A 132,963-nucleotide genomic window follows, 5' to 3' on the forward strand; every position below is an offset into this window, starting at 1 on the left:
TATTACAAAGGTACCTCACTCGATTTAAAAGCATTATGTACCATATAATCTACCAACACCTTAATTTCTGTGTACAAAGGTTGTTGAGAATAAATATGATTTGAGAGATGTTTGTAAAATTACAGTACAAAAACCTAAAAAAAAAGGATTAAAAGATGTATTTCTATCATAGCAGTTCAATTATGGAGCAAGGGTAGCATGAATGGACATGAATTTAGGAAAGGAATATATAAGCAGTATCCATCTACCTCTACCTTTTCAGTCTTTCTTTTTTGTATATTAGATTGTGGCTTTACTTATTGCATTATATGTAATGATTGACTGAATAAAACACATACAGATACATTCCCAACTGGACATCTGTCTGTGCAAGTGTATGGAATAAACTAAGCATCTGGAACTACTGTGGAGATGTGCGATGCACTGCAGTTGTAATTTGAGAGCTTAATTTCTCAAACAGTTTTTAATGTTCTTCTTTGGTTGTCCTCTAAAAAAAGAGCAAGCTGCAAACTTTTCACAGAACTTTCAAGCTTTTGAGGTTTATTGAATATTGAAGCTCTCCATTACCTCTGTTGTACTGGTTTGTTTTAATGCTTGTGTTGATCTGGGATGACTGAGCCAAAAATGAAAACAAAAGGTATTATAATTTGGATAAAGGAAAAGACTATGCACACACTCAGTGGCTGCTTTTGTCACTTTGTGCTGCAGCAGTGTTTTTTTTAACCGGGAGGCAACATTATTAACCGTTAATCACGGAGTGAAGTTGTCAGCGGGGGTGGCTGCAGTTTTCATAATGGCCTAATTTCGAGCAATCGCAGACTAATTATCTGCGTTTGCAATTGTTGTGAATTGTCTTCGTGAGTATGAGGGGACTTTTAATGTAGAGTTTATAGTCCAAGGGTGAGTTGTTGGGTTATGTGTTTGGAAAACACCATAGGGCATAACTGCCCCATAAAGCTGTGACATGACTGCTGCATAATTAGGAAGGTAAATTCTTTATTAGAAATCCCGTTTCGTCCCAATGCTACAATCAGGCTCTGTGTAGTTGGGGGTGAAGTACAAATGAACACTAACAGCAACTTGTGTGGAAGAAATAAATATATATTTTTTCTGAATATTAAAAAGCATATTACAGCAGGCTACTACAGGCACATACTGGTTTGGATGCCACGCTTAAGAGTAGTGTAAAAGTCGGGTCACGAGGCGCTCCTACCTTCGGTGGGTGTACCCGCTAGCTCCCCGCTGTAGCCAGCTAAGTGCCGCTGCTAGCCCCTGCTAGCTCCACGAACAACCACCGAAAGTAGCGGGACTAGCCCCGACTCGACACCCGGCGCGGGTAGCGGGGACGCGGGCAAATGAATTGTAACCTGACTTTTACTGTATGAGCACAGTATTGGACTCAATGCACGGTACCGGTATCAATGCTTCCCTGTTATTTTTGTGAGGACCGCTGTTGACAAGGCCAAACGTGTCCCCTTGAACCTCAACTGTCAGCCAAACCTTGTGCTAAAGTTGCTTCATGAAGAGCTAAACTGACCACATGTCATCAATATAAATAAAACATTCTCGTCAAGGTCAAGTGGGCCAACACATACCTTTTTATTTGCTCACCACTTGCAAAGCAATGAATTGAGCAGCGTGTGCACGTCAACAATTGATGACTTCGCAGTACTGAAAGTGGTTGTATAGCGTTGTGTCTTTTTAATTAGTGTTGAATTATTGAGGATTACACAGGCAGCCAGTGTTTGCTTTAGGTTGTGTGGGTGATTGAGCCACAAAGCGGGGGCGAGGGGGGGGGGGGGGGGGCTCAATTTTACTCATAGATCTTTCTTTTTCTGTGCCGAGCCCCTCTAAGCGTTTTCTTTCCACTTCACCTTTTCAGCAAATGAGACGTTTTTGTGTTTTTAGCCTTTTGTCGTGACGCGGTACATTTTATCTTGGAAATGTTCACGTGGGACCAACTTGTATTTCACTTAATGTAAAGAGGAAGGTAAAGGTTAGAAACGGTATACACGGCAGTACGGTTCACACCTATAACCGGTGTTTTCATCACTTTTTTTTATTTTAGCGTATTCATAACAATGGCTGGAATTCGTGAAAGGATGTCGATCCTATTTTGTGCGGCGGGACAAGAGTGGACTCGGCTGCAACGTTCAGCCTTTTCTTCTTTCTCTATCTCTCTCTCTTCCCCCCCCTCACATTCTTTCCTTCAGAGAAAAGAGGGCCACGCATTAATGAGTCAATGCGGAGCTGTATTATGTTTAATTAGGTAGTTTATATAATGAGGTGTTCATTTCTAATGGAGGGACATGCTGTGAGCAGCACATCTGCAAGAATAACTCAGGCAATCAGCAGCATGAGGACCCATGGAACTGCAAATGAGACTTACTTACTCAGAAATGAATTATGTCTCAGTGCCTTTCCCAAAGCCCATTAATTAAATCCACTGGCATCAAGGTCTTTTTCTTAATTTCATGTACCATTAGCATAATAAACACAATTTGAGTTAGCACAATGTGATCAGTTTAATGGATGCTATTTATTTTACTTTATTATTTAAAGCTCTGGTAATGGGGTGGGGTGGGAGGGGGAAGCAGAAACATAAATATATCTCGATGGCTCCCTCCATGAGAAGAACTCCCATCGGGCCCCGCCGTCGACGCAGATGCTCGTTGCAGAGGCCCTGCACATTTGAAGCGCTGCCGCTGCCCTTACGAGTGTGCGGCGTCGTGTGGTGTCGTGTGGCTGTCATTTTAGGGCTCCAGACTGCGGTTCAGTGTAAACTTTAGTGGGGGTGGGGTGGGGTGGGGGCCACATTCATTAAAAACGGGCCTGCGGTCTTGTATGTCACTATCTCCCTGCTCATAATCTTCAGTGTTTGCGAGGTGTACAGTATACCGGACTAGTTTTTTTCTCCTGCTGAGTGAGAAGTGAATTAGGATTTGGAGGCATTTATACACACGCGAGGTGTTTTGAGGTGGAAGTGCAACCCACAGCGGGCAGGAATCCACGGACCTTCATTAAAACAATACAAGGACTTAATGTATGGCAGTGAATTTGTTTTGACCTTAAAGCAGCACCCTAGAGGTGAGATATGATTAGCGTTATTGTCGAGGACAGGTACATCATTATCTCAATGTACCTCGACCATTGCCAAGTTCCACAGCCGTGCTCCATCCTCTGACTCGGGCACTAGCACAAGACATAATCCCTTCGCAGGAGCAGAAATGCACTTAATCACCTACTCAAGTTTCGGGGACTGGCCCCCGAGTGCTCTCTGTTTAGCAGAGCTACGACAAGCGCTCGGCAGAAATTTGCAAGCAATGTTTTAAGCTCCCCAAATTAATTGCCTAATGGATTAGGAGGTATGGAGTGTCCTACTTTGCTGGGATGGAGCAATAATTTAAATTGTGCCAGGTAAGGACAAGGAGAAGTTGTGTTTCAGGAGTATATCTTTTTTTTATATATTTATATATATGTTATGCCCCAATACTTAGAACCCCTCCCTCCCTCACCTTCATTGACATTCAGGGGTTCATGAGACGGTCTAGTGCCTTGAGAAGAGAATACCAAGCAAGACTTTGCTGTTGCTTACACACATGGCCATGCCACCTCGATACCCACACAGGCACTGACTTGTTCACACTTTAAGCTATGAATTAGTGTCACATGCACAACCAGAGACAATGCGGCTGAGTGTACGAAGAAAACTTGGCGTGCAAAGATGCAAAGAAAGGATGGTATTTTAAAAGGGGGGGGGGTCTTTAAAATAGACTCCCATTTTGGACAATCTAAGTGACCAAAAGTCAGCCCGTTACTTTGGCATACCTCATCGTAATGGACATTAAAGTGGGGTGATTGAAGGAGAACGGCTCCATGTGTCAAGTGTTGAGTGAAGAACACATGACACCAAAACCCATTAGTGTCCTCTGGAGAGACAATGCCCAGAACTCTCCCTCCTCCCTCTCCTCCTCTTCCTCCTCCTCACTCCAGACTCAGGGTGCTGTTTCTGTCAAAAGACACTCTTTCTGCTGCAGATAAAAGGCCCCTACGATTAGCCCAGGGGTTGAACTGTGCTCCATTCCCCAGTTTCACTTTTTTTTTGTAAAATGAGAACTTGAAGTGATGTCAAAGTCTGGTGAAATGAAAGTGAGTGTTTTTTTTTTCTCCTCAGGAACTCAGGAAATCATCCAATTATCTTTTCACTGAACGACATTTTTTTTATTGGAAATGCTGATGCTCAGAGATGGTTTGCCTTGATGTTTATTGCATGAATTTAGATTGGCAGTTCTTTTAAAATTACATCTCACTTGGATTATCTTATTGCAACCGGTAATCATTATGGGTTATTGGAATCTATCTATCTTTCTGCCTACCTTTATCTCTGTCTGTCTCATTGTCTCGCTTTCCGTATTACTTTCTGCGTTCATTTGGTCAATGGAAACTATTTCTTGCCAGCCTCGTAGTCCCTCTATGGGTCCAGCCCATACAGCTACGGCCCGAAGCTGCAGCAGCAGAGCTCTTCTTCCACTCCCCAGTGGCGTCCTGCCGCCACTAGTCCACGAGTCAATCGATCCCGGATGTCGCCGTTCTCTTGGATGGATCCAAATGTAAAACTAGGAAAGGAAAAAAAGATGTTTAGTACTTCACTTGGGCGGCCATTATTATACCTGGGTGCATGTGAAGTCAATATGTGCTAAACGTGGCAAAACGATATGACGTTGTCCACAGAAAAAACAAAATGGCCGAGTTACTCTTTCAATGTAAGTCATATTGAATGACCTGCTGCTCCCTCTAAGTCGCTTAAAGCTTGACCGACCAAGATTTCTTTCATTGATTTGTCTTTTTTAAATGCTTTTTTGCATGCTAAATGACTTATTTCAAAGAAACTCATGAGCACATCTCTGGTGAACATGAAATGTAAAGTGGTGTTTTTGCGATTTCTTTTTGAGAAATTCCGATTGACAGACCTGTCTTATTAATAGAGTGGTTGATAAAATCATACGAATATTACTCCACGAAGACTAAGAACCTCTGCGTCACAAAAAAATCACTCATTGTATGCTTCTGATGAATCAAAAGTATCATCTTCTGCTCTTCCGGCTGATCCAATACTTATATTTCATGAAATGTCTACCTGGGACACTGGATGAAAGGTTACCTGAGATGCTGCAACTCCAGAAATTGCAGATATGTGTCACTTTTTTGGCTTGTGGCCGTTTTACAGACTGATGCTTCTGCTGCCTCATAAACAATCTTTGGCTGAGAGCACATCACCGCTATCAGTTCACTCCTGCAATTACCTCTAATGATCAACATCTGATTGCTGTTAATGTCTGTCATTTTAACCTGTGGTTGTGATGCTCGGCGCCGCCTCAAAATTAGAAGCTGCTCGAGCTAACAGATTTGTTACTGTCTGAACTCAGTGAGTCTGTTTGTTTTGCCAACCCATGTCAGAAGAGAGTCAATGGACTGATACTTGTAAAGTGCTTTTCTAGCCTTTCGACCACTCAGAGCTCTTTAACGCTACACGTTCATACCCATTCACACACTGATGGGAGGGGCTACCATGCAAGGTGCCACCTGCCCATCAAGATCTAACATTCTGACCCATTCACACAGCGCAGCAACAGACTGCGCGGGCAAATCAGCGTTAAGTGTCTTGCCCAAGGACACAGCGGCATGTTCTAGCAAAGTCGGGGATCGAACCCGTTGATCCGCTGATTGAAGGAAAACCATGCCCTAGCACTGAGCCACAGTCGCCCCTTCAACTTTGCACCAAATCATTTGTTTTTTTTTAACATTCCCAGTCAGTTTGGCTCGCACGTAGAGCCAAAAACTCGCAGTGCATCGCGTCTAGTCGTCATGTCAGTAAGCAGCGCGCTGCAACACTAGCAGGCTGTGGCGTGAGCACAAGCTGTATAATTGACAAGCTAGCTGTTTAGCGTGGCCGCTTACGGTGGAAGTCATCAACTTTAGACTTGACGTTTATTAGGCTGAACTTAATTATGTTTTTCTTTGCAAATTCTACCAGTGCTTTTGCAATTGGATACTTGTAGGACCAACTTTGACTCACTCCTAAGAAATACCTATTTATTTTCTTGAATTGCATTGATATCAGTGCATTTAGGTTAAAATATATCTTTGGACCTATGAATAATTTCATTTGAATAACTGATTTTTGTCAAGTGGAAAATACAACCTAGGCGCATGGTTATAATTCGTGTCGATTGAAACTAGAGTAAACCTAACACAACTAATAACTAACTAATACACATGACACTAACACTACGACTGAAAATCAGGTGCAACAAAATCTACACTTGCTGTCAATAACTCCGTCTATTTATCTGTTTGCCGCTCAAAGTGAATCATAAACAGGGTTAACCTTCAGTCTCTGAACCATGTGCGTTTTTTTTAACACCCTCTATTAAGAGTGTTTGACACAAAAAGGGGCACCCGTGGATCAATAGCGGAGCAGTGTGCTTCTATTACCCTGAGAGTCCCGCTGCTCATTGAGTGGCGCCATGAGCTCATAGCTAATGACTGAAGATCAATGGGCAGAAACTTGACTGTGGTTTGTTACAGTGTTATGTTTACCATACAATGGCTGATGCTGCACCGCGGACACGCTTCACCCGGGGGAGGAAGGAAAAAAAACAGGCTCTGGAAATCCGTTTGCTGGTTGTGGTTTTAGTTGCTTATTACATTTTCGACTGACATAACAAGTCCCTGATTGTATTATTAGGACATGTCAGTCCGTCAGTGATACAAATACGATTCAAAATCCCCCAGCATTCATTAGGCGCAGTCGCATTCATCATTGAGCTACCACAAACAGATGAGATGTCTTTGTTAAAAAAAAACCAAACTATCAACAGAACTGCATATAAATTATTAATAAAATTATATCGGGTAAAAAAGTTTTAATAGTACCACCGGCGTCATGTTTGTCTTGACTTTATATCTTCTTGCTGTTATGTGTAACTTGAAAAAAGTAAGGATTTCGGCATGAAATCCCCCAGGGACTGCCGGAAAATTACTAGATTTATTCTTCCCTTGTGAGATTTGTTGTTGAATAATGTAATAGTTAACCCACAAAGACGTCTTTGAGCTTTCGTTTTCATATTTAACGCTGCACTTGAATTGAAACGGGAAGAATAGTCTCCCAACACAACCAGCCACTCCGACTCAGACATCATGTGGTTGATTTGAGGGACGGCCGGACATCTGATCTCATGTATATCAGTCTGTAACATCACATGATATCATTAATATGCATTTCCATTTTGTGTGTTCCAGGTTGGGGGAAAATACTGCAGTGACCAAAGGCCATTAGACGCCACAGAGCTGCTGCCTGTGATTGATTCACTCATTTAATGGCAGTAATAACCCTCAGCAGCTGTTTATAAAAACAATTATACTGTCTGGTATATTCACCGTTTTGCTATGTTTGGAGGATTGAAAAAAAAAAATAACGCTGGTGAGAAATGGCAGTACCTATCGAAATGAATCGAAAAGCTGTGTTGGGGCAAATTTGAACAAATGCAGCTCGTCTTTTACCGCTCGCTTACAGTCAAGGACGTCTCCCTCGGAAGAAAAATTGGAAATGACTCCCAGTGCCACCGCGAGTCTCTGTGGTTTCAGGCTCAGAGCCCACATTCAGACAGGAGCTCATCCACTCCGTTTTTTTTTTTTTTTTTCAAATATAGACTTATTATTACCTCCCCACAATGAATTGCTCGAGAGGGCTGGGGAAATGCTGCTCTCCGTTTCTGTAACAGTGGCATCTCAGATATCATTAGGAGAGAACTATGCAGGGGGACAGCAGATCAATGGATTCCACCACAGGAGCATTAGTACACTGTGTGTACGATCATTTTACTGAACAACAACACCGCCTCTGCGTCTCTTACTGGAAACAATTGATGCATTGTTGCAGCGAAATGAATCCCCCTGAATTCATAACCCCCCCAATCAGATATTCAATTGGCAGTCGCCAAAATGATTGTGTGGGTGCCTGCGAATGAAAAGCGAACTCTGCACAGAGGCAGGACACAAGCAACAATGCCCATTCAATAAAGCACGCCGCTTTGCCGTCTCAATGAACCAGTCTGAGCGTTTGACTTTGACTTGATTTTAATCTCAGTCATTTTATATCCCTCCTAATCCCGGGGAACCAATTTGAATCCCCAGAGAAATACATTAAAGTTCTCGGTGCAGCAGTTATGTTTTTTGAACATGCATGTCAGGGTATGTGTCGGGTTGCGAGTGTGTCTGGTTCATTATTATTTCCCCGAGATCTATCGAATTCTCTGCAATCCAAACATGATCGACATGTTGGGCCTCAACAATGCTCGGATGAAAATACTCTTCCGTCAAAATCGACATGCTGAAATTGAAGCCTAATATAATCCAGTGGGTATATATATCCGTCATTGCAGGAAAAGACATCTCTATAGAAAACATGCCAGATGCATTTACCCACTAGAATTTAAACAAAATCCAACAGTGCCCGTCTGCATACACAAAAAGCAAAAGTTTCAGGTTATAATGAAAGCCAGATGGTAGTTATTAAGGCTGCTTGATTATGGCAAACATCCTAATCATGATTACTTTAGTCAATATCGAGATCACGAATATTTAACACGGGTTACTCTTTGACTTTGAAAACCTTGTGCATTTGGAAAGAACAGGTTGTACATTCGAAGGTGAATGTGTCAATCTGAGGGTAGATCTGCAAAGAATTATTTGCTCTAGTAAATAATTGTATTATAGATTTAACGGTTGTATAGAGTTGTATAGATTCCCACAAAGCATAGTAACCGAGGAGGGTCTGGACAAGGGGGAGCAGTGCCGACCCACCAAGGGGTTAGTCCGTTTGTGTCATGGTGTGACTTTCACCAAAGCCACACCATAACAACATTTCTTTCCAGCCAAAAAAACTGAAATATGACTTACTTATAGAATTAAGAAGCAGAGCCCCTCTCTTGTAGAACCAGAGGCGTCCAAGGTCCAGGTAGAAAGTTAGGGCATTTTTTGCTATCAGCGGACCTAAACCTACGGTTCACGAAATCTGCACTAAATGAATTACTAAAAATATTTAACTTCACTTAATTAAAGTCAAACTTTGCAGAGATGCTGTTAACACATAGTGCTATTTTATAGTAGAAAACAAAATGGTGGTATGCATATTTAAAAATAAGAAATACATCCTAGAATTTTTCTTTTTCTTCTTTTTTCCTGTGTTCTATCATCAACTAATATACCAGTAACACATATACTAATATACAGTTTGAACCTCTTAGTTGGTATCAAACATGTTTTCTGTATATTATAGCTTTTGCAATTATTCAAATAGCCCTTGTGGTTGAGGAGATATTCTGTGGTTAGTGTGGGCTTTTTTGAAAAATGGCTGGGGCTCAAGTGGGGCTAAACAAGTTAAAGCAATTCCACCAGACATTTCCTTCCTCCTAATAATTTTTTTAAAAATTTTTTTGTGTGGTTTATTTAGGATGAAAACCAAGAAATCAGATCAGCTGTATTTTGCTCTTTAAGCCCCACAATTACCCAGCAAAACCCACAAGAACCTCAAAATTCCCTTACAGGGGACAATAAATATTTCAGAGGTTGTATCAGTTAAGTGACATGTTCACAATGAGAGAAGCTTGCAGTCTGAATTAAAGATGTACTCTGTACAAATGCTGTGGCCGCATTAGATTAGCCACAACCTGTAATCTGTCACTTAGCTGCAGCATGCCTCGCTGTTTGAACTGATGTAAACTGCTGCTGTCTGGGCACAGAGCTGGGGAGTGTAATGGGGATTCATTGATCCACTGGTCTTTAGCTGATTGAGTTAGATAATTAAAAAGCCTCTTGTATCAGTTCCATTAAGGATTGTTTGTGTTGCTTTCCCCCCCTTGTTCTTGAACAGCAAAACTTAAGGCTCCAGAGAACCGCTAGAAAACAAACAAAACGGTCTTATTGGCTCATTTAACGTATTCTTTCCCCAATTTGATCGTACGATCACCGATGATTTTGTGAGCTCGGTGAAACACGAGCCAAGTGGCAGTTCTAACCAAGCACCGTGCAAAACAAGGACAAAGTTGAGGTCACCTGCGGATTTCTGAAAAGAGCGAATGAAGCTATACTTTGTTGTCTTGTTGTTCCCGGTTGCCAGTTGCAACCGGCGCTAACATACACATAAAACAATACTGATGTTAGAATTTCACCCTCTAGACAAACCTAGAGCCCACAATCTTCTTCATTTGATCGATCCATTTATTTGACACATGAAATCATACAAATGTAACGTTACCGCTCCGGTGAAATCCAATCAGCTCGCCACCTCCTTCAGTCTGTGCATCAGCGCGTTAACGTAATTCACCGTAACGCGCTCAAAGTCAAGTCAGGTTTAGAGACTGGAATGAGCCGAGGTGACACCTAGCAGACAGCTAGAGGCTCCCGCCTGTCACTCGAAGCGGCCATGCTTTTAATTATGCATAACTGGAAGCCTTAATATGATTTAAGCAGGTAAAATATCTGTAGAGTTCATCTGTCGAGTTGGGAATATGAACATGGGGGTCTTTGGGGATTGACTCCCCCGTCGTAGCCGGCCCCAGGTGGCCATTCGATGAACTGCAGTTTATTTTGTCACTTCCGCGTCGGCTTCCTGTTTTACATCTCGGAGATCGCCGCTTGGCCCTAGCCTGGATCACGTGGAGTATTTCTTTTACGAGAGAATGTCCTCATGCGGCATCTGAAGGCCTGAAAAGGCGCCTGTGCAGATGGGATCACTGAGCAGCGAGTGGGACGCGCCGGGATCACACGCAGCCCTCCCAACAGGATCTGGAGCGGCCGTGCTGTCCTGAAAAGCGTGCAGGCGGAGGTTCTGCTTTGTGCCTCCTCCAACGGGCCAACTGTCCTCTGCTGTCACCGGCAGCCGCGCCAGGCCTCCTCGGCGACGGCTATGATGTCTGCGGCAGCGCTGAAAATAGCCACGCTGAGCTCATTAGCAGATTAGGTGTTGCAATGAATCTGTGTGGTTCGAGCTGCACGGCCCGATATTGTTCCTCCAGGATGGCAATTACAGCTGATTGACGTGTTGGCACATGGGGACGGAGGGGTGGAGCCCGCAGCGCGTGCCCACGGAGGGGCTCGACATGAAGGGCAAAATAATCTCCTCCACTTCACGTACAGTATCTTTACAACACTATCCGTGTTGCTGGCGTCCAATGAGAGCTCTACAGTTGGCGGTGGTTACGCTTTCGTGTGCATGGAGCGAAATAAGACACTCACAGACACTCTGAGCTGCAGATTATGCCGTCTCGATTACACGTAGGGCAAAAATGTGTGCTTCTATGCTCCACATTTGAGTTGTTGACATTGGAGATTGCAGTGGAATTTAGATCCCGGGGCTCAACTGAATCAAGATATATACCATCTAATCATTCCTAAATGCGGCTCTACTTCCTTGCTCACCTGGACACAGTGGCACCAGTCAGCTTGTCTTGTCTTAATTTCAGCCAGCTCTCCCCGTTTGATTAAGGATGCCTTCCCCTCTCAGGGCCTTCCCGTCACGGCCGCTAATCAAATAAGTTTGCCCTTTTTAAATGGATGTTGCCTGTGATTCCAAATGACACCCCCCCCCCCCCCCACCTCGCCCATTTGAAAGAGAATCATTGTGAGTCGCCAGTGACTGAGCGACCCCTCCCCCTCAAGTCTTTTAAATTATACAGTTTGATCTGTGGTTGTTTTAACTGGAGATTTCAAAGGAAATATTAAACTTAATTTTACAACGTCAACGGGGTGTCAGGAGCAGCAAGAGAATATTCAATTTTTTTTTCTTCTCCAGAATGTGGAAAACTGCCAACTGGCCTGTGATCATATGTTTCACTTAAAAATGGGTCAAATCAGAAAACTTTAATGTGTTTTAATGTTCATAAACTTTGTATGATGTGCCTGTTTCAAGCTTGGGCTATCGGTTGCTTGTCCTCTGTCCTTAGTGTATAAAATACATGTTAAAATATGAAGATATCCTCTACATGTAACGTTTTATAGATAACATTTTACCATCTACATGTTACACACATCATCCTCTGAGATTTGAACCATTTATCCACATAAATACCAATCTCTTCTCACCTTAACATTAAAAAAACATTTGAACATACGGCTATTTGGACCTGACCTTTACAAATACCGTCTCTGCAACTACAACATCTTAACCCGTCTGACTCCACTGAGCGGACACATCTGCTCGTGGGTCCAAGTAGCACTCTGGAGCCCAAAAAACACAACTGTGAGAAGCAGCAATGGGAAAGTCACTTAATGATCCATCAAAGAATAAAAGCTCTTGGATCGTGTCTGCCTATCTGCTGTTTATGAATCCAAAGACATAAAGAGGTTGATATATTATAAATAGCAGTATAGAGATGTATACGCGGCGCTCTAAATGCACGCTCCCCTGAGAAGCAAAAATCACAAAACACACCAGACAAAAGATTGATTACAAAAAAGGACCAAAGGATTTACAATAAAAAGGGAAACAAATCCAAGAATGAATGAATAAATGTCAAGGGAGAATAAAAACAAATAATCAACAAATAAGAAACTAATTGTAAAAGAAAGCTTTTTCCCAAGACATGGACCTCACATATTTCCATTTTCTGCTTCCACAGCCGCTTGAACACACTCTGTGTTTCATAGGTCAAATGAAACACGAGCTTATTAGTCTCAATTCGCAAAAAACCAACAAGAGGAATTGATAACTTTCCAGTCCGATTGCTGAAAGAGTGTCCCTTGCTTATGTTATCGCACGTCTTCTTGCAAGGAGCAACCCACCTCCATAATGTCTTATTTGGGAAAAATAAGAAAGATTTATATGTTTCTTGTTTCTTATGATCACTATGTTTTGTATGTCAGCACCTGGTGTTTGGGAAGAAAAGAATAAGCCAGCAAATCGTGAGGTTTGTTGCTTGGCAATCATGGTAAATTAATGCAAACATATGCTGGACGAAAGTGTGTTTCTGTCAACTTATTTTTCTGTTCATCAAAAGTCAGTTTTCTGTCCAAACGTGACGCCAATTTTGTCAGAATGTTGATCAAATCAGCACACACAACAAAAGGCAGCCATGTTGGATTCCTCGTCGATTGTTTGATACATTTTTGGCAAATTGAGAGAGTACAATTTTGAATACCTCAAAGAGAGGCATGTTTTTAACCCGTTTATAATCTGTATTTTATTTTATCTATTGATTTCTCTTCGATTTTGCAAAATATTTTGTCTGTCCGCTCTTTTCCGCGTCGTCAAATGCTCTTTTTGAAGGTCCTTGATCTAAAATTCTGCTGCGATTCCGTTCAGACAGCAGACATGAATAAGTAAACCCAGAGACAGTTTCTTGATCTCAAAGTTGCCATACATGAACAGATTTTACATGCCAATCATGAAGTATATTTCACTATGAATAATTAAACGATACACATTTACCAGATAACTTCCATACTTTGCTAATGCTAAGTGTTAGTTGTTTTGTCACAGCTCGAGTGGTTCAGGGCAACATACACACAACTGGCTCTCGTGTGGATCAGGGCTGTCAACAAATACTCTTGTTGTAAAATTGCTGTAAAAAGTGTCCTAGCAGGAAGTGCTTTGTTACGCCCTGCAAACGCACCATGTGCCGATCGGCTGTGCGCTTCAGACCTCGCTGGGGACGTCAATTACATGATGGGGAGGTACTCGCTTTACTTCCGACGTTTACACTCTGTAAACTAAAAACGCATGTTTTACATAGTGTGATATTTACTGAAAAGGATGTACAATACAACTGACAGCAAACAGGAAACATTTTGGTGATCTCCCTCCTGCCACCTTCCTTAGGTACTTGTAATGAAATTCATAATTGTCATTTAGCGGTTCCCTGTTCCTTGCGGGGCTTTCCCATGTGAGCAGCAGGAGTTGAGGCCAGACAGGACACGGTGTCGTGAACATAATGCACAAGATATGTTTGAATAGTTCAAACCTATGTGTTTTTTTAGAATTTTTTTTTTTTTTAATTGTCTGCCAAGTTCAGCAGCTTTGGTGTGAAATCCATGTTATGATAATGCAACATTTCCAGGGTTGATTAAGAATTACATACAACTTTGTTTTCAACATTGATTATTGTTTTGGGCAAACATCACTCAAAGATCTTTGCATTATTATGCTTTACATTGTTATCTGAACAAATGAAGTTGTTCTTCTTGAAAGCAGTGATTGGCTAATAAACCTACAAAAAATGTCCTCACTTTCTCTATAAATGCAGAATAGAAATACGTGATAATAAGTTGGCTGCTTAAAGGAACTCAAAATACTGCAATGTTGAGCTGAAAAGGGGAAACACTGTAAGTGGATCTCAGGTTGGCTTTAAAAAGAAGAAAAAAAACAGGAAATTATGACATTAGTAGGTCATTTTGAATATTCAAAATATGGAAATCTGAATTAAAAATAACATTCATAATTTAAACTGTGGGTGTCCTCAGAGTGATACCAGATTGTACATCTATAATGAATTAATTCTTGTCGAGTATTACTTTTTCCTGCTAATGCTCTGCACTGCTCGACTGCAGTTCCCACGCATATCGGAGAAACTTGGAACACCTTGGAAAATTGTACCGCACGGCTCAGAAAGAGGAGAAAAGTCTTTCCTTCTGCTCAGAGTGAACTGTACGTCGGAAAAGAAAACCTCCCAGCGGCTAAAGGGCCTTCATTCAGGAACACGTGTACATAAATACTGCCGAAGGTTTTGAATGCACACTTATTGACGTGATCACAGATCTCAGACGGTGTGTGAATATGAAGCGGGGAAAGAATAATAAAAACAAATATTGCCATTCAGTAAAAAAAAACAACAACTATAATTGTTTGAAAGCTGATATGTACATGTGTGTGATATATGCACACATATATACATGATATATATGTTCAATATTCCACTGAAGTGATAGCTATCGGGGTGCAGCATCAACTATGATATCGCATCCGTGTGTTCAGCTTTTTACTCATCAGGTCTGTTATTTGTGTACAAGAGTGGTTTATTCTAAGAAATGACCTAATAATAATATGTCTATCTTACTCTGAACAGAACCGACTCTTTATAGAAGACGACGAACGATGAAACCGGGTCATTTTTAACATTCTGTTCAAATCGCCATGCAACTTTGTGTGTGATCAGGCCAACCTGTGGTTCACATGCGCCGTGGTTTTGCCAGCATCACAGCCCCTCCCCTCCCTGAGCCGTCATAGCAGGCTATCGCATCGGAGTTGCAGATTAAGGCCGACAACGTCGCAACACATTTCTCTCTCAAAGGGCATTATTTGACCACCTGTTGTCGCGCAGTGCAAAGGTTCCCTCAAAGTAGCTTTTAATAAAACATCAAATCTTCTTCTTAGTCCTCTAATCATCACGACCCCGTGAACAAACACGACAAGGGGAATAATGGGAACGTGAATCTCCCATTGTTTACTCCCCTGTATGTAAAATAATATGTGCTCTTATGTTTTTTTTATGAAGCTGTGTGCTCCTTCTACTGGGGGACGCCAGAGAGTCTGTGGATGCAAGTTTTACAAATGAAGAGCGCAGCATTGCCGGTCGGCCTCGAACCCGTTGCCCCCACCAGGGAGAGTTGCATTATTTCAGACGCATCACACGGACAGAAGAAGCTGTGAATGTGAGTAAATTGCTGCTTCTCTGGGGAGCTGATGGTCTGAGGCCTGGAAATGGAGCGAGCTGACGCGTACCGACGATTTGCAGCCTCACGCCGGTGTTTTAATTCGGTGTGCAGTGTAACACCTTCAAATTGTCGGCTTTTTGAGATCTGTGCCCATCGTCCAGAGAACATCAAGATGGAGCAGAATGGTGCTTCATGTAATCATGCTGTTTCTTTTGCTTTTTATTTGTCGTATTCCAGACAACGCAGACACAGTTTACCAGACGAATCAGAGGAAACATAACGGACAGTCGGCCCATTTTCAGTAAACTCAACGCCACGTCGGATGTGCCGTTTCATAAAACGTCACATGTGTTTTGGACTCTTTGGGCCTGGATATTGTACATGTCGACACCCGACGCAAACCTCACTGCATTGAAAACTTGATGGAATATCTTTGAAATTGGAGTAAAACGGAGTTAAAGTGTTGCATTATGTGCTCGCTACATTATGATAAATACGCCCTGGCGTTCTGTTAAAAGCCCAGCCTGACATGCAGAATAGCCATAATCCACTCTGTGCTGTTCCACATTTCTTTATTTGACTTGTATTGATGTAGATTTCGTGTGGCATCTGTTCTATAACTACTTAGGTCTGAATACGCCTCGGCGTCGGCCTTTATCATTTGATAAATGTTTTTCCCCTGAGTGCACGTCGAGTCCCCTTACAAGAAATCCATGGCTTTTACCAAAAGCCATCGCACCAGGAAGTAATCTCATAATGAATACAACAACAGTTTACACACTGCCTGCCTTTGTGCCCGTAATATAAACAATGGGACCGCGAGCATCCGGACCGCCTCTAATGGAGTACCAGAGCAAACACATTCATTTAATCACAAGCCTTTCTTTCAAAGCAAACCGGCCCGAGCAGCAGAGGATGAGAGGCTAATGACCCATGAGCAATAAGCAAGTGTTAGACCCAATGTACTCTTGCAAAAAAAAAAAAAAAAGCTTTTACGGAATAGCGTATCAATATTTTAAAGCAAAGCCTCCATCCCCCCCCCCCCCCCCCCCTCCCTAACTGGATTAGCAGTGTGATGTGTTCCGACAGTATGTTGTTAGTGATACTCCATTTGCTTTGTCTATCATCTGATTTTCCCTTGGTAATCCACGGAGCAGCGTTATATTTCATAATTTGTTTTGCTATCAGGGCTGATTTGTAAATGTGCAAATTCTAATTAGCCCTCGCTACTGTTTCTAATTTATTAAATATTAAATGACTCGCGCGGTGCGGTCTTTCTTCACATCCCCTAGATGAAAGTTTGTGGTATGCAAATTCAATTGCCTTTTAGATGTCAGCATTTTTTCCTTTTTTTTTTTTTTTTTTTAAATGTCCCATTTTGCGACTGAAGCCATTTTCCCCTTGTTGTTTGTTTTGTCCTCCTTAAGTTGATATTTATTCATCTGCAGTTGTGTTTAGGCTTTCAACAGAAGCTACACACTCTCGGCTCTTGTTTCGCTCCATTACTGTTGTCTGGATGATCTTCTTTGGTCACTAAACAACAAAGGGTGCTCTGCATACACTCTGTGAAGTGAACTTGGAGGTTAGGCCGGAGACCCCTCACATGCCAACCTTCAATGCTGAGGCAGCCTGTAAACCAGGGCCCTGTTTCCTCATCACGCTCCATCTTAGAAGTTAAGAAGAGGCTTTTTCTCTCTCTTCACTCTCTCATGGTGTTAAAATCTTCTCAACACCGGTAATGTGGTGCACTTAACTGTCCATAAGCCGTGCAACAACACACATGAAATGCCCGTTTTGTAATTTGTGAGGCTGGATCTCAATGTGCCGTCTTCAGTTCACAGCTTTCAGGTTGCTGCCCTCTTAAGATTCTCGGTGGAAGTAAGTTGAAGGAGCTGCATTTGATTGATTCAGCTGCCGCGAGAGGCAGACGCCACTATTAAGCAAATCAAGCCGTGACGGTTCCTTATGCGCTCCGCGTCTATTGAGAATGTGACCCTCGATCAGAGTTTCGAGGTTAGACCAACTGCTGATGAGCGCGTGGAACGCAACCTGACCGAAACAGAAATTCAGATGCTCATATGGATATTTATTAAGTTAAAGGAAATCTGATCACGTTATATTCGACGATGCAAACAATCTAGATGTGGATCCCTAAGATGAGTCTTTTAAAAAAAAAATTGTGACCAAGATACATGAGTATCAGTGTTCTGTGGTGGACAGACTATGTATTGGTTATAGTGGTCAATTTCTGAATTTCAAAGCTAATATTGTCCTTGAGCCACAATATACTGAAAAAAAATGCTTTTGTAAATAAAAAGAGAAGAGAAGAAATAATGTTTTTTTTCTTCTCTATATCTATAGATATAGGTCGGGGCTGTGTATTTTCTACCTAGGCCTGCTGTATGATACCCGATACATAAATATGCACATTTAACTTTTACTTAAAACAAATAAAATGATAAAATGGCTATAACTGTTTAGGCCATCAGAGAAGGCTGAGCAGGCCCTGACGGCCCTCCACTGGTAAAATGCACCTGTACATTATGTTTATTATCATTCTCCGCCAGCGGAGAATCACCGTGTCTGTCCACGGCCAATCTTGCACTGAACTCTAAAATACACGCGTGCTCATGATGCTCACTCTTTCCCAAAGGACTTTCACAACTCTGAAACTGTCACAGCAAATTCTCCAAACCGGCGTCGTTTGGATGAAGTGACACACATCGTGGGATCTCGCATGACTTTCTTGTGTAAAAAAACACATTAAAACTTAATAAAGTGACACACATTAACAGCTTTTATCCTGGCTCAAAATCTCACAAGATTGACGGCCGGGGCCGGGTGTCGACACTCCCCACGAGCGGCTGCGTCACATGTCCAAAGCCGCTGCTGCATAGATTTTCAAACAGGCGTTATTTAGATGAACTGAACACATATTGGGAATCTAGATGTGTTTCTTTCTCAGATGAAAACATATTCAAACTTAATTAAACGCCATATTAACAACTTTTAGCCTGGCTTAGAATCCCATGGCTCATTGTGCGGCAGTAAGCTCCATAGTCAGAAATATTTAAGTGTTTAATACGCCCGGGCATTTCTCCCAGACACAAAATCCAGCTAGTATACTCGTGTGAACATACTCCAGACTCCTTTTTGCTCCATACTGGGTACAAGTTGTATGTTTGTAAGCAATAGTTTCTGTGGTGTGAGGCGTCTAGTCGGCGGTTCAGCCAATCAAACATTAAGGCAGTGGTCCTTGCAGCCGCACCGTAGATCTGCACCTTTCTATTTTTGGAGGAGGGGGACGGTTTGGAAATGAGTCGTGTAATACAGTCCTTCCACGCATACATGTGTGTACATCCAGGTTAACTGTTGTGCATATTTCTGTGAATGTACCCACTAAAACTTCACAAACAAAGAAGATAAGAGAACGATGGAAACCTTTTTCCGTGTGTGTTGTTTCAAACATCAAACTTTTTGGAGGTTACGGTGCAGCTTCTTGAGATGTAGGTGCCAGGTGCTCTGCAGTCCTTCAAGGAACAACGCTTTCAGGGAACTTGGACTATTTTGTGCACCCCAAAGGTATATCGCTAACCTTGACCTTAGCTGCCTTTGTATTTACTCCTCTTTGTCACTCTTTCACTCTCTCGGCTCTCTCGGCTTTATGCAATTTGAAATGTTTTCGAATGCCACTTATACTCAGCCGCTCGACATTTATTGAACGCCCACTTATCTTCATACTAATTAAGTTTCAAGAAACGCATCCATCAAGCTATTGAGGCAGTTAATGTACTATTGCGGCGGGATTCTGAAATGGTCCTCAGGTTCTTCCAGAAACTACAGTAAGGATTATAATACAAATACTGTTGATACACATCTTTCTTTTTTTTTGACCTATTGTAGATATGTATAACGTCATAGATATTGATATTATGAAAAGAAGTATGTCTTTAATTTCAAATAAATACATTTTATTAGATTTATAGAAATAAACTCAAACTACACCCACAGCATAGCCAAACAAAACTCAAACTCATTACCACAGTTTGTAGCACTCGTAACGACACCCTCCTTTATTTGAGCTCCTCGCTGCCTCTGTTCTGCCTTCTTCCCTTTTGCATAATAAACCTTCACCCAATTTGTCATGAAATCCCTCATTTGCTGGATACTCAGAAAGGCAGATTATGCTTATTTTTCATTTGGACAGTGGGAGATGGAGCCAGGTGTTTGGCAGCAGCAGAGTGTTCAGGTGTAACTGTGCCGGTGACGGGACATGACGAGCAGCCGCAGATGAAGGATGAGGCGTGGAGGATTTTTGGGAAGAGGGGCACCCCTCGACCTGCTCCCTCAAGAATACCCCCGCTGACGGAGGGGAGGCAAAACTTTCTTTGGAATCACTTCTTGCCGGAATCAGCTATTATTTCCTAATTAGCCCGTTGAAGCCATATTGAAAATACAGCTGTTCGTGTGGGAGAAAGAGAGAAGCCATTCTGCTTCGCTCGGCAAGATTCATTTACGCCAGGGCTGCACGATTTATGGCTGAAATGAATCACGATTGTTTTGATCAATATTGGGATCACAATTTTTCATTGATTTTTGGAGGGTGAAACCTTCTTTGTTGCACATTCCTGCTAATGAACAAATCTTTTCATCAAAATAAGACTTATTCACAGTGGAGTTGCGAAATGACGTCCATCATTCCCCAACGCGAAGACAAAACACCTCGAGGGCCCATTTGTAGCTTCCTGTTAGTTTGAGAGGCGCTTGACTTGATATATGTCTGTACTTCTGACTCTGCTCCTTCCTTGCAACGAATAAATGTTCCCGTTTTAATGATTTTACTCCAAATTTTTCTAACAAAGTCAATATACCAGTCAAAGATTTTCCATTTAATGGTGGGAAGCCAAAATTGTGATCATGATCACGATTATACGATTAATCGTGCCGCCCTAATTCATGCCTCTGTAAAAAAAATAGTGTATCCGATCTTTGACAAGTCCGTTAGATCAGTTGGCTTTGGCTGCCGTGTGCTTATGTGAACAATGTTGCATTCAAAGCTGTTGGTTTTCTCATTTCTGTTGTTGGGACGTGATGACAGACAGAGCTTGAATACAAGCCGTGTATAATGGACCACTCTCTTTTCAAAACCTTTCCTGCCATGTGCTCTTTTGTTCTTTTATAAAACCCAGAGTTTATAGAAAACACAGTATCATGAACACCTGTACGATCGAATGCTTTCTATTACCCTCCAAGTAGTCGTGTCATTGTGTGTGAAGGATATAATGTGGCATCTACTATGTTAGAGAAGTTTCAAATAAGGCATATTATATTGAATAACCTTGCTAAAGCGGCTGTCGGTGAATAAACTACGGAGGTAAAAAAACAACATCTGATCCCAATGATATTTCTTATAATCTATGCACGTATAAGTGAGATTTATTTTTATTTTTGTTTGTATCTCGTGGTCAACCAGCAGGGGTGACGCCGTGCGCAGCTGGTGGCGGTAATGAGCCGTGCTCGGCAGCGATGTGCCAATAAAACTGCAGAGGAAGACCACAAGATGATATAAATGTTGCCGATTTGAAAGGGAAGGCTTTGTAAATGTTTTGTGTGAAGGGACACGCATTTGACATGTTTGTTGGGCCTTTAAGGAAACATGCTGCATATTTCGGAGAGAAACACATTGTAATAAGTGTTTATTTATAATGAAATCCTTAGTTTATGACCATGCTTAAGTTAGATCATCAGCATTGTTTTCTTTAAAATGTGTAGCGCAACTTCAAGTTACGTAGCTCCAACTTGGAGCCACAAGCCTTCAGCACTGTGCTTACAACGGTAACAATGGAAGCTACAATAGATGAAAACATTTCAAAACCAGAGGAAAATGACGTTAATTCATTTTTAAAATATGTATTAAATATCAAAAATGAGGTTTGTATAACGTATAATGAATCTCAAGAATGAATCTTATTGGTTCTCACATTCATTTCAGATTAAATGTTTCTGGCGAACAAAAGTAAACGGTACATCGACCTGTACTTGTGTCTCCTGACCACTCAACCCGCATCTTTCACAACGTCATACACCGATGGGAAGAGCGACCGGCTCTTCAGGACTAACTAACATTCACACACATTCATAGGCCGAGGTCAGTGTCTTCCCCAAGGACGCGTCAACATGGGCTGGCAGAGCAGGAGATCTCACCACCGATCCTCTGGTGGAGAGACGCCTGCTGCTCGCCACGGATCCATAGTCACCCCTCAACAAATAGCATTGTGTGGCACGTAGTTCTTTATCGTTTGCAGTCATTTGCCTCCTCAACGTGTTGCTGTGCAGCCCGGCGGCTTCTGTCTGTGTGCCGACGGCGTTTGTCTTTTAATGACTGAACATGTTTTCACAAAGAAATCTCAGTACTCTGTGACTTCTGCTCCCGAGCGCTGCAGTAGTGGGTTAACGCACGTCTTGGTATTCCCTTTAGTCGTTGTGCGTTTGAAGGGGAGTGATTTTAGAGGTTTTTTTTAATATTTCTTACCATGTCTGACATCAAAATCCCTGGGTTTGACTTTTCTCGCAAGTAAAAAAAACAAAAAAAAACTCGCCATGCCTGCGAGCCAACTCATCTGCGCGTGCAGCCCCTATCATGTAAGCCCCCTGAATTGAAATATCCTCTGCTTGAAATATTGACTTTAATATCTCATTTGAAAAATTAATGTAACCTTTTGATGTTAAATCCATACTCAATTTTGCAGAATGTTACAGAAATATGCAGAAAGGGGATAGGCGGCATTATTATGATGTTGTTGTTTTTTTCAGGCAGAGAAATTACATTTTATGGTTGTAACACCAACCTCCCCTGTGTTCTTTCTAGTCCACGAGGGGGAAAAAGAAGGGGCCATTACGGCAAAATGAAAAGAGCTATTGATTGGGCTCTTATGCCTTTTCTATTTGCCTCATTTCCTAAATGCATGATAATAAGGGCCAGCCACTGAAACCAACAATACCCCATAATGAATCGAACTCCAAAGAATTAACCTAAGTTCGCATAATGATTCGCAGATGTTTCCATCAATGGTTGATATGCATTTGTTTTGTTGTTTCGGTGGATTCATGTCCCATTTGCCAAATATACGCTCATCTGCTTATATCATTATGATGCAATCAAGACATTATTTGATGATTTCTGTTATGAGAAATGAGCTTCTTGTTATCAGAGATGTCTGGGGTGACATTTTTAAAAGCTATCATATTAGAATAATGTCACAGTTGATGTATTGGAAATAATAATAGTCAAATAGGAAACAGTGGGGTATAATAAGCATTGAAAAGCATGCTTTTAGCTAATGGAGTCTTTTAATAGAGATATTGCCATAAGAGCATCGCGAAGAGGGAGAGTGAGAAATGAAAATCCAATCCACAGTTTGCCAATAGAGGGGAGTGCCTTACTAATATAGAAATTAGCAAATTGTTTACCCCAGGTGGTCCCAACAGAAAAGGTAGAGCTCCTGTTGACATGTCATCAGCACATGACACACAGACATGAAAGTGATGCACTTAATTGAAATTACTCTAATGACAGACGTGTTTTTTTCTTATTTGAATCATTACTTTTGTAGTTTGCGATTCCACACACACTCTTTTTTATATAATAATGTAATAATAATATCTACATCATTCAAAGACACATTTCATTTCTAAACCAAGGGCTAAGAGGTCAGGTCAAATATCATAACACAAAATAACAATATTTATAATAATATAGTGTTTCTTTCTGGAGGATAAATGAAATAACCGCGTAGTTTTGTATACTCATGTGCAAATACTTGAATACTTGACAAATGAAAAGTACTGAGTATTTTCTCATTTCATGAAGAATTCCAGTGCAAAATTAATCCGATTTTTGGATGAATCGTAGTTTGTGCCTGTTACTGCCAATTTAGTCGACGTAATTACGTATTCCAATATCTGTATATATATATTTCATCCACTTATCATAACGTAATTTCCTCTCATCGTTACAACCGGTAACGCTCTGCATTGTGGGTTTTCTTTTTACGCCTTCCGTATTGGCGCTACTGGACTTACAACCACACCTCGAACGCTGCTCACTGACTCGTCCGCTGCTGGCGGCCGGTTCGCTCCACTAGCTTGTCCTCGCATGCGGTCGTGTGCTTGTTTTAGCGTGATAAGAAATCAGACATGCACACTGGTGAGCAGCGCAGTGAGTTGAGTGAATGTTCATTGTGCACTTGAAACTGGAGAAAAAAAACAATAGCTAAATCTCTATCTTGCCATATAGCGCTAATGAGTTAGCATTTCTACCACCTGGGGGCTGGCTAGCAGTTAGCTGCAGCGACGTCCTGTCAATACTTCACCAAGAGAGGGGAAGAAAATCCACTGCAAGTAGTTGGATTTGAAAACAATCCAAAAGCCATTGCAAGGTCTGAAATGCATTTAGCATGTTTTTTTTAAGGCCTTAAGGACACACACACACACGCACGCACACACAAACCATTTGGTAAGCAGCGCTGAATGCAAACAAAACCGTGTTTGTTTACAATAAAAACTCCACAGGGTAACTTTAATTATCTTTCCAAAGTTAATCCTGGCCTAATTAATTCCAGCCGCTGTTATCTTTAAAGTATTTACCCAGCTACTTGGACGGATATTTGCCCCTTGTGTTCTTTGGTGTGATGAAGTGGCGCAGGCCTGTCCCAGTTTATGTTGCTGATAAAACCCCTTCTTTGGCGACAACAGAAGCATGTCAAATTGCCATAAGTCTCCTTATCAGCAAGGTTTGCTCATCACACACCGATGCTAGGTGAAATACTTCCTTCTGGGCAAACGATACATTATATGTCCAACCAGCATATCCAAACATGAAAGCGAAACAAGGTTATCTCACATCCCCTCACTCCCCTGATGCGAAATACAGGAACACTGTTAAGTGAAATGTTAATTGTGAAGCGTCTTCACTCCGCAGAAGTGTGTCGTCTGGTATGCTTTGGCTGTTTGGCTCTGCATTACCTCGGGCTACGTATTTGCCTAATGAGCATTTGGAGTTCGGCGCATGTGCGTCGTCAAGCCAAGTGCACGGGGGTGAGGCTGCCGTGCTTTTCTTGAAATGTTTTTCTTCTTTTTTTATTCTCAGGCACTCACTCTTTTAGTCAGAAAACTGCAAAGTTGGTATAGCATTGAAACAATATAGCTCTTTAAACATCACTAAGACGCCTGAGCTCAGGATATTGGTCCTTACAAGTAATGAATACGAATCGGGCCATTTATGACTCTCCAAGCCTTCTCGGTGCAGTGTTATTGTTCGATATTATTATTTGTCTGCACTTTCTCCGCCTCATCATTGGAAGTGATGCCTCTTTGTGTCGTGGTATTCCCAGCATGGGCCACTCTTGGCCTTTCTAAGCCGGTGACAAATCCACGGCCACGGTGTCTCAACCCCCCGGCTAGGCCCCCAGGAGGACGTCGTTCAACACCGGACACAGTCGCCCCCCCCCAGTGGCGTCGCGGTCAGTTCCCAATGAAACGCATCGCTCTGGAAACAACGGCAGATTTTAACAGAAGAAGTGCCAGTTGCAAGGCGGCTCGTCGCGGGGGCCATTACTGGGCTTTTGCTCGCAAAGAGCGGCTTCGTAGCAGGACAGTTTACCCTGCCCTGCTCTGTTTCGCTGTCTCAGCTTAACTCCATCCTCTATCCGGGGACAGTCGCCTGCAGAGGGGCAGATGGTCTCGCTTCTCCCACTGGGGCTCTTTCTCTCACGTGCAGCAGTGTTGCAGGGCTCTCTTCTGCAACGTGGTTCATAGAATTATTCATGATGATGGGAATGTTTCCTGTATTCATTAATTGAATTACCCCAAACAAAAATAGGTTTTGCTTTTTTTTGGGGGGGTGGGAGGAGGGAGGATTTGTCTGGATATAATCTTTATCATCTATACATTTCAAATGGAATTGGACCAAGAGTCGGACCAATTAGTGCGATTGCTGACCTACTTTGCAAAGCTTTTGTTGATCAAGTCAGCTATGGTTCTAAATGTGTCTACACGGGACGTCTTTATTTAGTAGTCTGGCATAGAGACCCCCCCCCCCCACCTGAGGGGGAAGAAATTGGCGCAACAATATGCAAAGAAAAATGCGTGGAGCTAGGTAAAATTGTTATATTTCATCACGTTGAAGTGTTATTTTAGCACATCACGTCTACCAGGGACGCAGCTGATAACTGAAATGATGATGATAATGATGATGAAGACGATGACATTAGCTGTTATCAAGCTAATGGTAGCTTTGTGTTCAACCAGTGTTGACCAGTTTTAACCGTACGATACCAACAGAAGTCGAATCACTGTTACTCTACGCTGAAGTTGGATGAGAACTTTTTTCTTTTTTTTTCCCCAACTATTTTTTTTTGTCTTGAACATGATGATTTATTGAAACTAGTGAAGACATTTGGTGGAATAAAAAGGAGCTGTACAAGAACACTTTTCCATCAGATGGACTTTTTATTGTGTAACAAGCCAATTATTCCAAATTATACTAATGATCATGAAGTTATGTGAATGAATATGTCAGGCCAAGAAAGACACATTTCTGAAGGTTGAAAATTATATTTATAACTTATGTCTTGGTATACTGACAGGTTAATGTTATATTAGTATAATTTGGCTCCTGAAGGTTATACTTTGCATTTTCTTGATCCAATCTCGGCCGTAGATGTTGTACTTGACCTCCTCATGCTGCGTGAACCGAGACTTTGGACTGGCGGTTACTACCATGGAGACAAAAGTAGAAGGAACATAATAATGGATGATAAAAAACCTCCCCGAGCAATTCAAATAGAAAGTAATTATCCTGATAATAATGATAAGAAGAAGAAGAAAAAGAATACATTTTATTTGAATAGCGCTTTAAAAGGTACTCAAGGCACTTTACATGGTAAAAACCAACAATAGAAGCAATAACACTTTACACAAAAGAGATGACATAACATATATACATAATAATAACGCATCTTCATTTCATTCTCTTACATTATACAGGACACGCTTTTTCTTTGACTAGATGCAATCTGTCAACATTTATTCCTACCAACATAAAATACATAGTACTAATGAGTCTATTTTAGAATAAAAATGTTTTGGAAAGTCAGAGGTTACATCCCTCATGAAAATAGCAGAAAAGACAGTTTTTTTTTTATTGGACAGTGCAGGCCCAATTAATTACTGCTCAGGCCCGTTTGGAGATAAGCTAAAAGTCTTTTCCTCATCAGTCCCAGGTCAAGTCTGATAATATCTAGATGTGGGATCCAAAATGTATTTAAAAGAAGCTAATTTTCTATGAAAAAACCCCACTTGGTTGTGGTCCTTTTCTCTCTGCAACCATTAATTACTCGCCTCACAAATGCAGCTCCTCATGCTTGTGGCAAGATATCATTTCCCTGCATACACAGTGGCCGATTTGCCTCGCATGTCCCACATCTCAACACCTCATTAATATTGCATGAACTTGTTAGTGTCTTCTACCTCTTCTTTACCCCCGCCCGCCTCCCCCCAACACACACACACACACACACACACAAACACACACACACACATACCTCACCGGCTGCAGAAGGCAGAGGGTACATCTGAAAGTCAACTTGCATCTCCTGCGTTTACCAGACTCGCAGACATGGGATGGGCTCATATCAATCTAAGGATTATCCTCCACTGTCTCCCTCCCCAAAAAAAAAAGTCATTATAAGGAGGTGTCAAAAGAAACGAGATTAGTTCTCTCCCCTTTCCGCGGTGGAAAATACATTTTATGTGTGATTTGGACCCAAATAAGCTGGGGTTACAGATGAGTAGGTTCTTGACAGTTATGAATGAGGAGCGCACTCTATGAAGGCAGTGACAGAAGGAGGAGCCAGCGCAGGTTTTAAAAAGCATTTGAATGCATCATTATCAACTGTGTTGTCGGCCCAACACCCGATCACTTGACCCCTCATTACCTCGGAAGCATTCCTTTGAAGAATAGGAAAACGTCCCGGGGTTGTGAGACTGCAATGAACCGGTGTCCATATGCAGAGCCACTCCCTCATTACAGCAGGCGGTCAGGCAGCAGCATCTATCTGCTGTGGTAATGAAGACCCCACAGAGGCCGAGCAAAAGGGTATGCGACGAGACGGGAGGGGAGGGGGGAAACCGGTGGCGTGCTCTGCAAAAAAAACAAAAACGGAGAAAAAAAGGTCAATACTGGAAGTGGAATAATGAAAAAAATATGTCTGGGTTATTGTGTGTGTGTGTGTGTGTGTGTGTGTGTGTGTGTGTGTATGTGTGTACACTAGATTTGAATAAGATAGACACAGGCATTGGCCAAGTTATAACCAAATATTATATTAATCTGAAAGCTATAATTTGGATGGATGAGCTTTGTGCTCATAGGTTCTGTTCTCAAAATGTAATGAAAAAATAGGTTTTAATGATTAAAAAAAAGCTGTAGCTGCAATGCATTTTTGATTCAAATAGGGCTGCAAGTCAGAATACATTGTCATTATCGATTCCTCATCTCATTACACACTGTTAAATGTGACATCATCAAGTGACTTGTTTTATTCACTTACTCCCGTGAGCGCAAAACGCAAAGAACGTTCACCTCGCTGTCCCGGAGAAAACCCTCACACGAGCTGGAAGCTGGAAACAAAGAATAATCATGAACTGACTCATCGTTTGCAGCTCGAGAAAAGGAAAGTCATAATCTGAGCCTTGAGCCTTTTGTTTTCCTTTTGATGTTTGGGCCAGATGTTATTGGATAAAAGAGTTGACAGACTTCTTTCTTTGCTGATACTAAGAGGAGGAGGTTCGAAGAAAAAAAAAAAAGAAAAGGTAATGGGAATGCCTCCTATCGCAGTGATGGCCCGATGGTTGCATTCTGAGAGGCCATGAATAAAGCAATGATCTGGTTTGTGTGGGTGGAAACCAAAAGTATCCCAACAAATCCATTATGTTCTCTGCATATCGTGTCTGAATTACAGAACTACATCCTGCGTGTTGAAACTTTAAAGCGCCTCACGGTCTGCGTCATCCATCAGCTGTCAAAAGTAAAATAGCCTCTGATAGGGTTGTAGTTTGTGCCACACGCTGTGAAGCTTCAACAGCAGCAGCTTTAGCTACTGCTTTTATTCAGGGATAAAAAAAAACAAATTGATAAATGATTTTAAATAATATAGTTTATGTCTTTTTTTGTGATATTGTGTACCTTCAATAACTGCTCATGAAACTGAATGAAAATAATCACTTGGTATAAGTAATAGAAGTGTATCATCGGCGTAATTATTTAAACATTTAGCTAGTTTTGGACAAGTTGTCGCGTTGTTGCCCAGGAATTTGCACTTTAGTTGGGATGTAAGAGAAGATAATCGTTATTATTAAATCCTGGTGATCACATTGAAGTGCCATTTCCTTTTACTTCATTCATTCAACTGGATATTTTTGTCCAATGCTGACTGACAACATGTAAAGCTGCTCTGATATCATATCTGATGACGTATCCAGCTTCGGAAGAGGAATGCGGTCAGAGGATTACTTCTGTGTACTGGCAAAAAAGTAGTGGACAAACCGGACAGCATAGTGAAACTAACCTCCATCAACCTGTCACAGGCCTACGGCTGGACGTCATCGTAGCTAAGTATGATAACAATAAGATCCCTCTATCTGCTGTATTGTAACTGACCTGTTTGTAAGGGCAGTGTGGATGAACACTGCGTTCTCCGGTGTGTACCGGTCAGGGGGAGACGCAGAACACACACACGGCGGTTTCCCCTCTGGCCAGCAGAGACACAAGCCCCGCTGTTTGTTTCTGAATGAAAAAGTGTTCACTCCAACAAGGAGAAAATTACAAATATGCTGTTTTCATTGGAACAAGGTGTGAATGGTGAAGCGGCCCCATTAACTGCTGATAATTGCATCTCGTTCGGATAATGTTTAAAAAATGACTCGGAAAGCAAAAATAATTCCCTTTTAAGACTGCCGCATTCAAATGATATGGTAAATCTACTGAAGCAGCGCAATGAACAGGGTTTGGCCTTTCTATGGGCATGTGTTTAAAAGTGTGTGTGTGTGTGTGTGTGTGTGTGTGTGTGTGTGTGTGTGCGTGTGTGTGGGGTTCTGAGAACTCTTTGGAGATTGCATTTTGTTAATTGCCATCATCCATCAAGCATAACGTTCATAAATGGGATAGCCATTGGACATTTAAGATAATGCTCAACTATTATGATGGATCATGGTTTCAGTGCTCGTGTTCAGTCTGGTTAATGTCTGAGATAATAATCTCGCTTTAATCAGTCTTATTTTATATTTTTGAAATCACCACTACCTCCCGAGGCCCTCCGAGGCTCTCGCGTGTCCACAACTACAACAATATAGAACACACGTAACGTAACAACTGACATACGGTCGATAACACGTAGTCATCATGGGACACAGTATTTAACCGTACGTTGTATTTCACACACGGCTGTCAGAAATCAGCTAGGTCTGGATCAATTATATGAACTGCTAGATATAGCAAATATATGATAATCATATAACACTGGAATCCATATAGATGAAAATACATTAAGGGTTTATGATTATCTGCTCGGAGCAAAAGTAACTAGGAGCACATCGCTAAACCCCGCCCCCCCGCTGCTACTCAAGCTGTCAGAGCCACGTTACCATGGAGCCCACACTGTCACTAACTGCGCTGGAAAAAGGCGATTGGAGAGAGAGAGAGAGAGAGAGAGAGAGAGAGAGAGAGAGAGAGAGAGAGAGAGAAAGAAATAGACAGAAGGGTCTACAATATGCTTTTGAAGGATACATCCAGCAAGTCAAACGGCCTCAGCAGTGAAAAGAGATCAAATTCTCCAGATCGCAGCGTTAACGTAAACCACCACGTCGCCTGGCGCGCGAGACAGAAATGAAACGCCACTGTTTCTGTTAAGCAGGTCAGGTCTTTATTCAATGATAAAATCATTAAACAGCAAAAAGCAGCATGTGCATTCAGTTAGCCCGCAGTAGCTACCGCAGCAGAGTGTCACTATTACGGCAGGTGTAACCATGAGGAGCTCCAAATCCACAACCCCAACCTGAACGTGAAAACGATGACACGGAAACGGTCACGGATAGTTGCTGGACCCTGGCCGAAGCTGGCCAATGCTGCGCTATGATTGGCCAGTCTGTCTGGAGAAGGACAGGTGCTTTCAAAATGAGGCCGCTAACACATACAGGTGGTGATTGGACGGGCCAACTCGTACCGAAGTCAGTCAGGAGAAGAGCGGAAACAGCTTCTCCATTGAGACAAGTCGTCAGTGTTGTCCTTTTGTTCTCGTGTCGATGAAGAAAAATACGCAGAACTGACACAATTGCAGCCTCCACATGACACTTAGCGCCTCGCCGCTGCATTCAGGACCACGATTGGCTCAAGACGAGCCGTGATGTCACAATATCATGCACGGACACAAGATTTAGGTGAGAGACCCTTTGCGAAAATAATGTGACAATTCTTGAGTGAGGGTGATTTTGAATGCGTAGCATTTACTTTTGTGGCATTGCTACTTTAGCTCAAGTAGACAATCTGAATATGTCCCCAAGCGCCTGCTTTTAGGAGAAAAACTCTAAATTACGTAATAATAGTTGATCAATTAAACTAAACAATGGAGTAGATTGAGGTCCAGGTTTCACTTAATAGTGTTCAGTGTGTATTTGATGTGACCAGCACCGTGTTTACTGTAATGTTTGATTCACATGTTAAATAACAGAGCAATGGAACACGCGGAGGCATCAAAGCTAACACAATACTGGTGACTTAAATCGGCCATTTACCTTTTTTTTTTTTAGCTTTGATACGTACACTAAGACAGTTCTCCTCTTCTGCTTCTGTTCCGGACAAACTGCACCATGACAACCTTTAATCTGGGGATCAAAGGTCACGGCCTTCAGGCTCCATGCATCATTCCAGCCTGACTTTCCAAAGACACAAATGTCAGTGTCGATACGTGACAAGCAGGTGGAGCTGTGAGCAAAGTTAAGCTCGGAAACTCTCCCAGCAACCTTACATTTTGAGTCGTTTTTTTCTTTCTTTTAAACCAAAGAGAGAGCCATGTGTATGCTTTTTTGTGTGTGCGTGTCCTGAGACGGTTTCTTCTCATAGAGGGATTCCTTGTTACTGTGCAGCCTGCTCCCACACAGTACACTTTCCGTAACATCAAAACCGTGCTTCTCTGCACTTACTCCATATCTGGCATAACTGGAGGCTAACGGTCTCATTTTAATTGATGTTACTTCCACATCTCCGCTTCTTCCTGCGCATAGTGACGCTCCTGCTGGTTGGTGCTGTAAGTGACAGTGCGGAGAGGCGCTTCTAATCCGGAGGTGGCAAATAATCCGAATAATTTGGTCGCCGCGTGTGTTTGTGGGGGGGCCGATGGCCTGTATGTACTGCTTGTCATTTTTTCAATTACCCGAGCTGTGGTTAAATGTTCATTTTCAGCAGTCAGCCCGGAGCAGAAAAAACTACTGAGCCCCATTAGGTTTTACCCACAGCCTCACACTCATTAGTTTTCTCCGGTCAGACGAGAGTGAGGGAGAAGCTGGGGCCGGCCTTTTCTAAAGAGGTCAGGGTGGAGTCTAGTGCTCCGTGCAGCCACAGCAGAGATCGTTAAGGAGTTTCCAGCCAGTTATCCTACAATAGTCCAATTGGTGCGAAGACTTGGGTGACCTTTTGTAAGGCAAATCAGCACACACTCCTAATTGACCTTATCTCTTCTTCTTCTTTTTTTCTCCTCTCTGTCTTTCTTCCTTTCTCTCAAACTCCGGGTTGTGGTTTGTTTCCGGATTCCAGGAAAACTCTTGGAAACGCACACTTCTAATAGGTACGGGTGGGCGAGAGGGCCTTTTTTTTTTTCCATCTTCCCTCTTGCATCCAGCATGATGCTCTCAGAGCAGTACAGGCATCATTAACCAACGTCCTCTGTTTCCACTGACCTGAGGGATCCTGTCTTGATTTTGTGCCGCTTCGGCTCTGCCAGCTAAATGGAGGTTACAGAGAGATTGCATCCATTATTGAGGTATTCAATTCAAAATGTCACCCGTTTCCACTTGGCACTGTTTTCTCTTCCCTAATGTTTGCTCGGGGCATTGGTGAGAGGGAGGGGGAGGAGGAGGGGAGGGGGTGACACCAGTATTTTCGTGTCATGTTGTCTCGGCACCGACAGGGACTTTTTCCAGCAGACATTAGCCGGGGACGGATGCAAGGTGACACCGTTGTAAGTCTCACCACTTTCACCTTGCACTCTGACACCCGGGCGTCCTCTCGCGCACTCTCTCTGCATGGTTAGTATCCTCCTGAGCACAGGCCTCTGAAACAAGGTTGATTGTAACTATTCATCATCCGGGCCTCCACTTAATTGGACCAAAAGGAGATTGCGGGGCGGCGCGAGCCTCTCCGGTGGGTGTGGACAGAATACACTTCGGATAAGACGGCGGAAAGCACTTAAGGTGCTCACACGGAATAAACCCGCTCCGCCTCTACGTGCAGGTTACCCGTTTAGCCACTACAGACTCTGCTTTCATTACCCGGTTACCCTCCTGTCAGTGCAATTCAGTCCTATCATCCCTCAACCCAGTCGAAATTAACAGGTAATTTGTAAATGTCACTTTGGGTTAGACACCTCATTTTCTTCCTTTTTCCAACAAACCGGCACCCACAAGCTTAATTTTTCTTGTCTTTTGAATAAGGTTTTCATTCACAAATAGAGTTATGGTCCACTAAGTAAATGAGAGTAATTGATGAGGGGAGAAAAAAAGTGATTTACCGTAACCTATTAGAGTCAATCAATGACATACTACCCAGGATTCCTTTAGTTACCGTAATGCATGTCTGCCGTCATTCTGAAGATGTTCATTTGAGAGGTGAAATGAGATGTGAGGAGACGGTTAAAGCACTGGATTTAATATCTTGACACACGCAAGCACCTGTCAACTCACACACTCATTTTAAGTGACAGATCATTCCTGAAGTTGAGGACAAACACATTGAAGATACAAGTCTAACCTAAATGTAACGGTGGGATTCTGACTACGTTTACAAAGACTTCTTAAAGTCCAGGCAACTATATATGTGCAGCATTTTTAACAGACGAAAGCTACAATGTTTTTAAAGGTCTTATCTTTCTTATTTACTTTATGTATAATAAATCCGTCTGAAGGAAACTAGGAAACACGTTTCAAGGCTCATTCGATCCGAGGAAGTTGTTCCCTGAGCACATCCAGTACACGATAGAGCAGGATGGAGAGTCTCTCTGGGCGAGCTGGCTGACTTCCTGTTGACTCCCCGCAGGGTTAAAAGGCATCAGATAATTTAACGATACGGCTCTTTTAGACTTTCAACATTTGTTTTGGACCAAATGGATCAAGGGGAGAGTATTTTTGGGCTGGTGTGGATCACGTGATCCTGCAGTACCCGGTGTGGCCATTACGCCAGAGTGAGCGCTCCAGCACTGTTTTCTGGGCTGCTGAGAGGCAGAAAGGGTTCAATATTGAATTGAAATCATAACTTCGTGTTTCCTTGAACTGACCGCAGTTTTGCTTGTGTGTCTCGAGGTTTAGCTACATGTTTACACATTTTTGTCTTTAATTTATACTCCTAAATTATAGAGGATTATCCAGTCAAAGTCACATTAATCAATACTGAAGAAACCAAACACCACAGAGCACGTGGGCACAGGTAAATCACACATTTCATCACTGAAATAATACAGGAAAAACAGCAAATATTACAACCTTGATATCAAGATGTGTTGATATTTATGGAATAGCTATTGGTGCTTTTGGACGATATTAAAGTTCATTAAATCATTGAGTAACAGTGAGTAAGGTGAATGCAGACGGCCAAGCAGGTGGAGGGAATCGTGTTTCATTCCACTCATCCAGAAAAGTCTAATAAGGACAATTCTTCCGTTGACTGTAACGCAGCCTTTACGTCCCGAAAAAAAATAAAACATTTAGGCTCCATCACAATATTACCACAGCCGAAATCCCAGATAATATCTCCTCTCATTTGAAGATATCATATTATATTGATACATCGCCCAGCTCCAGGTGGCATGGGCACATTGTGAGTAGCAATAAATCAATTGAGACAAAGCATCATCGGCTTTCATCCATAATGTATTATCAAGGGTCCAAAATGTTTGAGGGAATTAGCATGAACACGTATGGAAGGCTACCATTTTAATAAAAAAAAAGCGATATTCATACAAATCTAAAGTTTTAGGGCATTTAATGCTTTGACAGTTGCCTCAGAAGTGCTACGTGACCATCACTCAAAACGGCGTGCAAGCTAATTCCCCAATCAGTCAGTGCACCGGCTAAGTGGAATTCAAGACTGATTTCAGCACGCGATACCGCGCGCCTGCAGCCCATAAACCTCTGTGTGATTGATAAATATAAGAATTGAGGAGACGCTCAAGCCGGGAAAGGGGCTCTCTCATTAAAAATATGGTGTTCATAATGAAGAGGAAATAGAATTAGCGCTGAGAAGGATGAAGGGGAGCAAATTGCTGTAAATATTGTAGAGGCTGATCGGCAGCCTCCTCCTCCTCCAGCCACAGCAGAAAAGTCATTATGTGGGTTTTGGATATAGGTTCCCCATGACCGCATATTTATTATCTATCTAAATAGAATCACTTACCTCTGATGCCGGCTCTGATAGCCAGTCACCGCAAATATCAGTTCCCCCCGGTGCCTCTGCCGGCAATTTTACATAAGGCCAAATGATTATGCGTGCAACCAGACAGGATTGCATTTTGTTGTTAACTTGATCCACGTTTTCCTCGGAGAAATAACCATTTGTGGGGGAGATTTTCCTTCCCTTTAAGAGGGTAGATTCAACCCCGTTCGACGTCCTCCGTGGTGGAAAACGAGGTCAGCGGTAGAAAGACGAGCACTTTTTAAAAACCGGTGCAAGTAAAAAAAGGGGCCTCCTCATTGTTCCATGACTGTGATGTGGCCTTAAGCCTCTTCCACGATCCCATATCTTCATTCGCCACTCTTTATTTGTCAGTGTGGTGCAATTTAGCTGTATTTTATTCCCTTGCAGCCATTGTTCAGACGCTCGGAGTTGTGGCGATAAATAAATGCGCTACAAAAAGGACGGGATGCGGCACAATGCCTATTCATGAAGGCGACATATGCAGCGCTCAAGCGCATGTATGCACATAGGTATCGGCCCATTTGTCAAGCCAGGAGAGCTAATTATCTCATAGCGTGCGGTATTGTTTTCAAGCCACGCCATTTCATTTCGCGACATTAAAGCACACGTGGCGGACACAGCCGAAATGGTTTCCATGAGCATGAATGCATTAGAAAATTTTGGGAAGGGGGACATTGCATTAGAACTCCGCGGGGACACCAGCATGCTACACCTCTTTTGGTTTGTCATTCATCTTCCGCCGCGAGGGCGGGGAAAGAAGCAGTGGGTAGCGACGCCTTCAGCCAACTTGGCAGGTTAATGACGGTAATTTGATTTCCTACATAATGGCCGCCCATGCCACGCGGGGCCTAATTGGGCTCGGTGGCCGGGGTCGTCGCTTTCTTGGGATCAGCCGAGGCCCCGTGCATTTCCTGAAGGTTGTGCGGCGGCAAACAAGTTCCTGATTCAAGCGAGATGGAACCGATAGCTCTGTTTCATCTGCTAATAGTTGATCTTATTTCCCAGGCAGCTGTGAGCGCCGCTGTCACAGTGTGACGGTGGCAGCTCGGTTTTAGCGAGTCAAGCGAGTTCATTACCGCGCGGAAAACAAATACCACGGTAGGCCTTTAAGTCCTGGGAGGACGCTAAAGGAACGTGACGACGTTAACGCGGTTCTCTTTGTTAAAACCTCAATATTGTGTTCTGCGTTTCATGTGGAATCTTTTTTTGTGTGTGTGATTTTGCTGTTGGTTGTTGGCATTGTCCGTCATCTCAGGCTGCTGTTCAGAGACATTTAACCGCACGCTTCTCTTCACGCAGACATTTATTTTTCAATAGATAAAAAAGATAATTGTGAGGTGACATGACCCTTGTTTCCGTGGATGCTCTTCTTTATGTGTTATTGAGGGATGTGAATGAAGCTGTCAGTTTGTGCCTGTCATTGCAAACAAAGTATTATTATAAGTTGTTCATTTAATTCAACAACATATCTGTTTACAATACATTGACTAAAACATAGAAACTGCATCAAATAATCTATTTAAAATAAAAATCATGATTCTAGACAAAAGCAAAAGTTAAATACTTCTAAATGTTTCTGTGTAAAAGTTTAAAAAATTTGCAGCTTTACATATTTTGCCAACTGTAGAAACCTTTTGTCACCTTGTCTTTATTAGATTCTGTAAATGATAAATAATAATATTACGTCCATAAGGATGTATAACTTGTTGGTACGCTAACGCGCTAATTCAGTGTTGTGCTGTTTTGCCCTCATTGTTCTGTGTGACGTTAGCTGGAAGTGATGTAATGTTGCTCCGATAATTTACTAATTTGGCATTCAGTGAACACATCAGTCATCATTTTGAAGTAACTGATCAATATTTAAAGAAACTCAAACATTGGAGGAAAACAGCGTTCCTCGTCAGAAGTAAATCACAAAATAATGGTAAGTTGGATGGAGTCTGAAATACATCATCCTGAAGTTAATTAGTGTTTTTTCTCACCCTATAATTGGATCCTAATCAGCATTGGGGTTCAAGCTATTTTCCTAAGACCTCTTCATTTGATCATTATCTACAAAGCCGTGGTAGATATTATAGGCCATATTCTTTTTACTCTGCCATACAATCTAAATGGATCTTGTTTCAAAGCCTCAAGGACAGTCTGTGATGAGCTTGACTAGATTGCACTCTCCTACTTATCTCCAGCGACAGAGAAGTCTGTAAACACAATAATGCACAGATCAATATAATATTGTGTTGCTCATGAAACCTCAAAACCAAAGAGTTTCAAAATATTTCGCAACGTGCTTCCAGCAAAAATGTCAAACCTGCTTAAAACCAGTGCACGAGACATTTAATTGTGGATGTTACAGTTGTGCTTTGGAATAAGTTCCCTTTTTTAAATTCTGTTCATTATGTGTAGTCGCTTCACTGGAGCACAGTAGTTGAGAGAAGCCTTGTTAGTTTTGACTTCTTTGCTTACATGCTAATGAGTTTTCTTAAAACTCTCAATTGCAGCACATGGTGTGTTCTGACTGACTTATGTTGTTGGGAAGCAAGTCCTGTGCAATAGGCCTATTATAGCCAGAAGGCCACTGGTTATTGTGTTAAATATAGAGATTTTTTTCTCCCAGCTACTCCACAATCTTTACTTCTGCTTGAACAACTATCCCTGGTATGAAGTCGCTCTTCTAAATGACCCCGTTGACAGCGCCTCGTCTCATTTTGGTTGCTAAGCTAATGTTCGCTAAAATGATTTTCACAAACTAACTGAACAAAGCTGCTGCGGATGCGCTGGTGATTTCTGACTGGGTTGATTTAAAATTGCTGAGTATAACTGAGGGATTCCCGTTAACTATAGCTGTCGGTTTATTTACCACTGCTACCTAGATAGAAATGATGGGGCTCGAAAAACCTTTTCAAATATCAAAACAGCAGAGTGGCGCTTCTCTCCCTAAGAAACCCCCATTAGCCAAGCATACCGACACCGGCCCCGCAGTGCAGGGTTTCCAGATAACAGTTTGATTTTAAAGCTTGGCTAACTCACGAAATGAATGTTGATACAGCTGACATGCCGAGAAGTCTGCCGCTAGTATGGATCCTGCCCGTTATATAAAGGGTGCAGGGAGGCTGTACTGAGGGGTGATTTAATGTTTTAAAGAGGTTTATCGCTAAAGAACATGAATCTGACAAATTATTACATTTATCATACTTTATTAATATTGAAAGAAAATGTGGGGTAAAACTAAGAATGAGGTTGAGGCCATAGGGCCCTTAAGGTAATAAGGTTCAACAAGGCTGTAACGGCATACCGCTGTATTCAATTTGACTGTTATCATACCATGTTCATTCACTTATCTACACAAATGAAAAAATACTGACATAAGTGTGTGTGTGTGTGTGTGCGAGGGGGGTATGTGTGTGTGTGTGTGTGTGTGTGTGTGTGTGTGTGTGTGTGTGTGTGTGCGTGTGTGTGTGTGCGTGCTAGATAAAGATACAGAAAGGAGCAGTCTTGCTGCGTTGTCCCACCACTAGGTCTATTTTCATCGTTAATAGTCATAAGGACATACATTTAAAAGCTCATAGCTGACGTTTTTTTCATTCAACATGCTATAGTGCTGCCAACATGTAATCTAACATGCTTTATTTATGTAACATGTTGCGTTACAAGCTTAATGATTCTGCTTTTTTAATGTTCTCCTCAGTCCTTTAAGGTTTCTCGTAACTGATGATGATGATAGTGTAATACTGTGCACAGTAAACCCGTGATATTTTTGGAGCTGCTCAGCATGCCGTGAACATCTCATACTGTCCCAGACCTGTGCTACTGTTGAGTTGGACAAATGGGGACCAGAAAAAGGGATTAGCTTTATGTAGTACTCTCTGACAGTTACAGTAAAGGTTATCTACACAATATCCAGACCATTAGCAGCAAACAACTATTTCTAACAAAAAGATATAGTGAAGTATTGTTTACCCGAGCAGAGAATGAAGACACTCTATGTGTGTCGTAATTTGAGATTCTCTGTGCTTTCATTGGCTGTCGTGTTCAGAAGCATGTGAGTCTCTCTATTGAGCCCCACTGGCTAGCTAAGGCTGCGCTGCGCTGCGCTGCGCTGCGCTCATGCGGTGGTTACAGCCGACGACGCCGCCCTGATCGATGGTATTGTCAAGCAAAAACCTCTCAGGTAAACACCGTCAGCTCCGTAGCCATTGTTTGCACCACTAGCACTGTTAGCACAGTTAGCAGTTAGCTCAGCCGTCGCCATGTCGAGAGCTGCGTGCGTGGAGGCAAAATCCTCTGAATTCCATACTGAGCCACTTTTAAAAGTGTTGCTGTTGTGTTGTGGGAAGGGGATTCTGCACTGCACAAAGATTTGCGCTCGCAGTTTGGAGCGAAAGCCGACCATATGGCTGTATGTAGCCTAACCTTCAACCCTGTTATTCGCATTGGCCGGTTTCATTGTCCTCTTACTGTACAACAATGTTCAATTGATGTCGGGCATGAAATGGAAAGCCACTGGACTGAGTGCAGAGTGGATAAGCACTCCTACAGATTCTCATAATATGTAGCTAAAAGCCTGCTTCTTCTCCACCTCACTGCCTACCTTCACTATAGCGGCTGTACAATTGGCCATAACAACCCCTTGCATAATGTATTTGCGTGCCAAGTCCGACATTAAGCGTTTCTTTCACAGTTGCAATATTTGGGCTTTGATTCACATTAAACACGCGCGGGTGTTTAGCTGCTAACTAGATTTAAACAAAATGTCTTCTCAACCGTTAACAAGAAGAAACCAGTATGAAGGAGAAGTGATCTGAAGCACAGCGGCTTGACATTTCATGGTAGTCATGGTTGAATGACCATCTTAGAGGAAATGGATAGAACATAAAAATCTGTGTACAAAGGTAAAGACTACAGCTTTTTACTGTTCAGTAAATCTGTTTCATGCAGAGACGCAAGCATCGAGCCCAATTTAACTTCACCGTCGGCTAATCTTAAAAGGATAGTGACATCCACAAAGCACTGAAGGAGTAGAATCAACAATAAAATGCGACAGAGGCTTTAGTAATGAGTGCGTCCTTGATGACCGCATTAGCTAACTTTGCCGTACTGGTATTATTCCCAACCCCCACCCTTTTTCTGGAGCTAGACCAAGTTGAAGACAGTTTAATGGTACTGAGAGTGTTGAGTGGTTTGTTGGAATGAATTGTATTCTTTGCTTTTAGTAGAATATCAACAACATGAATGTGTGGCCTGATGGAAAGAGCTCTGCCCTTGCCCCAAATGAAGCACAACAATACGTGTCTACTCGAGTATTTATATTCATGGTTTATACAAGAAACTTTCTTGTTTCTCACCGATTTTCTTTTTTGGACTATCTGGTTCATGCAGCAATGTGGTGGACTCTCAACTCTCGACAGTATCTCTATTTCGTTTGAAGAGGTTGGGGATGATCCACCTCCGCTTGGCTTCGCGACGGCAACGACGATCCAGCAGAAGGCTGCTGGCCAGTCTGGCCTTCACACCATGCTGGGTAGCATGTGGGAAATGTGTGTGCTCCTCTGTTCAGATAGATAGTGAGGGTTGGAGGGGGGGATACAAATTAAATCAGATCAAAAAACAAAAAATACTTACATTCTCTGCATTTGGTTGTCTGTGTATAATGCACATATTCCATATTTTTTTTTCCATCCACTCTTTCTTCATAAACCAGATTTTGTAATCCTTGGCCTTTGTACTAGTGCACAGTCACGTCGGGCTTTTTCAAATAGATCAACTTTCCTTTTATAAGGTCAACATTCATGGTTGTTTGACTCTATAATCTACCATAAAGCCAAAGCCAAAGTCCACTTCGGAAAATGGCTCATTAAGATTTTGATCAATCTTGTTCTTTCGGTGAGACAGACTTAGGAAATGCCATCAGAAAATTGCATTTCCCAATGACATTAGGCGCCCAGTTGACCATCCAATTCCATGTGTTTCTGTTGAGATGTTAAGATCTGATATCAGTTGGGTCAGAAAACCTGCTTTTTTTTCTCTAAGTGAGGCAATTAAATTTCCTTGATGGTCTCTCGGAGCACTTAGCTAAAGAGAATACACTTTTATATCAAAAAGCTTTCAATCATCTCAAATCATATTTGGGAGAAATTTGCCCCCGAGTGTAGTGTCACATGCAATGCTGCTGAGCATGTGACGGCCTCGTGCTGAGATGGGCAATGTTGGGAAAGGTTATTGTGCATGTCTCTGTGGGTTGTGCGTCGGCCGCGACATATTGTATGTCGGCATTGTAATGTTACTTCATATCAAAGGCCTGCCAGGATAAGAGAGCCTGGCAAATAGAGACCCTACATAAATGATGATGGGACATATTTAAATCCCTATGTATGTTTTACATGAAGAGAAAAGATATCGACTGTGATTTTTTTCTTTTTTTATCACATATTGAGACATATAATAACAGATTAATGAAATAAGACAGAGACATTGTCTTGAAGAGCTGACAAACAAACTTGAATCCATTTCTTACACTTTCGCTCATCTATTTTTTTGTTTGGGTTAGTCCTTACACGCTTGGATCACATGACTGTCGGAATGCAATCTGATAGGCCGAACGGTCTCAGCGATTCTGCTCAGGCGGGATTGCCGCTGGTTGTATTTCGCGTAATTTACTTTTTTTTTGGAATATGGAGTATTTCTATTTTTTTATACAAACTGCATTGACTGATACTGGATATTGAAAATGGCATTCAGTCCACACGAATGAAGGTGGATGTCATTTTATTGGAAAATGTCTAAGTGCCAATTCAATTTCATCATTAAGTGTTCAGCAGTCATTACATTCTACATAAAGGTAGTGAGCTGCTAAACATGAATTGTTTTTGTACCTCTGTTGTGCCGACAGTTTAGAAAAAATACATGATCTTTTTGTGACAATGTTAAACATTGTATCACGCAAAGGTACGACATGAAGTGCTTTTCGTAAATAAGGGTGAAAAATAATTAAGATGACTTTCTGGCGAGTCTGAAATCCAACGCCTCTTTCTCTGTAACTACCTGTTCCCTGGTTTACCACCATGCTCTATTTCACGACAGCTAATTAGGAAAGTTTTATAACCAGGTTTACTTAACTCTGTCACGCGAGGATGAATTACCATTTTGCACTTCTCACTTAATCATTTTAATTACCACAAGCAATTTATCAGGCTGACTTCAGGGTATGAATAATTGCAAAGATTATTAGATGAGAGTACAAACTGTATATATCAGGACGTATGTAAGCATATATGTTATATTTTCAGAAGACTGAAGAAAATGTGGTGTCAGAGTTTTTACTACCCGCTACTAGTTTTACAACCCATCATTTCACAGTGAAATGTGTTGGATGCAACCATTTGAGTCGTTCACAGGCTGTCCTCCCTTACAAAGATCATCAGCAATAGACAGAAGTCTCGCTGTTCTGCAGGCTTACACATATTAATGCTTGTGTGCATCGGCGGGGGTGTTTGGGGTGTGCCGGCCCTTTGCTGACTTTGTCCTGACATTTATTCCCACACTATACAGCAGGGAAAGAGAGATGCACCGGGCGCCCCCTCCACACAGATCAAAGAGGGGAGTGCCACGCTGCTGTGGGCTCACTCGAGAGACTACCAACGTGAAAATACCACATCCCCGGTCCTCGGTGGGGGGCCCGGCTGTAATTGTGTCTTGTCAGACCTCCAAAGTCCCCCTCACAGCTTCGTACCTGACATTTTCCTCCAACAAATTTATTTTTCATTCTTTGGTGTTTTGGCAGCTGCGCCACTTGTGACCAAATTTAGTTCTTTTCTCCCACCGTGTGCACTGCGAGCCAACGACAAAAGTGTGTGCAAATTGCACTTTGTATGAAAAAAGAACGTTAGCCTCATCAAGAAAAGGTCACACGAAGCAACTGATGAACAGGCGGCAGTGATTTATCAGTTTATGATTCATTGGCTTGTATGCGCCTCGCTGTACAACATTTTTTGCAAGAATAGAAATTGCCACAGAACACTTCAGTATGAAAGAGAAAAGCCATACCAGCGATCCATCTATCTACAGGATCAAACATACCGTAAAGAAATGTGTGTGGCCAACCAAAACCAAAACATGTTACAGTAAAAGGCACAACAAATGTATGGCTTTGGATAAAATATGACAGTCAACAATGATTCTGAGCTCTAATAACAATGATGCATTATCAGAGGTTTTTTTTTGAGAGGTGCAGAAAGCAATGATGTGCAAGGTTCATTGTTTTTGTGTTTACTACATCTCACCAGGAAATGCCTCAAATGTCTTCGGAGTTGATTCATTCAAACAAGATTTAGGTCTTGACTCATCAAAACGTTTTTACAGTTCATGCAGTTGGAAGGTGCTGCCATAAACAAGATCCTCTGTCATTGAATTGCAATTGTATTTTTGGCACAAAAAAGACACAATATTATTTTAAATGCACACCATGCAAATTACTCATGATTATTGCAGGCCTTAAGATGGACATGGACTCATTCCCTGGTATTTGAGCTTTGAGTAAAGCCAGGGCTACGCTGCACAACATCAGCGTGATTGTAACCCGAACATGGCGATGTGAAAGAGAGCGATGTCATTGGCTCCTGTGCAAATGTGAAACAGAGGAAAAGCCACAGTAGTTTTTTCTCTTTTCTTATTTTAGAGTTTCACACACTGTTGTTTGTTTACATCCTTCTTCCAGGAAGTCTGTTCCAAGCACCTCCTTCCCAATGACACCACGAGAGACAAGCTTTGATTGGACCAGGACCAGCGTGTCCTCTTTCGTGTCTTTTGGTGGATTCACGGAATAATTTTTGAGTGGAGAATATTACACATTCAACCTGAATCCTAGGAAGGTACGTTCAGACTGAACATAAAGATGAGGGCGCATATAAAGTCGAGTAAAAGATGTGAATGGACATGTATTGCCGAGGACAGCCAAAATTGAGGCCCAGACACACAAGAGGTTGTAAATTGACAATACACAACAGCACTGTTGTCTGCGGTGGAGACATTCAGGTTTCTTGGAACCACGATCTGCCCGAACCTGAAGTGGGCCTTCAACATCAACACCATCCAGTAAAAGGTCGAGCAGACTTCCTGCACCAGCTCAGGAAATACAACCTGCCTTCGGAGCTGCTGATCCTGTTTTAGTCAGTCCTCTGCTCTTCCATCGCTGTGTGGTTTGGATCGGCCACCAAACAGGACAGAGACAGACTACAACGGATCATCAGGTCTGTAGAGAGAACTATCGGTTCCATCCTGGATTTGCACACCTCAGGGAGTCAGGAAGCGGGTTGGAGAGATCACTGCAGACCCCTCACACCGTGGACACAAGCTGTTCCACCTCCTCCCCTCTGGTAGGCGCTACAAACAATACACCAAAACCACCAGACACAGGAACAGCTTCCTTCTACTGGCCGTCATTCTGATGAACAATTAATCAGACTCCTCCATCTGCACTACTTGCACTACTACGTGAAACTGGAGTCAAATTCCATGTGTGTGTGTGTGTGTAAATGCACGTCCAATAAAAGCTGATTCTGATTCTGAAATTGTCTGTAAGGCCCTGCAAAGTCAAGTAGTACTGGCTGCTGAAGTCAGTGTCATCCATATCCATTTTTACAGCAACAAAATGTAGAATAGCTCAACTACTGATACCGACAGACTGTATTAACTCGATCATTAACTACAGTGTGTGTTTGTGCTGATAGTCGGGTTCAGCACCGTTCTTCACTGCACCTCTTGACTTACTGTGGCGCTCTTTGAAATCTCCCTGTGCTAACATGCTGTATGTTACAGAGAGGACTGAAGATTAGCATATGACATGACAGATTACATTAAGTCACGTCTGCGCTGTACTTTATGACATTAGCCTCTTAGCCCAGGCGTACAAACGCATGCAAATGCTCCCCCCCCAAACCCTCTTATTTAAATCTGCTGCATGACATGGCACCTTTGATATGATTATTAGCCATCTAAGAGACTCAACTTCACCCCCATCAGATAGGAGATGTCAGCGAAGGTGAGAAATGATGGCCACTTTGAACATGAACCTTGACAAGCTGCGGCGAGACACCCGAAAAGCAAACGACCGACTGGAAATGTTATTTAACAAAGGGTGTCTACGTGGAAAGATTCTTCTTACTTTTTTTGACTCGCAGAACGTTTAAATAAGCAGAAAAAAACCTCGGGCTCAAAAGTGTCACCGTCTCCTCAGATTCAAAAGAAGAAAGTTGAATGCGGTTGTTCTTTTTCATGCCGTCCAACTCATTACAAACAGAAGTCAGTCTGTCTGTCATAACTGCTGCCCAGATGGCTCTCCAATCTGCCCCGTGTAAAGAGTGAATCATCATAATCACACATAATCTGCTGTTTAACGGCATGCCTTTTGCTTCAGTTCTTTAAGATTACGCACTACAGTTATACATAAATCGAGCTCTTTCCTTTTTAGATCCGCGAGCGACATGGGGATTGTGAGATATATCGCACAGTCTGAAAGAATTCAGCGATCTTGATGTTTCAACCTCATTCCAATTGTCAGTCTCATCCAGTGTTTGCATATAGTGATACCCGCAGTCTTCCACTCTTTGGGGAGGTAGGGATTGTAGATACTTCTCTTCAATTATTCCCAGTGTCATCGGAGAAGCCTGCAACACCACTCGAGTGTCTTGTCTGTGCTCTGTGGTCTTTAATCTTAATTATAAAGCTATCATTACAGCATGAACCCTGGGCTGCCAACAGTGGAGCCCTGGGCTCATCTGCTCCGAATCAATCAAACTAAGTTCTGCACTGGAGGACTTTTTTCTCTCTTTTTTTCAATCAGGTCATTTTGATTCTCCCTTATCTCATTTTCATAATTATGCTTGTCCCTTCTCTAATGGAGTGAAAATGCTCGGCCTCCCGAAGCTTTACACGGTCAAGTCTGAATATTTAAACTGCGTTGCAACCTTGAACATCTGACCTTGCTTTAGAACTCTGTGACAATGACTGTTATTATTTTTTCGGTGGCGAGCAGAGCTTCTGTGAATAATCCAAAAGATCAGAATTCGTTCCCCGCAGTGCATGTTAATAGTGCCTTGTTAATAGAGCAGGAAGAGATGAGAACAAAATAACTTCAGCAGTTTATTGTTTACGAGAAGGTGTTAGATATGAAGTTATGTGTCTGTGAAACACCCTCGTTCACACTCAAATTGTCAGCTTCTGCTGTAAATCAAGGCAGTAAAATTGGATGACAGAGGGAAAGTTGGCAGGAGCCAATGACAAATTCTCCCTATCTCAAACGCAGCTGACATCTTAAAGCTGTGATCAAGTTGAATGATCAAAGACATTCAGTATCCACTGAGAATACTGTGTGTGTGTGTGTGTGTGTGTGTGTCTGATTGTATATTTGAATATAGGGAAATGATATTGTCAGGTTTACTTTAAATCGAACTGTATTTAATTTGTTTAATAAGAATTCATTCCGTACATCCACTGTATCTTATTTTAATTTAGTTTGCTATTTATTTTATTTTATTTTCCCAAAGTTCAGTTTTAATCATTTTTCAGCAGCATCCACCACCTTTCGTGTTTCCCAAGGGGTGGGAATTTGGTACACGCTAACAACGTCGGCAATTACATGTTATTGGTTTAATATCTGTGTGGGCAGGCGCTAGATACGGTTGGTGAAGATCACCGATGTGGACGGACGTGGGATAATACTTCCTCAGATATGATGAATAGTTATAGAGTTGGTGCACTAAATGCATTGTGGGAACGACTTTGCCGAACACATTTTGATGTAGTAAATACATTGAATTCAAAAGACCAGCGGCTTGTGCTGCCGGCTTTTGCCTATATGCATATAGCTAATATAAGCTGACAAAAAATAAAAAATAAACATGCCCAATGGAAACTATTTTCTGAGGACCTCCCATGGCGGGTTGCATCTCTGCGTAAAGCGTCGCCTATAAACTACCCGGGCTAGTTTCATTCCTTCAAACAGATGATGGAAACGCACAAAAATGTGTGGTTTTCAAAGGTTAGCTTAAATTTAGCTTGACAATTGAAAGGAAACATGGCTAAAGTTAATAAAATACAGTATGACATTCTCCAGTAAAAATGCACCATTAAAGTTGAAAGTGTGTCTCCTAGCAACGCTGGCCCTAAAATGTCTCTCAGCTGGTGCCATGGGGAAAACCTCCACGCAAAAAGCTTTGACACTGTTTGCACAGATTTGTCCCAAATACGTTTAATCAACTTTGAAAAATGCTCACTGTAGCTAACGAATCGTTAGATTTTGTATTTCCTAATACAAAAAGTGAGGAAAATTATTTGAAATACATACATTTATAAAAGGAGATATAGTGTTATGAATTCAGTTTTTAATGTAACACCTTTACAACAATTAACTGGAGGATTTATAGTCTATTACGTTTAATTGTTAAACATTAGGATGCTTCTTTTCAAAACGTATTTTGCGTTGTTCCCAATCGTCCAGCAGTCACTAGTCATATTTCATGAAAGATACAACATCCAAATATAGAGCCACAATCTGACAGATGAGTGAACTTATGAACCTTCAGTCTGCCGCGAGAAACTCAAACGAATTCCTACACAAAGACAACCTGCAAGTCACATCATTCATCATTAAAGACGCTGAAACAGATCAAAGAGGAGATGAATTGAGCTTTTCAGCTTTCAACAGGCGCTGCAGGTTGGGTATCGCTTCGCACTGTCCATGCCACCTCGTCACTGTACAAAGGGAAAAGAGCCTGACAAGGGAGCGTATGACAGAGAAGATTATGAGTTCAAAGGTCACTTTTCTTTAATGTGCAAAAGCCTCTAAAATACCTTTTACATTGGTGTCTGTGAGACTAACTTTAATGCGATTGAATGGAGGTCCTCGTCGGTTTTAAAATATGCAAAGAAGCACATGCTAACATTAACCACTGCCTACATTATTTATCCTCCTGAAAAGTGTTTTATCAGCACCGGGCTCGCTTTACTTTACTTTCAAATATTCAAATTAGAGTAGAACAAAAAAATTCTACTATGCAAGAAAGGGGGCTTTTTTTTTACATTAGATTTTTAAATGAAGCTCACAATTCTCATGTTTGGTTAAAAATGGTTTGATTAATTGTAAATTCTGTGGAGCTGCATTTTTAAGGGAATTGCCCAAAGCCTAAAAACCCTCAGCAATCAATTTATTTATTCTCTATGTGACTTTAATACAATTTTGAGTGAAGGAAACCTCAAACTGATTTCAGTGACAAAATAAAATGCCTTCAATGTCATTTTTTTTTTTACATCACAATGATACCAAAACAATCTGATCGGCCACACTGAAATGTGTTTCCATGTGATGCGAGGATTGCATTTCAAGCATTTAGTTCCCCTTCGAGCAGTGACTTCAAATCCACTTCAAACTGTTTGTGGGACTTGAGAATGAACTTAGAAATGTACTAAAAGCTCGGTATGACTGTTTTTCTCCAGTAACACTATGGGGTCATAAACTAACAGATTAATCTCTCACCAGTTACTTTGTGTCCATTTCTCTGTCTTTAGTGGTTGATTCTTTCCCTGATGTGGACTTTATTTAGATGGCAGGAGGTTTTAGAGCGAGAGGAAAAAGCTTTTACTGTGGTTTACATTGGCCATGTATCATTGGGCTTACTAAAAACTGAAGAGCTGTTCCTCGCTTTTTAGCACTCAATCCCCCCCCCCTTGCTCTTTATTCCCTAACACCCATCACAAATTTGGTCTGGTATGTGACTGCTAATTTATCCTTTCAATGTATGATATCCTGTCATCTCCTCATTTGTCCCTGAGTGTTTCTAATCTGAGATAATCCCAGTCAAATCCTTTGATTGTGTGTTTGGACGCGATCCATCTCTAAAGAAGCAATTTAATGGGCTTCATGGCACTTGGTGTTACGTCATTTATCTCGCGGATTGGATGTGAATGCTTGTTTTAATAAGTGCTCTTCGTGAGTAGGAGGAGACGTGCCATTTAATTAGGCAGAGTGTAGATCTATCCCACACCGACAACTTCTCCAAGGTGTTCTTATTTGGAGCTGAGTGCTTCGTGGAGGTGTGGAAACCTTCACATTTTGCATCTGTATAAAGTCAAAACTGTGAGATAATTTCCAAACTAGAACTTTGTTTAAAAAAAAGGGTCTGAAATATGCACATGATGGCTGTGTACATGATATATTCTGCATGTCCAAGCAGAAAGTCAGCGTTCACACCAGCTGATGGAACCATGATGGTTCATGGAGAAGGCATAAAGACACTGTTTCTGTTGTGCACTGTAGAGCCAGCTTGCCCTTGGATTATATAGTACAGCATTATAGATGCAAAATATCATTTAATATCATTTGTTTGGGTAAGAGAGAGACGCTAACGTTGCTCTAAATTCATAACTGCATTTTGGCCGGCCTCTTAATGAAGGACTTGCTAACGTTAACAGATTACATTTGTGTAGATGAACACATTTTTTTTTAAATCATTTACTAAAAAAATTTGCTCTTGTGTATTTGGGTTTGGCAAGAAAAAAGATATTCCCTTTAAACTCTGTGTACATCTGGATAGTATACATTTGTTTATATTATTTTACTTATTTCATGTGGTTTTGTGGTTTTTTAATTTCATATCCTTTTTGTGCAATACTATAACACAAAGTATAACCATCACAGTGGACATTTCCCATCTTAATGTTTTTTTAATGATTAAAAAACAAACATGTTTTTGTATTTTTTGCAATTAAAACAATTTCCTTTTTGCAGCTAACGCAAAATTTAAGTCTGTTCAGAAACTGAACCGACGACAACATATTAGCCTTTAGCATATTTAAACCTAAAATACATAGTGACTTAATTTATATCGTGCATACAAACTAACACAATCTTGTTTTCTCTCCATGTCAACAAGGCAGAGTTCTACAAATAAATGCCACAATGCCTGTTACTATCCGTTGATACTTTGACTCAGTCAATATGCAGAAAGTGTGTATGGGGAAATTCCAAGCTGCATCAGTCATTTCCATCAGAGCATGCGTGTTGGTTTGTTGCCACACTGTGTTGCTGTATGATAGCCACATCTTCCACTACGTGCTCCTCCTTCGGTCTAAAATGTTGCCAACCCTGTTCTCTTTTCTCCAAAACAAAACAAAGCAAAACACGTGGCTGAAACAACGACTCTACGTGTGTGTCGCTTCACAGTCCTCCCGTTCTCACTCGCAACATCTGGTTGTAAAGAATGCACTGAACTTCACCAGAAAGCTCCCCCCCCCCCCCGCCTCCCTTCCCTCCCTTTGACTTCCTGTCCTGACGTGCTCCATTGTGCAGCTGTGATTGGCTGCTGTACTTTTTTTTTTCTTTCTTCCATAACTTCCCTTAAAAAACAAAACATAACAGCGATAAACTGAGAGGGAGGGCAGTGGTATAAAATACAATCTGGAGTCTCTGAACGTCCACTTAACCCCTGCGACGGTAAAACAGAGGAATGCCAACAGGAAGTGGAAGAAACTGCTTTCTGGAAGAAGTTAGACGAGAGGGGAAGAAGCCGTCTCTCAACCGCAACAGAAAGTGAAGTATGGGCAGTGAGTACCAGCCACTGTCCTCAGCACAGTCATGCAGTTTATTCATCGGTACGTATGCCGTCCTGAAAGTTTGACTTTCCATTTCCTGAGCAACATGTACTACACTTCCATACTTCAACAGTAATCTGATATTCTTTGTTTTATATCTTTATATATGTTACCACGCTGAGGCCAGGGCATGTATCTCTCACTCCCTCCAGGACTGCTCCTTCGTCACAGCATTACTCGGCCATTCGTGATTCTGCCTGCTCCTACTTTCAGCAAATTACCATGCATTAAGAAGATGAAATTATGATGATGTATTGTAGTTTTTTTTTTTAGAAATGCAGAAACCATTGGTTGTTAGTGTTTGAACACATAGACATCATGTGAACGATCAAATTGTATTGGTTGCTCTCTTGATTAGGGTATATGCAAATATTGTGCCAGAATGAAGAAGTCACTATATTAGATAGCCTCATAAAAACTATTTACGTATAAAAAACAAATAAAAAAAACTACTTGACTGACATTGTTTTACATGGCTTATAATAGTGCCTTTAATGAGCTGTATTGCACGTGCAGCATTGATCTCTTCGACGCTCCTTGTTAAAGAGCCACTTCACTGATTTTGCACATCAGACTCAGTTCAGAGGATTGCGCGGCCTGAAAAAAATGACCCTGATGATGTCATCGTCAGCGTTACACACTGGAGTCGGGGAGTTTACCAGGAAGCGGGGGTCTCGTGAAGAAGATGGGTTTGGAGCAGAATATGTGACCCTTTAACTTATGAGGCCTTGGAAATATGGGAAATATGAGTTGTGTACTGCCTGTCACCATGTGAAGTACACTGTAACGATATCAACACATATCTCTTAAACAGTAAAGGCCCTTCGTCGATCATTTAAAAAAAAAAAGTCAATCGATTATTAATCCACTGTTTTACTTGAATGCAGTTTGTGGAAATGAATGAATCTGCACATTATCTGGTGCCCTTTATGTGCCGTCACAGCTTGATTCACAGCTGCTGATGTGATCATTGTAGACCTAAATCATCACTTGTGCAAAGCTGCATTTTCTCTTCTTTCTTCCATTGGTGGTGGTTCCATCAAGCGGTGTCCATTTTAAACTCCGAGAGCTTTTGGGCCAAACAGGACGGCCTCTCTACTCTGACATGCTTGTTAAACATGCCCACTACGACCAATATCTTCATGTGCTGTGGGTGTGTCGTGTAAAGCAACCTGCCATAAATGTGAGCTGTTATCTTTCACCTGTTTTTCCATTATTGCTTTCATTTCAGTTAAAAATATTGTATTCATTTCAGCGAGTGGGTTTACTTTCTGATCTCATTGTGTGCCTTGGATACATAATAGTTTAAATTAAAGCAGGAAAAATATCAGGTGAAAGTGAAACTATATCTTGAAGAAATCCTGACTTCTCATTGGTTGAAAAAACACTAACAACTGCCTCCATCTAGAGGTGCTCTCGGCTTGCGCTTGGAAGTGGTGACGCCCCGGTGTTAACTTACCAGTCCCCCAACCCCCACTACCCCCCCCCCCCCTCCCTCCACCTTGTAGCCAGATGGCTGTCACACAGGCGGTTCCTTGCCCAGACCATGCTGATTTCCCATCATTCTTTTGTTAATGAGGTCGTTAGGAACGCAACGGACAATTAAATGATCTCAATCTGGCATCCCCCCCCCCACTTCCATTTGTTTACTATATGGTGCATCATATGACACTACTCAGTTCGACCGGCCCGTATCGGCTTCTTCCGCCGGATTCACGTCCGTGGCACTTTGCAGCAGGGAACTAAAGCTGGCTGGCAGACGCCCACCACTAAAGCCCATTTTCAGACTGTCGAGTAGTACAAACAGCTCTTGATGGAGCTTGTGTCGGTATGTTCTCCTGTGTGATAGCAGAGATCAGCGTCTCCAACTGACTAAATTTGTTTTAGTACATCACCGCCCTGTATGGTAACAACACAGCCCGGAGCTGCTGCTGCTGCTGCTGCTGCTGCTGCGGCGGGAAGTTTTGTTTGCCGCTAAACCGTGCGTTGAGGGTGACTTCAGCCAGTTAGTCGAGCGCTCACCTTCATGTGAAACGCTGCCGAACGCTGACACCCCTGACAGTTAATTACGGGTGTCACAGATCACGCAGACGTGTCAGCTCGGCTGCAATTGACGCGCCGCATGTTTACATCTCTGTTGTAATGTTGTTTTCTAGTTATTTTCACAGCAAGTGCATCCGTTATTTAGCTCCAGAAGTGCCTCGGGGCTTGCCATAATGATCGTAAAAGCAGCACCAATTCGAGGGAGTGAGATACAAAAAAAATTGTGGGTATAATTGGTGAACCTGCCATCACAGTAACTTTAGAAATATTTTTGGTGGGGCTGTTGAAACACGAACACAGCCTGGCTGTCATACTCTATATGTATGTCTCTGCATGGCTCCATTATTTCCTGCAAACGTCTCTTCACACACACAAAGTTATTTTGACTGAGTGAAAACCAACTAAACTTGATATATTGTCAGACAGGCGGACGAAGAGGAAGCAAACATGCAGTATGCATTTTGACACCCAGTTGTATTTGCAAAGTGCCCCTTTGGAGTGATTTCCATTAGTATGCCAGGTGGCTGGTGTCAGTAACAGGGAGGGAAAGGTAGTGGCACCCAGACACCACACATTTATCGAAAATTGCCAGATTTTGTTTAACTTTTAAAAAATGGGTGTTGGGAAGGTGGAAAAAGTGTATTTTTTTTCTTCCTTCTATTTCACAGCTAGTCTCTGAGACATTAATGCGAGGTGAGATATATGCCTGGTCAGTAATAAAATCTGCTTACACAGAATCTGATGGGGCTACATGAAAAAAAGCACGCTTTGATTCAAAGATTTTTCTCCCAAAGATAGATTTCCACCTGAAGCGATCGTGTTCAACCAGAGGCCCAAAAGAGACGGGAGCTTCTGAGGCAGCAGTTTATCCCCCCCCACCCTCTTCAGGCGAGCACACAGATGACAGCGAGACCTCACTGCTGCCTCACGATGTTCTTTATGGGATGAAACCAACAAATCTGGCTTCAAGCTACTGTCCAACAATTTAGCTTCAAAGCTCCTGTTTGAGAATCATCAGTAACGGAGACCCTGGCAAAGTTTTTCGGTTTTAATGAGAGAAATGCAGGTTGTTGTGGCTAACCCCCGGCACCAGGGGGCTAGGAACACATGTATGGCAGCGAGCGCATGATGTATTCATCGTCTCGGCCGAGAGTTCAAAGCATGCTGTCGTAAGCTGCGACGTGTCGTCGTTAGCAATTAGCAATTCCTGATCCTTCTTTTCATACAGTCTTACATCAGACAAGGCCTCAACACATTTTGGGAATCCTGTTCACTTTTCATGAGCTAATGTTGAGCAATGATGAAATGGCCGCTAAAAGCAATTGATGAAACATCTTTAATATTGCCGGTCTTGAGATCTAGACGAGCCAATTTTAATAATAATATAAGATCACTTTTTTTTGCATTAAAGTGTGTTAAAGTGCAGGATAAAAAATAAATAAAATAGTTAATGTTAATAACAATGTTGGTCTTACATAACACAATTTGGCACATCAATTAAAACAATGTCACAAGAGAGAAGAAGCTCAAATTTGAAAATAATCGTTTGATAGAAAATACTTCATTGTTTTTGACATTGTCAGTCTCACCTCTGCACATTTGTGTTCAGTGTCTAGTCAGAAATGTCAACCAGCTACAATTACCTTTAAAGCCCAGATTCACTTTGCCACACTCCCACCGGGAACAAAATAAAGGCCTAATGCTCGAGGGAGATGTAGAGTGTGTGTTGAACGCTGTAATGGGGGGGAAAAAAGTTCCAGTATGAGTGGGAATATTTACACAACTCTGTGAAGAACATATACCCTGATCTACAACCACGATAAATTCTGAGCTAATTAACAATTCCCTGACCGGCAATGACTCCGATCATGGATCCGGGATAAGCCTTTGATGTGACGTGAAATCAGTGCAAAACCATTCACAACCTCCGTCTTTTCCTCCAGAGACGTCAGAGTGCTTCATATGCAGGGATGTTGAACTTCAAGCCAGTGACCCGCTGAGGCATTTCTGTGACTGCAAGAATTTACTTGCCCATCACGTGTGTCTGTGCACGTGGATCCAGAAGGTAAGAGAGACTTTCCACATAGGGAGCCTTGATATTTCCATCATCAGCCATTTGTCAGAATGTGAACGGGGGGGTGAATGTCTTTGTCGGACTTCTCGCAGTGAATGAATGTGTTTGCCATGTTTGCATTCCTTATTGAGACAAAACATATCCGTTTGCCTCAAGGTAATGAGCTACCTTTCAAATAGCAATACCAATTAGTTTTAATGAGGGTTGCTAACAATGATAACACGTCATCGGTATGCAGCTGAAGCACAGCTGAAACGGCGAGGAGTGCTTCATAATGGACTGGCAGGGATCCAGCAAGCTATCATCCACCCAGACACCTGTCACCCACCGCAAAATGGCTCATTAGCATCTGTAGCACTCCTTGAACCAGTAGTTGTGTCGATACAGCGGCCACTGATGTGGTGCTTTTGCACCGCGCCGCCCGAAAAAGACCACGCTCCGCTCCTCTTTTCTCAGTTAATGAAATGTACGCTTCTATCGGTGGCATACATTTTTCCTTCTGTTCTGTCCCGGTGCTCATTGCTGCTCATGCTAATTACTCGTCCTCCATTAATTCCCAGCAAACCGCTGCTGCCGCTGCCAGCGAAAATGGATAATTACCGCTGTATAAGTATTTCCCCAGAAATAAAAAAAGTTTGACTTAAATAGTAAGCGGAGAGGTGTGTTGACGCGAGAATGTAAATTCAACTGCAGATTTTTACCTTTCAGCTTCAACTTTTTTTTTCACATGACTAATACTCTTCTGCATGCAAATTAGTTTTTATATCATGTGATATGAAAATGTGCTTTAGGAACATTTTAGTTTGCATTGACAAACGTTTAGTCATACATAATGTGATGATTAACTACCTTAAAGGGCATCAAGATAACCACATCATGGTACTAGTAGCACTGGCTATAGTCCTGAGCACAACAGTGTACAATATTCTGTAAGTTAGAGCTGCACGAAACCATCTTCTTATGTTAACAATGACTGAATTTGAATATGTATGATGTGAAAAAGGTCATAAATCCGCAACAATTATCTCACAAACCTTGCTTTTCCCCGCAGCTCGACCGAGCCTCTATTTAGCTCATCGTTTTGGTTTAACACCACACGGCTTTACAACTCTTTTATCAATCCAGTTTTAGTAGGACACTGCTGTTGACAAAAATGCTTGAATAAACACAAGATAAAGTTTAAAGTAAGAACACCAAACGACAGACTGACAAAGTTAGCAGCTAGCGGGGCGGTTAGCAGCTAAAGAGATTTATTTTTTTTAAACGCAAGCTAACCGGTGAGCAACATCACTCGACAAGAATGCTAATACGGATCTTTGTGTGTGTGAACGGGCGTTGGTTTTCTTACGTATTTCAGCTTTACGAATGCATCACAGGTGATATGTGATTTGAATGTTGTTTATCTGAGTCAGTATCTGATGAAGAGATGCTATTGGGTGGGCTTATGGGAAGTGTAGTATCAAGTATTTATAGTTAAATGAAACAAAAAAAGAATTAGCTATTATCACATACAGCCATTGCATATTAATGAAGGATAAATCGTGGCGTCTGCTCTGGAACGGTTTAGCCGTTTGTGCCCTCCACTGCTGTGTGCTTCGGGTCTCTTTGGATACTCCACAAGTGGTAGACAACATGCTACAGCAGCCCTTTCATCTGCACCACCCAGCTGTCAGAGTGAAGAGCCACTTCCATTAAGTGTGTGTCTTCCCACTATACAATTATATACAGACACGCACGCTCAGCCTCGTGGAGCGGGCGCACACACCAGCGTGGAACACCGATCTCGATGCTGAGTGTGCGCCGATGCTACAAGGCTACTTTAGTTTTTTTCGTGTGTAAGTGAGGCAGACAGGGCGAAACAGAGGGAGAGACAGACAGACAGAGGGAGAGAGAGAGAGCTTACAACCTTTTAGAGTGCTCAGGGTAGGGAGCCCCTTTCCCTTTTACAGAACAGAAATCAGCAATTGACCTGTCACTTTTGCTCTGATAGCCATCTCTGGAAAGCAGGTCATGCACATATGTCTAAAGTGCCTCTTAACCGCATTTTATGAAGCCAGAAAATGTAATCCAATAATGATTTGATTTGAGAGAGAGAGAGAGAGAGAGAGAGAGAGAGAGAGAGAGAGAGAGAGAGAGAGAGAGAGAGAGAGAGAGAGCTGGAAGTGATAGCGTGCACCGTTAGCACTCCTCAAAGCGACATGAACAAAAAGGAAAAAGGGCAAATTCCACGTCCTTATTTAATTTTGACCACAACAGTATCGCGCAGATGTTGTCACTAAACAGCAGGCGGACTGAGATCAAACACAACAAAACAGAGCTGGCATTCACTTCCACAACTGTTGATGCACACTTCAACATGTTTGCTGCCGAGGCCTATCTGAACCATCATCATCGGCACTGAGGCGAACCATACGCTATCTTTTTTTAGACCGCCTCATTTGGGCCCCCCCCCCCCCCCCCAACCCTCTCCCCGTCACCACACACACAGACTTTGTTCCATCCCATTTCAGGTTCCCAAAGACAAATAGCATGGCGCAAAACTAATTAGTAACCAGGAACTAGTTAAGAGATGCCCTTTGAAAAACATGTCCTGAGGCAGGATTTAAATATAGGGACAGAGTCAGTGACTGAGTGCGCCTAGGAGATCCCGGCCTCCAGGCGCGGCAGCACTTTGACCCCTGACCCTCATTACAGGGAGTGCATTCCTAGAGGGGTGAAACCCCTCGCAGCACAAATGTGCAAGGGCATGGGAGGACTGTATGGCTCGCACCGCACCAGCCGAGCACGGGGGCCTGGTGTGTCTCACCGCGCGGCCCAACGGCGGCTTGACAAGATACAGAGCGAGGATGCAGGCTTTTGGGAAAGCAACGGCATACACTTGCCATCCCAACGGATAAATATGTTTTTCATTTGTATGCATCTGTTTCTATTATTGAAGTTAATGGGAATGGTATTCTTCAAAAAAATGTTTGCTCTTGAGAATTTGTAACCCCATCCGTGTTGAATAAAATGCATAGTTATAGGGAGGGGATGTGCGGGGGTGGGGGCAGGGGGGGAAGTGGGAAGAAGGGTTTTTGAAAATGCTAACAACTGGCTTGCTAGATATGGAATTGATTTAGTGCAGAGTATTGAAGCATTGAAGCATTGACCAAAGTGTGAACACGTGAGAAACATGGTGAGAAGATAAGTTTACATGCTGACGTGTATCATACACACGTTTCATCTGTGACAGAATTGTGTGTTCATGTCAGCAAGCATGCACTTGCCTGTAAGTGTGCATGCCTGCATTTCCCTTTAATTGCAAGTTGGTGTAAATAGTGAGCCCCCCACCACCACTGCACACGCACACACAAACACACACTCACGTCGTCTCTCATGGGTTGATAATTCTCATCGCTGCAAACAGCCTTGGTTTACATTCATTAGCCCGACACTCACAGCAATCAGGCCACAGTGCCGGGGGCAGTGGCCCTCTCTATGAAATCGCATTGCCTAATAGCGGTGTTCTATAATTATATGCCATTAAATCTATCAAAACGTGCTCCTGCATGCCATGCATATTAGCGGCAGTTTTGGCAGTTTGTGTTTGTTTAAAATGCCCGTCGTTATTATTAGCGTCCTCCGATAGTAAGCACCAGCTTGAAGGTTATTATTGCCAATGTTATTTTCTGTCTCGTGTGCAGTTTGGTCCTGTGAGGTGGTACAAATGGAAATGTGTGCGTCAAAACAAAATCTACTGGGCGTCACGTATGTCTATCTATTCATTGCTATATATCTGCGGTAGCCAGGAAGTAGAAAACACAAGGATGGAAAAAACGCACTAATAAAAAAACGCAATAGCAATGTGAATACATTTTTTTATGATTCTAAAATGTGTCTGTTTCCCATTTTGATATTGATATCAACAACTTTTGGGTTAAAAATGTAATCGAACAATCCTAATTAGCTCATTGATCAAAACACAAACAGTGGATTTGTCCCTCATGCATGTCATTTTACAGCAAGTCATTCTTCAGAACTGTTTTGATGATTTCGCCACAGCTAAAATAAATTTCAAATAATTGTTTCCTCACAGGGATGTGGGAGTGAAAACCGACTGCGCTGCATCATCTGCAAAGCCAAGGTAAGTGTATTGATGCGCGCGAGTTTGGAGAGGGAGGGTATTATGAAAATTCAATGAGAGATCTGATGATGTCTCATTCTTTTAATCTCACTTGTGTGAAATGTAGGTGGCAGGCATTTAAACAAACACCGTTTAAGTCATTAAACAGTGGCTGCATCTCACAAAACAGATTTAAGCAGAGCAGATCCATAATACTAATGAGCAATCAGGTCTTTGTTTTGCCCCGTGATTTAGCTGATTTTCCAGCCGTTGTATTGCTTATGAGCTGTAAGCTGTCTTATATTCCTTATTATTGCAGCAGAGCACTCGCTTCAGAAAAGGGAGGGAGAGACATTACAATATTTGGCAAAGGATACAGGCCATGTAATGACCAAATCTGTATTCATTTCATGAGCAGAAATTAATCACGCCTCGCTGTGGTACATTCCTAATGCAAATTTCCCCGTCAACACATTGGGTCTTGTGTTTGTGAGTTTGTTCGCATGACACGACGGAGCTGATCTGTCATCACAGATGGGCTTGCATGCCGGATAAGGTGGCCACATCACTAACCATCTCAGATTAGGAAGTATGCTGTTGATGTGTTGTATGTATTCATGCTTGTGCCGTGGGTCAAAGCGTCAAAAGCTGGCCACGGAGTGTTTTATTCATTGTTTGCTCTACAGCGGCGGGGTTGCTGCCTGCTCTCGTGTCTATGGATGGGATGGATCCGCTCTGAGGGAAAGAAAATGTCACAGTTACTCTGACAACGACCTTTCAGGATTTTTAAGATATTTTAAACATGAAATCATGCGCGCACACACAGATTCACACACGGATAGGAGTTAAAAGAAACAGTCCGCGGGGAAGTGTCCACTGATCGTTGTTATTCATCTAAGAATTTGTCTTTGTCTCCGTTTGGGGTCAAAGACTAATTGTTCCAGAGCGTTTCTATTACATAAAGCTTAAGTTTGTTTCCAACAGTTGTTTGTGATTTTTGAATTATTCTATGTCAGTATGAACATAATGATACTGTGGTTGTTGAACCGATTAAATAGCTTTTGGACATATTTGTAGGAACAGACTTAAAGCTTGAAGTCCCAATGTTGGCCCTGGCAGTGGCTGACATTTTATAAGCAGGGTCGCTAGGAGACATGCTGCTAACCTTTGTGTTGTGCTGCTGACTGGAGAACGTCATACTCATATATCCTACGAACATTTCTAATAATAGGTTATCAAAAATTAGATACTCACTTTTTGGGAGGCCCATAAAGTATTACTCCGAGCAGCCTGCATGGGAATAAAGTATAATATAATCGGCCCACGTGTCTGATTAAGTCAGTTGTTCAGAATATTGCTACGTTGTTAGTGCCGTTATTCAGCCAAGCTGGACTGTTTTGCAAACCGGCTGTGAACAGCTAACGTTAACTAGGTCTCCTCATGCCGACGTTCACAATGTAGCATTACCAGGCGATTAGTCATTTATTAATGACCATCTCTCAGTTGCATATTTTAATATCGGCCCCTGATAAAGATCACATATTTGTCACTTGCCCGATCGGACAACTGCATGAGGCATTCCACTTGCCCGAACACAGAGTTTACTTGCCCCAGGCAAGCATTAATGTCGAGCCCTGCCTGAATTTATTCTCCGCTGTATTTTACTGATTAGCTGTACAAAATAAGCTCCCCACGATATATATCAAGTGAGGTTTTGGAAATGCTACCATGAGTTGTCACGTTAGCCAACAGGCTATCACCTGACTGTAACTGTCTGACAGTATTTGGCTGCAGGCAAACACGTTTTTTTTAGCTGTTACAACCATTTCTGCTCATCTCTTACCTAAGAAGGGACATTTCTTGCACTTGTGCAGCATCTCTAACTGACCGTTGCACTTGTCTTAGTCCATTGTACCGATGGCATCGTCATTAATTATTGATGCCCGTCAGAGACATCCCACGGAGAGTCCAAGCAGTCGTGAAGTAGCGGGACTGGTGAAGGCTGCAAGTGACTGTGGTGCCATTTAGAGAACGATTGTTGGGAAGCTGTATATTGATATGAACTCTGCCGCAGTAAGTTAATGTATCAGTATAATAACATTTTAATGTCGGCAGTGGCACCGCCATTTAATATTTGGCCTCAGAGAGATGTATATGTACATCAGCAATGACTGTAATGATGGTAGTGATAATCATTTGGTCTTGCTTTCACTCTGAAATGCATTACTGCAATCACCCTTGGTTAACATTAAGAGGCTTTAGTCATTAAGACTTTGAGCAAGCAGTGCTCATCTTACAATCTCCATTGCCATTTCATTTTCTGGCTTTTTTTTCTTGTTGATGCTGCGTTTTTCTCCCCTTGTATGTTGTTTTACCCATTTGCAACGCGGCCTCAAATGTGGGCCATTTGTATGAGTTATGCTAATTTGTTGGGGCAATGAATGCATTAATTTCATTAGCACATGGCCTCAAAGCAATAATTACCAGAGTAGGTGTGTCACAAGCAATCATGTTCAAATTTGCCAGTTAATTATTAAGATTTTGTTCGGAGGGACCTGAATTTGACACAAGTCGCCGAGGGAAAAAAAAAAAAAAAGAGAGAGAGGAGAAAGTTAATGCATTCCAGTGGCCGAGGCAAGGTGCTTGTTGTTGAACACAGTCGGGTGGCCGCAGCATTGTGGGCCTACTGGCACGATTTTTGCATGTTGACAGCTCACATTCTGGACTAATTACCGCAAATAGCAGAGGGCTAGCTGGTGCTCGGTCAATCCAGGAGGGTGTAATTATGAAGAAAAGGAGGTCCAGAGCCGCCTAATGGCCTCTGCTCCCTTTGAGCGGAGTCCGGTGGTGGAGAGGCTGGTTTGGGAGCTGTGACAGAGGAAGCACATTCACAGCCCCCTTTCCTTGGCCCTGATTAGCCTTTGTCCGACACAGAGCTGGGGGTCAGGAGGACAGGCTGTGTGTCTAATGATGCTCTCCTCATAAAATAATTTTATTTTTTCTTGGTACCATGAAGGGTTCCTCACCTGGTAATTGTCAGAGCCATATTGGTATAACAGAGTACTGGGTTGCTTTTCATGTCCTTTCAAGGAACTTCCCTTTTCCAGTTCCTGTCTGGTAATGAATTCAGTTTGGTTTTCGTGGCACGAAAGACACAGGCTCTAAAACAGGAACAATATATATAATATGCTGCAACATATTTATATTTATTATCATGCAAACAATATAAGGTTGAACACATTTAAACTCAAATTTAAAAACAACAAAAAGGTCCAAGATATGTCAACCATTTTTGAAACTCTGTATATGTAAGTATTTATCATGTTGTTTGTAGTTTTCCATGGCAACTACAGCCAAATACGTGTTGACACGCATTAGCTGTTCATGAAGGGTTTTTTTTCTTCTTCTTTTTTTAATCGCTTAATTGTTTTTGGGGAAGTCCAGATGTTCCCTCATATTTCCAGACTTATTTCCACCCACATAAAAATATGTCTTTAAATGCAATGTGAAATGAGTCTCTCCCAATGTTTTGAGCAGTCTTTATGAAAGTGCTGCAGGGATGATGTAGTTTTGTAGGTCAATCCCAAAAGTTAGCATTGCACTGGTTCTACCAAAGGCAAACAGGATTTTTTTCCATCAAAAAATAAACTGTGGCAAACAAAGGTTTATGTTACTGACATGGTTTCTTCAGCAGGAAAATCCTCACCAACGAGCACCACTTTTATGATGTTTGAAGAGTAAAGATAATAACTGTAATCTACAAACTACAACGCAGTCGCAAGAGCGTGATATGCACACAGAGACCGTAAAGGCGGACTAGTCGGTGTGATGCCGTAATGTTTGTTTTGTCCCACTTGTTAGTGATCGCCTTCAAGACTGCTATCTACAAACACATTTGATACCAAAGAACAAAACGTTGAAATATCTTTTGACCTCATGTCAGGCAACTCAGAAAGAGGGAACCGGAAGTGCAAAAAATGCTAACTTACTTCAATCACGGTATCTTAGGGGCGATTGTGGCTCGGTGGTGATCGCAGGATCGTCTTTCAATCAAAGGCTCGGCGGTTCGATCTCTGGTGCCGCCAGCCCATGTTGATGTGTCCTTGAGCAAGACACTTAACCCTAAATTGCTCCTGTTGCTGCGCCCACGGTGTATGAATGGTTGACTATACTGATGTGGCACCTTGCATGGTGGCTCCTCCCATCAGTGTGTGAATGGGTGAATGATGTCGTGTAGTGTTAAAGCGCTTTAAGGTGTCGGAAGACTAGAAAAGTGTTATCCAAGTACACGTCCATTTATCTGCAACCTGGGAAACCATGGCCGTCTACTTTTCCCACCAGCAGATTATAGAGAGCATCTCCAGCCGCGGTAAAAGCTTTCTCCGTCACACAAATCCATACTTCGATTGTTGATCCACTGTGGCTTGGACGACACATCTTTCCATCGTTGGCTTGGTCCAAACAAATAAAGTACAGACGTAAATTAAGATGATTTACGAAAAATGGAACATTTCTGAGACTACAAAATAGAATTTATGACACCAGAGATTGTATTCCGTTAGCGTTTTACAGCTTGAGTGCCCGTTCTGTGATTTATGTCTCGCCGAATGAACTGGCTTTTTAAAAAGGCAGCGGGCAATTAAAGTCATGATATAGAAATCAGCGCAGACAGAGAGGCCGTCTGTCGAACAGAGCTTAGTTTAAACACTACGTTCATGTAACTTCAAATCTTCTGACACAATCCGGCACGGTTTCTGAACCTTTCCCGCCCTGTGTCTCTCAAGTGTCTCCTTAAAGGTGCGAGCATCTACACTCCCATCCCCCTCTTTGACAAAAAAATAAATGTTAATCATCACTTGATTTTATATGGAAAGCAGATTATCCTTTGATTTTGATGAATGCAGCAGCTGCCAGGCTCTTCATTTGACTAAAAGCAGGACATTCTGCCGAGGCCTCTCATATGTCACTAAGCCTCTGTCAGGACAGTACTGTGACAGGAGACGACACATGAAAGGAATTCCTCCTCATGGCTTTCGCAGGACAATGGGACACGGCCTTGAGGTAGTGTGTGTGTGTGTGTGCGTGTGTGTGTGTGTGTCGCTGAGGAGTAAACCACGTTGGCACGACAATGGACACACAACAGCAGAGAGGTGTTTGCTCTTTATATCTCTTCAGACAGACCTTCTTTCTCTTTTTCTTTCACAATACTTTATGCAAGTCATTTTCTTAAAATTTAACTAGACATTAAATTCCATTTTTTTTGTGTGAGGAAATATAGCTACGCTATATAAATACAAATATTGTATTATATTCATTGACAATGTTTGACTGATATTTTTGGAGGCATGTGTATATGTAAGTTCAAATATACTAACATAAAAAGTGTTTTTTATTAATGTCGGTTCACTTTTAAAACTGAACCTTTTCATTCTTAAATGGTCTGTATGTAAAAGATGAGTATGCACAAAAAGACTCCTACACATAAACTGCTATTTATAAAACAAGAAGGGGCAGTGTGAATGTGTGCACCTGAAGTATACATCAAGCCTCTCGTAAAAAAAAAGATTTTCTAAAAAATAGCTGCAGGGGGTACGATAAGAATGAGCTTAACTACGAGACGAGGAACATACAAAACGTCATACAAATAGTTGTGAATATGCACAGGGTTTCACGCAACTGGCCCGTGGTCTCCACGAATGTAAATAGCATCTAGATTTTGTGCAATTTCCACAATAACTTTTTCTGAAACTTGTGTCACTTTAAAACTGAAGAGTCACAACGTCATCACCAGACAAAAAAAACCCCAAAAAGAAACAAAGACTACAGCATCTGGTTTTGTGGGATAAGGTTGCGAGCAAAATGTAATTTACATCTGAAGCCATCATCCCAAGCAAAGACTTGGACTCTTGGTAATTTCACCCTTTTTTATTTAACCTCCATGCCCTCTCTCTCTTTCCAGCCATCCGTCCTCAAGCACAATTCATTTTCAGTTCCTATTCGGGAGGGTCCTGAGGCTGATTCAATTAAGTTTCCTTTAATTGGCTTTCAGGCATCCAAACTGAAACTGATGGAGAATTAATAACAGCTCCAGTTGGTCTCCGCACGCTGTTTTTGCAACCTTGGAAACATCCCGAGAAGTGAACACTAAGTCTGACCCATTTTGGTAGTTTGATAACACAGCTGAGAAGGAAAAAGTGGCCGCAGTTACTGTGTGGTCCACGCTCCTGGAATGCAATTCATCTCTTACTCAACGCCCTGGACGTGCAGCCACACACCGCACCAGAGTACAAAGAGAACTCTGCACAAGTACACCGGATCGAACCACTCCTGCTTCTGCTGAACGTGTACTGATCTCCAGACCCATCGAAAGCATCAATTAAGGATTAAGGATTAAAAAGCTATGTAGTCCTGCCTGGCCGTTGCGGTTCTTATTTGTTCTTTACTAAATGTCAGACAAAGCAAGTAAGAAATAAGGAACTATTTTCCTGATAGACGAGTAGTTCCTCGTGGGTATGGCTCAGTCTCTGTCCAGAGGAAGAGAAATCATTTGCAGATGCATCACAACATGTAGCTAACAAAAGACGGGTTGTGAGATGGCTGCTGAAAGGAAGGTTTGAAGTTCACATATCATTAACAGCCATGGAATCAACTTTTCCTCTGACTCTACTTTCCCCCCAGAGTCTGTCTTTGTCTTCAAACAGCGCCAAAGCAATCATTATGCTCAGACATAATGCACCATAATGACAGTAATTTCAGTATCAAATTTTCAAATGTTAGGCCTTAATTCATTGTGGTTAAGTAGCTTAGTTGTAACTCACATTTTCTGCCCTTCTTAGCAGAGTGCTCAGTGAATGAGACGTCTGAAGGACCAGAGAGGGCCGCGCGAAGGAGACATTTAAATGCTATCGAGGCCTGCGTTAGCCCTCAGAGTTTTACTGTAGTCTTTTCTCTCACATTGTTTTTTTCTGTTTTTTTTTTTACTTTTATAATCAACTTCTTAAAGGTGCTAAATAAAAAATTCAGAGCTATTGGCTGCACGCGGCTCCCAACATCGGGGCGGCATGCAGCTAACTGTGCTAACAGCGCTGACAGAACCAACAGTGTTGGGGGAGGAGCCAGAGGGTCGGCGCCACGCTGCAGCAGGGACCGCCCTGGATGAACAGCTATTTAAACAAAGCACAGAGAAGTTCGGATTACAACACACACAGATTACATTCCCCACTCAGGTTACTCCACTTTATCTTTCAGTAGTTGTTTCCTGCTATATTAATGTGCTCTGAATATTGCATAGACAACCTTTAATACAAAGGTCTACACAGGGCAAGATGCAGCAAATCCATAGCACAGTACATTTCCATTCCACTTATAGACAGTGTGTGTATATATAAATATATATATATATATATATATATATATATATATATATATACATACATATATATATATATATATATATATATATATATATATATATATATATATATATATATATATATATATAATATATTACTTCTGCACCTTCCCATTCAAGAAATGATATGGATAATTAATCTAATCTTTTTTTTTTTTACCCAAAATAGCCACAGGTTGCAGCTTCTCAAATTCAACGGCTCTTTTTTTTGTCCTCTTTGATGGTGAACTGGATATCTTAGTGATTTTGGTCTGTCAAAATAAAACATTTGTAAATATCGCCTTACACTCTGGAAACTTACATCTTGCATCTTTCGTTACAGTGTTCACGCGTGGCTCATTGTGGGTTTTTTTTCCTTTTTTTTCTGTAATTCTTGGGCAATAATGGAGCTACGCAGAGGAATGGAATACATTTTTAAAAGCAGCAACACTGGTATTGTTTTCACGCCGAGCCGGAGTGAGTCATCGTGTCAGAATGTGACACCGACCGTAGAGCGGGAACTCAGTTTTAAGAACTTTGCCGGTCATTTTTACGTCTATCTGTCGACAGGGTTTACGTATCGCAACCGTGAACGACGCAGTCCCAAAACATCGGGTGTGTCTCCAGTTGTCTTCTTTAATAATTTGTTATTTTATTCTCTACGGGTTCGTACCATGTTTGGCGCACAGCACTACTTTGTCAGCACACAGTTTGTCATGACAGTGGTGATCAAGAGTATAACATTTGGGTTCCATCATGAATCGAATTAAAGCATATTCATTTCTCACCATTAGCATTATCATAATGTTTGACAGCATGTTTATTCTGATAATGATTTGTTATTATTATTCAACCCTATTTCTCTCAGACACCCCCCCACCATGCTTATAGTGAGCCAATATGTTTGTGGCCTCATTATAAGGATTTGTTGGCGTAAAAAAATAAAAACCTGCACATTAAGATCTCTTGATAACTACATGAGTGTGATACTAAGCCAGTAGGCCCAAAGCCCATTTAATGTTGGACAGTTGTTCCAGCGTCTGAAGTGAGTAGTCAGAAAGGAAAACAACACAAACCGACTTCAATGACAACCAGTTCAGCTCCGTGTCTCTGCTGCTTTGCATGTTGTTCATGAATCAGCGTCCTCCTCGATGGCAGACCGTCGCTGTGGTGCGGATCAGTATTGTCATTATAAAGGCTCCTCGCAGCTTTTATGCAAAGAATTCTTTCGGTCCCAAACTGAGCTGTAAATTTTGAGAGAATCTGACACCCTCTGCCCGAGGGTTACAGCAGAATGCTAACGAGGCCACAGCGACATTTCCATCACCATACAGTCAGCCGCGCCATACATCAGCTCGGCGCCGAACATCTCCCAGCCACGCACGGAGTCAGTGGCAATTTCAGACGCAACACTTTATTAGCACACCCCTCCACACCCGAACCCATATCTCCGCTGTAATGAATGAGGCCATTTAAACAGGATTTACGATATCTTTAAAACTTGATTGCTTGGAATTTGAGAATTATTCATAAGACTAAAGCATCATTTGTCACCGAGCGAGGGCTGTTTTGGTGGGGACAAATGGTTTTGTTGTAGTTTTTTTCAAACGAACTCTGTTTCATCCGCTCTTCAAATTCAGCCATTTGCATGCGCTCGCGTGTCCACACGGCGGATGTAATTAAAGGGAATGAGGCTCAGGTGACAACTCGCAATCAAGTTTTCTTCATAATGCGTCGGGCCCGCCGCCGCCGCGCTACGGTAACGGATACGGGATGCAAAATGATTGAGGATGTGCACGTATTGTATGGCGCCGCCAACTCGTGCTGAAAACAAGGGAGTGCGGCGTCCGTACACGGGCACGGCCGCGATTCCGAGGTGTGAAAGGAAATGCTATATGTGTCCGATTTTAGTTGGCGCAAAGGTGTCGAACTTGTCTCGTTTGAGAGTCCACTTGAAGGAGTGATGTTATCTCCCCTCGAGTTACATTTCCCTATTTCCACCACGCGAGAGAGGAAGCCTTGCCTTGTTACAAAGATTATTGTGCTCACTTCCTGAGGCAGTGTGACCATGCTTTGTGTGCGATGCCCAGATCATCTCGTAATTACACAAGGAACCCGAGGCAGAGGGTGGGGACCCAAGTGAAGGACCAGTTCTCACACACACACACACATGCGCACAGACACAGACACGCACACACGCTGCTATAGCTCGGAGGCATGGCTTACTATTGCCACAGCCAAGAATGAGGCCTCTCAGGATAGATTTACACACAAATAAAACCAGCCTTATCTTGGCCCACATGTGAAGGAGAACTGATTACACGGTCTACATTTCAATGCTCAGATTGAGTGGAGTCAATTTTCCGTGGCCTATTTAAACCAATTCCGACCTGCAGAACACAAGGACGCCCCGAATCCGATATTTCACTGTTTGGAAACCATTTTGGAGGTTGAAGATGTGGCATGTTTCTCTTCAGTGTTCAAACACGTGCTGCGGTTAGGAAATGTTACACGTGTTTAGCTGCAAGCCAAAGTGAAACTGTTTTGGTGTCCTCGATTTTCACAAAAATTGGAACACAATGAAAGACGATTGATACAATGGGGATATTTGGCCAATTTTTCAACGGCTCTGTGTCATTACAATGTGGCTAGTATATTTCAAAAGAACAATGTCGAGAGCCACATGCATGCGGGGCATTACTGCCGTGATTTTGGCCACATGGGCAGTTTAGGGGACATATTTTAGGGTTACAAAGAGAATACTGAAAAAGAGAAGAAAATAAAAGCCAGCAGGGCAAAATGGACTTCTGAGTATCAAGCGAATTCAAAAGAATTGTTTTTTTCTCACCTTAGAAAATAGTAACATACTTTGTCTACTCAGTGGCGGTAACAAACCCAGTGCATTCTGGTTGTTGTAGGTTGTCTACCTTTCAGTCAAAGCAAGTACCACGGCCATTGTGCTCTGACGGCTCTTGTCATGTAGCACAAATTAAAAAAAATGTGTTCGCTTAACTATTGCATTGACAATCTTTTTATATCTTTTTATGCAGTGAAATACTTCCTTAAGCACAATTTCTCATGTCTTTTTTGTTTGTTTTTGCTTTACCACAGTAATTAACTTTGCTTTTAGAGACAGCATAATGCCATTTTGTCACTTTCCTTGCATCATTATTAGCGCATCATTAAAATGAAATGTTTATTTGAGCGCAGCATTTCAGTCTGTTCGACCCTCACCATTTATATGGGTCACAACACCTATATGTATATAAATACACGCTTAACAGCTGAGTCAGCTTAATCGTCCAAACTGTGAACTGCAGATTGGACGTGTCACCAGTTCGGAAAAAAAAGCATCAGAAAGATACAAAATGACTCAATAAACAAACCAAACATTTTTTAGGAAACATTCCTATCACCACAGAACTCTCCAGAGGTCAAAAACTGAAAAATATTTCGTGAATTTACCAGCAAGCATACAGATTTACATCGTGGATCTTAGTGTTATCAAACGTTAGCATACAGTAAACATGTCTACCCCCAATTAGGGAACAGGTCAAGGATGTACGATCGCCCATTCTTCAGTGACTTTACACAGCAACAATCATATACTAATGAAAGACACATTCCCAAGGCTCTGGGTTTCAAAATATTTCAATTGGTGTTCTTGAAAGCATGCGGATAAGGCTTCCACTGACATGAACACATTTAGGTTGGACTCTGAAAGCCATTATGGGTCAATTGTTTGGTCTATTACGCATTATAATACCAACTGGCATGAGATTGCAGCTGCAAATACCCCACGGTCTTGTATGTTCTAATTAGTTCACATTGTTGATCGCTAATGGATTTTTAAATGTACTTTGAAGGCCAAAGTCATTGGTTCTAGTGTGAACAATGACCCACTGATCACCTACGCATGGAGAGAGATGGAGAGGCTGTGCGTCGCCTGTAAGTCATCTTAATAATGGAGTTTAATTAACTTCGATGGGAATCACAAAGGTTGACTCTGATCAATCTCTTTTTTGAATTTCAGCGGATTAAAATCTATTTTATGTTCAAAACAAATGCCTTGTTGTAGATGTAATTCTCTGAACGGCGGGGAGGTATTCCAAAACAAAAAAAACCTCTTTATTATCCATTAATTATTTTCAAACTAAATGTTTGTGTGCGTGCGTCTGTGTGTGCGCGCGCCTGTGTGTGTGTGTGTGTGTGTGTGTGTGTGTGTGTGTGTGTAAGGGAGGCATGAATGCGTGCACATGCGTGGGTGTGCTTTCAGAATCCCACCCAGTCATATTGCATCGCCTCAGCAAAGCTCTTGATTAGCTGCGGTTTTATGTTTGGATGGTCCATTTAATTAGGTTATGTACGAGATAAAGGCCAGCCAAAAGTAATCACAAGGATTATTTACTCTTGCTAATTGAGGTTCCATCTTTACACCACAACTAAAGGTTAATGGTCTCTTGGTTTATTATTTACCGTCCACACTCCAGAGACCGGCTCGGTGGAGGAGGGAACGGAGACTCCACAGGTAGAGTGACATGATTTGTAGCGTAATATTGACAGCAGTTGAACTTTGGATATTTAACTCTTAAGCCTTCTGAAATACTGAACAACCTTCATTTTAATAATCGTACTGTGGCTCAGGTGTGATGCTCAAGTTTCCTGGAGCTTTCGGCAGGTGCAGCCCATCGCCGCTCCTAATCTCTCCTTTAACTAACCACAGATAATTCTCCATGCACATGTAAATCGTAGAGCGCGCTTTAAAGTGAATTGAAAGGTAGATTCAAAGTGACATTGTGTGATTAATTCTGCCGCTCTCTAAATGACCCTTAGCTCTGTCTTCATAGAAAAGCTGTTCTAATATTCTTTTCCAATAGTGATTAAAATTACAAAAATGTGAACCTGTAGGTTAATAAAAATGGTAATTTAACTAGTATCTGATTTAATTGACTCTGAAGAAGTACTTAAACGTGTTTGCACTCTACATGGCTCAGCGGCAAAGAAATTGGAATATCCAGCTGTCAAGATAATAAATTTGACTATTTCATCACGGTAATCTTCATACAATCTCCCTTTGTGCTGGTCTCTACGGCTCACCGCTAATGTAATAAATCACCTCCATGTTTGGAATTGTTTCATGTGCTTTAGAGTAATTGTAATATACTCAAAAGGCCCCAAGTGCGGTGATCAGCGGGTGTTCTTAACCTTTGTAGATTCAAGATTTGCAAAGTTTGACTCAAACTTCCACCCACGTCCAACTTGTGCCGTCTAAGAGAAGAAGGGCGCGCTCTCCTTCGATGTGTGGCGGCTGGAATGTAGTGTAGAAATGTTTGAAGCAGGTTTCAGGACATTTTTTAAATGTTTATTATGGGTCTCATTCAAAGCTTTAATGTCACACATATTTTTGTACTCGGGTTTGTTCCAGAAGTGGCCATGATTTATACAGGAAGTTGTTAATAAATGTCTAGTTTGCTACTTTTTTTTTCTTTTTTTTTTACTTACATTTTTGTTCCTAATACTGATGTATAATTAAGTTGAACTTTTACATTTCACATAACATATTGCATGAATTTTCTTCAAAAACGGAGGCTGTGCTTATGATGGGAGGATGTCCCGATGTAAGTCGAGTTTGTATGAAGTGTTTATGAAAAAAAGGAGAACGCTGTTGCTGAAAAACTGAAACATTCTTTTGGCCTTTTAGCACATACTTTTGAGACAGCGCCTAACTTCTGCTCGTACTGTATAGAATATTATAAGATATAGCAACCTTTTCATATCAGTTCATATTCGAATAATGTATTTGTATTTGTTTACGTTCATTTATAAATGTCCCAATAATTTGATTAGAGGAATCTTCTTTTATAACAAATCATAACAAACATAAATATTCTTCCAATATAAGTTTTTTTTTATTGCAGCTATACTCATTTTTATACTGCAGATATTATGTGGTAGTGACGTACTCACCAGTCATCAGATTGATATTGTTTTAATTTCCAGTCCTCATCCCTGCTTTTGGTTAGAAATATCTTGTAAGATATTTATATTTTGTGTTGTTCTTCTTCAAAAATCATAGATCGCTTCAGTTTACTTTTGGCCTCATTTTTAGGCTCATAAATAGTTAAAAAACAGGATTCAATATTCAGTAGTTATCAATCTAAATAGTAGTTTTCATTGTTAGTGGCAGAGTCCGCTAATATTATGTGTATTGTTATGCATTACTGACATAACCACATTTTATTTTTATGATCCAAAAACAGTCTTACATTAAACAGCGTCTTCTTTTTTTAAATGTTATAATAAAAAGTGTTATAAAGGTTTATAAATCATAAATAAATAGTTTTGCTTTGTCTGTAGTAGCGTGTTACCATTTATGAATTGCTTATAAATGCTAAACGAGAGTGTTAAAACGCGGCGTTACCAGCGTGGTTTGGCATCTAAAAGCACGTCACATGACTCTGATCGTGGCTCGCTACCAGGCTCGCAAACCAGATCATTCTTATAGGGGTATAATTTCTTTTCTGTTTTGTTTTTTTTTCTCCATTTCTTATTTATATGATGCCAAAAATATGCTCCCAGGGCTATCATTTTTCCGTGGCTGTTTGCAAAAGCGGAGAGCAAAGAGGATTTATCTTCTTGACCCATCACACAAAGACAATGAGCTGCAGGATAGTGGTGTCCAACTGGGAGGGCCGAGGGTGGGCGCACCCAGCCGTCCTCGGGCCTTTTCCTCTAAAGACAGACTCATGTTACAGGTGAGAGACCCATTACTCTTGTCTGTATCAACTCTCACTGCGCTCTCAAAAGGCCAGCGCATGTGTGTCGGTTGCAGGGATTACTGTATGTCACTGTTATATCTCGGGCTTGTTTTGACCGGCTCGGGGGCCTCGGGTTTCTGACATGTACACGGCATTCAATATCCGCGATGGCAGCAACAGGACAAAGCGGCTCTCCGGCACAGTGCCGGGCTTTGCGTGGAGACGAAGTCATGAAATGGTGTCGCAGGACTCCTCACTTTCTGAGGAGCCGTTGGCCCCGGGGCCAGGGCTAATGGTTTACTCACTCCCCGACAGGCCCTCGGGCTCCAGGTAGTCTCCCATTGTCAGGCTGCTCTCATTAACTCCTATAACTCCTGGAGAGATGAGCGTCAGGCAGTCACATACTGGAGGCCTTACACGTGGAGGTGCAATAGACTGACAAACACGGTTACAGGTAAAAAGTATACAGTCAAATTATGTTTTTTTGTTTTTTTTTAAGTTGGGAACAACTTTTTACACATTGCTATTCAATATTGTAGTGTTTCTTTAGCTTATAATATGCAGTTGATGAGTCAGTTATTCATTTCCGTACTCTTTTCATGGAAGTAAAAGCAACAATCTAGCGGTATCTTCTAAATATAACTTATTATATTACATTGTAAAGTTATTACTTTATTTATTATAATATAACTGCTTTATTTTGTTGGGTCGTACTTCATAAACAGATAAATGTAGCGCAGTACAAAGTTTCCCTCTGAATTTGTACCTCTGACTTGCACTTGAGTACGCTACTTGAATTTCGGAAACGTCTTCCCAAGAAGCAAATACCGTGTTTTTGAAAAAAAATATTAATAGACAAAAATTTCCCCCTCAGTGGAGCAAAAGGGCTTTTCGTTCAGGCTCGTTTAAAAATTTGGCATTTGGAATGAATGCACAGTAAATGTGTCACAAACACGGGGGTGGAAACATGCGGTATGCTGACACTTTCACAGGCTAATCACTCAAGATATCCTTATCACAGGGCAGATTGTGCAAGAGACACTCATTTTGGAATTTTTCACATGTATGACAGCCTTTATGAAGCTTGCTGTATGTTGCTGACACATTGTATGCTGCACTTGTACTCACACAGCTCTCAGTGCAGTGACTGCAATTATATAGTTTCAAAAAACTGACACTATACTTTTTGGAAATACATATCCTCTTATTCCATAATTTGCACTCCGAGATCTGAATTATACTCTGGACCTGTGAACGTCCTGGCTACTCTCACAGTCACCTGTTCCACAGTTTCCCCTTTAATCTTGATTAAATATAGCCATCTCTGTGTTTGACAAGGTTTGAGCTGCTGGACCGTCGTCGCTCGGTAAAATATGCAGCCGGGCCTAAAGAACTGAAGAGTAAATTATAGACCACTAAGCCAACATGTTTTCATAAGACACAGCCTCAGATAGAGGCAGTCACTTTGTTAATCTGCTTGTCCATTTATTCACCCCTCAGCTGACTCGCATATATACATTAATTCATTCAAAAGTGCAAAGAATTGCTCCTTGTTTCTGCTGCTTTAAAGAACTCTCTTGTACATTTACGTTATAATATACATTATTTTTCTTTGGTTAGTGATGTATGAACTGTGAAGTGACTTCTACCTTTCGTGTTTACTGGGCCTATTTTTATTTCCAATAAGCTTTTTCATACGGACACGTTTTCACAACGTTTGAGCTGGTTCCGTCGTTTCACATGAGCGATTTCAAAATATGGATCCCCAAATTAGCTGTTTATGATGTAGGTGTGGATTGAGGATGTTGCAAATGATTTAATTGCTATAATGCAACACTACACAGCCACTCATGCATTAGGCGACCGAGTGAAAGGCGCGACGCAGCTGTTTCCCCAACAGAGGTGAACCCTCCCACCGCTGTCAGCCAGCGACCAGGAGTTTTCTGGAAATACCGCCGTTATAAAAGCATTGAGAGAGAGAGAGAGAAAAAAACTATACATTTGTGTACCTATACAACACATTTATCTCTCTTCTCTTCTTCCCTTTGCCCCGCACTTGGGCTTGTTGAGGTTGAAGAAGATTAGGGGAAAATAGTGCATCATAAACTGGCTGCAGGCCTCGGGGCAACAGTGTCTGCTCTAAAGCTGGATAATCTCATATCAGTGTGGCGTGTTCATTTAGCTTAAAAGATAGGACCATTTTAGAAGCACCTCCTTAGGTTATTATGAAGCTTTTCATACTCAAGATGATAACTCATTCTGGCACCTGTGTAATTTACTAATGACACATGATTTTTGCCTGCACTGACTGCGAGCCGGGGAGGAATTACCGAGATCTGCAGAGCCTCCGCAGATACGCCAGCCGCTGACATTGAGGCAGAACCTGGTTGGGTTGTGTTTTAACTTCTTTAATTAGGTGTGTTTACTCGGTATTTTATTTGCAGAGATCATGGAAGAGCCTGGGGAAAGGTAGATTTAATTAAGGGACATTGATGAAAGCACACAGCTCGCACAATCTCCAAAGTGTTTCCTCTGATATTGCTGCAAAATATCCTGATGACAGGTGGTGCTGGGGAGGAGTTGACACGGCTGTGAAATGGAACAATTTGGATTCATTCTCACCATGTGTAGGTGGGAAAGTGTTGTAGGTCCTCTGTTATATACCACTGAACTCAATTTAACTGCTAAATAAAATCCATTTCGACACACAGACTTACAGGAGAGTGCGATTGTCGGAGTGGAAACGTGTAAAAAAAGAAAAAGAGGAAAAGATGAGATTCCACATAAAGGAATAGTGATGGTCGATGAGATAGTGGAAATGTACGAGCAGCTTTGCAATTAGCAAATGCAGGCCTGCCACATTGTCAAATGCCCTCACGCTCTGTCTCTGCGATAATTGTCACAGCCCCTCTCTTTTATTGCAATCTGTCACAGAGTCAACCATATTCATTATGCATTCTTATCTGCTTGTGCTTTAACATTTGCCAGATGGCACGTCGGTATCAAAAGCTAATAATGATGTAGTAAGGAAATTAAGACTTTATCAAAAGCTACTTAATGCCGGAAAAAAAGGAAAATCAAAATACATTGATGCATCAGTTGATCCTTGATGATCCCATCTGTGAAATTGTAAAAGGTGAATCATCCTATCTTATAGCTACAGAATATGCAAATTGGAGAGCAAAGCCGAAATTCGATTGGGTTTAGCTTAACTAATCTCCTTTGGTCACAATTTAGGTTTAATGGAGAAAGAAATCCTATTTTATGCACACAGATTTAATCTGGTTGTCTAACCTACAGTACAGTATTCGCTGGTGGAATAAAAATGGCAATGGAAAGTCCATAAAATATGTAAAGTAATATATTAAGACATGGACAGCTCCTCAAACTACAAGGAGCTCCCCGACATTTTATACACCTGCCAATTCCCAAGAAAGGGATTTTACATTTGCCATATGCTGCAGATGGACCGGCCTAATTAGTGCATGCACAGAATATCTAAGTCTCCTTACGACGGAGTAGAAATGCAGTACGTTGGTCAACAAATGGGGTTTTAAAAGGAAGAAAGAGAAAATGTATTTCATTGGACTAATCACATGTATTTTTTATTATGAACTGGTCATTGTCTCTCCTCGTGGAGCCTCCAAGAAGCAACAGCAACTTCAAAAAAAATGCGCATAAAATGCGCAAAAAAGAAAGCGAGTGAAAATAAAAGGTGAAGAAGCAGACTACTGTCTGCAGCCACACTAGCGGCTTCCTGATACTGTAGCTATTGCTCCCCATCAGCATGCCAACATGTTCACAATGGCAATGCTCGCTCATTGTTCACCTCCATAATTCATCATGTTACAGGTAGACATTTGTTAATTAGTCCTCAGCACAAAGGGCCGACGAGGCTGCCGGGAACGTCATTATTTCTGCAGGTATGTGCTCACAATCCAAAGTGTTGGAGAAACTGAAATTTCAGATGAAAGATTAGTTATTACAGAGTCGTTACAATTTGTCCTCCGCGAAGCGTGAACGTCTGAATTCAATTTCAAGACCATCCCCGCCATCTGTTGTTGAAATATGACAATGGAAAGCCAAAGTCAACCACGTGGGGGCGCCAGAGGAATCGTCGGTACATCGCAAAAGTGAGATTCATCATCTGGGAACCATGAATGTTTGCTCAAAATTAGGTGCGGAGGTATTTCTCTCAGTGTGGTCAAACCTTCTGGTGGCGCCAGAGGAAAATAAGGATCTCCTCAGTCGTTAGAAAGTATTCTCTAGGGACCATGAATGTCTCTGAAACGTGTAATGGCAATCCATCCAGTAGAACTTGAGATATTTCAGTCTGCACTAAAGAGGTGGACCATCGACGGGCGTACTGGCATTGTATTCCTGAGAGTCCTCCTGTTGTTTCTACAGAGAAGAGAAACAACACAAGTACGATGTGGCTGTTGATGGAATTAGTGCTGCGTAAATGGACATTTGGAATTCATTCAGTATGTAAACATGAAGGAACAGCAAAAAACAACAGCAACAAATTAAAACCGGAGCAGGTTTTGTACAAATATATGAAATAATAATACCGGGAAATTTCAAAATGATGGCCTCTCTTACGTAAGCCTGTTTCAGGGCTTTCATACTTCTGTGATTCTACCATTAATCTTATCTAAAACGCAAGTAAAACCCGTTATTAATTTGTCCTCCCTCTTGAGAAGTAGGCCCAGGACAGAAGGAGAATTTCGGCAATGCGCAATAAATAGCTGAGAAAATGAGGCTCGGGGGAACAAGCGGTACAGCCCTAGATTTTCCTCTCTCGGCGACATCTTGAATAGTTCAGGAGTTATGTGCAAAAGTTGGTGGAAGATAATGTCTGGTGACATAGACTTGTTGTCACATTTTTCATCCACAACTATCCAAGTCCCATTGCATTCGGATCACACCTCTTCAGGCAGATAACTATTTCCTCAGGATTAATGTCCCGGTTTCTGCATCCTCCAACACATCACAGTTAATGACCTTGATTTAAATCACAGGAATGTATGTAGGAACTCATATTACTTCCAAACAGGAGAATAGATCAGCTTTTAGTTGTTGTTTTTGTCTGGCCCGGTGCTAGGCAACTCTTGGCCTGCAGCTATCAGCGACATAGGCAATCGCCTCTTCTCTTGGTTTGATTGATTCAATGCAGGCTTACCGAGCGGGGCACACCTCGCTCATGCATAGGCTGTTTCTCATTCCTGCGTTTTTGGGGTATTTTTTTTAGCGTTGAAGTCAGATTCTTTCCACATTTCCTGTTTGATTGCAAAAGCTTAAAGAGTTTGACACACTAAATAATCGTGTAGGTTATGTGGCTTTGCAGAAGTGAAAGGTGTGATAAGCTCAGAGGATGAATTAGTGCTACTTTAAAGCTTGCCACATGTTTTCAACATTTCCAATAATTCCCAAAAATCTAGGCTAAGCTGATGACACCATCCCAAAAATGACAAAAGTCAAGTGGAGGCAAAGGAAACCGCTCACGGGGGGTGAATCCTGAAATGTGTGACATCCACATTGAACACACACCTCCCCCCCTCAAGATGCACCAACACACACTCTCGCTCAGTCTTTCTCTTTGTCTGGATTTTACACCTGACATAAACACAACCGCAAAGTTTCCATTGGACGACACAATTTGCAGTTATTTTAGTTATTTTATACACAGGGAGTGTGAAGAATGAATGTCCTGGGAATGCCAAATACTCGCCTCTTTAATTCAACTATTCATACCGGCAGCGATGCGAATTTGGGAAGCTTTTTTTTTTTTTCAATACAAGCTTTGAATAGATTTGTTGAAAAGTACCAAATTCCTGTTGACCCAAAGCCGCGTCCGGCAGTCTTGTCATAATGTCTCAGCTACTTTTAATAAAAATATTGTTTTCTTTTAACAAAATGATGCTCTCACTAAATTTGCCGTTGGTAAGCAGTAAATGCGGTGTGCATATCTCCAGGACTTTTATTGTGAAAGGTCAAAAACAGAAGGAGTGGCTCTGCTCTACACTGCCTTTGTCAAGGTTGAAAGGTGTAATAAAGTCTGCTGTCTTGGTTTGACTACAGCGTGTCCATGTTGTTGAACTCTATAACGTATGTATTCTTTGTGCGAAAGCTCTGAAAAATCCACCTTGTTCTGGAAAACGCCTATCCGCTTTGTAATATTTGCGTTTTGTGTGAAAGTACTCATTAATAAAACCAACCCCTGGTCTGTAATGGTCTTACTTGACACCATATATGGCTTAAAGAGCATTTACACAACAACAACAAAAGGTTGATGACAAACACAAACAGCTGGAGTGACATTGGAATAATGATGCATTCATTTAAATTGTGGGTGGTAAATAACAGTGATGTATTACAATCAGCTGTGTGTTATTTCAACATATGATATTGAGGCTGAAAATCTTTTGGCAAAAAATATTTTCATGGTGCAATGTGTAAGATCTGGTGCACATGCTCTGAAGCCAACAGAGGGATGTGTTTGACCTCCACTGCTGAGTCCATACAATCTACATTTGCAGTCTTCAATTCACAAAAAAAAATACTAACTAAAGGCAAAGCAAGAAAAAGCCAAATTCAACCGAACTCCTGAATGTCTGAGACAATTAAAATAACACTGCTGTCTTATAATCTTTACGCGTGGCTTTGAACCTGAAGCTTCCCACTAATTGGGAGCTTTATAGTCTGTGTGGTTTTTGATAGTTTGTCTATTGGATTAAATCCAAAGTGGCAGAAACAAGAAAAGGATTTACATTTAAAACAAATGAGTCATGAAATCCATTCATTACAACTCAACTCAATACAGTGACACAAATATCGACCCGTCCACCCGGTCTAACCAGTTAGGAGGGCCTCTAAGGACCATCCCCCAAAACCTCCAAGGGGTCTGAGAAGCATCCTCGTCAGAAGCTCGGATCACCTTATCCGGCTCCTCTCGTCTCCGAGGAGCACCCGCTTTGCTCCGAGTTCACTCCGGGTGTCTGAGTCTCTTGAATAGAGCGCATGTTTTCCCGTCAGCTGACAGTTGGCAAGCTCGCCAGCTCAGAAAGCTGGTCATGCGGAGATGGTAGTCCTCAATTTGCAAAGCTCCGGTGCGATTGGTTGAGAGTAAAGGCAATGACGGCAAATGGTTAAGGTGTGGTATGAGCTTTTATCTCGGGTCTCTGACTGACCTGTGACTGCCTGGCAGCGCTCACAGCTGTTGCAAAAGGTGCACCGGTCATCAAATATGTGAATTGAGTTTCCGTTGCGTTTTATTGGCGCCCACTTGATCGAGGAAAATAAAAGCATCTGCCTTCAATCGTCGGGCAGCGGTGGAGGAGAAGAGACACGTATGCCGTGCCGGTGCTGTTAGACCTTTCTGTTGGGAAAAGTTTAAAGGAAAAAAAACACAGATGGTGAAAGTAAAAAAAAAGAAACAAAAGTTATTTAGGATCACAGCCTGTTAAAAAAATTTAAATAAACACAAAGACAAGTAAACCAAAATTAGAATTAAAATGAGGAGAAAACCAAGCGGCGTGTGAGCCGCGGTGATCCAAGACCCAGCGGGTCGCCGTGACGCATGTGTGACAAAGCTGAACGCAAGGGAAGAGGAACATTTTGAACATTTATGTCCATGAGACAAATTAGGAACAATCATGAGTCACTTGCGGTGGAGCGACCGTGATACAGTATAACCATCATAGCCTACGTCTGGTCTTATATTTAGATCAGTTACCACGGCACAGGTCCATTTCAGGAGACAACTTGTTATGTTGAATTATTCTTGATGATGGGCGATCTCTTTTAGTGTTATATAGATTAATACGTCAATATTTTTTAAGCGATTAAACTCTCAAAGCTGTGAATGAACAGCAACATCTGGATTTGATCTCATAAGGCCTGAGGAGTCTCACTAATCACCGGAGTAAACTATTGCAGATGTGAGATAATTACATGGACTGACTCTCCAAATAACTTCATTTGAATTAGCAGAAAATGCCCTGTCAGTACGCGGGGTGATGGGTGACGGGTGACCTCATGTCCCTCCCCCTCCTCGGTGCAACGGGATCTGCCACAACCTGTAAGGACATATGTTCTGAGAAACTCATCAAATGGCACGAATGTAAAGTTTAGAGTTCCACGTTCCATGTTCGGTTTTAATTCGACACACTTTAAAACTAGGCCTGTGTTGTAAGGTGGAGAAGATGCGCTGACACACATGCAGGATATTTTGAAAGACAAACTTGCGTAGACAATAGAGTTTGGACTTTGAAACGCAAGCTGCAAAGCATCCTCATTAATTGTGTAAAATAGGTTTCTCCCCAAAGAACTGACAGAAATGGTGTAATGCTGGGCTTCATGGGTAGATATGCTGGCTAATTGGCTCTTTAAAAGAAGGTTAAGGCATTTTAAAGGCCTCAAATTGGTCTTTTCTCCTTCAGTGCAAGTTGTGAGTGCCAAAAATAATTAGGGCGGTGCTGATTGTTATGGACCCCATATCACACTAAGGCAAAACAGACAGCAGGGAGGATGCCAAGGGAAGCTTTATGAGTCTCATTTGAGGTAAGCTGAACTCATTATAAACTGTATGAGTTGTGTGCGAGATAGTTAGCAATACAGATTACATAACTATCTGGAGCCTTTACAGCAGTTTGTGTAGTCATTATAAGAGGAATTACACTTCTGTATGGGAACACTTATTTTATGCATGATGATGTCTCAAGCCACATGGAGGCCTGGATCTACAGTCAAGAAAATGCCCCACCCAAAAACTCACGTCGCTGTTCATTTGTTCAAATACTTAAAGCAACAGTCCTTTTCCTTTTGGGGGAACATGTTAGCAGTTGTAAATATTAACACATTCAGCAGAAATGGTGCAACGTTAGGGTTCATTTCTTTCGTCACCCGACAAATGTAATATTCACTCTCCTTTTAGCTCTGTTTTGGTCTCCACCGCCTCCTGTGCGATATATCGGCCTTTCACCAACTAGCTGCTAACTTAGTCTTTGACTGGCGCTGTGCTGCTGGTTCATCACAGCTGTTTGGCAGTGAAGGCGACCTGCTGCAGCTCGAAACGGGTTTCATTAGAAGCAGTGAGAGTGAGCCAAACAGTGAAGTTGCAGGTCGAAAACAAACAATGAGCTGAAAGACACAAAAATGCTCCGTCGGGGTGCGTGGAATGAACAATCCTTCACTGTGGATTCTTCACTACAAGCAAAACCTTTAACATAAAGTCATTTCATACATGGTTCATATATAATATTGATGAGTGCCACTAGAATCTACTTACACTTACGTTATCCAAAACAGTGACCTCTGCGGTTGTGCAACAATGACTGTGCTCTCTCTCAGAGGACACTGGATAACCATGATTCACATCCTGTCTCCTACCCCATGACCACAATCTTTCTTCAAACCTCAACCCAACAATTAAGTAAGCTTAAACTTTCCCATCAGAAAACTTACAACACTTTTCCCATGAACAAATAAAAACAAGCTTACTGCTACAGATGAAAAACAAGTTTGATGAGAGCAGAGACTGAACCAAGAGGGAAAAGTAAAGGTGTGGGCTGTGAAACCTACACAATGAGCTGGAAGTTATTTTCTAGTTATGTAATCTATCAATAATAATAAAAAATGAAGACTGGTGAAGCTTCAAAGCCTAAATTTAAATGTAACACTTGAATATTGTTCTTGTACCGTAAGACATTTTAATGTCCCCACAATGACACAAATAAAAAATCTGTTGCTGAAGAAATAGCTGATCGAATTTTCTCAAATCCAATTTCGTTAATTGGGACATTTAAATTGGGAATTTCTTCTTCACAAAAATTCAGACAACACCAAGATCATTTTAACTTACGCGACGGATTTCCCGGCCTAAACTTTTCCAGTTGCATGTCTCTGCTCTATATTCTTTGGCAGTGACAAAGATCAAACATTAATCGTCGAATGCCGCTCTGAGCGCTTAAACCGCCGCTGCAGCTGTTCGGGGACTTCCACATTGTGAGGTTCCACAACGCTGACATGGAAACATGGGGAGCAGTCGGATGTCCTAGTAGCCTCATTCTCCCTGCTAGCAGAGCATGTCCCAACTGTTGTCAATTTATCAATGTATCGTGCACTAGTGGGCACAGTTTGAGCCACCATTAGGACAGGTGCCTCCATCCATCATGGCCAAGTCACTTATTCCACCTTGTCAGGGGAAACTAAATGGAGCTTCTGAAGAAATGTAAACAACTCTCAGCGGACAATCAGGGGAGCCAATCTCAACACTCCAACTGGAGGACTGAGCACAAAGAGAGTTCAGTCTCCCATTAACATCCAGGGCCTGCTGCACTCGTGCGGATGTTTTCCCCATATGTCCTTTAATTGTGCAGACACACTGGTGTGCCGCATCTGAGCTTTGCAACGTTTTAAATGCTGCACGTTTTAATCCTGATGTAATTATCGCATCGTCTTGATTACCCAGAAAATCAGTCTACTGTGCAGTGCAAGAACATTGCATCTCTGAACTGTTATATATATATTTTTTTAATCTATTTTGTGCTTCGCTTTACCTCGTCCAAACACTTGTAAATTATGAAGGAAGGAGGGGAAAAGAACAAATGTCTCTTTCTCCAAAATACTTACAGAGACATTTATTATTTAGTAGTGTGGATTAATAATATAGGAATAACAACATACTGGGTGCATGCACTCACTGTACAGTCTAATCTAATTCATGTTTGAGAATGTGTTTAGCTGAAGCTTGTTTAGAAGAGTTTCATCTTGACAATTATAATCCTATGAGGAGAGCTCTCAACCCCCGGGGCTCGCACTTCATTCATTTTTGTTCTACTGCTGCACAATACAGCCAGAGGTGAAGTGCACTGGGTTTTAATTAAAAGACACAAAGAACTTGGTAAATTGGGGGATGCACAGAGCTGTTAATCAATCCCCAGCAATCAGCCGCGATGATGACGGCACAACGGCCGCCAACAGAATGGAGTGAAAAGAGAGCAGACAGATCGGTGTGTTTTCTTTCTTCATTCTCACACAGATCTAAATAAACATTTGCAGCCATGATGAGAGCTTTAATATCTCCTAAATGCTCACTATTTTGTAGGTTAACCCACACCAACTTAGCACCATGCACATTGTGCTAAATATCGTGGTGGTCAGAGTTTCTTATGGGGAAAAGCATGTGTAAAATAAATATGTTGTGTAATAGTGATACGCTTTACCTTGGGGAGGTTAGAGTGAGATATAAGATTCTAAAACATTACGTTAGCACAATAAGTTAGCACAACCTGAACTGCAGTCAGCACCTCTATGCTAAGCTAGCTACTGAAGGTATACCAAATGTCTACACGTGCTGCTTTTGCTTTTTAATGATTGTAACAGTGAATAAAGACCCACCCGTGATATTAGCTTATTGCAGGTACATAAGCATCAGCGCGTATGCTCTCTGATTTACGCGGATATTAAAACAACAATTTTAATTGCCTTATGCCCGTGGCATGTAACGCTGCATAAATTAGCCCGACAGCTAGCAGACTCTCCCTTTCTTATAGCTCCTCCACTCTGACTTGGCTTCAATTCCCGGCATCGCCTGGCAGAACAGCAGTATTGAATGTGATCCTGCTTGTGAGTCTGAATCTCTTGTATTACACCTTTTAAATAAAATGTGTCAGTGTGAGAGGAATTCAGTGTAATGAGGAATATGAAAATGTGCAGCAAAATTTGTCCAACCTTGAAGAGCACTCCTGTTGATTAGCTCAGAAGCGCTTGTGAGGTCAGTGAAAGCCATCCTGCGCATCATATATGTTGAATAAATGTATATTTCCCTCTCACAATGTGTCACATGTATGTTGTGTGGCGATCGGCCCAAAATATTCTCATTGTAAAGAACAGGAAGTATTGTATTACACAATATGCAGTCATGGCTCTGCTTTGCCTGCTTTCGGGGGAAGTCCGGCCCCGCTACGCCCCGTTATGATGAGACGCAGTAATCAGTATGGAATCTGACAGCCAGCGAGTAAAAAGGCAGCGAGAAGTTTAAACTTAACTTCTGCAGCTTACCTCGCTTTCGCTCCGTTTATGGTCAGACTTTGATCCAGATTCCGCTGTGTCGGATCATCTCCTCTCATCATTCCTCCCAGGAGTCAACTAAACGTCTCTGGAGACAGCAACAGCTGATTAATAAACCCTCACCACGGTTGCCGTGAGTCGGCAAGAGCAGAAACATTATTTATTTTTTTTTAAATCTAATTATCAGGTTTTATAAAAGACTTTTCTATGGTTGTAAAAAATAATAACAATAACAACAGACTGCAACATCATCCGCAGTCACGAGCAAAGACATGGAAAATGAAAATATCACACTTTTAATCCAGACATATTTCACCTCATTCTGATATATTGTTACGAAGTGAATTCAATTCAACAGGAAAGTAATTATATCTATTATATTCAAACAGAATGTTGTAAACCTTTGGCCATGCTAATCACATCTTCTTTTATTCTGAGTGAAGACTCCTGTTGGCTGTTCCTTTCCTTTCATATTTTATATGCTTATTATCTAATTTTCTTTTGAAGGCCTTGATTATTCCCAGTCTGAAAATGAACAATAATTGCTGCCCTACTGCTTACAGAGTCTGTTGAGTAGAAGAATAAAAGAGCAGTCCTTTCAATGGTCAATCAACAAAGAAGTACATTAATCATTATCTCACATTACGATTTCTTGTTTTGTGCATGAAACAGAGTTCTGGAAGAATTAAGATGTCTTTTACCCTCCCAATTATGCGAGAGATTTGTATGGTTACCCTGAAACATAATATGAACAACAAGGATAAAATAGAATTCACAAAGAGGAGAGTGCTTTGATCACATACTGTATGCCTTGAGGAGTCTTGCCTGAGAGTCTTTGATGTGAATCAGTGCATGAAACACAGGTCCAATTGGCCTGGGGTGACCCTCAAATTTGCACTCTTTAATCATGTGTTCCATGTCAGGTGTATTAAAAAGAAAAAAAGGTCCCTCGTGGTGTATAATTTTTTTCATTTACCATTATAAAGCAATTTTCCTGATAGAAGTGTGTGAAACAATTTGCCATCCATTATTTATTGCACAAAACACTATTGCTCGCTGTGTAGGATATATTGCAGAGGACAGAGACAGGATGGAAAGAAAAGCCCAAACAGTTGTTGTGTTAATACCTTCATAAACACTGGGATTGCAGCACCTAATTACCATCAGATGGATGGAACTGAAAGGTCAGTCATAGCCTTTTTTAGCCACGCTCCCAAGGCGGCTCTGGGGATTTCGATGTTGATCCATCCCTCGGTCCAATATTTGGTTCCAGAGTAAAATATCTCACACGCGTTAAAGGATTGGGTGGATTTCCGTCTCCCATCTTGTGTTACCAGCAGGTTGTGGTTTACAATGGTCCAACAATGTGTTGAGGAGACAAAGAAGTGATGAAAAAGTTTCCATCACACCGTGCATTTCCTACCTAGGCCTGCTGTCTAATATTGTATACAAAAATACGCGGATGCCGGGATGCTGTTAGGCGCGCACGCTAGTTAGCCTGCAAGCTAACAGCGAGCTACGCAGACCTGCTTTCCAGTTTCCGTCGCGTGTGGCGAAGCAGGGTGAGATGCACCGTGTGGACGCGAGGACAGGAGGTCCAAGTGGTGCACAGAGTTCACAGGGAATAGTCTCTTCAGCTACAGCTTCTTCTTCTTTAAGTTAAAATGGCGGATGGCAACCAACTTGACTAGCTGCATACCTCCATCTAATGTACAGTAGTGTGTGTGTGTGTGTGTAGGGTCTATTGCTTTTCTCCGTGAGGAATGACAGTACAGAACCAGCTTGCTGGCCGTCACTGTTGAACCGGCGGAGAGAGAGAAGAGAGAGAGACATACAGAGCGATAGGTATAACTTTGTGAATCTGTTTAGGCCAGCAGAGAGGGCTTAGCAGGCCCTGACAGCCCGCTACTGTATTTATCTATGGTTATGACCACTCAGCCATGAGAGGCCACACTTTTAATTACAATGAAAACATTAGAACATCCTAAATATTAGCAGGTAAGCATAAGGTAGTAACTTTCAGCAGCATCGCATGGACATTATATGTTAAAGCTGGTGAGGTTAGATATCAATGAAAAAAGACGAAAGTTAGATGGGACATTTTATGTTAAACATCTGCAACTGCAGGAATATTGACACTTGGAGGAAAGTACAGCTAAACTTCACAAAGTGCAGCTGAGGCTGACTATTGACCTTATGCTCACAAAGCCTATCCCGCCCCAAGGTAGCTCACTGCTGAGTCAGTCACCCAGTGGATGTATAAAGAGAACTGGATACAGTGACGGGGGTGGAGCCGCATTCAGTCCGATGAAAGTTGCTCCCGGACCTCGGCCCAGCTTCGATCTCAAGCTTATTCACATGAACGAAGGGAGGAAAATAGCTCTGGATTTGGCTATTAGTACATTTTACAACTTTTAGAAACTCAAGCAAAGACCCGTGAGGCTTTTGGGTACCACGTCTCATCAGCAGCCGTTCCTGTTGCCCAGCGTGATCAACAAACCATGCAATCTAGTTTTACTGGAACCATGTACAGTTGACCCCTTTTGTGTTAAGTATGATTATTGTTATGGGTCCAGTCCAACGACTTCACACTGGTCGTGTCTATATTTTGTCCACTTGGTAAATAACTTTACGACTGGTTCGACTAAGTCTTAGAGGACGTCTCCCAGAGCAGGAACACAAAGGTCCCTGAAGAAAGGTGCTCTCCTGGGATACTCTGGTGGCCCATTAACCCTTAGCTTTATGTGCACAGGCTGGATATCAACTACCTTACAGGCCACAGTCAGGAGTTAAAAGTACTTTTCATTTGAGCCATTTTGTCATAATTATTGTCGTTCTGACTGGAGGCCTCCGTTGTAGAGATTAGGAGAAAAAGCCACGTTAAAGGAACTCACAGCACCGCAAACAAAAGCAGCTTCCAGCCAAGCGACAGACACAACATTAGCTCTCTTTGTATTGTTGGACACACAAGCATTAGGGCTGGTTTGGACAGGCCCCCTATTACCAGTAACAAAACACAATTAATGAAAGTAGATTTGCAGGTCATGTTTTTTTTTCTTACCACTCATCTGAAATATTTTACAATACATCACCATTGGTATACGTAGCGCTGGAGAAGCCTGAACTTTTCTAAGGAGTCAGAGACGCTCCAGCTATTGGGGAGGATTTTATCTGATTCCTGAATACATGAGACAGCAACAGTCAAGCTGAGAATAAATGTATTTAAGTTTGTTCTTTCCCATATCGTTAGACCTTTTGAGAATACTTTGGGCTAGTTTATAATGAAGAACTTGCTATGGTACCTTAATCTTGACATGGCAAATGCAAATTGTTATCTGTCTGTAAACTGAATTCCATTTCTCCCGCTTAAAGACATTCCTGTGTGATTTAATAGGGTCTTCTTATTTCTATATGGAGATGGAATTGGAAGACAAATAGGATTTAAGGAAACATATTACCTCTTGTCCCTCTCTGAATACAAAGGGCAGACCCTAGTGCTATCACAAAGAAAACAGCTTAGCAGCAGTGCATTTGTTTTCCATTCAGAGAGAAGCACTTTGTCTTTCCAATCGTTACCTGTCTGTGAATCAGTTGCTCCATTAAGGACAGCCTAAAGAGGGAGGTGCTGTCTAGGGCTAAATTGCAATTAGTCGGCCTGCAAGTGAGGCTGGCACCAGTTAACTTGGGATATCGGAGTGCAAGGGCCCCGTAATCAGGCTTTGGTCATGTAGAACAATGCATAAAATTAAATTGACATTAATGAATAATTGTGTAATGAAAATGGAGGAGTAGAGTTAATTGCATGTTACAGTGAGTGTAATGCCCAGATAACCTTGTGTCTAATGCTATTCTTAGTCTGACTGCCAAGGCTCTCTCACTGTGGCTCCTCTCGGCGGGAAGTCATTAAAGCTAGGGAGTAGATAATGCCAGTGTGCCGAAACCCAGAGAAGCTACAATCTTGCAAAGACTTTCTTACACAGGCTTTTTTTCCCCTAAGTGGGCTATGCTGAAGTCATTTGTACACAGCCTGAATGAAATTAAAGGTCACTAGTGCTACGCATCTGTGTCTGGATGAGCTTTTAGAGTGGGGCCCACTCACCCACAGGGGCTGTCACACGGTAGACTGAACACCTTAAGATGACTGAGGGCTAGGATATTTGCCACAGAGGAAGAGGACTTGAGTGACAGGTGCTCTGACTAATTCATAAATGTAACTCACGTTTGAACTACACCTTCCATTTAAAAATTATTCCAACAATTAGGTGCTTTGTTCAGAATTTCCGTTAGAGTTCCGTTCCTATTATCAGACTTATAGACTTATATTTCAAAATGTCAACGACTACTCAGTGACAGACTTATAATTAGACATACATTATAGTCTGCACTCCTTAACTTGGGGGTCGGGACTGCCTGAGAGGGTTGCAAGATAAATCTGAAGGGTGGCGAGGTCATTATTGGACAAGGAAAGGAGAACAAAAGCATGCTTTGCTACACACTTTACTTATTAGATGTTTGGCTAGTTTTCACTTTTATTCTTAGGAATTTTCTTCAGGCATCTGAAAGTATACATTTTACAGGTCTGTAAACTCTTAATACTGAAATATCTTCCAAGGAAGTTTTATGGAAATAATACTATAACCTGGCTCCAATTTAAGGTAACAATTTTAGCTTTTGCTTATACCTCCAATTACTTAATTCCAATGATGCCAAGCTAACATAAACTAGTGACAGATGAACATCCCAAAACTGTTAAGATGTCTTTCAGCAAGCATACAATTTAATATGGAGAATAACGTTTCCAATTATAAATGAATGAAGTGGAGCAATTCTTACGCTGACATGTCATTAGAAATCAACTGCTTTTAAATTTGACACAATGAATCACATTTTTTAAAACAATTTTTGGATTACACCTACAATTTGGACAAAACACTTATTTCCAGGACATTATTAAGAAGCAATGGACTGCGACTAAAATAAAGTGCTCCAAAAAAGATCAAAATGATCATCCTTTGGTTGACCTGGGCATAATCATTCACTTATGGAACCCGCGATGATAACGTCATAATAACGACATTGCCTCATTTTCATTTTCTGTTGGAAACCACTGCCCAATTGGTACCTACTTATTAGTATATTTACAATATACTCAAATCCAGATGGGAAAAAAATGCCTCCATTTGTAACAAAGGCCTAAGGGACATAAAGACTTTCCTTAGACTCTCTGTGTGGGCCCGTCTGCGGCAGCCTCCCATCGGGAAAATCAGTGAAAAGAACAACAATGTATCAATTTACTAGCTGCTAATTTACTATTGTCTCAGCTCATTAAGCAGAAATGCATCACTAACTATCGCATCATCACAGTAACATGCAATAAATAAAGCTAAGGAAGCAATATCAGAGTAATTTACCTCCATCGTTTTTGGTAATCATTGGTTTGTTTTCTTAATGCTAGTTGCCGTTAATGTACTGAGTGACTGAATGCATGTTATCTAATCATCTAATAAGTGAACCCTATAGAGGAATGAAAATATAAAGCAATCGCATAGCGTACATTGTTCATTCATTTCTTGTATACCACACAACAGTCCAGTGTTTAGTCTGTAATGAGCAGTGCATCACATCAGCAGAGGAAGGATGACACAGGGCAGGATGAATGAATGATGCCTGTGGTCTTCATTCTTTATAAACCCCGCGCCCTATTGTGATGTCAGAGATGTTATTTATTTTCTTGACATTTTAGATATGTGTCCGGGAAGATATAATTGAGTTTATATTGTGACTTTGCTGTTGTAAACATCACTGTTATGGAGCGAAGAACAACCAATCACTTAATAAGACAGGTGACCAAAATGTTACAATTTATTTTCATGGACTGAAAACACAAAAAAAAAAAGAAGTAATTCCTTCATTCCTCTTTTGTACAATCCTTATTTATTTGTGATGAACTTTCCGTTGAAACACAACAACAATTCAAGATTGCATACAGTCTGTCGTTCAGATTTCACAACGGGTTTCTGATGCAACATTTCCCATGGTCTGTTACCTACCACGGTGTCACTAGTTGAAGTAAACAAGCTCCAACTCCAGAAACCATGGAGAATAATCTGGAGTCACCAGAGCCAATGCAGAACACACTGATCAGGACATGATTGGAGACAAAGCTAAAGTAAGCTCCCCTGCCTCAGTCACATCAGTAAGCATGATGTCACTAGTTTCACATATCCGTGCTCCTCTGGACTTGTATCTACTGTAGACTATGGCCTAGATAGATTTACCCTAGATATGTCAATCCCGCCTCGTTTTAATAGTTTATTTCACTTGAATAGCTTTTACCTCATGTTGGGAGAGATCGGAAACTGCTGTTGAATTACATAGATTAACATTCATGTTGATAGTGCACACAGATGTACTGTGGCATGATGTAATGCTTTCTATCTTATCACATGGCACTTAAGGGCACAGCCCCCTCCCTCCATGCCCCTTACTGTGTGTGTTTAGTTTCAATCCAGATGGTGGTGACGAGGCACCGTTTCCTTGAACAAGTTCCATCGTGTACAGTTGCCTTGTTTCATTGGCCAGAGAAGCAGGATGCCACACTGGAGGAAGTAGGCTAATTAATTTAGCCCCCTCTCTACCCCCTTCACATTCTTCACTATTATCCACTAACCAGGAGTTTCCCAAAGTGGAGTCCCTGGAGAGTTCCCAGTGTGTTTCCTTGGAAGGGGATCTGGATGTAGGGATTTGTAGCACACTGAGATTTTGAATGTTGTCACTTGTCCAATCCAACTAAACTAAACACTAGTAAGCTCAATGCTTACGCACAACATTCGACACGTTTGGTTTTGTTTTACAGCATAATTAACATTGTAACATCATCCCAACTACAAATCCAGCTGCCAACATAAATAATTTCATTGCATATGCCTAAAATAAGTCGTATGATTTATTTGAAATGATATCCTACTTTCAACTGAGTGTTAACACTTCCAAACGTCCTTGTTCTTTCTGACTCCCACTACTAGACTGGACTTCTACTAATATGTGTAAGGACTGACACTGATATGTCTTAAGTGTGATAACAACCCAGTTCCTCAACTCACATCTAGTTACCATTTTAACCTAACCCACTTCAACTTAACAGTATCTGCTGCAGTTTGTATACCATCTGGAATTTACACTGAATACATAAATTACATAAATAGGTTAACTACACTGGCAGCGTGTTTTGATTGACACTCCGAACAAATTATCTTAGCAGCCACTAGTAGTTTCCAGAGTTTGTCACCCTGATGTTTGGCGTCCTACATTTCCTGCCATACACTCCTCCCCCCTTTACAAAAAAAGCAAAACCTCTGCTAAGTGCTCCCGTTTTGTCAGAATGGAGTAACATGAACCTGTATCTACCTACGGTGGAGATTTTCACTGTGTCCATATAAATTAAGGCAGATGTCTTTGTCAACCAGTCAGGTGCAATATTTATTTAAGTTATTATCAGGCAGCTATTGTACATCAAAGGGGCCCACTGCTGGAGTTCACGTTGGTCTTAATAGGGTCCTAACAGCAGGCAGCGAAACAACTTTCTGAATCTTCAATACTCCTGCTTTCTTTTTCTGGATCAAAACTCAAAGAATACGGGGATTTTCTTTCAGGTTGAGGGATAAATGTCCATTAGATCATCTTTACCTCTCTAGGTCACATCTAAGCAGAACAAGTCACTATTGTGGTTTCTTGGAGGAGATGTCATTAGACGGACCGAATGTGAATGGCATGAAATGTTACGGCTGAGAAAATGAAGCAGTTACTTTAACTTTGTGTGAATGTCGCTCCGGGCCTCACTCTTAATAGGAGCAGCCCATTGCCTGAGTGCTGAACATGAACTTTGATTCAGTCCACTGCATACTTTTCACAGCCAGGATCCCATTTTCCAGACGTCTCAACTTGTGCTGATTTACATAAATAGATAAATCCAAACCGATCAGGTCGTTGATGTCAACTTAAAATGTTGGTGTATGTTAAATGAATTGAAAAGTTGGCGCTTGACGTCTTCATAAGCCCTGGAAGAAAAAAAACAACTTTCGCGGCACACTGACACTCTCGGCTGTGCTGACTTACCTGTCTGAAAGGGAGCGATGAATAATTTGATCACATTTCTCATTTCACTCGAGTGCTGAACAAACAGGAATCTGTGATTAACAGTTTTAATTAGGATTCTAACTTGACAAATTCTTACAGCCTCACAACGTGCCTAAGATGAATAAATCACTGGCCCGGGATCATCAAGCTGCCTACTAAGTGAATGTGCCTCGAGATTACTTTGTGATTTCACAAACTGTGAGTCAGCCAAGGCTGAGTGTGTTTAACTAATCCTCTTCCCACCACATGTCAGGAGGAGAAAGTTTATGTCCACTCAATGAGCCGACTACCACGCTCAGGTACTGGACCCCCAGTGCTCTGCAGTGTTTCTTCTTTGACTCTTGAAAGCTGGATGTCGAAACGGAGTGGAGCCAGTGTTAGTTAGCCTCACAGCGTGGAAGACGTTCGCACACCTGGGTTATGAGGGAACGTTAAAATTAATGGCAAAACATTTGGTGACTTGTACTTTGGTGCATGTACACTTGAATTTCAGCTGATACTGCCAGTCAGTGAAAACAGAGAGACGTTGGCTTTTTTTTTTTTTTTAAAGTTAGCGTCACTAACTGGTGCTATTGAGGTTGATACAAAGACATGATTGTTATTTTAGAGGCTTTTAGAAACACCTTTTTTTGGTGAGGGGAGAGGTGGGACTTCCCAATATGAATCTAATTTAATTACATTCTCAACATTCTCGTACAATTTCATTGGTTATACCTGCAGCATTTTAGCTGTTAGTGTTTCTATGTCTGGCGTGTGTCGGCTTTGTTAAAAAAAAAGTGGCATACCATTGAGAAAAATAGAGAAAAGCCGAGGCCCCAAGCAAATTCCCTGGGCGATGCCATATTCTTGATTAAGAATAATTACAATTTAAAAAGACTTTCCAATAACTAAAGACATATTTAAATAATTTAAGAGTATATCATAGTTCAATAAATCAAATCGAGCAAGAATGCACAGTCCATTTTTACCAGTGATTGATCATCTCCACTAAAGCGGCGCTCGTAGAGTGTCCCTCTTTATATGTATGCTGAAAATATGAGTCAAGGTTTTTTCACTGAAAAATAAAGTGTACCTTAACACCTAGAGAGACTATTGATAGGACGCCCACTGGAAACCTAAAAATGTGTCCTTGAATTTGAAAAGTTTCCAGGTTATGGCATTCAACACATTTAATTCTTAATCACAATGTGCTTATACTTACAGAACGTTTCAGATGAGATGCTCCATAAAGCAATACATTTCTACATTTTTACTTTAGTCACTCGTAAAGCCTGTGCTAACTGTGCGTCGAATGTAAAATTTCGAGCTACAAAAAGTACTGCACTGTAAGTTTTAGAGGGTTAGAATTGTAGATGAAGATACGCAGCATCCCTCAACCCCCCGTGACCCGCCCTAATGCCAAATTTAAACATCAGTAATGTGCACTGGGGTCTGAAATTCCATTGTGAAATATTAGATTTAAATCTTGATGATATGCATCGTAACTATTGTAATCAGACGTCCCGAGCTTCGCCTCCGTTATTAATTGTCCAAAGCGTAATGATTTATTGTAGTCCTGCAGAATGATTATTAATTTTCTGGTTGATTATACCTGTGGGCGGCAACAACACCGTTCTGCATATAAGCATCTGCTAAATGAAAAAAAAAAAGTATTCTTCACATGAGAAGGTGTCCTTGGAGAAACAGCTCATTTTTACTTTAATCAAACATATGTAGAAGTGCTGTTGATTAAGGATACCGTGGCATGCATTCAGAGAGGGGGGAGGCCTATGCAAAGAACATTATCTGATTGCTTCTTTGTTCAGACTCGCACAGGAAAATAACTTTTATTGCACACGCAGTTAAGTCCAGGTAACTGTTCGTCTTTCCGATCATTTGCACGTTGCAACTTGGCAAGGACTTCAACGCCGCGCTCCGAACTGCACCTGCACCGCAACAACAACAAAAAAACGTGCAGCCCCCCCGTACATCGCGCCGCTGTGACACTGGTGGTTTACATTCCGCAGCAACAGCCGAGTGACAGGAGTGTGTGTGTGTGTGTGTGTGTACAATACAAGCTGCTCTCAGTCAGGCAAGTCTGGGTACGCCTGAGCCGCACACAGCAGGCCAAGTTCAAGCTTCACTTCAAGAGTCGCTGGGATCTTAACGCTCAGAGGAATGCACAGGTGCAGACACTCAGCAGCAGACAATCCCAGCTAACACTTGATCAATTTGACACTGTGCAGGGCCCATGCCAGTGACGAGTTCCTGTGGGATTGGGATTGGGCCTCCTGCAAACAAAAGAAAGAAGTCCATTGAGCTGCTTTTGTTGTTGTTTCCGCCTCTGGTCTTGCAGAAACCTTTTCCCGCTCATTGACAGCATCACAGCTGACGGTTGTGTAATACCACATTTGCTCTGATGAGCTTGGCATCGATATCCAGTGGCATATTAATCTAAGTATGTCCAATTAATCAATGCTGGATCACATGCTGGCGCTCTTACATTTAATATCAGCTGACATGTTTTAACTGGGATAACCTTCCTATGGAGGAGAGCATATATTTCTGTCATCTTTTTTTTTTTTTGGCAACTTTATTCATGAATATTCTGCATTAATCAGTCAGTAGAGAATCTCTGAAGAGCTCTATTTGCAGCTTCATTGATCACCAGAGTGTATCAGTGTCCCTCAAACTAAATTTCCCAGGACTTTCATTAACTAAATTAGATTAAATATCCAATTAAATAGCTTCACTCATAAAATTAGAGAGGAAGGACATGATGTAGTGTTTTAATGATACTGATTAGGGATGTTGCTTAACATCACAGCAGTCGTATCCTGAATTAGATGTGTATTCGCCGGGAGTCGCGTCTCTGACACACCAGTGCCGAGGCGGGGAGACAGCACTTTGTTCACCCCGTCCTCTCCGGCCACTAAAAGGGAGAGGCAGATTAATTAACGGACCTTTGCAGCCAATGAAGACAGGTGGCAATAATCCTGACAAGAGACAGATCTGAAGCCTCTCATACAAAACCAATTTCAACCGCACTCCATTTTTCAAAAGCTCATCAGGGTGAGGAACGAGAGAGTTGAACCTGTGTGGCTGAAGAATTTGTTTCTCTCTGATTGCCTTGTCAGGATATCTTATCCGATGGCAGATGACCAAAACCCCACCCTTCACAGCCCGACTCTCTCTCTCTCTCTCTCTCTCTCTCTCTCTCTCTCTCTCTCCCTCTTTCCCTCTCTCCCTCTCTCTGACACACAAACGGTTTCAGACAATGCATTCTGTGTCTCTCCCACTCACGCACATCCTCTCACACGGTCCTACACTTCCCCACAAGGACGCCGGCCAAGTTTCCGTCGGTGCGCTTCTCGAGCTTTTGGGCACAAATTCAGTTTTGCAGTGATAACAGACAGATAACAGGGCAGATTCACCACTCAGGGGTTTTATTAATATTTGTTATGGACAGAAGGAGAGCAAAGCAGGCTGCTCCTTTCTACTCAGCGGCCTGCTGTTTGTTTGCAGGCTGAAAGACAACAGTCTGAAATTGTCAGCCGTATAGCTAGCTAGCATATGAAGCGGATGAGCACCCTGAAAAAGAGCATCAGATATTCTAATGATATGCTAACTCTTCACCTTCGAAGTAACACAGGTTTCGGTTACTACTGTGGGCCAACTCTGAACTCGCTGGCTATCAGACAACAACGACACCGTTTACCTGCACGCGACCTAGCTAGCTTAAACAGGATTGGTCCATCTTGCTCGGACTACAAACAGAAACCAGGACCCTTCCGAGACCAAACTCCTGTCCTGTTGCCGACAGATTCCTAATTCATATGCAGATATCGTTTACTACTTCGTTAGTAACCAGCTAGCTGGGCATGATAACGTTTAATCTGTTCCCTGTACTTTTGCTCTTGTGTATTGCTTGTTGACGGTGCAGGGGTTAAGTGAAAGGTTATAAAGTGCAGCCTCAAAAACTTTACTGTCGACTTAAAACACTTGTAAAATATAAGTGAACAGGGAAACTAAATTGTTACTACAGAGGGCATTGATTCGGACTATTTGTCTTGGCTATTGCCTGAGGTACAATGAAGTTATTTATCTGAACAGAGTAGGCCCCACTTGGTTTGCAGCGGTGCAATCAGCAGCACATTATAGTAATGCTACTAATAATGTGCTGCACTTGCATTAATGTGATTGATCACGTCTGCTTCGGGGATATGCATATGTAACATTCTTTCCTTTCCACCACTCAAGCTAACCCTCCTCGAGAGAGCCTCAGTGGTCGATGATAGGATCCACCCTGACTGTCCAAACACCGCTCCCTCAGGGACATTAATTTCCAAGCAGTCCCATGAGTGAGTCAAAAGAGGGAAAGCTCACTGAGCATGAAGAGTAGGGAGTGGAAACCACACTGTGTGGAGAAAAAAAAAAGTATTTTTTTTCTTTTTCTCTGGGAGAAAGTATGGCAAATTAATTTCCTAGAGATTAATGTACAAGGTAAATATTTTAGTGTGAGTACTTATCTTCTAAAAAGTCAGAGGAATGGACACCTCGCCCCCACCCCCTCTCCCTCCCGGTTCCTGCCGTGCTCTCCCAGTGTGTGTGTGTGTGTGTGTGTGTGTGTGTGTGTGTGTGTGCGTTGAAACAGCGAGATGCATGAGGAGTCTAATGAGAGAAGAGATTCCAAGCGGCCTGATGGCTCTCATCAATCACCTTTCTCCTTTGGAGGTGTGGTGCCGGTCGGGGGAAGGGGCCACGGAGGGTCGGGTGGGAGGGAGGAAAGGCATCAGGCTCTTAATCTCAATAAGTTAATAGACTTTCCAGTCCGGCCCTGCTAAGTAGAACTTCATCCCTGTTGTTAGCAAACAGGGAGCATGTACACAGGAGACTGTCTCTGGAGCTGCTGGGTATTTCCACATTGCCGTAGTTCATTTGTGTTGCGACTGAAATTAGCAGATCCAACTGCAGATCGTCGATACGCCGATAACGGCTCGTTAAAGGTTCGTAAGAACTGAGTTTAGGAACACAAATCCAGATCTCTACTGTTGCAGGTTCACATGGTAGAGTTCCTCGGGTAAAATGTTTTGCAGTTAACAGTAAATGTGTCCTGCTTTAGCTGAAGGCATGCACATCCCAAAACACACAGGGCATAACCTCTGCATTTATGAGACATGCACAGATGTCACGTTGCTTTGACATCTGTAGGTGGAACCGACAGTTTGCTAAACCCTCCCCTCTTAAGGATGAAGGTTGAGTCATAGCTAATAGGCCTTAGGCAAGCCAATAGGCCTGCCAAAGGTTTAACGGTGCAGTGTGTGAGATATTAGCCAGAATTCTAGTTTAAATGTTTGTCTTTTTAAAAGAACAACAATTATCTACTATGTATTGTGTTGCAAAGACATTAAACACATTCCGATGCTTTGTTTATTGGATAAGAAATTGAAAAGATGAGGAAACGAGTAAACTGTTTTCTATTTTTGTTCCTCCCCGCCAACAGGAGACAGCCACCTTGTTACTGGCTCAGTAAACAGAGTTGGCCAATGAAAACTAAAGCCAACACCACACGTGAAGATTATAAGATAGCAGTGGTATTTTGACTGGCTCTCAGAATTTAGGTAGTTTAGTCGAATTGTTGATCTTTTGGTTAGGAGTTGTTGTTTTCTTTTCACTAACTGAAGACTAGGCATTTGATCGTATGGACTTAGAGGTAGAGGTGACATGCTGAGCCCTATTTAGTTGGAACATGTGGGACATTTTTTATTATCACATGTAAAAGTGAAACAGTTTTTTGGAAAATACAAACGCTAAAGCATAAATCTAGCTGCTGCGCTGACTGTTTTTCAACAAAGTTTCATTCAAATAGTTTTGCCTTGAAACGACGATCAGTCATTGTTGCTTCATTCCAGCAGTTACTAACCATGATATCATGTCGCCTTTTTTTCAGGATTTTCACGTTAAAACGAGTCAGCTGAATACATTGGAAGGTCAGGCTAATCTACTCAACTCACAGAGCTAATGTAATTCATTTAGCTAGCAACAGCTGATAGAATCTAGCAGCTGCTGTTTTTTCAGACGGATAAACGTGAAGGCCACTTGCTATAAATGAGAAGCCTGTTTTTGTCTGTTCCCAAAAATTACTTTCAATTAGTGGTCAATCTGCCATCACAGCAGACCTCATATGTGTCATCCTGGAATCCAAAGCTAATAGGTATAGCAAAAGTAACAGGATGAAATTAAAAGCTATACAGTGTTTAATCTGACTACGGTATACCGTATAATTTCTATGTTCGACGTAAAATTCTGCTCCACCCCGAGCATTACATCTCAGAACAATGCAACTTTGTGTGTTCGTAGTGTTTGATAAATCAGAGAGTATGCTACCGTCGTTTAAATGGCAGGTCAAACATGTGTGACCATGACTTTATAAGGATAATATTGTATTTGTGCCTTTGTCCCTTTTGCTGTACCACTGTGACAGCTCTGGTTAATTAATTATCACCATGCTGGACAATGTGTTGTGTTTGTACTTCTGGAGGGAGAGGGGGGTAATGTGGAAAATATGCAGAAAATGTATTTGGGTTGACTGTCCGGCTATTAATAATGATTGTGTTTGGATAAATAGTGCCCTACTTTCAGAATCTGTGGGTCTAAATATTCCCAATAGGCTGCTTCCCTCCTGTATTGATTGATTGGTATGGTGTTTAAAGGTCATAGTCATAAAACATCAGGATGTAATTAACACACTGTGATTCTTAACCGGTGGTTAATGCACTGCAATGTTGACTTTTGAAGTTATAGCTTACTTCTCAGTCTACTGTTTGGATTACCATGTGTTATATGAATTGAAGATCAGGTGCAGAGGAAATGTAATTTGGTGTTCCTCACCAGAAAAGGGGCAGGTAGGTCTGCCAGGCCTGTGATACATATCCTCACGCGGCATGTCTTTAATCATGGTTTCCTTCAAGGAATAGATGAACTATTGTGTCTCTTTTTCCTCTGAACCACTGGCCTCTGAAATACTAAAGCTGGCTCACATTCCACGCAGTCACGTGGAAACAAGACATATGTGACTGGTCTGTCTCTTTATGCTTTCTTTACTCAGCTTCTTCACTGATAGTTGATTTGGCCTAGGTGATACAAAGAACATATTGAGCTGCTCTTAACCGGATTCAAACCGGTCTGTCCTTGATATGACTAAAGGCTGAGGTAGATGGATGTGACGCGAACCGCTTCGATTAAATGTGTGTTTTTCAGGGTTGTCGCCAAAATATGTTCCATGAGTATTGACTAAACCTTAAAAGAGTTGTATTTTAACCTTCAGAACATTAATATAGCAGCAAACAACTATTACCTATGAAGTCATACTGGAGTAATGTCGACCTGAGCAAAGAAGTCACTCTCCCTCTGTGTGTGTTGTTATTCGAGCGCAGTTCGCAGTTCGCACTGTTAGTTCTTTTAGCATTGTTAGCGGTCCGCTGCCGGCTCGCCGCCGCCATGTTGAGAGCCTTGGAGAAGCAATAGAAACGTTCCCAATCTTTTTGGTTATTTAACGAGTGATCGCCACATTCAGTCCCATTTTTTTTAAATAGCTTGTGTCATCGAGATCCATTTCTAAATAACACAAATGAACCTTCACTGTGTGGCAACACGTTTGCTTTGTTATGGCCTTAGGTGTTGAGTCTATTCATATTTCCTCCAAGATTGAAAACACATGTTTTGGTTTGAGAAAACATTTTGACTGAATGTCTGGGCTTCTTTTTGGCAAAAAAGGATGGACCATCCTGACATGTTTTTTTTCTTCTTTTCTTTTCCGCAGCACAGAAGAAACTTGTGTGCATTCTAACACCAAATGCAAAATGATATATATATAAATTCAACATTAGCTTTTGATTTATGATTAATTCAATAATTAATTTGGTGGAAATCTAATTTCAAAATTTAATCATATCTGAATTATTAGTTTCCATGTTCCAAATTAATTTAAATGTATTCCTTCCAATGTATTGGCCTGACTGAGAACCTCCTCTGGAGCCATGGCTTGTCGTGTTAAAAATCAGCCGGAACATTTTTTAAATGCTTTTGAAACATCTTGAAAAAGAACCAGTTTTACTGATTCGCTACAATGGCTCAGTCCCAGAGGATCCAGCCCAACAGGATGGAATGTGACATTAACACAGTATTTACAAATTCCTTGGCAGCAATGTTTACCTGACAATCCCTAACAATGCATTCATAAAGAGGGTTTATAATCTAAAAACACAAAGGAGGTGTTTGGTTTTCATTTGGCAGGGAAAAATCACCACAAAGGAACCCGATATGAGGGGAAACCACAACCCAGTAATTCAATCAGAGCGACTTAAATCAAAGGAGGCAAAAGTTCAGGATCTGAATGCAATGAAATGTATCAGCCCCTTAGAACATACTGACATAGCTCACTTGTGGAGGAGCAAGCCCCGACAGAAAGGGCTGAGTAATGAAGATGGATGCATTCTGTTATCAGGCAGCCACTTACTGGGGCCTGATGTAACCTTAAACATTGAGGATAGCTCAGTTGCACAAAGAATCTAATTAATGAATAGCAGCCATGAAAGAGGACAAGGCAAGTGTGCATTTGCAGATGAATTCCAGACACTAATCAAACGCCGTTCGAGTGGTTTGGTTTGCCTCCAGAGCAGAGCGATATTTGGCGAGGATTTAAGGCAATGTTTGCGTACTGGTTTGACGACTGCATACATGCTTTGGTGTTGTTATGCATGCGTCTGTGTGAGCATTTATTTCTATGTTTGTTTGTTTTAAGTGTTTTGTACTATTTGCTGTTTTTTTTTCGACAAGCCACAGATAACAAAGAAAGCGCTTGCCGTATAGAACAGGTGTGAGGTTGTATTAATGAGTTCATTCCAACAATAGGGGTTTATTTACTCTCCATTATGGGTTCACATTACAATCACAAGGGAAAAGCGTCTCCTGTTTTACTCGTTGCCGCGGTAGCTCAGTATTTTATTGATTGTTTTTAGCTGGAAACACACTTCTCAATTTAAAAACCCACCGCACTGGTTTGTGTCTGCATAGACGACAGTCAGTGAACATTATCTTGCAATGAGAGGATTTCAAGTGCAAAACTCTTGCAATAGACCAATAATTTAAGTGTTCGTTATCTTGAGAAACTAGCAAGAGTATGCTAACTGCTGTTAGCACTCGCAAAACCCACGTATTGGACAAAAGGACACGATGGTGGTGCTGGATGGAAGGTCAAGGGGTCACCAACAGTCTTGAAGTTTATCTTTTAAAGGGGCGTTGATGCCTGTACAATAGTCCATGGCAATCCACCCAAAAGTTGCTGAGATATTTGGACCAACACACTGACAATGCCATCCTTTCGCTCTGTTTCATATTTTCATGCATCTAAAAATGGAACCATTTCCATGAAAGATTTCCCAGTGATTAGACACACCGGTGTGATTGCGTGGTTAAGTCACGAGGCTTTTTCTTTCTTGTCCAGTACCAGCTCCAGAGGACCTCTCCGTGGCGCTCGGTGAGCTTCCAGTGGCAAACGTGGCTGGTGCTGATCACCGCCTTTGTTTTGCTGTTCCTGGCGCCTTATGTAGTCCACTGCATGATGACGGCCTTCACCGACCCCCCTCCGCCCATCACCTTTAAAGTGGCCGCGGCCTCTTACGGTCTGCTGACAGAGATCCTGCTGATCAAGTGAGTGGTTGTTTTTTTTTTTCACCCTGCATGTGTGATTCAATCTGTACTTTCAGACCGAAAGTGTTCTTGGTCTGAACTTGGCCAACATTAATACTTGAAATGATGGAGACGGCCTTTCTCCTCTGGCTGTGACTCCGCTCCGAGAAGTGTTTTTCATCTGCCAAATGCAAACAATATTTCCAAGTAACATTTCAATTTTATGTGAGTTTCAAAACAGGAAGCAGTGAGTGTCGGTGCCATCCAAATAATCATCTCTAACATGCTGTTGTCCGACCCTCTACCCCCACCCCACCGCTCTTGTTTTCACTCTTGCTTCTTTCCCATTTTAATATTGCTAATTGGAACGATGCCTGTGCTACTATAAACCATTAGTAAATGAACAGTCTGTTTTTATCAACATCGAGCTTGTAGATAATGCATTAGATTCCCGGTATAAACAATATCTACTCTGTGATTAGAAAGCCACATATGGCGGATACTGTAATCAGATTACAAATACAGGTTTACGTAATCTGCAATTACCTAAAGCAGCGCACCGATCGGGCCGCACATTTCTGAAGAACAGCTACTGGATAGAGAGAATAGAGAGAATAGCATGTTTGAAAATGATTGCAACATATTGACAAGCCATAGTCAACTGAATGATGGGATTCAGATAAAAAAAAAATCATTGTAAAATAAATTGGGAGTAGTAGAAGTGATGCAATCCTCCAATCAACTCAAACTGCTTTCGGTGCTAGCAGCGAAATTTTAACTTTGCGCTCTGCGTCTGTCCTGTCTCCAGTATGTGTCTTAACTAACATAAGAGAGGCTGTTTGTAATTAACTCAACAAGGCTCGTAACTTCCCCCCGCCCCCCTCCATCAAGCGCCTTTGCAAGGAATGTGGCGAGTGAACTGGTAATTAATAAATATGGTTGCACTGGTAATGTGCTTCTGCATCATTATGTTGTTGAAGCCCGTATCCACGCTAGTAATGAGCTGTAATTTCATGACAGGAAATTGGTTTGTTTACAACACATTCAGCAGCTTCAGACGCCGCAGCTACATTCTTGGCAGATCTCGGCTGCAGGTATTTGCTCGTAGCTCGAGTTGAAAGAGGTTCCGATATGTTGTCATGCGAACAGTCGTACAGTTAAAACACTAACACTTTGTTTATGTGCATGAATCATCCGTCACATTGTACGTTGTATTGGGAGCTTCAAAGCCTTAAACGAGTACATTAAAACCCCTCCGCACATATGTTCTATCATTATTATAAACACTGGAGGTGTCCCACTGCACGAAACAGGTTTTCTGTTCACCGATGCTTACATTATTGCTGGTGCAAGTGGGAGGTTGGTGGGTGCCCTTATTAGGATTGGTTGGCCTCGTAGATCAGTGCCCCATGGTGCTTGTGCTGCCTTGCATGTGCCAGCCTCCTGCTGCCCCCTGTCAGGGTGCATCTCAGTCACTCTTCACCCCAAGGGTGGAAGTCCTCATAAGGAGCATGAAATATGTTGGTTGAGAAAGCTTCTTTTTTTTTTTAACATAATGAAATGAATGTAATGGTTTTATGGTGATTGTGTTAATTACAACGTTTTTTTCTGTCTTCTAATATTAACAATATTCTTTCGTAAAAGACCAAATCCAACAATTAATTGATCCAACGAATTATTGTTTGTGTGGCTGACATGTCGCGTCGTAAGCATGAACGCAGCACTGATGTTTTATTGTATTCTATCTCCCACCCACAGCCCTGCTATGTGTTTTAATCCGATGCTGTAAATATTCACTTGGGGACCATATGTGTATTAATCCGCTGTTGAAAGTAGTCCACAACAAACACACTGTTTGCTCCTGTTTAAGTAGCGTCTGCTAAAAACTACAGTGCCCAGCGTTATTTTAAACATTACAGAGCCTTTTTTTTTAGTACTAACTTGTGACCAATTTTTAACAATTGACATTGTGTTTATAAAAAACAATGAGCTTCAAGGAATTTGCGGACAATATCAGACAGATAATTAATATTAATGAGTTTGATTATGTTCAGCTTGGTATCTTTTATTAGTTCAAACGGAAATAAATGGTATATATATATATAAAAGAGTACAATAGTGATGAGTTAAAATGCTGAAAGCTTCAAATGAATGGAGAAGCAAACCCACTGAAATGTGCATCATTTGTTCTTCCTCACAGTCTGCTTGCAAACTTCTCTCAACTGAATCCTTTTCATTTCCATCTCCTGCACCCTGGCTTCCCTTTAACATTTTGAATCTCCAAAATAATCCCCCCCCCCCTCCGCTCCTGCTGCAGGTCGGTTATTGGACACATTCACAAAGTCACATGACATTTGTCAGGCTTGAACTGCCTTTACGAAGGCTGTCACACAATATGCGCCCTCTCCTTCCGTTACTGTCACGGCGAGAGTTGGGGGGGCGCTGCGACGGTGCCCTGACCATGCAGCGCTGCACTGTGAATTTTTATATGCCATTGCCTGGAGGTTAGAAACTCTCATTATGCCGCGTTAGATTTATTAAAATAGATTATGGAAATGTTAATTAAGTCATTAATTACATTATTTAAGCAGCATTGACAGATAAGGGTGTGTGTGTGTGTGTGTGTGTGCGTAAGGGGGATGGGTGGAGGGGTGGGGGCGATGGGGGTGTCGAGCTCCCTGGGTGGTTTAAAAGGATGTGATTGGTGACAAGGGACACTGTGGAGATGGCGTCTAACCGCCAGCGCTGACATGATACAAAGTGGCCTCCACTGCTCTCTCACCTCACGCTACTGTCTACAGCAGTTTGCAGAGCTGCCCGAGGACGAGTAGCTCATCGCCCTTTCGCAGACATAAGTGAACGCGAGGGTACGAAACGTACATTTTGTTTGGACGCAGCGGCGACACATGAATTACGGAGTAATTCGACGGCCGGAGAGAGCGCGGCGCTCAAAGCGCACGCGTTGCTTCGCGCCGGCCAAAAGCGTCTGCCGAGAAGGTTTAGCGCGAAGGCCTCAAACTTCCTTTCCAAGCGGCTCCGAAGGAAAACACAGCGGCACAATTGTAAGATGAATTACCCGGGAGTTGATACTATGGACTCTCTTATCTGTTGACAGTTTAGTTACCACGAAGCGCAAGAAATGTGTTTTCCAATTCTCTGAGAATTGAGCTTTTCTTTGTCCCATCAAACCTATATTAAGGGAGGGAAAATTGCTCTGATCGCACTTGATAGGAGCAAATGATAGATGTTGTAAACAAGCAGAATGCTTCAATTCTGATCCGAGGCATTGATTCGCCTCAGCAGCCAATTACTATGTGAGACTGAGGTTATGCATCCAGTCCGTCTGCGGGGAGAGGGATTTTTATTATTTTTTTGCGCTGGCTGTCCAGTCCATTACTTTGTACCAAACAGTTCCTGCAAATGTTGAATTCAAATGTTTCATTAATCGTTATAGTTGAATAATGAGCATCGGGCCCGATCCCTCAGGTCCTCCGTCCGGTTGCCAGGCAGTACTGGAAGGTGTGTGTCTCGATATGAAGTGGCTTCTGATTGTCGGAAATTATACAGTGCGAGGCGTTCCAACCACCTCGGAGTCAAGCTAGCGTGATTAGCGCCTACATCAGTCACATGAACCCCATGGTAACTCATTCATTGCAGCGGTCGTTAGTATGCACCAACATGAGCATAATCCTGTAATATCACTTAGCCCCATAACAAGACTTAAACATGCATATTTCTCACTGTGCGGTAGCAGCTGAGCACATTGTTCTGTAACAGAGTACCACACTTTGCCTTTTGTCAAAAGCTTGTTTGCCTATTTTTCATAATTTTAGGTCTTTTAGAAGGAAATGTCTGCACACAGGCTCATTCCATGCCCCCAGCAGGACTATGTGGAGGTACCAGACAGCGAGATATCCTGTTACAACCTGTCTCCTAAAACTAACTGACACGAGCAAATATGTTTTGCAAATCTAATTCCAAAAGAGGAAACTTTTCCATTTAACATATCTGCACATTGTTTACAGGCAACATATTTCATTTCATCCGTAACCTTGTGTGCTCCCGGCATTATGCGCATTCTCATGGTGGCTCAAAGCGCTTGGTTATGGTTATGGGAAGATCGTAATCTTGGTTATTGATCTACAGCGAATAACGAATCTTCGCACATCTCAAGAACCGTTCATCCGATCTCCCTCACACATGGCAGGTGTGTTTGTGGGGGGCCAAGGGCGTGCAGTGTCGAATTAGGTGCAATTTAAACATTTGACCCGTTCAATATTAACGAACATTTGAATAATAAGCGTAAACGCTGGGTGCAGGAGAGAGAGGCCGAGCGTGTCGTCCGCAGCGGGCCTTTGCAGACGGAGGCTCATTGACTGCAGTTTGCCCCTGGAGGAAGCACATTTCGGCTGAAAGCTTCACTTCCATAGAGAAGCAATAATGAGTGATGAGCGGTTCTTTACTACACTGCAAGGCAAAGTCCAGCCTCGCTTGAAGCTAGAAGAGATGAGACTAATCTATGTATTCTTTCTCAACATTTTAAAGGAACATTTTGACATTTGTGGGAACCAGACATGTAATGATTGTATCACCTTTCAAACAAGTGTCCATTTAATAAGAAGCTACAAACAAAGGACTGGAAACAATGGGAAAAATAAATCTTCTTCACCTCTGACGATCCTGTATAACATGTTTTGTCATTTCCATGAGTTGGTTATTGCAGGGGATAAGATTGAATGACATTTTTAAAGGTAAAAATACATACGGAGACACCAGTTCTTCAGTTGGACAGTTGCTTAACATTTTCCAAAATACCTCCACTTCCTAAACACTTCCTTAAGCGAAGGTCTTAATGGACTGAGCGGTTGCATCATATCAGGAGGCCGAGCAGGACCCTGGATCCAGCAGCTGTTTCCCACACACTCTAAAGACTCAGTTGATACAGAAACAGACTTAATAATAAGTTTAGGGTCATACCAACATGGAGCTTGAATGTAAGCTAATTGGACTTGCGTGAGGGACCCTGAGTCCTTGAGTCTGTTCCTAACATTCTGCACTTGGTGGTGTTTTCTCAGGTGTCTGGCGAGCTACCTCGGTGGTCGATACCGGCAGGCGGAGCAGAGCTCCTTTACGGTCCGGGCCAGAGGCTCTGAAGAGGACAGAACGAGTCCGGGCCGCTGGGATCGGTCCGAGGCCTCAGCAGCGGCAGGTCCCGCTCCATCGGAGGTGAAAGTGGACGAAAAGGACAGAGGGGACGTCTCAGCGTCTATTCAGAACCAGTAACTAAAGGAGTTCACAGTTCGCAGGGTGAGAGTGAACCCTGTGGGTAACACCCATAGAAGATATCAGTTTGTCTGCGTGGCGTTTATGAGATTGTACACTTTAAAACCTATTTTCCAGTTGTCAGATGTTCTCCTCGTTGTCCTGTCAAACTCTTACGCCCTTTATTCTGTTGGTACATTTTCACTTATTTGCAAATTGATCGAAAAGAAGCTAATGCAGGCAGCTGGCTCGAGTGTGTTGAGGCTCAAGGGAGGGGAAAAAAAAGAAAGAAGGGCCTGGAATCACTCTCTTTCCTTAATGATGTCCACACAGAGACAATGGGGCGCCGCTCTGATTAGTGTCACCTGTCCTTGTGCATCTCATCAGCTCCATTATGGCTCCGTCTCCCATGCTTCTTCTTGCTAATTGAATAGCCTGTGAAGTGGTGACGAGGACGGGGGCGAGAGCGACGTCTGTCCCGCCGCTGCTTCAGAAATGAGAGGGAAGCGTCCCGGCGAGACATTACCGAGGTCCTTAGAACATAGAAACCATTATCACGGAGAGGGAAGACGTGCGAACAAGTAGCCCTCCTGTTGAATCACCGCCATGTCGTCTACAGATTATGCTCAGATGCTTTTAATTAGCCTTTACGGTATGTTTTTAGGTGGGGATGCAATGCTGCACGACGCATTTCTTCAGTGTATCAGACAGCATTCATATTGGACGTAGCTTTAAGACACTGACTTGTGTCTTTATAGCTGAACATGACAGCTAAAGCTGACTTTTATGGAATTAAGCTTATTTGCTTTTGGATTGTTGGATGAGAGGGTTTATTTTCCGTCTGTTAAAGAAATGTACTTTAAGACCACAGCCAGCAGCTGGTTAGCTTGGCTTAGCATAGCACTCGGGCTGGAAAGAACAGAATTAAAATAGACAGGTCCAGCAATACATTGTTTTACAGGGCGTATCTAAAACATCAAACTTTTCCTTTCAAATTAGAATCATTTGGTGCAAGGACTTATTATTATTATAGGATTTATTTTCATGTTGTCACCAAATCCCATGAAAAGACGGTGATGTTAGATTAATTTCGCCAGCTCAACTCCGCCGCTGACCCTTTGCCGACCTTTTGTTTGTTTGTTTGTTTGACGTTTGTTGCCTTTGTGGTCCTTGTTTTTATGTGGATTAAAGGATATTCAAAGACATTAACCGTTTTACACAGAATTACAATGAATTCAGTGCGACAACGGATTATTCTTGGAGTTACGGCATCCCTGCTGCAGGGAAGCAAAATGAGGCGGGCTGTGTATCTTTGTGGACAATACGCGGGACAAAGATCACTCGTAGGACTGTAATACATAGAGTATGGTCTTTACCTTGCGGTGTAGTGGTGACACCAGTAAAACTAGTCACCACGGTAGTTCATAGTAAATGTGGTCTGTAATGTGAGAGACTGTTTTGACTGTAGAGGACACTGTATGGGACATTGTCTTTGAATCTTCCATAGATCCTAGTAAAATCCCAGACACTGTTTCCTCCTTCACAGAGTTCTGGTGAGGGTGATGTGTGTCTGAGAAGACTGAGAATCTTCTTAAACAGCCTTGGGTTACAAAATAATTGAAATGTCTTCATGAGAAATAAATGGTGGTAAAGTTAAACAGAGATAAACATATTATTGCGATGACAACGTGTGAAATGAGAGCAGCACAGGAAAGTTAAAACGTACTAATGGCGGCGGCCAGAGAGAAGAAATGATGCTCTGTCAGTAACAGGCAGTCCTTTGCTAATGAGCTAAATGTTTATTACAGTAGATGTGACTCTGTGGGGCCCGTGTGTGACCGTGTGAAGCCAAAACAAAAAAGGCCACTGGTCCAGACGGTCTACAGGCCGATGTCCTTAAAGAGCCAATTAAAAGGAGTCTTTACACGGTTATTCCAGTACTTGTTAAAAAAAGACGCACAGTGCTTAAATCAGGGGATCATTAAGTCTGTGACCGAAAAGCCAAAAGCCATTATGCGTAATGACTTTGGACCTGCTCCGCCCCCTTTGTAAACCCACGGAGAGAGTTCTGACTTCCTCTGTGGTACTGATGATGTTCTAGATCCAAGATATATTTCATTTGTGGACTTTGTTCAACTCCAAGACGGCACAGGCTCGTTCTCAAAGACTCAAGGATTTGGGGGTAAATGATGAATTTTCCTAACCGACCGCATCGAGTCTCCATCCGTGAAACAATGTCTGACTCGCTCTCTGTTTGAACAGGTGAAGGATGTATTCTCTCCCCTGTTCTGTTTTCCCTGCACACAAACAAATTCAAAAATCAAAGAGACGAGTTTACTTTAAAGTACGCAGACGACATAACCTCAGTCAGCCTCAGTCAAGCGAGTATTTGGCCCTGAATGCTTAGGCATGGCGGAAAAAAAGGGTTGATAAGACGAAAGATGTCACAATTTGTTTCCAGATTTCACAACTTCACAACTTGTGCCAAGCAATTAAATGTTCCCGATGCACAGACCTGGACTACCAAGTTAAATAAAAAGTGATTGAATGTTCCTTCGTGGTTTTTGTCACCTGAACGGCAGGCTGAAGCCAGAACAGTTGCCATTGCCAGCACGACACCTGAGAAGCCCCAAGATGAAGAGCAGCTGAGATAGAACCTTTCTTCTATGACAGTCTTTTGAATTCCTCTAGCAGCCAAACATAGTTTTTAAGAAGCCCTTTATTCCAAGTGTAATCAGTCTTTTATCTTTAATTTGTATTTGTGCACTGTACTGTAAGCTGTTTGTCGCCCCCCTCCCTCTCGTTGTTCTCGCCCTTACTTGTTTTGTGTTACCTGTTGTTACCTTCTGCTGCTTTTAAGTTGTTGCCACGCCACAGATCCTCTCGGGTGGACGATAAACTTGCATGATTATGATTATCAGCACCCCAAAGACATACATCCTATATATTTATTTATTTTTTGGGGGGGGGGGGTGGATTATGTCTCAATTGTTTTTTTTTCTTTGCGACTATTTTCAGTTGTGGATTAATACACATTTGGTGCTCCATTGAGTATATTTGGTGCAGCAGGACGTTGTATGAGCGATTTAGACAAACTAAACTACAGTGTGTGTGTTTTCACGGTAGTGAAGGAACGTGTCAACAGTGGCTCTCGGTGTTTTACTAGAATTATGGACAACAGTGGAGCTCAGCTGCCCACAGGAATGAGATTCAGCAAGCTTTGGAAACACACAGTACTTTTTAGGCGTAGCTTCACTCTTGGTTTTGGCCTTTTCATGGGTTTTGTTGACGATAAGAACATCAGCAGCCTTATCCTTTAAACATGGTTAAAGGAAATGGATTCACACTTTTGGAAATCGGTTTTGTAATGTCTAACCTTTTTTGTTCTAGGTTAGTGGCTCCTTGGAGCCAACTGTACAATAGACTGCAAACACGAGCGATCACAACACATCATCAACACCATTTGGTTAATGTCCATGTTTTTCCTGTAGGCTGTCTGGTCTGAAGTTGGAGTCTGCGAGGCCACACGAAGATGACGCTGATGACGACGTCTAATTTGCCCTGATGACATCATCTGGGCTGTTCTCTCCCCAAGAGCCACAGAAGACATTTTACAAATGTTTATTGCATAGTGTTGGCTTTAAATGTGCTATCAATAAATGCTCTTTTATAAACATAGGAACGCTATAGGACATATATAACGTATAAATAACTAAATGTTGTGTTACTATAAACAATTATTGAACTATTATAGTGTTAATATAACTTTTCCATGTGAACAAATAAAAAGACATCCCTCTCTATCTGATGTTTACACTAAATCATTTTCAGGTCTATCTGTATCAAGTCAAAGGACGACAGATAATATATTTTCCAGATCTGCAAAAGAAAACCTTGAGATATACACAAAAAAAAAGAGTCTTTTATTTTGATTGGATAAACATTGCCAGCTGTGAAGCAGGGCTGTAATGTTGGTGCCTCTCCTGCCAGGCAGGAGCTTTGCTGTTATCTGCATGTGCCCGAGGCACAGCTAATGTAAAAAGATCCTCCTCACTCTGCTCTGCTCCGCTAGCGGTGAGCTCTGCGGGCTTATCCCGCTCAGTCCTTCTCCGTTTCACCTCTCGGTCACAGCCAAGTGACTCTCAGCTGTGCGCCACCTCAGCTGGGCCCTCTTTCTGTCGACACAACAGAGGAAGTACAGCAGTATCTCACGCTCCTGTATCTGGTTAATGCCACGACGGCAGGACTGCAGCGGCTCTCCCAGTGTCCCCGTGCCTGTATGGTTCCCGGGGCTTAATGTGTGCATGTGGGGCCAGATGGACACTTTCATGAGTGTATGAGTGTGGATTATTCTGCGCGCTACATCTGGGGCTCCACATGGTACAGCAGACTGCCGTAAGAGAGGCAGGTGGGCACGTGGGGAGAGCGTCCCTCCAGTGGGCTCGCTTACATTCATACCCACCGACAGGGCACCGCCGCAAATGGCAGACCGAAAGGTTACGAGACGATGCAGCAAGACAAATGCTTCTCTCTTGGCAAACTTAACTTTGTGTCCCCTCCTGTTCTTAACGTCCTGTCTGGCAGCGACGTCTCACCGTGGGCCGTCTTCAGACGTGACTACAGTGCTCTTTACATTTATCTTTTGTTTGGCGAAGGCATTCGACCAGAGTGTTGTTTTATTTACGGCGTATACACACTTATCGATATCATGTGCGGGCGTCTTGCTCAAAGACACTTGGTATTGTGGACAAGAGGAGCGGGGGATTTGGCTTCCACTCCCATGATTAATGGCCTACCTACTCGCTACAGCTGGCCATGATATGAACAGGCCACCACCATCAACACATTAGCGCATAATGATCTGATTCATTGCTGTCAGTGCTCATCAGTGGGTCAAACCAGCAGGTTGTATGACATCGTAGCAGGCAGACAATAGGAAGTAATACTGTACGGCATGAGAAAACACTGGTGCCTGAGCGAGTCGACTCATTGTTTAGTCAAGCAACAGCAATTTCACTCGCAGCAGTTTTAATAATTGATTAATCATTTAATGGCGTAATCATTGATTTTCTTGGCCACTTTGAGGCGGCCAACAAGCTGTAAATGCAACATTGGCACACTGTATGAAGTTAATATGGTGAACCTTTTAGTAAACAGTTTGTTGCTTACCCATCACGCAGAAGGAGAGTTATTATAAGTATTGATTTTTTTGTCTCCTTTTACTTATGTTTTGGTCTCCACCAACTCAGCTGGTTGTCAACATTGTCTGCAAAAGGCTGTTTCTTGCTGGGCGGGTATCCCACTCGATTCTTCTGAGGTTTTTCTGCTGAAGACAGATGTTAATGGAGCGGTAAAACTGAAAACTTGTGGACTGCAATAAGCTGAAAGACAGTAGAAACACAATAATTCTCTGTGGATTCATCACCACAAGCGACATCTTTCACGTTAATCTACACCTCTTGATTAGAGCACCTTTTATGAAAACTGTCAAGAAAAATATTAGATCATCTCTGTTTAATATCACTGTAAATTGAATATCTTTGTCATTTGGATTGTTGGTCCAATGAAACCAAACTATAGGCTGCAGATTTTTTGACAAAGAAAATAATATTTAAAATGCTCCCCCTCAGTAACAAATGCATCTGAATACAGTATGGGAATGCCACTAACAATGACTACGACTTCATAACGTTCTCACTACGAGCTCAGTGGCCCACTTGTTTAACGCATACTGTCTTCTCCCCTAATAAAGTCTTCACAGGAAGTTAGGTTTGGGCAACAAATCCCATCGTCAGGTCGACTGATGAACGACTCTGGTGACTTGGGAGTGACAGACGAATAGCGACTCACCTGAAAACAACAACCGACGTGACAGTATGTCAACGCATACTTAGTTTGGCGTGATATATAAACTGCGGTCCTTGGTCCAGCTTTGACATTCGTATCATTGAAATCATGTAATTCCATTCAGCAATGAGCAGATCCCCAATATATCCGCATTTAGACACAGATACAGTCAAAAATATGTATTTTTAAGTAAAATAATTGACGAATTGGGAAAAAATCAAAACCATTCCATTTGGAAAATTCCATTTTGAATGGCGCTTGCTCCCAAAACTCAACTTATTAATGCCACACACTCATGTTAGATTGAACTCAAGCCAAGGCCTTTGTGAAATCAGAGCTCATCAGACAGGCCCACCTCATAATGAGAGGCCAGATCCATCAGGAGAGATAAATCTCCCGCTCTGCGCTGAGTGAGATCCAGTTGAACACGCCCAGCAGCGCTTCAGACCACATGCAAACGAGAGATTCGCTTTGAAGCACCAATACGCACATTTGAATCGGAGTGTCAGAGTGCCAAATGTCCCAGGTCGCGAGTGACGGGGGGCTCTGCTCCAGAGTCGGCTACCTGTTGAGGAGGATTAAACGAAATGCAGATGGTGTTTACATACGAGACGAACAAAGGCAATATCTCATCCTCTGGTGACGGAAAAGATTTACGTCAAGCGAGGTCGTAGTTCGAAGTGAGAGATGGCAGATCAGCTGTGATTAATCGGCTCTGTACCTTTTCATAAATCGTCACAGTTTTGATCAAGACTTTTTCTCTCCTCCAAGGGGTTCTCTCCTCGTGAGATCACCCGCCGGCTGCCGATAGAAGGACGTAAATGATGGTTTCTTTCCAGCCTGTGATAGCATCACACATGACCCTGGGATCGCCTCTGAAGGACGGAGGCTGCCGAGCGTCCGGGCCGCGTGAACACTCCGTCCGCCGACGCAACACGAGGCGCGCTCGGGTCCACCGCGGGTCGGGTTGAATAAATTAAATGAATTACCAGCTGCCTTGTGCGGGCTCGCCGGATGCAGGGTGGCATGAGCACGCCATTACGACAATGATAAGGATATCTGCATGGCCTTGTGTTAAAGGAATTACGCATAGCATCCAGGGCCTTTAAGAGAGCCTGACAGTTTTGCGCACACTGGCAAGTTGGTGTGACATGAAAATGTGTGCGGCTCGGCTGCTGCTTGGCCCGAGTCGGCCGTGGGGGTGGTGGGTGCTGTGGGTGTTGGGGGGAGGGGGGGGGTCACTGAGCACTTGGCTTGCTAAGAAGTCGCACAGTGAAAAAAAAAAGAAGAAGACGAGCAACTCTTATTGTGATGCAAATGGGCACGGTGTTGTGCTTAAATAATGCATTAATACATCCCTTTTTGCTCGGATAACATCACAATGACTCAAAACGATGTCCTCCGAGGTCATTCAAAGCGATACCGCATCGAATCCTGACATTGCGAGAAGTGCTTTACTGCCCCGTCCGGCTGCCTTTGTCTCAAGCCTTTGATGGAAACAGATGGATGGAAAGGCTGCTTCTGAATCCCAGCCACTATACGGGGGCGAGGCCATTTACATAACATTATGTATATTGTATTCCGCTCCGTCCTAATGCTTGAATGCAAACCGAATTTAGGTCTCTAAGGAGGAAGTGTTGTAGCTTAAACGCAAGACACGTGGCGAGGTGTCCGATAACTTTGTCTTCCGCCTGTAATCTGATGCCGCGCGGAGAGGAGGGATCGGCCTCACTTCGTCGGGGTGATTTATGATTGAGGACATGTTAATAAAAATATCAAAACAATCTGAGCTCTGGTGGGGGAGATACCGCTACGCTACGTACATCATGCCCGACAGGCCCCGTGCAGGGGAGCCGCCTGCTCGGGGATATTGTGCTCCTATGGATGCCCCGTTGCCCGAGCGCCTGAATAAAATATGCAGCTGTTGTTTTTTCTTTTTTTTGGGGGGGTGGGTGGGTTTTGGTGATATTTGTGTTTGCTCCTCCTGGAAAAAAAGAGCCAGGAAATGTTTTTTTTCTTCCTTGAAATCTGACGCCAACTTGTTTTTTTTTCATTCTGAAGCTCCATGAGTCACCTGTCCTTTTAAGAAGAGCACATGCGCTATCGCATAATACGTAGCGGCCCAGGTGCACGCTGCTTCCAAATCTGTTCCCGCCAAAGGATGCGTGTCCCGGCTCACCGGAGAGACACACTCCAAATAGTTCATTAAATGCCTTGAATGACATGCCATGAAAAGATATAGCGTTGTGTTCGCTGCTCACACCGATTCTTTTTCTTTCCCTCCCTCCCCCCCTTGCCTCTGATGGATTTATATCGAGTGCGGGCGTGGACGCAGAGTAATTTAGTGCGTGTTAAGAGCCGCAGCAGGGATGCAGCCTGTAATACTCGCTCGATCCCACGTCCAATACCGCCGCTCCTGAAATATCTCAGTGATTTTCTGTCTCCGCGTCTCGCCGAAGACAAAATCATCACAAAGTACTCGGGCCGAAAGGCAGAGTGATGTGAAAACTTGGAATCCGCTCCAAACATGCCCCTCGATGTCGTTGTCAGTGAGCACGCGGTGTGCCGTTGTCATGGCGTTACACTGATGCAGCAGCGAGTCTCGAGGAAAAGAAGAAGGAAAACGAAAAGAAAGACCTTTACGTCTCGGAGGCGTCTGTGATGTTTCTCAGTAGTGAATCAAACCAAATGCTGTAATACTTCATTTGTTTTAATACGGCAGATTGTTCGGCGATGTCGCCATACCACTTCTGTACACACCCTTTCGTCCAGACTTTTTCATTTGTATTTTCTCAGATTGATTTGGAGTTCATTGCCACACAGGGGAAGCGGCGGAAGTCATTTGCCTCAAAGGCAATGGTCGTGATAGAATCGAACAAATTTAATTGCTCAGACTTGCAAACTTGCCGACGAAACGTGAGTTGCAAACTTGGCCGAACAGATGAGGCCCGTTTACTCGCATCATTTACTCGCATTAATTCCAACGCATTATTCTTTTTTTAACCGTCCGCACAGGTCATGTGTTCATTTCCAACGCATTTTGAAGTCTATTTTCTTCCATTTTCTGCACGATTGTGTGTTGTTGCTCTGAGTGCTGCCAAAACGTCATTGACCTACGCTCAATATTGTCCCTGAACGCGTCCTGTGTCCACACAAATATAGGATAGGAGCTGCGGCAATTGCTTTGCTAGCGCGCTAAGCTGCTAGCGTAGAGGCATTCTCGGCCGCTTGGAAGCGCCGTGAACACTTTGACTTCCCTTCAAACGAGCGTACTACAAGTACACGTAGGGGGATTTGTGAAAATCGCACGAATTGGTTGATTTGTTCGACATCCGCTGATTTCACAGGCTTTTCTTCCACGACAGTCGGTTGATAACTGAACTCAGAAAACATTGCGCGCAAACCCGAGCATGAAAGCAACACCTCTGCAACATGTGTCGTCTTCAGCTCCCATGAAAAGCACCAGTTGTTATTCAGTTCTACCGGTTCCCAGCGAGGTCGGTCGTTGTTTCGAGTCACTGTCTTTCGACAGCGCAGGGAAACACTCCTTCCAGATAGATTTCACCCAGCATGAGCGGTTGCGCCCCCGACACTGGCAAACTTGAGACTTGCATAAACGGCGAGAGAGAATGTGTCCTCCTTTTGTTTTCGCCGCGGAATGTGCCAGCAGCTCATTTCCTCCAGGAACGCATTAACAAAGCAGTTAATTCTATCATTAATTAAAAGGAATCACAATTCAGTGAACACTTCAAATTAATCTTTTGAGATTTGCTCTCGCACAATGCTCGCATTCTGTTTTCTCCTTTTGTCTCGTGGAAGGGATTGCAAACCAGGTTTTTATTTCTGCGTCGTGGTTTGTGGCGGCCCGGACCCGCGCGGCTTCGCTAGCAAAGCGTGTCGCCAGCACTGCCAGTTTTAACGGTTCGATTCCCAAAGGGGATCCGTCCGTGCGATACATAAATGCACTGGTAGCTTTAGCAAGGTACTAACACAGGGAGACACATATTATGAAGGCTTTGAACGCTGTTAATCGCATTTCACTTGCATCTTACAAACTCGCCCATTGAAGGGCTGCGAGATTTTCGAAGCAGCTAGTTCACCTGATGTGTTTACTTTCCGAGAACAATGCAGCAAAAATAAGTGTCCCAATTGAAGCTGAATGTCTGACTCTGCCACTGGCTTCACCTGGGCTGTGGATCTGCTCAGTCACTGGAGTTCTGGGTTATAAATACTCGGCTCGGCTTCTCTCACGGCGGGTGATAAGGTGCTAATTAGCAACTGTTAGCGGAGGTGAAAACAAAAAAACGCCGCGCGTAGAGTGGAGCACACATCTCGCCGTTGCCGCCGAGTGTTCCGCTGATGATCCTTTCTCCTCACACCGAGACTGGAGAGATGTCCCTTATTAACACTGTGTACAAGACACTCTTTTTTCCCCTCTTTTTTCTTTTATTCCTTCCAGGCAAGCCAGGTCTGACAAATTAAGGCTGCGGAGTCATTAGATTAAGATAAGAACTTATCTTTTAGTCTGAGACAGACTTTTATCTATTGTATTTTTCTTCTTTCCCATCTCTTTCGTTCCCCCCAGACACACACACACACACACACACACACACACACACACACACACACACACACACACACACACACACACACACACACACATTCATTGTGAGATTGTTAAAGTAATTGGGATGTTATGTGACCAGAAAGGCCAGATAAGTTTTTAACCCTGTCATGGGATTAACCTTTCATGTCCGAGGCAGGTCAAGAAAGGTGCAGCTGGAGACATGTTAAGACTCATTTAGGGGGATCTTGATGTATTATTGTTCGACAAAGGCATGTTTCTTGTGCAGGTACATGTGCCGGGCGGTCTGAAAAGGACTTCTGTATGCTGTCAGGGGTTATTAAAGCATAAAAAGTGTGTGTTTTGGGGTCGCTGAGCAAGACTGGTGTGGTGTCTCGATCTCCGAGTACATCATTTAGAGACCCTCAACCAGATTTCGTCTCACACACACACGCACACACATACTGTATATGTATATATATATATATATATATATATATATATATATTCAAATTAATCACACCCATGCTCTGTTCGGTTTCAAAAAAGGAAAAAAAAGATGGTGAAAAAGATGAATCTTTCATGATATAATCCACAGCAGGATAATTAGGGAAGTAGCTCTCTGAACATCAAATCAACAATCGCCATCAGAAGCTTTGTCTTTGTCTGCAAGCTGTGTATGCATTCTACCCGATCTCTGATGCTCCTGCACACTTTCTGTGTTATTAATATCCAAGAGGAATACCACAGCTCCCGAGCAGCATGATTAGAGCATTGGGCTTTATTATTCTTCAAAGCAGAACTTATGAAAAACACCTGAAATAAATGAGTCGGACCCTTATGGCAGCGGCTCGTGCATATCTATCATCCCCGTGTTTCTAATCCTTTGTTTTAAAGGTCATTGCACCACCGCGTTGATATCTCAACGTTTCTTTGAAGCGCTAATTGTGTCTACATTCTTGACCACTTTGTCAGACAACTCCACACTAGAGCAGCGCAATCAGAGGAGTGCATGCCGCTTGTTTACTGCGATCAAGATAACAAGGACGAGTCTGTGGAATAACGAAGGTCGGGGGCCCCGACGCCGAAAACACTATATCTTCCGTTTTAATGGTGTTTTAAGCGTGGAAGCTGGGGGAGAGATAGCTCGAGAAATGTAACTAAAGGATCGGATTCAGTGCGATCCAAATGGCAAGGGTAGCTGTTGGGCATGATGACGTCCCTTTGATGTGAGCTATAACTAGCTTTAAGCTCGGAGCGGGCGCATCATGGGCCCGCATCCTGACTGATGTGTGTACCCCACTTAGATGAGGGCCACTTTGTCGCGTGGGCCAACGGTACCTTTAATTTCAAATTCTCTAATGTCTCAGATGGCACAGCATTAAAGGCCCCCGGGGTCGTTAGTGCATTGTAGTGTTTGCCCACAACAGCGTGGGCCGGACTGTCATCTCTTGGAAGTTTGTCATATTCATCAATGCCCTGCATAATGGGATGAGATATTATTTACATATCGGATCAAAAATGCCAGAGGAGAGCATTAATTATTGAAAAACTGACAGAATCAAAAGAGCAGCTTTAGAAAAAAATATATATTTGCCCCCCCCCCCCCCCTCCCCCTCCCTTCATGGTTTGTTGTCTGCACCGAGTGAAAAAAAAAAGCCCCTCCATGGCCAGTAAACACAATTATCTCAATTTTAAAGACATGGCGGGCTCTTCTTTTGAGGGAGCGCGCTCAACACAAAGGCCGCGGCAGCTTCTGTCTCCAGTCAAAATGAAGGTTTATGCCCTTCATGCCGCACTTTGCCCAACAGGCTGTAACAAGCGTCTGGAGAGGGGACGTGGTGCAGCCTCTGGGGAGACACCTCTCCTGTACAAGTCTGCTGGTTACGAACGACAGAAAAGGGCTTCGTATTGATCAGCGTGACCCTTCATTAATGAAAGCAAAGCCGTGTGCTAACAAGTGGACACAGCACTGCTGATTTATGTCACTTATTTCATCATTAACATGAACGCATTCTGGACTGTGATTGACAGACTTGAGTTTGCGGCGTGAGACATATTGATTCATTATTTGAGTGGATTAAAACTGTTATTATACCTGTGTTATAGAGCCGACCTACATTGCTATTTTACCACAGTAGGTTGTGATACTTTACAAACTCGTGATGAAGTATCACACCTGACTCGTCGCCGTGGCACTGCACACTAGAACTTTTGGGATTTCACAGTAATTATTTAATTTTTATGCACTTTCCCTTCGGGGATCATTAAAATTTCATCTTGATCTTATCTTCTTAATCATAATCTTGAAATCTGCTTGAATACATCATAACCTGTTTTTTTTTCCTCCCTTCATCCATGTAGTAAGCTCTCCGAAAAAATAAACATATACATATATATATATATATATATATATATATATATATATATATATATATATATATATATATATATATATATATATACATACGGATATGAGGTAGAATCCTGCCATTGCTGACTTTTTCTTCTTTTTTTTCATACTCGTCTCGCACGCCAGACATCTGTTTAAACAGAGCCGTAATGGTCCATAATGAAGTTTGTTTTACAACACTGCCCCAGTGTATACAGTAAATTCTATGCATAGGCAATGGAGACAGTAAGGACCTGAAAATGCAGACGGATACATTTTTTACTGCATCCTCCCCGTCCACAGTGTCATCCCCTTAAGCTGCCAAGAGAGTGTAGGGGGGTGAATTCATGAGGGTCTTCTGTAATAGGCTGGCACACACACAGGCACAGCCTGTGGAACCTTACAGGCTACTGAAGCTGGTCTTGGCATTGCTTTTGGCAGCCATGTGATTTTGTGCTCTCTACACATTCTCTCCGGGAGAAAGAAAAAAAAAAAAAAAAAAGCACACAAAAGTTTTAACTAGCCGGTCTTACCGCTCCCTTTTATAAATGAGGAAGCCTTTGGCATAAATAGATCTACATGTTCATTTGGTATATTAAGAGAGACACACAGTTAAAGAGTGTTCATTACAATTGTAAATTTCTGCCCTCGGGCCCTTGGCCCGGCGCTAGATTACATGAGGTCTATGCTCATGGACAGCGCCTGGCATCTGATTGAGGGTCCAGTGCAGCTAATTAATTTCATTAGAAAGTGAAGTCATCTTCTAGCAGGAATTAATATTTGGAGCGTCATGTTGCTAATTTATTTCCAGATTTAATTAGCTCAGAGAAGAAATGTTGCTTGGGCAAGAGGACTTTTTAATTATCAGCTTGGATAAATTTGAAAATGTTGATGCCTAAGGGTTGAGTTAATTAAAACCTGCATTATTTTAACTTTAATTAGCTCCCATCTTTGTTTTTCCTCACCATATGGCCATGTCCTGTAGTCAAATTTAGTTAATTAAGCTAATTAAGCTAATCATTTTAATTACTCAAGACAATGTGATTGGATAGAGGATGACTACAAGTTTATAGCCAAGTGCTTGTTTTTCATTAAGTTGAAGGGACAGTTATTTCTGATTGCAGTTGGCACGCATAGCGGGAGTAGCTTGAGAATAAGACAGCGTCTGAGATATTAAGGCTGAAGTCTAATTTCATTTCATGATAAAAAATAAAATATATATATATATATATAATAATAACAATCTTGTCACCAGCACGACTCTTTCAGAGGACAAATGGCTGACTACGTCTTTACGCGTTCTGCTCGTATGCTGATCTCGGCCCCTTGTACTCCATCAGATTAAGTAATGTCTGCGCTTATTCACGTTTAAAGCGGTTCAATGTCAGACTAGACTTCACTCCTAGGAGCGTGCGGGAGACGCAAATAACAGATACCATGATCTGCAGATAAAGTCACACCGTTGGTTGGGCAAACATCTCGGCGGATATACTCGGTTGGTAAAGCACGTGAAGGGAAATCGCGTCCGACTTGTTCCTTGTGACCACAGCGGGCTGCCATATTGGATTGTAATTGGTTAATAGACCTGCGTCTGGTGGTGGCTGGTGGGACAGGACGCTGCCCTTCCCCTTCGTGACCCTGGAGTGTGGGGCGGCTGAGGGGAGGAGGGGCGGAGCTATGTGAGCCGCTAGCAGCTGTGCATCAGTCTGGACACAAGCTGGGCGGCCCATCCAGAAGCCAGGCCTAGCCGACAGATGCAGAGGCTAAACCCAGTAATGAAATAACACTGGGAGACATCATGTCCGTGGTTTCCATCATTGTTAAAAGATTTTTGGTAGTACCCCCACTTAGGTAATTTGTTTCCATGTATAATCCTATTGCTCACTATTAAATTAAACCAACTGGTCATTTCAGTTCGGAGCCTATAAATAAACTGGTTGCTATGAGCATGGGCGGTATGTGGGACGTCTCATCTGATTAGAGGCGAAGCACTTAATAATTTGAACCGGAAAAGGTGACCTTCAGTGTCAGGTGACCTCAGTGGTCTGCCACACATATGGCCCAGCAATATTACTAATGTCTGCTCCCGATGTATTTTTTTTTTTTACAATCCGGATCCACTCTGCGCAAATTGTTTTGGACAAATGTTGATGTGTGGTGAGATGGCAAAGTGTACGGCGTTGGAGCTGTTTACATGGTCAGGAGCAGTGGTCAAGAGAGATGATAGGCCCCTCTCTGCTTTCATCTGAGCGAGGCTGGTTAGTCATCTGTGTGTGTGTGTGTGTGTGTGTGTGTGTATATATATGGGCTCGGGTTTTGGCCGGTGCCGGAGTGGAGGAGCCCCCAGCCTTCTCATAGTTGCACTGTAACTTAGAATGCAATATGAGAGGGGAATTAGTCACCAAGGTTCCCAACAGGCATTCGCCCACTTTAGTAATGTTTCTGTCGCCACCTGCGCATTGTAAATGGCCTCTCCTCTCACTGCAGCTGCCCACCTGATCTGCTGCTGGTAAGAGACTCGTCTCACTTCTGGACCTTTGCTCGGAGACAATCAATCATTCCCTCAGTCAATCATTTATATTGAGGAAATCTCCCCGAAAAATGACTTTTTTTGTGCAAAGCAATGTGTGACTCATTTGGTTCATTGAAGCACTCCACAGGAAGCTAATTTGTGCAACGAAAGTCATGAGCTGAGTATGGGACATCTAGAGTCTCGTACTTCTATACCTGTCTCTTTTAGAATACAAAGTTGCATGTTTGTCCCATCAGTAAGGCAAGTGTACGGGCATCGAGCGCTGCAGGGATGATGTTTTTGTTATTTTCAGGCCAGACCTGAAGTTAGCATTGTGCTGGTTGCCTTGAATGAAAGCCAAGGGGATTTTATTCCCTTGGCTTTTAGATTATTCCAGAAAACAAGCTCTGCGGCAAAACACAAGTTCATGACACTTAGATGTTTTGTTCAGCAAGATGATTTTCACAAATGAGCGCCACGTTTATGATTTTTCGCCAGAAGTAAAAAGCTAACGTTAGGCTGAACAGACGTCGCATGAGCGCGAGTACACGGACTAGTGAGAAGATGAGTGATGGCGTTCAATGTCCCTGACAAATTTGATCACTTGTTAGCGTCTCCTTTTTTAATAAAATACGCAAAACCTTAAACATTCTGTTTACTGATGGAATTTATCTTGTCGAACAAAACATTAAGATCTCTTGTGTTAGACCTTATAGAGCTTAAAGACCCTATATCTAACCAGTGAATCCAAGACAAATGGTATCCTACATAATTAGCTGAATCAAAGTTAATATATTTTATTTTTATGCAATTCCAAATGATGTTGGCTCTGCAGCCGTTTTGCCGCGGGTTTTTTCACTTTTCACCAGGTGGCAGCATCATAGTTGATCTAGCTGTAACGGACCTTTTTACTGCCGACGTCCTCAAAAAATGGACGCATGCACGTTGGTAACGGAAGTGGAGTTTTGCCTCGGCTATCCAGGAGCGTAAGCAAGTTGTGAACACCGAACTAAATCAGCCTATTTGCTTTGGTTGCATTTGAATCTCTGGCGATCACTGCCCATGCAGAGCATGAGGAGCTATCGCTCGCCGTCGTTCTTCCGTTGCCAAACTGCACGCACACTTGCGTACCTCGTCGTTCTTTACAGAGTTTCATCAGGCTGTTCTAATCATCTTTAAAAAAAACAAAGATTAGTTCGTCCCAGGTTTGGCCCACGATAAGCCCTTCTACCGGCCAAGGAGAGCTCGGTGAGAAGCAGCTTAATAGATTTAGATGAAAGGAAGGGAGTCATGGAGGCCTCAACCAGCAGAGAGCGAGAGCATCTGCTCAAAGGCCACCTCCCCACGCCCGGATCACCATCTCCAGAAGAACTCGGGCATGGAGCCTCCATCTCCACAGCTCCACGCTAATTCCAGTGCCCCCGCCACACGCAGGCTAATTAAGGCCATGCATTTATTTATGACCGAGCTCATTAAACAGCGAAAAAGATGGTCGCCGCTCTGAAAACACATTAGTCCCCGAGGAAACTGCCTGTGTAGTCGCTCTCCCCGGGCTGTTTCAGGTCACAGATTCTGAATCTTTGTGACATATGAAGAAACAGGGAGCTGTAATGCCTTCAAACAAACAAAAAAAAAACTTCAGTTCTGCGGCGATGGAGTGATGGAGTGATGGTTCAGGAAATTCTTCGGGGTATATTTGAAGCTGCTTGAACTGGTCCCATAATTACATGTATAGGTCATTGACCGGGGGATGAATCCAAATGCTTTGCATTTATTTTGTCTTTGGGTATTTGTGAAAACGGTTGTTCTTTACATTCATGATGTACTTCCTAATATAGAACGACAGCTGCAGGAGACATCACACTAATTAACGGACATAACTTAACTTACATGAGCACAAAATGCCCCCACCGTCAAATGTAAGGCACCACCCTCTTTTTATTTTATATTACGCTGGTATTTCAGTTCATTTAGAACCAAGGCAGTGCAGACTTATGAAAACTAAGATAGAGGATATCCCTCAGGTATATTTTCTGTTTCTGAAGGGCTTATTGCTCTCACTCTTTCTCTCTCTTTGTGTGTGTGTGTGTGTGTGTGTGTGTGTGTGTGTGTGTGTGTGTGTGTGTGTGTGTGTGTGTGTGTGTGTGTAAAGGGCATAGACAGAGAGATCCTACGCAGATCCTACTCCCTTCCTTGTAATTGCAAAGATAATGCCAAATCACACAGTCCTTTGCTGAGACAACTGGCAACTTGATGTAGTGCTCTTTAATGGCTCCAACTTTAAACTCAGAAATTCTTCGTCTTTGCTTGTGCTGTTGAGCTGGGAACAACAACAAAAATTATGTTTGTTTTTTTCTCCTTTGGATTCGGAAAAGGCCTCACGCGAGCACATTTTCTCAACCCTTCTTATTTATTATCAAAAAAAAGTAGCAGGAGTCATAAAAAAAAAATACAAAACACTAAACCCTACTGAGTTGTTGTCTGGCAACTCTCCTGGTAAAGTAGTAGTCTTGCATTTGTTTGAAAAAAAAAAAAGCCTCTTGTGTCTCCAGGGGAAGCTGCGTGAAGTCTGATAAATTTCATCAAGTGACTCAGCGTCGGTTTGAAGCTGAAGACCACGAGTCAGATGAAGGGAAAAAACTCTGTGGGTGCAGAGCTAGAAACAGATGAGCTCACCTGACCTCTGTCCCTCGCTGCCTGACACCAAATCTCCTACCAAACTGTCAGACAAGTTGCATCGTGGGTACTGTAGGTGCCAGGTTTTGACGAGATGGCGTAATGTTTATGTTCATTTTTTAATAACTATGTGTCCGCCAATGACGATGTCCATCAAGAAGAAGGTCTTCTGAATAAAATCAGAGGGATCAACACATCGTGCTTTACATTGACTTGAGAGCAACAATTTGCTGTTGGATCTCCAGTCCTAATTTAATGGACGTTTGTTAATTCATTACTTTAATTGAATTATTACTGTGTAGTGATTAGGGGTCACATCAGTCGTTTAAAAACCCTGCTATATTGGAAAAGCGTGTATTGTGTGATTCATTAACAAGTAGTGATCATTAACACGCTCAATAATCAATACACGAAACTCCTTGATATTTTCTCACATCTTTCTTATTCCTCCACAGCGTATTGGAGTCAAAGGGAGCGCTGAGATGGTCGTCCTGGTATGTGTGCGATGCTGCAGGCACAAAGGGGCAAAAAGAATAATAAAAAATCAATCCACCCCCTCTGCTCCGCGCTTCATTTTAGGATGCCTGATAAACAACAGCATTTGGTGACCTTTCTGAGTTCTTATGGGGGATTTAAACCCCTGTGCTCAGAGCTGCACCATGCTGGTGGCTCCAGCAGACAGGGCGCACGGTGTGCGCTGGAACTCAGATGGGACTTTTTTTTTTTTTATATATATATATATGAAAAGGCATCATAGAACGCCTGCACAAAAACAAACAAAGCAACGGCGATAGCGCACGTTCAGGTGCTCTGATTCACCTGACAGAGCGAGACCCACGAGTCTGACGGTGTTTCTCGCAGTCACATGTCTTGAGTGTGTGTGCGTGTGAGACCAGAAAGGGGGGGGGGCGAGGCGGAGGCCAACTCTCTGTAGGACTCTGTGTAAGATGCTTTCAACAGCAGACAAACTGGTTCTGCACTTACTGTGAGAGGAAGCTCTGAGTGTTTAGAGTACTCAGCCCACTTAATGCATTATTATTGTTACTACATTCTTGAGGAGAATGGGGGAAAATGGAACAAGGAATGCTTTTCAAGAGTCAAACCATTTAAAGGGGAGGAAATGTGTGTGTGTGCGCGTGTGTGTGTGTGTGTGTGTGTGTGTGGGTTAAACAAGAGTGTTGAGTATCCCTTTTTTTTCATATTTATGCTCTTTTTTTCCCAATAGTGTCCCATAAAAGCCATCCGAGCCCAGATGTCATGTTTGTAATATTCTCTAGTGAAATAAACACTAATGCCAATGGAGAAAGAGTGGCTCCCATTCCTGTTGTGTAATTATTTGTTCAGCGAAAAGAAAAGATGACGCAGCCACTTGATTAATAAACGATTACATTTCTTTGTCTTGCAAGAGCGAGAGACAAAGTTTCCTATGTGAAAAAAAAAGTGCAACTTTTGATTTCCTCTTCTTTTTCTTCTTTGGGATTCAGAGCTGCATGTTAACAGATCCCACTTTGAGTAAATGTGGCTTTAAGGAGACGGGAGTCCTGAGGGCGGGAGGCGCTTTGTTTCTCCCGTTGCATTACGAGCGCATTTGCACTGCAAAGGACATCTGAGCGTAAAGTGAGCCTCTTTTCGTCAGAAGGTGAGCCTTTTAACGGTGAAAAGCTCAGCTTTACCGGTGCTCCTTGCACCGCAGTCCACGGCATACATAATGGAGAGGATAGAGTTACCTGCTACTTTGGGCCAAACACGACTGCCAATAATTGCCTTACCAATATTTGCATGTCCCTCTCTGTGTTATTGAACACCCTGCTAAGTGACTGTGCACTTTGGGTCGAGGCACTATTTTAGGGTGTTTGACGATTCCACGGTGGACTGAAACGAGACAATTATGAAGCACATTTCACACCATTATGGTGTTTTACGGGGCTTCGGGTTTCATTGAAAGCTTGGATTGTGGCCGGCCGGCGCTCATGCCCCGACCTCCAGACCTGGCTTCCCTGGAAAATAACATGACAATACCTCATTTACTGGTTTGATGTGTTTGAGAGAGTGATGTAGTCAATCGTGAAAATGACTGAACATGCAAACAGTACCTCTTGTCTCTGCATATAACTTTGGATCCTAATAATATTATATGATCATTAAAATCTAAGAAAACTGTGAGTGTGCTGACGAGAGGCATCACTTGCCCAAGTCTTGTCAAAATCTGATAAATGGTTTATGAGCTACAAACGAACAAAGGAACAGACAAAGCCCATTGGACCTAATCAGTGTAATTACAGAAATGCTGGAACGCATTGGTGAGATGCATAATTTTCACAGGTTTTGGCAAAATCTGCTCGAGACTGGCCAAGAAAACAGATGGATGGATGAGCGAATGATGGAGCAACTAAAGAGATGACCGCTGACTGATGGTATGGAGGAAGTTCTATTAATGAAGCTTAGGAAACGGCCAAGACAGCATGCATGTATTTGAGCAACATCATAAGAAACATGCGACAAGAAGACAAAATGAACAATTAAACCCGTAAAGCTGCAGCATTGTAAGAAGTTACCTCGTATACCATCACACAGCTAAGTTAGCTTTAGCCTATTTTAAAGCTGTTAGCTGATGAACCGGTTTAAAGGCCCCACAAAATCAAATGTATTCTTTAGGAAGATGGAGTCCCACTCAGAGTTCCAACTATTTTGAATATTTAAACGAAGGTTTTCTGTATTTTGTCATTTGGCTTTTCTCAGTGTTTAAAAGTGGGCGGAGCTTTGTCGAAGCAAGGCAATGTCTTATGTTTCCATGCATTACAGTTGTTTGTGTTGACAGACCAATGTCAATCACATCTGATAAACCACACCCACACAATCCTCATGACAAGAGGAGATGAGGGTGACTCACACATGCAACAAAGTTCCCTGAATACCGACTAACTTTTTGAATAGTATTTAAACATTTATCTGTGAGTCACAGTCAACAGCTGCTTCGCGTTACATCACCCATTTTTTTGCCGCTCTAAATTCTGTGGAGACTCAAAAAGAATATTGTTGTTCTTCTTCCCCTCTCAAACGTCTATATTCAGGCCTCGAGCCCAACAATATTTTGTCATTTCTTACAACTGTTACTCCATTGTGGATGGAAAAACTGTCAAGACATTCTTTTCATTCAAATCTGGCCATCAAAGCAAACAACAGTGAATGTGTTTTCTCTGAAACTTTTCCCAAAATAGTATTTTGCAAGGCTGGAATTGTACTTAGTGAAAAGAAGACCGGTTCTTTTAGCACGTTTTGTGTCATTCCCCCACCAACTCAAAACATATTTAAATGCATACCAAGATAGTTATATTGTAGTTAAATCATTATATATATTTGTAAACAAAGTCAATATATATTAGCATCATATATTCCTTATTCACAAATGTAAAACAAATCAACAAATATATATATTTAAAAAGATTTAAAAACACATTTGGTTGTTGTTACATTATATTGTGTATAAAAATTGCCTCCATTTTGAAGCGCGCATCACTCACATGGGGTCTCATGTCCTGCTCCTGCACAGGGTTGGAACTTGGGAATGGCGTGGAAAGGATTTTACTGGAAATAACTCAGACAACTTGCGGTGGTCGAAATCATCTGAATCTGACTTGTGCACTCTCAGATAACCAAAGGAGGGCAAATAAGTCTGTGGGTGTCCACAAAACAATCCACATGAGGTTATACAGCACGTGGATTGAATGTCGCATCCACAAACAAACATATTGCAAGGCTAATGCAAGCCAACGTTCTCCAACGCTGGAGAGACGACATGAGTGATTACTGAGTAGCAAGCCTGTGAAAGCACTTCGCTCAGCTCTCAATTTACTAGCTCACCAAACGGAGCATAAAGCAAGCAGAGCAAAGTGACTTCATGTTTTACCGCCACTGTTTGTACCCGGCGTTAGAGAACGTTGGCTAACGTTCGGGGAGCTTTATGCTGGTTTGTCAGTTGACATTTGCGTTGGTTCGCTGAATGAGTTCGGCAGACTGCACGCGTATAACACTCTTGTTTGTGTTCCAGTCAAAGTTGAGGGGAGCGACACTCGTAGCAAGGTCCCAAACATCACCTGGCAAACAAACACATGGCTAACGTCGGCATTAGCAAACGCGAGCTGGCGTTAGCCGGCTGTCAATATCAAACTAATACAGGCGGAGTTATGTTTCGACTTTACAAAATAATTATTTGCAATATGGACACTGCCAGCTAAGGCACAATCACGCACATGTTCGTATGACAAAAGCCTTGAATGCAGCGGCGACAGTAGCTTTGAAAATGGTGTTATGGCATGGGGCGCTGAATTTGCTGGATTTACTGTTTATCAGACCACAAGTGAGACAAGAATTGGATACTTTGCTTCACTTATTGTCACTTGGACGGCTCCGGTTCACTCCGGGTCCCGCAATCTGAATTTTTGAGGAACATTTCAAATCCCTATGAATGCATATATCCATGTATGTCTAATACGTTTATTCCTAGCAAGAAATATTCCAGTGTGCATCAAAAATATTTGTGAATCCATTTTTTATATGTGGATTTGGTTTACATTGACATATAATTCTAATGTAATATAAAAAATGTTGTTACATTAAGTGATTTAAATAAAACAAAATACATTAGTGAATCCTTCTGTGTGCATTTATTAATATTGAGATCTAGACCTAGGAAAATGCCTAATATTAAGTATTTATAATTATTGTCTTTTCAGAGAAAATATTTGGACTTTTATTGTCAGTTTTGTTTTCTGTGCCGCTGCTGTTCCACCGTGATATTTGTTTCTGCATGTTGACAGTGTTTCAAATAAATGCATTTGGTTCAGTTCATGAAGTTGGAACCACTGAAGCCTGTTACACAATTAAAGAAAAGTGTTTTAGTCAAAAACAAAACCTGTTCCCAGGTCATAAACCTGTAAAACCTTGAGCAATAAATACATCTAATAAAAAAATGTGATGACATTTTTCAACATAAAGCATCTGGAAGGTGTTACGTTTATTGCTTCTGATACAGTTAACGAAAAGAGAGAAAACCAGTTTGGCAGATTTCTGCATGAAAGTCCTCGGTTTGCACGGCCTTCCATAAAGATCTCCCGACCACACTGCAGATGAATCAAAAAACATGCGGCAGAAATGAAGACGTAAAACTAATTACAAATAAATACTTGGTGACTAATCATAAGTAATCCAGTTGTGGCGCATCAGCAGACTCCCCAGTGAGAGCAGGAAGGAGCTGGAGTTGAGGCAAAGTGATTTCCCTCAGGCAGACATGCCATTTAAGTGTGCTCCATTGTTGTGGGGGAGATCCATTAGCCCTCACTCTGGTTTGCCACATCAAAGTAAACTCTCACATATGGATTATGTGTAAATAGTGTTTTTTTAAAATGTATTATTACTTATTTATATCATGTCAGTGAGTCTGGAACTGACCTATTTGACTTGTTCAATAAGTTGAAAAAAGGGAGATGTATGAAATGTGTGTGTGGGTGTGCGCGTCACATGTGTACAGCTTACATATATTTGTGTGTTTGTGTGTGAGTGTATGTGTGAGTAAACAGCTTAATGGAACCAAGCGGATTTCATAATGGAAAAGGCCAACGTTAGTGTAGCACGAAATAGTGTTGTTATGATGTGGATTACACTTAAAAGCCAAATCAAACCCCAAATCAACTTAAAGGATAATTCATTTAAAATAAATAAATAAAAATCTGATACTCAAAGGCTTCTTTGGCCTGAGAGTCATTTAATAATAAGCATGTGAAAGTGGACCGCGTGGTCTGGTTCTCTGGTCATCGCCTCCCAAGCATCAACACACGGATGACAACTGTAACAGGTTTCATAATTCATACTGGAATCACCCTCAAAGACTTTAAATCAAATCAGCAGTTAAGCTAAATGAGGATGATGCTTTTTTTTTTTAAGCATTTCACAGTCATCTAAGCATTAATGCTGACTGCATTTTCATATTTACGTAGCTATTCCCCAAATATTCCTGTTTTTAAGTGGTTCATAGAACCGCTAGCCAAAGCTCCATTTAAATGTCACATGAAAAAGCAGAATTATCCCTAGAGATTGGTTGTTTTTTTTTTCTGCAAATCTGACCGTAATGCTTTTGTGCACTTGCTCAGCATTCTGCTTCAAGTTGTTTTAAACAAGAGTTCAAACTGCCGTCGTCTTTTACGTCGGCGCCACCGTTTGCACACCTGGACTCTCCCTCTGTAGCAGCTGTGAGTCAGGCCAGGTGCTGTCTTTGCACTTGGCTCTAAATATTAGTCGTCATATTAAAAACTCCTGACTCCTGAAATAAAGACTCCTGTCTAAACAGGATCTTGGAAAAGTGAATCCACGCATTCACCTCGAGCG

The 132,963-nt window shown here is 42.1% G+C and overlaps 1 protein-coding gene across 1 annotated transcript; it reads left to right on the forward strand.

Annotated features, from left to right (window-relative positions):
* Positions 1–50,865: 50,865 nt before the first annotated feature.
* On the forward strand, positions 50,866–112,296 carry LOC137793701 (uncharacterized). Its single transcript, XM_068590006.1, has 6 exons — positions 50,866–51,085; positions 55,072–55,193; positions 59,278–59,325; positions 103,145–103,350; positions 108,405–108,636; positions 112,083–112,296. Exons 1-5 carry the CDS (start codon positions 51,031–51,033, stop codon positions 108,610–108,612), a joined length of 639 nt encoding a protein of 212 aa, XP_068446107.1. The 5' UTR covers positions 50,866–51,030; the 3' UTR covers positions 108,613–108,636; positions 112,083–112,296.
* Positions 112,297–132,963: the final 20,667 nt, after the last annotated feature.

The sequence above is a fragment of the Clinocottus analis genome, unplaced genomic scaffold (assembly GCF_023055335.1).
Source record: "Clinocottus analis isolate CAN_PGR_092001 unplaced genomic scaffold, fCliAna1.0.p SCAF_23, whole genome shotgun sequence".
In the NCBI taxonomy this organism is placed as follows: domain Eukaryota; kingdom Metazoa; phylum Chordata; class Actinopteri; order Perciformes; family Cottidae; genus Clinocottus; species Clinocottus analis.

What these genes read in the sequence shown, in the direction of transcription:
- LOC137793701 (XM_068590006.1), top strand. Translation starts at nt 51,031, where the DNA reads ATGGGCAGTGAGTACCAGCCACTGTCCTCAGCACAGTCATGCAGTTTA. An exon ending in TGTGCACGTGGATCCAGAAG is followed by an intron (nt 55,194 to 59,277) that starts GTAAGAGAGACT and finishes GTTTCCTCACAG; the next exon opens with GGATGTGGGAGTGAAAACCG. An exon ending in GCATCATCTGCAAAGCCAAG is followed by an intron (nt 59,326 to 103,144) that starts GTAAGTGTATTG and finishes TTTCTTGTCCAG; the next exon opens with TACCAGCTCCAGAGGACCTC.